Source organism: Gouania willdenowi, chromosome 21, assembly GCF_900634775.1.
Source record: "Gouania willdenowi chromosome 21, fGouWil2.1, whole genome shotgun sequence".
NCBI lineage: Eukaryota > Metazoa > Chordata > Actinopteri > Blenniiformes > Gobiesocidae > Gouania > Gouania willdenowi.
Genome location: NC_041064.1, coordinates 1,069,266 through 1,183,211, shown reverse-complemented (window position 1 = coordinate 1,183,211; position 113,946 = coordinate 1,069,266). Strand labels below are relative to the sequence as shown.

Below are 113,946 nucleotides of genomic sequence, written 5' to 3'. Positions count from 1 at the left end.
TAACATGCTTCACTTCAGTCTTCCCACTGCTACATCTACCATATCATGCTTCACTATTTTATATAATGTGCCGTTCAGCCATGTGTGACTAAACCTTAGTCTTGACTTTATTCTTTCTCATTTCCCAACATTCCTCTGTATTCTGTAACATCGTCTTCTTCTCTCTTCCTCCCATTGTTTTTGCCTCCTTTCCTTTCTCCACTGTTTGATAATAGCCCTCACTTCTGTTTTGCTGAGCTTAATAAATTATGTCCATGCTTTGTGGCCTCCTTTGCTTTCTTGTCTGTGACTTTCCACTCACCCCACTGTGTGCTGGAAACCATAGAAACCCACTGACAGGCCCCCTCATCCCACATCTAAAAAGACCAGAATAACCTTTCTACCCTAAAGTTAAAAGTGATGCGCTTGAGTCTGAACAAATAATTGTTTTCTGAGGCCTAACGTCCTCTACCTACTGTAATACCATCAATATTGCTGTGATCTCTCCTGTATACACTGAAACCCTCTCACTAACCCTTTATGCTAAATTGTTAAATTCTGGAATGACAGATGCTCCTCCCACTCTACCTGATGAACTCTTAGATGCATCCGTATAAACCTGCACATACCAATAATAACTATTTATATATTGCTGTGCATTTCTCCTGTTATCTTGGTCTAATAACTTAAAATCAACATCTGCATCTGGAAGGATCCACGATGGGATTGCTGACACTGGCACTATAGGACTCACTTTTAATTGGTCAATTTTAAATTATTTTGCCTGCTCTGTTTTTATTCACTCAAAGCTTTTCACAAACTTCTAGTCTTTTTCCCAGCAAAGCTTTAATACATATTGAGTGGGATGCCAAGGAATTTGTCTCGGTAGTTGGTGGACAAAACAAACAACAAAAAAAAAAAAAAACAAAGAACTACCCAGCAACAATAATAATAATAATAATAATGATAAATATAAAGGATGAGCAATAAATAAAGGATAGATAGAGAATAAAGGATAAATAGGATAAATATAAATATATATATATATATATATATATATATATATATATATATATATATATATATATATATATGTATACAGTGCAGCAGATAATGTCATCATGGAGGTGGTGATCGGGTGGGGGGGGGGGGTCAGTGGGTGACTTGGGGTGTGTTCATGTGGATGGTGGCAGAGGGAAAGAAGCTGTTTTTGTGTCTGGAGGTTCTGGTCCTGATGGACCGAAACCTCCTTCCAGAAGGGAGAGATTTAGAGCAGGGATTCTCAACTGGTGGGTCGGGACCCAAAATTGGGTCATGGACCTGTACTGGGTGGGTCGCAGACAGCTAGTTAAAAATAAATGAATACTTTACGTCGCTCATGTTGAACTTATCTTTTGTTTTGAATGAAACTTTTCTTTTGACAGGCATGCTGTGAAATGCATGTTTCTGCAAAGGAAAATATATAAATTTATGTTTGAAAAATTATTGTATTTGCGTGTTTTCAACAGCTATTTTGAAAAACTAAATTTGTTTGGTTGAATTCTAAAAAAAAAGTGGGTTGCAATTTAATGACCGTAGACCCCTGGTTTAGAGCTTCATATTTGGCTAAATAAAGGATAAAGTTGGAATTACAAAAAACATGAATTATTGTTAAAAAATAATAATAATAATAATTCAGTTGTAGATATCTCAGCTTTTCCAAATACATAAATTCAATGAATGTCCACATTATTTGCTAGGCCACACAGTTTTCGCCATGCTTTTATCACCTGATGACAGTTATTTTTAATCACATATTTTTGCAAAAGAAATCTTTGTCTTTTCGAAAATCCTGGAATTTTATTAAAATTATATCATACATTTTTGGCAAATTTAATGAAAGTTGGTCAGAAACTCAAGGAAATTTAAAGATTGGATATTGTTTGTAACTTCACTTACTTTACATATAATTAGAGGGCAGAGTAATGTTAAAAATGCTCATTTACCCACATTCAATTTATGGATAAATAATAATAATAATAATAATAATAATAATAATAATAATAATAATAATAATAATAATAATAATAATAATAAATGATAAAAAGTTAACGTTGTCAAAAGCTCTACTTTGATTGGCGCTGAGGATTTGAACCCGCCCCCTGGCTGTGACGTAGCTCCGTTTAAATCTAAACGGCGTTTGATTACTGCCGCTAAACAGACTAGTTTAAATCATTTAACCAGTTTATCTCGTAGGCCGCGGTTTGTACCGAGAGTTGGTGTTTTTAAAGCGGAGATAAATGCGGCTGCTGTGAAGTTCCGGTAAGTTTAATTCGTTAATCACGGTCGGTGTGAGTCGACGTTGGAGAAACGAGTTGGTGTTGTGGTGAAATCCGTGACCCGTCCGATTCTGTGACCGTGGAGGGTGACAGGTTTCCATGGAAACAGTAGATAAAATAATAGGTTACATTAACATGGAAGGTATTTTAGTAACTTTAAGCGCCTGATATGTAGAATTGATTATACTAGTGCAGTTGGAAGTATGTCTATAGAAAAGTGGGAGGTTAAGAAATGGATGGTTTACATGGATCTTTAATTCAGAATAAGAGTCCATGCTTTTAGAGATAGATGAAATGTTTTCTTTTTATTTAGTAGATTTTATTTGTCATTACATTTTCAACATTTGTTGTGAAAGAAATTTTGTTTCATCCAACTTGCAAAAATCCAGAAAGAACTCAAAAGAAATAAATGAAAAGATTATGTAGAGAAAGTTAGCTGCATAAAATAAGTATTCCACATAATACTTCTAATAAAAATTAATTAAAAACACGTGTTTTTAAGTGGTGCAGATTTGGTGTATGATATTCATGATGTGATATATTTAAAAACACAAGGTGGATTTTCATAAAATATAAAACAATTGTTACATTTTTCAAGCGTTAACTGTTATATGATTAGTTAAAAGCTGTTTGTTAGTAGCTCGTAAAACATGCAGATGATTATTTTCTATGAAATTAAATGAAAATGTAACAATTGCATAAATTATGAGGTGAGGTGTGTAGTTGAGCTCCAGTGATGCAGATCCAGGTCTTGTTTCAGGTGTGAAGAAGACGATGTTCTTCCTGAGAGAGATGAACCCTCTGAAGGCGTCTAAGAAGGCGTCGACCGCTGCCAACAAGATCAGGAACAAGATCCTCAGTGAGTGTGTGCAGCACGGTCAGAGCGTTCTACAGGAGCTTCTTCTTCTCCTCACTATGTGACCTTTCCTCCGTCTGCAGACACCTCATCCTTCTTCAAGGTCTCCCTACAGACCAACAACAGGGCCCTGGCCCTGGCCCTGGAGGCCCAGAAGGACCGGAACCGTCAGCTGGAGAAGAAGGTGTGGCTGATGCAGAAAGAGGTGGAGGCGCTCTGCTTCCAGCTCGCCTCCAGGAACTACAAACACCGCAGGCTGGTACGACAACAAAAACACACAAACGTAGGACAAAAATAGACAAAAGTCAGACAAAAACTCACAAAACTACAAATAATACACAAAGGCCACAACAAAAACATACAAAAAGACTTTAAAAATGCACAAAACAACAACAGTACTGAACAAAGCGATGACCAAACTACAGACATCTTTAAAACGATTGGTAGTCTATAATTATTGATCAGTAGTTTCCTGTTCTGGAGGTCTGCCCTCCTGTGTGTAACACATGTGTCCAATGTTCCTCAGCTGATGATCCTGAAGAACCTGCAGAGGGACACCATGGAGCAGCTGAGCTCAGCCACAGACCTGCTCACTGTGAGGACCACACATCACCTTCTACATCTCTGGTTCCTTTACACATTTATTCATAAAAACACAGGACTCTGACTCATGTTCTCCTCATGTTCTCAGAGCTCAGAGGACAACAGGACCTCATCAGGTCAGCATGAGGACAGTCCAGCACCAGGAAGGTGAGAGATCTTTGAAGTGTGGTCTTTGTTCTTCTCTGACTCTGAATCTTTTCCAGGATTCCAGAGTCTCGTGGTTCCATCAGAACCTCAGTGATGAACGTCAGAGAGCAGCTCGTCTGTGATGGTAAACCTTGTTCTTTTTCTTCTCCTCCTCCTCCTCATTCTGCTACTGATTGAGCATCTCTAACGTGTTCCTCAGCTGCAGATCAACGGTGCTCTGAGGAGGTGGGACCGTCTCGTCCGTCCATCAGTCTGAGGGAGGAGGTGGAGCGGTTCTCAGCAGCCCTGTCTCAGCCCATTCTGGTCCCTCAGAGCCGTCAGGAGGTGTGTCCTCCTGCAGCCTCCACCGATGAAGCTCCGCCCCCTCAGGGCAGCAGGCCAGAGAAGACGGTGCTGCTGAACAGCAGCATGGAGATGACGGTATGCAGCGATGTGGACATTGTTACCGTGGATACCATAGCCAGACGACAGGAGAAGAAGATTCAGAATGAGACCAGGACCAGCTCAGGGACTGGACCTGCTTTGTCTCACATGGACCAGGAGGAGAAACCTGAAAGCTCCGCCCCCAAAGCTCGCTTCATGAGAACCGCTCTGTCACGTATCCCCAAACTGAGACCCCCGGAGCAGAGAGCCCTCCCCACAGCAGACCTGGACCTGGATGACTACTTCAAAGACCCTCAGAGGACCAGCATCACCTGCAGGAAGTCCAGGAGTCGGCCCAGGAATACCCTGGTCTCCATCCCGGACCCAGACTTGCTGGGCCCAGAGGACCGCCCCCAGCCCACCAGAGCTGTGACCTGTTCCAGAGGGAGTGGCAAGTCTCGCTGCAGGAGCACCTTCGTGGTGGCACTCATCAGCTCCAGTGACCAGGTCCCCCAGGAGGATTCACCTTCAGAGGAGCCACCCAACGCCAGGGTGGACGCTCAGAGCAGTGGGAAGAGGTCCTGGGAGGCCTCTGAGGAACAGTTTGTGACCCCCGACCTTCAGGAGGAAGTTCTGACCCAGGACACCGCCCCAGGACCCGCCCCAGAACCTGCCTCAGGACCCCAGACTCAGAAACAGAAGAGAGCCAGAAGAGAAGAACCAGGACGCTCTACCAAGAAGACCAAGAAGAAGAAAGGACTCGCTAAAGACTCCAATGTGGAACCTTCATTTCACCCCAACACCGACGACACCTGTGGAGCTTCTCCTGCACCTCCTGAGGGGAATCGAGCCACGCCCCCTGAGTCTGACGTCGGCCACGCCTTCAGCCCCCCTCTGAGGAGCAGAAACCTGAGGGACACCTTTGTGTTCTACCAAATTCCAACCCCTGATCAAAGCAAGGAGCACTGTGACTTTGAGATGTTGATGGATGAGCCGCCGCCGTGGGTGGGAGGAGCTTCAGTGGTGACGCCACACGGGGAAACACAGAGATGGAGGAAGGATGAGAACCTCCAAGCTGAGCAACCACAAGAAGAACCTGGACTGTTGGACAGGAGGAGTGTGGAGAAGAAGACCAAGAAGAAGAAGGGAACCATGAAAAGCTCCAAAGATAAAAAAGAACCTTCATCGTCCTCCAACACCAACAGGAAGGAAGCCTGTGGAGCTCCGCCTCCTCCTCCTGATCATCTCCACATGAAGTCTTCGCAATCTGACGTCAGTGAGGAAGTGAGGGCCCAGAAAAGGGCGGAGCCACCACAGAGGAGGACCAAGAAAAAAGGTCTCAACAAAGACTCCAACATGGAACCTTCATCTCACCCCATCACCAACCTGGAGGAACAGTTGGACACCTGTGGAGCTCCGCCTCCTCCTGAGGGGAAACAAGCCACGCCCCCTGAGTCCGACAAACCCAAACCTCTGTGCAGGAGGACCTTCAGCCCACCCCTGAGGAGCAGAACCCTGAGGGAGACCTTTGAGTTTCACCAAGGTCTGACACCCAATCAGAGCGAGGAGGGAGGAGTCAGCACGGCCACGCCCCACAGAGAGGGAGGAGGAGTAAGCATGGCTACGCCCCACAGAGAGGGAGGAGGAGTCAGCACGGCCACGCCCCACAGAGAGGGAGGAGGAGTCAGCACGGCTACGCCCCACCGAGAAGAAGGAGGAGTCAGCACGGCTACGCCCCACAGACAAACATTAAACTGGAGGACGACTCAGCACGTGGTCAACGCCTCCCTAGGTGGAGTATTCTCTCGTCCAATCACAGCCTGGTTCACTTCCTGCTTACAGCTGAGGCAGGAAGTGAGGGTGCAAGAAAAATGATTCGGCGATATATCGCAATATTTCACCACCCTATAACTGTATTGATCTAAAAAATGTCTGATGTCTACGTTTTTTAACGAAAAAACCATTTAATTGCGCTAACATTAGCATAGCACGTAAACGCCCGCTCCATGAAGTTGATTGAACTTTATTTTCATAAAACTTACTGGACACTTTAATAGATGTATGCAGTTACTTTTTTTAAAAAGAATTTAAGAACTTAACAGAATCTGTTGTAGAAGTTTAATTCATTTTTTAAAAGATGTGATTTGACAGTTTGATAAACATTCCACTTGTTTTTCATATTGGTGCTTGATTACAGTTCGTTACCTTTCACTCATTCTCACGTCTTAAAAAATGAAATATATTGTATTTCATACCATTTTGTACTTGTAAAGGTGAAATTAGTAATTACTGATTATTGCAATGGTTATTGTATTGTTTAGTATCGGGTTATATCGTATCGTCAGGGTCATGTACAGCCCTAACAGGAAGAGGAAGTTCTAAACTCATTATTTAGAAGCTTTGATAAATCACCATGGTAACGATGTTTTAAAGGTACTTCTGTATTAATCACAATGATCAATAACGTCCACACACAGAGCTCAGCTACTGTAAACTAGTCAATACTCAATGGTAGGGGCTCTGTGTGTGTTTTAGATCAGCTGGTGACAGTGTTCATTAGTCAGTCACCAGGTAACACAGACACCAGATTGAGCAGATCCAGTGTAAATATTTATTGATATATGAGACGTGTGTGTGTCTGTCTGCAGGGCGCGTGCTAACCTCGCTAACCAACACGCTAACAACCCCTGAGGGGGAGGTGGGGGGGCGTGGCCGCCGTCGTCATGCCGTGGTCAGTTACAGAGAGCCCACGCTCAACAGGTGAGTTACACCTGCTCAGTGCCCCCAGCAGGGGGCACCAGCAGTTAGCCACGCTAACTTATCCCGTTGTCCTTTCACAGTAAAATGCGTCGTGGAGATAAGTTCACTGAGACCACCTTCCTCAGCTCGCCACAGTTCAGAGACGCAAAGAAGAAGAAGCGTCAGAAGAAAGGGGCGGGACTTACGGCTGCATCTAATACAGAAGACTGTTTTAGTGTTTTTATGAATTAAAGTTGTTTTACTTTGGTAACTTTTCTGGTTTCAGGTTCTACCAACACTTTGTTTAAATGTTTAAACCTGTTGAGCGTGTGAACCTAAAGCTAACAGTGTTTCAATCTTAAATAAATCCTCCTTTGCTTCAATATGGCTTTATTTCTTTGTTTTATCTCCACTCACACACTCAGTGTTTTCATAATTCTGACTTTATTTAGTTTGAATCCTGTTAAGTGTCCACAGGCTGTGTGGGGCTCACAGTGACCCCTGGTGGTGAAGTGATATATTACAACCTGTTGGTTTCTCATCAGACAAACTGAATAATTCAGTGTTAACGGAGATGTGATCAGTGAGTCTGTCTTCTTTAACATTAGATTACTGTCATTTTTTGTATTTTCTGTCATGTTTTGAATTTTATTTTGTCATTTAATGCATTTTTGTTGTTCAGTATATTTTTATTTAACTCTATTTTTGTTTTGTGTGTTTTTATTTTTGTGTGTTTTCATAGTCCTTTATTATATTTTGTTGTGTATATGTCAGTCATTTTGTGCTTTTATTGCACAACATTAGACCGAGGGCCACATGTGGCCCCTGAGCTGATAAAGGATGTTCTTTTACATTCATCATGATGAACTTTTACTACAAACAAGCCAGATTTGTGTCTCTCACAGACCTGTAACTTCTTCTTTAAGAGGCTCCTCCTCCACTCGTTACCTGTATTAATGGAACCTGTTTGAACTGGTTATCAGTATAAAACACACCTGTCCACAACCTCAAACAGTCACACTCCAAACTCCACTATGGCCAAGACCAAAGAGCTGTCAAAGGACACCAGGAACTAAACTGTAGACCTGCACCAGGCTGGGTAGAGTGAGTCTACAATAGGTAAACAGCTTGGTGTGAAGAAATCAACTGTGGGAGCAATTATTAGAAAATGGAAGACATACAAGACACTGATAATCTCCCTCCATCTGGAAGTCCGTGTTGCCTAGCAACAGCCCCAAAACATCACTGCTCTAGAGGAGATCTGCATGGAGGAATGGACCAACACACCAGCAACAGTGTGTGAAGACTGACAGAAAACATCTGACCTCTGTCATTGTCATCAAAGGGTACATTATAAAGTATTGAGATTAACTTTTGTTATTGACCAAATACATATTTTCCACCATAATTTGCAAATAAATTCATTAAAAATCCTACAATGTGATTTTCTGGATTTTTTTTCTCATTTGTCTCTCATAGTTGAATTATACCTATGATGAAAATTACAGGCCTCTCATCTTTTTAAGTGGGAGTTCTTGTACAATTTGTGGCTGAATAAATACTTTTTTGCCCCATTGTAACTATTTTAGTAACTAAGTAATGAAATATGTTAGTAATTTTCTAAATAAGCAACTAGTGAGTAACTAATTAATTTGGTTAGTAACTAGGTAAATGTAAATAACTAAGTAGGTGAGTTAGTGTAGAATAGTTCAATTTAACGCTTGGTTTTGACTTGGTCATGTGACCAGTGATTCAAAGCTCTGATTGGATGTAACTCAATGATTAAAAAACAAATGTGTGTGTGATGCTATGATGTTTCTATGGCAACAGATCCATGTGCACGTCTCCGAGGCGTGAGGAGAGAGAGGCTGTGATCCTGTCGTCCTTTGCTGGACTCCTCATTGTCAGTCCATCATTCTTATCAATAGATTAATACACATCTATTGATTGATTGATTGGTGTGTGCAGAGCAGCCTCCCTGTGCAGGACATCCTGACTCTGTATCAGAGCAAACCTTCCAAAATATCACATTTAATTTTAAAACAGAAAAACACAGCTTATCTGGTTTTTGGTTTTTCTGTTTTGGTTTTAAATCAGTAAAACAAAATAACCACAATTTGTTATTTTGATTTAGTTTTAAAACTGAAAGACCAAATTATGAAGGGTACACGAATTCATCAACTCTGTCTCTGATTGGTCCGTCTCTGGTTCAGGTCAGAGGCTGATACGACAGCAGTGTGAACGTAGCGAGGCGTCACCTGGACCATCATCATCATCATCATCACAGACCTTCATCAGTGTGAGATAACAACACAATCCTTTACTGATCACATGACCAATTAAAGAAGAGTCATTAATTAGTCCTGGAGCATTATTTCTCATTCCACCACAGGAACAACAAAGTTACCCCTGAGGTGTATTGACTGTTTCACATGTGATAGGAATTAAATCATCTAAATTAAACTTTGGCTGAAATACTATACTAGCCTCAGCATGGGAGACAGAAGGTTGTCTCTCTCTCTGTGAAGTGTAAATGTGGACCAAGGGGGGACACTTTCCCCCTCCTGGCCAAGCAAAGGAACAGTAGGATCAAAGAACAGGTTCGTTCCTGTTCTCACCTCTTTGTTACATTAAACAATCAATCAATGTTTACTTGCTAAGTTTTCAAACTCTGGGCTCCGAACCCATGCGGAGCCCAGGGGATTTTATCACCCCCAAAGGTGACTCAGGATGTTGGAAGAATACCAGCTGTTTGTTTCCCCCTCAAAATGAGATCAAAGAATATGTATTTGTTTGAAAAGTCACAAATGAAGGATTATTGGAATGGTTCTTGCAGAAATCTAGATTGCAAATATAGTTTGTTCAATGCCACTCTTCAGATAATTCAAGAACCAACAGAATGTTCTCATTCATATCACCCATTGTCAACTACAAGTGTTATTCATTCTATGCAATATACCTCTTCACTTCAAGCTGAGTATAAGATGTCAACAGATGGCTTTATTTGTGACCCCCTGCCCGTTATCTCTGTAACTCCACTGTTGGATGTTGATTCATTTGTGAACCCTGAAAGTTTCTTGTTCCCAGGTTGGTTCTTCCTCCATTTGTTGAGGTGTGAAAGTTTGTGGCTTTCTTTCTTTGTTCTAAGGCTAAAGCCTTAGACTCCTCCCATTGGTCTCAAGTCATATAGGCCTTTTTTGGCTAAGATTCTTCAGAGTAAATCTGACCTCGGCTGCTCTCACAGGGCTTCTGCCTCAGCCCTGTTCTTTTGATTCTGCTTGTGTTAATAAACTTTGTGTTATTATGCATGCTAGTTTCTACGATCCCTTTTTTCCACACTACATCTTTTTCATCGTTCACATCTCCACCTGGGGAAACCACGACACCCCCTTAGTTACTTTCTTATTTAATTAATTACGTAGTTCTATACTTACCATATATTTACCATTTTAGTTACCTACAGTACCTAGTTGATTACTTAGTTACTTAATTAGTAAGTTGTACATTTAGTTGCTTATTTTTCTACATAATTTACTTACTTTAATTACTAAATTAGTAACTACCAGTAAGTTGTAGTTGTTTATTTATTTGCTTATTATTTATGTAATTAGTTAATAACTTAAGTTACTAAAGGCCAGTCACTGATGACAGGTCACATGATCAATTAAAGAAGAGTCATTAATTAGTCCAGGAGCATTATTTTACAGTGAACTATTGTAATAAAGTGAAATCAGAACTAAAAGTTCTTACTTTTCTGGATGTTTATCAGTGACACTGGATTTTTATGAATCCTAACGATGCGTTCATGGGTCAACACGACACCTGGAGAACACACGTTCAGTTCACACATGGTGTTTTAATAAAGTTGGTCTGTTTTCCAGAAACTGACAGTTACATCTCCGTTCCAGGAAGTGAGCATTTAACTGTTGCAGCGCAACAGAGCTAGAGCGGAGTAGACAGTTTGTGATGCATTTTTGAATAATCATATTGGATATTATTAATATCTGCATATCTAAACCCATTAACGTATGCATTATTAACTAATTAATAATTAACGTGTGCATATGACAGTGTACTGTATAAATATTGTAAATCAATGCAGTTATGTCACTTGAATCAATGGATTTGAATTGCCCGCCAATAACTTCCTGGAACTATTAGTTAATTTTGAACAACTTTCTCTAAACGGCTCTGAACCAGTGTAGGAAATCAAGTGGTGATCATGTGAACTAGTGTCAGTCATCAGATGACATGGACACCAGTTTGATCAGAACAGCAGTGAACCTGTGGAAGTGTGTGAACTTTTCCTGTGTTTCAGTCTGATGAGGCTGTAAAGGTCAAAGGTCAACCCCCTCCTGTTATGTAACAGCTTTAAACCTAGTCAGTTTACTTCTTTGTTGACCTCTGACCCTAAATGTGTCTGAGGAAAACTAGTGGATTCATCTATTTTAGATTTTTGAACTAAACTCCCTTTTCTTCTGGTTAATGATTAACTAACCACTGCTGCCCTCTGGTGGTCAGTGTGTGAGGTGCAGGTTGAGAAAGAAAAAACACGTTTGTTTTTTTAGCAAAAATACTTTATGAATCATGCAACCAGTCCATATTTATTAACTCATTAAACACCAACAATATTTACATGTAGAGTCCTTTTTCCACACCCATAAGAGACACACAAAGCTTTAGATTTCAACACAATGCCTGGCTCCTCAGCACTCAGGCAGAAGAAACGTGAACGGACACTTCTCTGCATGAGTTATGCAAATAAATACTGTAAAATGTAGCTTTTTAATGTTAAGACTAATATACTGAGTACTAAACGTCTGAAGAAAATGTTAATGTTTTTAAAAGGAAATCACAAATAAAATTGAACCAATGTTTTTTTCTGTAATAAACAAAAAAAAAAACTTCCACGTGAGATACATTTTCACCTTTCACAATAAAACAACTTTAAATCTAGAGGAAGGAGTCAAAACTTAGCCAGAGAAAATAAAATAAAACGTAGAATATCATCAATCATTAACTCTTCAAAATAAAAGCTCCTCACCAACTCAAATTCAACACATGGGGAGTAACAAGCTCCGCCCATTTCAACACCAGCTGTACCACCTGATTGGCAGTAGTTACCGGCCACATCTGGCAACCCCTTAACGAGTTCCCAGATGTTTTTTTAAACTGCGTTTGTTTGGGATTGATCGGCTGCATCTGGCAACGCGTCGCTAACGTGATCATCTGTTAGCAACATTAGCTTCACTTTTTAAGGCCAACATGACTGTTAAGGCATTCTTGTCATAAAATAACATCTTATTTTGAAATAAATATATTTAGTTTCAAAATAACATCTTTGTTGCTACAAAGCTACGACTTGTTCTAGAAAAACAGTCACTTCCTGTTCCAAAATAACCTCTTACTTTGAAACAGGAAGTTCCTGAAAAAAGATTCACATGGTATAATGAGATGTTACTCATATTAAATAAGAAATCGTATTAAAACGTGTTAGTTTGTAACACCTTGGTACAAAAAGTGCGTCTTATTTTGCTACAAAATAAGATCCTACTTGGTAACAAAGTGACATTTAGTGACAAAGTAACAGTTTGTACAAAGTGAAATTGGATTTATTGATAAAATAACATCTTATTTTACAAACAGCCACAACATTATGACCGCTAACAAACCGTTGCTATGGATATGGCTCCTTTAATGCACTTTAAATGTCCTGGCGTGAAATGAAGCCGATTTGAATAAAAAAAAAACGTCTCCATGGTGACAAACTGATGTTGTAACAGGAGAGTTCCACTGTGTGTGTGTGATTGTTGTCCAGCAGTGTCAGCGTTTACAGATCCCCTCCTCCTCCTCCCTGTGTGTGTGTGTGTGGGCTACGTCTAGTGCACCTCGGGGAACATGAGCTCTCGAGGAATGGCCGTCTCGGCGCCGTAGACCTTAGCGGCGCGGCGCTCGAATGCTGAAACCATCTGTTTCACCACCTCATCAAAGAAGACGTGAGCGAGCTGAGAGTGGAGCAGGGAGCGGAACTCAAACGAGATCTGACAGGAAACAAACATTACAGAGTGTTAGCATCGCTCGCTAATTACACACATTCACTAATAAACGTCCTATCTACAGGTTACTTTTATTACATTAGATATCTAATAAAAATAGATCCATATTATAAACCAGTAACTCCTTGTTTAGGTTTCCCTGTAGTGAAAGGATGATGCTAACAGCGCTAAGCTAACAGCCACTTACAGCGAAGTCCACGGTGCAGGTTCGAGGGTACCCAGGCAAACCGGGGCTGAACCGCCAAACCGTCTCCAGATGGTTGAAGAGTTTCCCCTCTGAGCATGCTGCCTGGAACACAACGAGACATTTTATTACATCATCATCACAATTTTATTTAACTTCTGGACGACCCAGACACACACACACACACACACACACACACACACACACACACACACACACACACACAAAAAGGCTCCAAAAACAAAATTACTCAAAAAACATACATTACAGAAAAACACACCAAACAAAAAAAATATAAAAATGAGTAAAAAAAAACAAACATTTATTATGTTCATGTCTCATAGAATTAAACCAGATAAATCACACACACTATTTTATTTTACACCCACAAATAAACCCTTTATAACACTACAGAGTACAGTATGTACACCTCTATGTACATACAACCTTATAACATATACTCATTTGACCATAATTGACAACTCTACTTAAGCTCCTCCCACTATATGAATACATACTTTAGACGGGCACTGTAATAGTTGTTATTAAATATTAGAATGAAGTGAGTTTTTCCCACTAGCAGCAGTTTGTAGAAGATTCCCATGGTCTGTTGTCATGGAGCTGGAGAGATTGAAGCTGAGAAGAGTTTGATGAAATGGTAAAAGGGGGCGTGGTCATGGACGGCTTAGCTGAACCAGGTTTAAACCATAAGTCTGGTTCTACTGAGAACACTTTGATCAAATACACCCCGTGTGTGTGTGTGTGTGTGTGTGAGTGTGTGTGTGTGTGTGTGTGTGTGTGTGTGTGTGCGTGTGTGTGCATGTGTGTGCGTGTGTGTACCTTGACCAGGTGGGGGCGTACCGTGGTCACCAGGGAGGTGTAGTTCTCCACCACAGGAGGGAACCCGATGGTTAGCTTAGCCTTAGAGAAACCTGACCTCTTAAAGATCACATCAGACTTCTTACACCAGGGAACAAACAGACGGTAGTTCTCCACCCCAGACACCACCTCATAGATCTCCTGCATGGAGTACCTGTGGACAGGAAGTCAGGTCAAAGGTCACAGCAGGAGTCCACCTGGTTAAGCTGTATATAGCTAATGGCTAAGCTAGCAGAGAGCGGTCCATACCCTATGATGCGTCGCTCTGAGTATTCCTTTCGTTTGGAGAAGGAGCTGGATAGGTTGAAGAAGTGTCGTGTGGGCGGAGCCACGACGCGACTCTGACTGACAGTGGTGAACAGAGGAGGGGAATGTGTCATCAGGATCCCACAGGAGGACAGGTACCTGAACACACACACATTTCACCCTGAGTAGGGACTGACAGGATGAGTAAAGCTTTGGGGAGGAACATGAGTGAATGAAGGTCAGGTGATTAGTGTGTCATGTGTCGCTCTGTGCCGATGGTTCTGGCTTCATTTTGATGGTTATACCTCAGGTTGGGTTCCAACCTTTGTGGTAAATCATGTAAAGTGTTTCTATTAGCACAAATAAATGCTGACTAGCTGTCACGAAACCAAAATGATTAACCACGATATATACCAGACAAAGTATCACGGTTCTGGGTAATATCTCGATACTGAAGCCTTGTTTTATTATTATTATTTTTATGAACTGCAATGTATTTGTACAAGTTAGAAATACTTATTAATTACTTATAGTGTTGTTTGGTGCATGATAAGAGTACTGTACATGAACAAAAGCATAAAATCAGTAAAAAATAACTAATAAATGAAGATTTATATGGTTGAAATTAAAAAATAATCATTCATTTTCCTTTGCACATTCATTTATGTTTAACTAATATAAATAATCAACTTAGAATAACAAATACACTATTTGACAATAATGTTTCTTCTCCAACATAATAAACCATAGAGGATAAAATACAATGAGAATAAGTCATAAAAATAGTAACTGAGTTACTTTGTTAATGAAGTAACTAGTAACGGTAACTAGTTACTTTTTTCAGTAACTAGCACAACACTGCCCACCAATAAGCCCTTTATAACACTACAGAGTATGTACACCTCTATGTACATCTAACATATATAGTGTCTATTTAGTGCCAAAAACCCAAGTGCATAAAAACTGTCATCGTGCACATAGACCACTTTCTGCTCTCTTTGCGTGCGGTGATGTTGAGTTTTGGCACTTTGGGGGCAGACATTGCATAGATGGCTCCTCCTTTCTGATTGGTCACTTTGATTAAACAATTTGGAGTTGATTACAGCATATTTAGGGTTAGTTGTCAAAATATGCGTTAGCTGAAATATTAGACCATCGTGAGACAGGTTAGTTTTACCTACTGATGATGTGTTGTTGCTATAGTAACCCTGCTCTGTCACACCTTTCCTCCATAGCTACAGTGAGGACACATATTTTGACAACTGGTGTATTTAAATATTTAAATAGACCAGTTATCTGTGGTTTTCTATGCTCGGACAGCTAATCAGTTGTATCATTTGAAATACCCTAAATTAACACCACACACATACTCATTTGGCCATAATTGACAACTCTATTTAAGCTCCTCCCATTATATGAATACATACTTTTGACGGGCTGGACTACTAGTTTGTAATGTTTCCATTGGGCTCATGTAAACAGAGATCATTTAGAAAACGTTGTCGTGTGAATGTGGAACTTTGTGGAAACAAAACCAGAGACAGAAGCAAAACGTTGTGCAAACAGGGCCTGAGGACGAGCTTCACAAACTGAAAAGTCAGGAGGAATGAATTTAGAGCAGTTTCTGGAGGAGGAAAAACCCTGAAAATCATCAGCATTAGCATTAGCATGAAAACAAAGCCTCGCCTTCTGTCTGTGTTTGTTTGTCAATAAACACTAAAAGCTCTGATAAAGACTGAGCAGCTGATTCACTCAAACATCCTAAAGATCAATGTATCTGATCAGTTACCAATCAAAGGCTTGGTTAAGGGTCAGGCTGAGCAGTGACATCACAGACAGTGTGTCATATTTGACCCGTCAGCTGTGGGGGGGCAGGGGGGGTTAAAACACTGGCTAACCTTCAGCAACCCACGAGGCTGAAACTGGAGTCGACTCCTGTGATTGGCTGAAGCCGATGGTGACGCACTGAGGAGCTTTAAATACCACGCACACACGCACACACAGTAGTGCAGTTTGTATTTACATCAATGGTAATAAAGTATAATATATATTATATATTAAACAGTGTTGTTTTATCTGTTAGACAGTTGGAGAGGGAGGAGCTAACATTCTAGGAGGCGTGGTAGGCGACGTCACCAAACTGTCTCATTTAAAGCTGACTTTTGATAAAATATGTAATAACAAGGGAGGAAACAGAACTTTATACACTTTGTTCCTCTGAATGAGGCTAAAGGATGTTTATCACTGTAGATAAACCATTAGAAAGTCATTTTTTTCATCATATTTCTCCTTTAATGTACTTCAGTTTTTTTGTAATGTCTGTTTTGTTTTATTTGAAGGGTTAATATAAATGATAAACTTTGTTGTGCTTTTTTTGAAAAGCAAAGACTACTAGAATATTTAAAAAATGTCAGAATATTCAATAAACATTTACTTTCTTTAAAAAACATGTCTACTAATATATTTTAGGCTATTTATACACTATTGAAAATATATATATATATATATATTGTTTGGCCAATCTTGGAAAAAAAGTCCATATTTTGATCGACCTCTAATCCTTTATTCTGCTTCTGGACAAACCAAACGTTCCCACTGTGAGACAGATGAAAGGTTTGTCTGATCTTCAAACATGTGTAGAAAGGGAGAGAAACTCAATTTGTCCAAATCATCTCATCTTTTTGCTTCTTAACTTTCTAAAACTGAATCTAAAGAAAAGAGGAAACATGTTCTTGTCATTTCACATCTTTTTATGTTTGTCCTCATTTCCTTTCCTTTGACATGTGACTGATCAGACATGTTGATGGTCTGTACATTAAATAATGGTGGTGTAGCCGGGGGCGCACATACCTGAGCCTGATGACGTCAGCAACTCTTTGACCTACTTTCACTGTCTCTCTGTGTGTGTGTGTGTGTGTGTTAGCTACAGGTGATCTACTTTTCACTAATGTTGGTGGACTTGGGACTAAAGTTCCCCCGTGCTGTCGACTAACTGACCCCGTGAACCAGATTCACTTATGACACACACTTTCACAGCATGACTGGCCCAAAAACACCCCATTGTTCATTACCAGCTCACAAATCAAGTCAGTAACAGAAAACCAGGCAGTAACGATGTTAAAGATGAAGTAAATTCTTTGTTTTACACAATAATCATCAGCTTTCCTTCTGTTTGTCAGGAATATGAACCAGACTGTGAGAAAAAGCCCCAAACATGTGGAGCAGACATTTTTTAATCCTTCAGTTCACAGCAACACGTTAGGGCTGGGCAATATGGACCAAAACTCATATCACAATATTTTTTCTCAAAATGGCGATATACAATATAAATCGCGATATTTTTTAACTCAAAATCTGACCAGAAAAACAATTCTGGGTCAAATTTGCTGATACAAAATGCCACACAGCCACATTTATTAACAAACAGCTGCAATATTTCAATCACGATTATTTATAATTTTAGGGAATATGTCCGTATTTTTTTAACTACTTTTTAATAAACAATATGTGAACAGTTTAGAGTGCAAACTCATGGAGGCGTGTCCACATGTTCAACACGAGCGCCACACCTAAAAAAAACCTAAAACTCCAGTTTTAAATCCATCAGACGCTGCGTTTTATTTATTTTTTTATTTATTTATTTTTTTTTAAAGGATTTTTTTTTGGCTCTAGTGGCCTTTATATGACAGTTGCTTGACAGGAAGGGGGTGAGAGAGAGCAGGGAATGACACGCAGGAGAGGGTCCCAGGCCGGGAATCGAACCTGGACCCGCTGCAGGTGAGGAACTACAGCCTCAGTACATGGGGCGGGCGCTCAACCCACTGAGCTACACACCGCCCCAGATGCTGCGTTTTAAACATAAAAATTGCAGACGTTCAGGTTAATTTAATTGTAGAAACCAAAATACGATTAAAATTTGATTCATTTTGCAAATTGACTATCTAAGGTACATCTTATGTGGATAAATAAATAAATATCATAAGACATGGTTGCCCTTCATTGCATATGTTGAAGGTTTGCCTTTAACTTGAGTGGGATGTATAATGTCAAATTCAATCATTGAGAGGTTGGGTTGTGCAGCCTATTGTATTGTATGTGTTTAATTTTATGGATATCTTTTCACAAGTTGGGGGCTCATGTGCTGCTGGTTGGCATTGTGGTGTAAATCTCTGTAAAAATAAGTTTGAACAAGCCCTGAGTCTTGATATGTTTGTTTGTAGAAAACTGAAAAATCTTTAAATAAAGTGTTCAAAAAAAAAAAAAAAATGTGATTCATTGTGCAGCCTTACTGTGTGATTATATAAATAAAAACAAGTTCAAAATATATATAGATATAACTCTTCTATATCACCAAAACAGAAAACTCAATATATCTTAAATCATGATATATTGCCCAGCCCTACTGCACGTTAATGTGAATCTATTCCTGATAGGTCTGTAACATAGGACACAAACAGATCTATTCGGTATACGTCTGTAACAAAGGACGGGAGAAAAACCTTTAAAAAGTGGAGCTGTAGGTGAATGGTTACAGGTTTGAACCCCGAATGCTTCCCGTGACCTAATGTTTACTCCCTAGGGATGGATTACACAGAATGAATGCGTACACGTATCAATGAACCATTACAATAATGTGTTGTGTAATCAAACAGATACCTTCCATCGCTGTGGAATTCTCTGACTCAGGGCTAAGTTTTGGTTTATTTACAATAATTTCCATCTAACAAAACATTTTACCTAATTAATTAAAGCTAATATCAGAAATCTTTTTTTAAATCAATAACAAATACTTTAAAAAAAAAAAAAATTGAATTCTTACACTAGGACAGGTGTGTATGAAGTAATATAATAAAATTAAAGGCATGAATCGTTTCAAAAACCATTATTCATTCACATCAGAAGTCAGGTATAAAACCTATAAAAACAGTTTAGTAAGAATAATAAGAACGGAAAAAGGGGATTACTTCTGTAATTTATTAGATCAAACTAAATACAGCACAAAATCAACACTGTACCAAATGGAGACAAAGCAAAAACAAAAATTCCAATGCATTTTACAATCAACAACTAAAACATAATTAAAAGGAAATAGTAATTAATAACGGTTTCGTTGTAAATATTGGTCTAATTATTAATAATAAATTAACAGTTTATTATGAACTATTCCCATGAACTAATCCTGTCTATCATCTCTAGATATTTATGTTTTATTGAGTAGTCATTTCTAAAAACAATATACTTTAATAAAACTGCTGTAGTGTTTTTAAAATAAATTCTGAGCTCGAAGACAAAGCAAATAACTTTTAATGAGATGAAAATACTTAATATTGAAAAATGTTTGAAAAACATTGGTTTTTTTTCTTCTTCTAAACAAAGCACATTAACTAAATAACTTATGAAATAAAGGTAAACACCTTTACTCTTTCATTCTCTTGTTACAGGTTTCCAAGTAAACTGTTGTTGAACTTTCCTAAAACTAAACCGGCGATCACAGCTTAAAAACGTCACGGTAACACATTAAAATGCAAACAACCGTGGTACTTTGGTGTGGTGATAGTGTCCGGTGTGTTTACCTGCCGCTCCGTGCCTGTCCTCCCCGGTAGTGGAGCTGTTTAAACAGCTCAGTGACGGTCCTCAAACTGCGGCCTCCTCTCGCCATTTTTCCTTCTTCTCAACTGAAGCGCAGCTGGACCCGAGGCCCCGCCCACTGGAACGTCACTGTGGCTGGCGGGCGATCCCATTGGCCCACTAACGACATGTGACCTTCTACGTTGACATTTATGTGAGCGCGAACGAGCACGCGCATAGAGTCACGAGATGTTGAACCCGGTTAGAGCCGGTTAACACACACACACACGCACACACGTACACACATTCACTCACACACGCACACACATACACAAATTAATAATATTCGCGGAGGAATGCTAAAATAAACAGCAACATTTACCAACAAACCACATTTTTTTCCAAAAGTGTCTATTCGTACGGTTGCCGTACGGACAATCCATGGTGCTATTGGTACGTTTACCGAAGTACACAGCGGGTTAGGTTATAACCTATATTGCAACAATTTTTAGGGGTTTGGGTTTGGTTTACGGTTAGGTTTAGTCTTAGTCTTAGTCACGTGACCTAAAATGGCCAAAGAGGAGCGCTGCGTACGGATAGAATGTCGGTATATTGTGTACGGATAGCCGCTGCAAGGTGGGGTACACCCTGGACAGGGCACCGGTGAAATATTAAATGTTAAATCTAAATCTCACGGGTGAAACTAAATACTTTGCTAATATGCAAATTCACCTGAAGTACAACAATTAAAGCTCGTTGACACTTTTATATTAGGTATGTTGTGCATATATACTTTAGAATAGGTAGACATTTTTTTTTAATTCAATAAATGACAGCCAAATTAACAAATATACCAAATACGACAATCGAGAATTAAACAAAAAATAAATGAATCTAAAAAAAAAAAAAAAAATCAAAGGAATTTAGAGATCACTCAAGAAACACAATTTAAATAATTTTGGATGTTTTAACTGCGCATTTAGATCAAACAAATTTTACGTTGTTTCAAATATTTTTGACATGGCTTCATTTTTAAATATCTGCAATTTATAATGGATTATTTAGCAAAAATCTAAATTGAGCCATACAAACAACTGCATTACTTTAAATACAATAAATAACGTTAAAAATAGTCGCAAAGGAAGAAATTGAAGAGCAATTCACACGTTGGAATTATTTAGAAAAATCAAGGTTAGAAAAATAGGCCAATTATAAAAAAATATTAGTGCTACTAGTCATAGTGCTGTAAAATACCAGTCATCCTTGTGGAGGCACTGGTATGGGTGTCTTTGAGAAATAATAGGGTGATATCTTACTTGTCTGTGATTGTTCTATTTCTGATATTTTTATACTGTTTTAATCCTAGTTTTATGTATTTGTTCATGTTTTATATGGACTCCTATGTCTGCTAATAAAGATGATGATACTATAATACTATTATGACTGATACAAAAACTGATATGAATATATTCTGTATGGTCATAATGATAACAAACTAAAACGCTTTTTTTTTTAACATTTTGTAATTGAATGATCTCAACCAACAATTTAGATTTTAAAAAAAACATTTTAGTTAATTAAAAAAAGCAAAAATATGATGGAATAGGTAATAATACATTTGTATCATCAATCGGCAAAGAATTACTTTACAAAACAAAAACTTTAAACTATTTATAAAATAATCCGCTGCCAGTAGAGGATATATATGATAGGCTAGCAAAGAAGGCTCTTCTCGAGACGGAAATTGAATATGTGGTCCGATTGGGGAAGGCTGAGTGTGTCAGTGTTTTCAAAGCTACTGTGTATCAGCAATGGCAAAGGGAGTGGGAGAATGAGTCTAGAGGGAGGCATTATTTTAAGTGTCAACCTTGTGTGCAGGGCACTAGACTCCTGTGGGCAACTAGCCGATCAAATCAAGTTAAGATAACCAGATTAAGACTGGGGCATTGTGGACTAGCTGCATATTTAAATCGAATAGGCAAACATCCGGATGGATTATGTCAGTGTGGTCAACTTGAGACTATTTCCCACGTTCTATTGGCCTGTGGATGTTATTCTGCTGAAAGGGGAACGTTATTTAAAGAACTTTCAACTCTTGGGCTGACAGTGTTTTCAATAAAGTCAATATTTGCATCAAGAGCAGAGTCGATTTTAATAGATAAGGCAGTCGTGAGATATCTCCAATCTTCCAACCTCTATTTGAGAATCTAAAATGGAGTGACTCTAAGTGAACAGAAGAGGGCAGCATTACGCTTCTTTTAGTGTACAGCCTGCCGGAAACCATTAGAAGAAGAAGAAGAGGATATAGTGTCTGGCGTCACATCCGGAGTTAGATTATTTCTTCCAACAACAAAATGGCGAAGATCGCCAAGACGCACGAAGGTAAACCTTTACAAAATGTTTATATTCCTGTACAGAGTATGACTTTTATGATGCTGTTTGTTTGTGCAAATGTTATAGGTTGTTTCTGTGTTTGCATCTTCCGCCTCGACTATAGTTTAGCTGCGTTTTAACTTCCTAAGAGAAAACGTTTGAGGCCTGTTGCAACGCAGTGCAGCACGTCATAATGGCGCTGATGCTAACGTTAGCATGTTAGCGCAGCTTTAAAGTGTGGCAAACTTAAAAGGTAGAACCGACACTTGTATACAGATATGATTTACATTTTACATTTTAGAGTTCCTTTTTCACCAATATTTGTCCAATTGTGTTTATTTTCCTTTGGGTGAGCTTTACGATTAGCTGCACGCCGTTAAATGCGGCTAATAGATCAGTCGATACGGAGCGTATTATTGAGGCAATAATCAATAACCAGTGATACAATAACTTCATCAGCATACGGCTCAGAATGATTTGTGTTCCGTTTGTTTCGAACCTGTCTGTTTCCGCGCTATTTGGCGATGAAGTGAAACCGTGTTTCTAACGTTTCTCTACACCGAAATAAACAAAAGAACGGCGTGTGTTTATTTTTAATTGTTCCAAATAAAGATGTCGGTGCATTTAGAATGAGAAACACTTTAAATACTCCCTGGGAGCTTTGAATTTAATTAATGTGTAAAAATAAAAATAAATTCTTCATCTATACAGAAATATACATAAGGTTTCATTTATTGTTCAGAATAATGAATAAAATGTAATGAACAAAGACTGTTGTTACATTTAATAGCGCAAGTACATTTTAGAATTACTTTAGCCTTATTTAACCAATAATCGTAGATTTCTCAGTTATTTTCCTTTGTGTGCGCTTTACAGTTAACTGCACACTGTTGAAGACGGTTAATAGATTAATCTATACTGTTTCTAATTCAGTTTTTACAATTTGTTTTTACAATATATTACATCGTTTTATTTAGGGGTGGGGGTCATGTTTTTTTTAGGCACATAGTACCATTCTATAGCATACTCAAATAACTACGCTACCCAATTTTTTTTTGGTAAATGCAGCAAATATTTAAAAAAAAAAAAAAAAACTTTCCCTCTGTAGCACACGTTCATGATTTGATTTCGCCTCGTCTCTTTAAGAAACTCCAAGCTTGTCTGGTACGTCCATGAACACGTTCCCTTCAGTACTCAAACAAACACGCATGGATGTTTACATCGGTTTTACTGTACGCTCACACTGTATTTGGATACTTTCTACATTTCTACATTGCTACAATACATTAGAAAGATTATCAAAGTGAGGAATGCTGACGTATGGACAGAGATCTCTTCCCTCTCACCGACATACACACTCGCTTACCGGTGCTGGTGCTAGCACTATAGTCCAGAATAGGGATCACATTGTGTCTGTGTACTAATTAATCCACTTTCAAATAAGCTCTTGTTTTAAAGTAGTCATCTGAAAAGTAGAACAAATGAAGCAGATCTTTTTGGGACGAGAGCCACTTCGTAAGATAAACTCCAACCATTGACGAATTTTCATTCAAAAGAGGGCTGTTTTTTTGCATCCAAAAATACATTTTCTCGCTGAGGCATTTATAAAAACTAGAGACAGGCAGCTACTGCATTGAGCAGAGTAAACCAATCGACAAGCAGTTATCTCTCAGCTGTTTGCTGTGACTGCAGCTATTTTGACGGAGCTGGAAGGGGGAGGGGTGCAAGTTTTATTTACATTTTTTATTTTTTATTTTAATGCGTACATTAATGAGTACAGACAACATAAGCCATGGGTTTCTTACAAAAGTATTTCAATTAAGTAAATGAAAAGCTAAATCTGCGGAGGCGGGTGTTGTGGGCTGAACTAAGGAATAGAATATGAGGAGGAGGGGCTCTGCTGTGGAGCGGTGGGCGGTAACTCGGCTGGTGACGAAAGGTGCGAGGCGTCTCTAGGAGGTGGGGGCGTTCCTAGGAGGACTCGGGCGCAGAAACACTTAAAATGGCTGCCGTCAGAGTTGTTAAAGATTACTCAAACATACATGAATGAACCAAGGCAACACTCCAGGTATGTTTTTAATGAGGGAATGACATAGTAACATGATATAAATCTTGAAAAAGTCGATTTCACATAATATATAATGTAAAAATGATGAACTATATATCAGGAAATGAAATAATAATGAAAGTGCAGCGCTATCGTGGTGATGCTGATTTTAAGATAATAACAATTGGGTTGAAGAAGGTTGTTTTGCTAGAGTTTAGCATGCACGTGAGTGCACAGACACGCAAACTGAGATCTGATACTTTCAGTATTCGGTCCGTCCTCGTAAATGGGTTGATAATTTATAATAACTCCCCACAACAAACAGCGTCTGTTCATGTAAATAAACAGGACGACTGAATAACAAGTATCTGCAAGTCACTTGAGATATTTATTTAATATTAAAGAAGAAAAAAATGTATCAAAACCATTTATGTAGCAATATAATCCGTGTACCCTTAGTTCTTTGGTTATTCCGTTTTAAAACCAAATCAAAACAATTAAACCATGTGGTTATTTTTCATGTGGCCTTTGGTTTGGTAAGTTAAAAGCAAGGCCGAATAGTAGCGTGACACAATAACGCAATCAAACAACATGCAGTGATTTTGAGTCGGAAAAGTGTGTGCATGTTGCAGAACCAGCAGCAGCTCCTCCTTTCTGCAAACAAACACAGCCAGACTCTCTCCTTTCCCCTCTTTGTTGTCCGTCACCGCGTAAAAGTTGCAAGCTGTTAAATTCCACAATGGAGTTAGTTGTTAGCGCTGTGAGCCACAAATCCGTAAACATCCTCATTGTTTCCTCCTCAGTTTACAAGTGATGTCGGGTCTCGCTGCATAGGCTGGTGTAGCATTAGCATGGAGTGCTAACAGCTGATGTGTGTAAACAATGGGTCTGTGGCTCCAAGCAGTAACTCCCAACCTCCACTTTAATGCACTTTAGTTTGTTTTTTTTCGAATGCATGTTTTGTTTTATTTGAAGGGTTAATATAAATGATGAACTTTGTTGTGCTTTTTTTGAAAAGCAAAGACTACTAGAATATTTTTTTTTTAAAAAATGTCAGAGTATTCAATAAACATTTACTTTCTTTAAAATACATGTCTACTAATGTATTTTAGGCTATTTATACACTATTAAAAAAAATTGCGAAAAACTTAACTGCATTAGGTATTATTCGGCATTCGGCCAAGCGTTTATATTTTATTCGGCATTCGGCCGCAAATTTTCATTTCGGTGCATCCCTAACTTTGTTAAATGTTACAGAATGGTGTTTATACTGTTTATTTATTGCCTGAAAGACCTTTGAAATAAAATGGTCAAATCATATTTTAGTTGTTTTTTGGGAGTTGATATATATGTAAATGATTGTGTGAGACGGGAATGTATCACAACGATTGCAGGCTTGTGAATCGTATCGTGACCGACTTTGTGATATCGACAAACATCATATCGCCATCTGAACATATCGACATCGTGTCGTGATGAAGCTGGTGATTTACACCCCTACTATGTAGTTAGGTTGACACGTGAGGTGGTGAATGATTGTGAATGAAGGGGAAAGGAAACCTGTGCTGCTTATTATTTAAGTTACTAAACCATGTGTAAAATCTGTGCAGACATCGAGGCTCAGATCCTGGAGATCCAGGGGATGAAGGCCACTCTCCAGGAGGAGGGAGATGAGGGCGTGGGCCTGGACTCCACTGGCTTCTACGACCAGGAAATTTACGGAGGCAGCGACAGCCGCTTCGCCGGATACGTCACGTCTATCGCCGCCAACGAGAAGGAGGAAGTGTGTGCTGTTCTCTGTTCTCTCTTTTCTTCTCTCGTGTGTCTTGCAGACGAGCTGGGAGAGATTTGACCAGACTCGTGTTTCTTTTTCTTTAGGACGATGAAGAAGACTCGTCCACCAGCCTGCTGGGACCCAAGAAGCCAGGATATCACGCTCCTGTGGCTATTCTCAATGCCATCCCCCAGTCTGATGAACAGGTAGTTACACAGTGGACAAATAATGCACATGGGAATAGGATTAGATTAGAGCAAACAAAAAACTGTTCTCCATCCACAGTCACTCAGCTGAGCATTTAAAACAAAACAGCACATTACAATCAGGCAGTGGGTCTCATCTGATGTCGTTAGGGCGTAGACGTGAACCAACTCTATCAATTTGTTTATGAAACAGAAAAGTTTTGTCAAATCGTAAACTTCAAATGTGAATTCCTAGCAGTGACATTCTTTAATTTAAAAAAAATTTGGACAGGTATCTCAGATAGTTTTGTGATGGGCACAGCTTACAGCTATGATAAAGTATGTGTGGCATGGTCACTCGAAAATCACATTTGAAGTTTGATTTGACATACATTTTTTCAATTAGATTCTATAGAAAACAAATTGACAGAGCTTGAAAAAAGCTTAAAAATGACACTAAAATCAAATCTGCAGCTATCTTACTTCCAAAGATCTGTGCATTTCTCATGGATCACAACCATTCCATAAAGTTTAACTAAATTCTGAGAGATGAAGAAAAATTTTTAGGTGATTTAACACACATGCCTGCAACATAGATTTAAGGTGTGTATATCAAAATAAAATGGGTGGGAAATGGTGAATTTATAGGTTTTACTGGTTGGAATGGTTGGTTTTACAATCATGACCAGACAAACCAGTTGAAATAACACACTTTATTGTTTTTTATATTTAAAACCTGATCAAACCTTCATTGTTTCTCCCCCTCCCCCTGTCTTTAGTACGACCCGTTTGCAGAGCATCGTCCACAGAAGATCGCAGAGCGCGAGGACGAGTACAAAGCACGGCGCCGACAGATGATCATCTCACCAGAGCGACTCGACCCGTTCGCAGATGGTAAGTTTCGGCCTCTTTTTATTCCTCATCCTCCGCGCCCCCCGTTTCCTCCCCCTTGTTTTTTTTGGTTACACACTTTGTGCCTCCCCCATGACTGCCAATGATGTCACACCTGTTGGTTTAACCCTTGGAAAACAAACACTCTGCTGTGTTTCCTAGGCCTAGTGCTCCCCCCTGTGGTCTCACATTCACACAGAAGTAACTCAAAATATTAAAATAAGTCTTTCTTTGATATGAAAGCATCACTGACCACACTGTAAACAGAGGGATTGGAGCACAGGCTCTGTGGATGCAGACGGGCTGTTTGTGAGTCGAAGGCTTAGCGTTCAAAGAGTGGAAAGTGCAGCATCTTCCAGGGTTGATACGATGCTAAGAGGAGCTTCAGATTTAAACGCACTCAGAAAAGTTCAAGTGTGTGGTTTCCAACTGTTTACATGTGATTAGCACGCAGACAGCAGCCGTGTTACAGAAACCTTTAATACACAGAACTACAGAAAAGGTTTAGTTACGACTTCACGTCGCTGACCAACTTCAGTGTCTCTGCCTCCTGGGATGCTTTTAAAATAAACAATCATGAACTAGGCTATAATTCTATATGAACTACTTTTAATAGAATGTATTCAAAGTTTTGTGGCTGACCTTTGAATGTAAACCAAGAGCTAGCAGGCTAGCTCCTGATCAAAAAATTCTTATCCCTATTGAAACAGGCACTCATTAAAAGGCTGGTATTCCTTTAAATTAAAGGTTTGACTACTTTCTGGCCCCAGTTCATAACACCTGATATGGTAATACTTGAATTTCAATGAATATTGCGGGGGGAAAAGCACGATATCTTAATATTATACTTGAAGTTTCTTTATTTTCCTGGTATTAATATTTTGCTGTAATTTCCTAATTTCTCTCAGCAATAAATATTAGTTCTCATCATCCTCTCAGATGATTAGTCACTGGAAAGGGTGCAGTCTCTTTTCTAAAATCCACCAGGTTTTTGTAGTGAAACCAACACTACTGACAGATATGAATAGTCTGAACAATATTAACATGTAAACAAATGTTAAATATTACAAAGACAGTCCTGACGGGGTAGTTTCACCTCTTTGTATTATTTTGTCTCCATAATGAAAATATTAGATGCTCCTGAATGTGTTTCTATAGTACAGCCTGTTGGTCAGACGCACCCAACGTGCGCTGCGGTCCATCATGAGTGTTTCCTGAAGCCTGCATGTAGCGAGCGCTCTGTGTACAAACATGTTGTGTGACTGCATTTCTGTCACTGCAGATCTGTGTGAGGCTGCGGTGACAGAAATGTGCCAAATAAAAGTTGATGTGCCGCACTGTGCCACAGGCCCATACTAACTGTCCTTAATTTCTCTCCTACAGCAGTACTGCTTTGCCAGTCCTGTACTGCTCTGTTAAGGTGCAGCGCCTCCTCCTGTGTAGGTTATGGGGATCACTGAGAGCTTGTCAGATTGGTCAGGGTCCATTGGCCGATTTTTTTATTTTTTATTTTTATTTTTTGCCCCACACCTTTTCTGCCCATTTCATTTGACCACATTTGGCCCCTTAAAGGAACCCAGCAGATAAACATTAACATGTGGAATAAATCAGGCCTAGAGGTGGAGCTGCAACGACTGCAACAGTCGACCTGTCACCAACACACGCTAATGGTTTGCTCTGGTTAGCTTCTTATAATCTAGTCCACTGGTTCCCGACCTTTTTCGGGTCGTGACTCCATTTTTATGTCATAAATTTCTGGCCACCCCAGATACTATTTTTCTCTAAAATTAGTCATTTAAACACATTTGTTGTACTGTTAAAAATACAGAGTAATAAGGATTAGTTGCATAATGTGCCAGCTCAGATATTTTCATACTGCACTTTCACTTGAACTAGATTAATATTTGAAACGTGAAAGTATAGAATACAGTTGTGTGTAGTTATATTTAAGCTTTTTGAGCTTTCAGCCTCTTCGTGCACTGTGTATCTATTTTTGTTGTGTTGTTAAACTGTGCAAAATAAATTAATAAATGTAGAAATTTAATAAGTAATTTATTTTATTGTTACACGACCCAAAGGTTGAAAAACCCTGATTTAGTCTGTCGTGCCCACACTAATGAATAGAAGCAGTGGCTTCAGGGAGACCAAAGATGCTCCATTTTAAAACTTCAAACTAACCCAGGGAGGAAAACAATTCAAGAACGTTTCAGTAAAACTCTCCCATAACAAACAAAAAGTTAAATCTATCATGAACTATAAATGTAGTTCAAACTAGTAAACTACCCATGTTGTCCTGTCCCTTGTCACGGACATATGAAAAATAGATCTGTTCCTAAATATACCAACATGAATTAAATCCTTAAAGAAGACACATTAACTCTTTCAGGGAATTATCTGTCAGTCTGGAGCGTCTGTTACATGTTGTGTATCTTTGTGAGGGAGAAGGAAAGTTGAAGATGAATCCTTGTGTTCCATGCATTAAAGACAGGAAACTGTTAGACGTAGCAGGTCTGTATCTCACCCTGTGATTGGTCAGTAATGGTCTGTTGCAGCTCGACCCAGTGGCTCTGCCAGCGGCCCTCCTTTTTAAATTAGATTGGCTAATTTCCCGTTCTCCTCACTCACCTGAACGCACCAGCACAGACTCCGCCCCCCCCCCCCTCGACTCCTCGGCCCTGAGTCTGATGTGTATTTCACAGAAGATGCTCTCTGTTCTTTCTTTGTTTTTTTGTTTTGTTTTTTTTGTTTACATCTGAGTGCTGTTAATCAATGCAACACAGGTGGTATGCTGTTGTGTGTGAGTTCGAACCCTTTTTCAAAGTGTTACTAATGGTAAAGAGGAATTTTCTAGGCTTCTTTTCTGCCGGTTGAAGTCTGACTGCAGATGGACCCTTGGCACTGAAAGTGTACGTATACTGAAGAGCGCAGCAAGGAGCCCTGCATCAGTGATGGCTACACTTAATCTACCCTCAGCTCCTCTCCATGTATCTGCTTGATTATAATTTAACATGATTCTAGACCACACATACTTGACTGTAACTCAGCTTAGTAATGATCAGCAGTTAAAATGCAGAGCTAATGTGTCAGGGTTAGCTGCCTATGTGTTTCTGTGCTTCATGTCTTTGTGTACACGTGCTCAGACGAGCGCCCTCGCTCATGGCCGTATCTCCTCTGCTTGTTGGTGCTCTTTCGCGCAGGAGGCAAAACGCCGGACCCCAAGATGCAGGTCAGGTCGTACGTGGACGTCATGATGGAGCAGAATCTGTCCAAAGAGGAGGTTAGAATCACTCAGTGATAGAGATTCTGATCAACCCCCACCATTTGGTCTCTTCTTGAAATGATTTATACCTTCACCATCGAGCAGAGAGCCTCCTGTTTTAACAAGTTTGACCTAAAATCTTCTAAATGTCCTCATTAGTAGGTGTATGTCTAACAACACACATTATTATGAACCATATTCATTTAATTACCTTTTAAAAATGGGACTTTACAGTTTTAGAGCCTGTGTTCTCCTTCATCTTGAAATCATGTGATTGATGATGTCACACGGCCCCACTGCTTGTAAACATCCCATTGTTTTCTACTGGAGTGAAACATTCAGACTGATTTATAAATCATTTAGGAACTTTTTACACCCTTTAGCAGATTTTTCAGTCAAAATGACAACTTGTGCTGCTTTTGGTTAATTTAAAATAAAAAAAGGAAAAGTTAAAGATTTCGATGTAAACCTTTAGTTTACAGAAAGAGGATAAAAACAGTTGTAGTCACAACAATTTTTATGCTGAGGGCGACAGTTCCAACTCTGGTTTGGCAGTCGACAAGGAAGCAGAGAAGAAGAGCTCTCCTAAGGGACCTTTACTCTCCCTTAAACAGTGCGTTGACATGCTCTGGTAGCTGAAGTTAGCGAATAATCATGGACATAATGTGTTTTGTTAGACATAGATCTTCTAATAAGTACATTTAAAAGATTTTAGGCCAAACTTATAAAATAGCAGAGAATCCCTTTAACACACTGACCTGTAACGTACTGTACAATATGAGAAGGTGCCGCAGGTTTCTTGTTCAGTAGCATATTTACCTCCACCATGGAGGTCATTTAAAAAAACTAAAAATATTTGTCTGTTAGCAAGATTGTCATAAGCACTTTGACAACATTGGAGTAGATCTGGATCAATATACTGATTCTGAATTGGTTTGAATAATCAAAAAATATCTATCATTATCAAAAATGTATTAAATTGCAGGTATTTTAGGTTAGTTCCTCAACTACCCCAGTGATTTTTCAGAAATAAAAATGTGTCCATACATTGTGACTTATTGTATTACTATTAATGGGATATCCATTCCAAGCCTTTTAAGCGTGAATGATCAGATAACTGACTATATCGGAGGTTTGTTAGTGGTTTGACTCTTAGTGAAACCACCGTGTGTTCTTCTTGCAGAGGGAGATCCGTCTGCAGTTGGTGGAGAAGGCCAAAGCGGGGGACCTGAAAGCAGTCAACGGTTCTGCTGCTGCCCAAGCTGCCGCTAAACGCAAGCGTCGCTGGGACCAGACTGCTGACCAAACGCCCTCCAACGCCACTCCCAAAAAGATGTCCAGCTGGGACCAGGCCGACGCCTCTTCAGAAGTAAGAAGAGGAGCTTTAGATCGTCATCAATCAGTGCTGACAACATTAATAACACTCGCTTTGTTTCCTCCCTCAGACTCCTGGACACACCCCCGGACACACCCCCGCACACACGCCCTCCAACAGCCGCTGGGACGAAACCCCCGGACGCCCCAAAGGCAGCGAAACGCCTGGCGCAACACCCAGCAGCCGCATGTGGGACCCCACCCCCAGCCACACGCCAGCCGGCGCTGCCACTCCTGGCAGGGACACGCCTGGCCACGCCACTCCAGGTCACGGTGGCGCCACTGGGAGCGTCCGCAAGAACCGCTGGGACGAGACCCCGAAGACGGAGCGCGAGACACCCGGACATGGCAGCGGCTGGGCCGAGACACCTCGCACCGACCGGGGGGAGGAGTCAGTGGGAGAGACGCCCACTCCTGGCGCCAGCAAGAGGAAGTCACGTTGGGACGAAACACCCGCCAGTCAGATGGGGTCCTCCACGCCCCTGCTCACCCCTGGGAAGACCCCCATTGGCACCCCTGCTATGAACATGGCCACGCCCACACCAGGTGAATGACACGTTTCCCACAATAACGCCTTCTGTTGGGTTTTTGTGGGCGTGGCTTTATCTAACCTGTGTTCCCTACAGGTCACCTGATGAGTATGACCCCCGAGCAGCTGCAGGCGTGGAGGTGGGAGCGTGAGATCGACGAGAGGAACCGCCCCCTGACAGACGACGAGCTGGACGCCATGTTTCCTGAAGGATATAAGGTATGAGTACACAGGTATTTTACTTTGAAAAGTTAATGAGGACCCTGAGGTCTGCGAACCTTTCTCGCCTGTTGGACCTCTCCGTGGTCACATCAGGGCTAGTCGTTCGCTACATCAACGCCCACACGAGAGCTGTCAGACCTGAACTTCATGCTGGTCTGTTCTTACCCTGCACCGTTGGCCACACCCACTATGTCAAGTTGGAGAGTTTTAAGGGTTTTAGAACACATTGAAAATAATATTGTACATTTAATTTTATTCAATGCTAATGTGCTTTTAATAACTTTTCTCTTTTTTTCTTTTTCTTTTTCCCCCTTATTTCTTTTTTTTAGTTTTTTCTTATTTTTTTCTTTCTTTTTTTTTTTAAAAGTAATTTTTCTTAAAGTATTTAATGTGTAAAGCAGCAAACAGGAACAACAAATATGCTTTTATTGTGAAAGTCCAGCAGTGAACAGTGGTTTAACTATAACTTGTCAACCAAAGCTAATAAAATGAGTCGTCCACTGGTTGATAAATTCAAAACACTTTGGTGAATGTTTACTTAAAAACTAACTTTTTAATCAAAAGTTTAATCTGGTTTTGACACTATGGCTGCGTCCCAATGGTGCTCTGCTCAGGTTGGTTCACGGTGTAAACATGCCTGTAAAGAGCCTCCGCCTCTCCTCAGGTTCTGCCCCCTCCAGCCGGTTACGTGCCGATCCGCACGCCGGCCCGCAAGCTGTCAGCCACGCCCACTCCCATCGGCGGCATGACGGGCTTCCACATGCAGGTGGAGGATCGGACCACCAAGCAGATGAACGACCAGCCGTCAGGGAATCTGCCCTTCCTCAAACCAGATGACATCCAGTACTTTGACAAGCTGCTGGTGAGCCTCACACACAGTTATACTAAATTAATAAACTCATTTAAACAACAAATGATGGAGAGAGATGTTAATTTATGTATTTTAATAAACCAAAATATCTCAGAAAAAAAAGATTCATCTGAAATTATCTGAAGCTTTTGTTCTCACAGGCAATTTATTTATAAATACACTAATTACTCTTTCAGTCCATTCTGTAGCCACTGTTAATGTTGTTGAATCTGTGTTTCAGGTGGAGGTGGATGAGTCCACCCTGAGCCCAGAGGAGCAGAAGGAGAGAAAGATCATGAAGCTGCTGCTGAAGATCAAAAACGGGACTCCCCCCATGAGGAAGGTCAGTATGTGACGCCATATTTAACGCTTTTATTGTGAAACGCAATGAACATCGCGCAAGAAACGAGGGTTCAAACCAAATGTCTTTCACACTAAAGATATTCATCACAACATAAATATGAGAACAATAACAAAGCAATACAGACTGATCTGAAAGTTAACATGATTTATATCAAAATGTGTAGTAATGTAACGATAAGTAAACCATTTATGTATAAATGTTAATATAACATTAATGAAAACCATTACAGCAATTACAATAACAAAAGTTTCATTTAAATGTTAAAGTACATCACAGAAGAGTAATAATACATTATTAATTAGACCTGTGGTGTTTCCTGGTTAGCTCCATGTCACTAGAATGTTTTTTTTGTCACTATATCAACAAGTGGTTGAATTAACAGTTGTTTTAACCAGAGATACAAAAACAGACATGCTAAATCTTACGACAGTACAGAGATTTGAGCCTGTTGTGTCTCGTCCTGCATTTCTGAAACCTAGAAAAATGTCCTTATTTTCAAGATTTACTTGAAGTAATCACTAAAATGATACCTGTCCATTATTTTGAGACACTTAGTTTGTCACTACTTGCTTTAAATTTGAGCAAGGAAGGAAAGTAAAACAGAAATGTTCACCCTGAAACATATTTAAGAAAATTTGAAAAGAAATTAGAAATATAACAGTCAAAATAGAAGTAAAATCTATAATTTAAACCAAAAAAATGAAGTTGATAAACACTAATAAAATAAATGATAAAACATGTTAAATACAAATTAAATAATGCTAACCATGGTTTTCAAAGACTCAAAGGGTTGTGATTAGAAGTGTGTGTGTATTATTGATGAGGGGGTGCAGCAGGTCCATCACCCAGCGCTCCGCCTGCTGTGGCGTCAGCGTGAATAATCTCCTGCTACAGGATCTCCTCTGAGGAGGAGCTGCTGGTCTCAGTGTGGACGTCACGTCACGCTGCACTGGGAGCAGCAGACACTAACATCTCTGATCAATTAGCCCTTCTATAAACTATTGGTACTTGAAAGGTCAAAGGTCACGACTCCTCCCTCTTCCCTCAGGCCGCTCTGCGTCAGATCACCGATAAGGCCAGAGAGTTCGGCGCCGGTCCGCTCTTCAACCAGATCCTGCCGCTGCTCATGTCGCCCACGCTGGAGGACCAGGAGCGCCACCTGCTGGTCAAGGTCATCGATCGCATCCTGTACAAGCTGGATGACCTGGTCCGGCCCTACGTGCACAAGGTGAGGGGGCGGTTTTACGTGTACCACAGCAGGAGAAAATAGAGACACTGAATCACACGTTAATGTTTGCTGTGCAGATCCTGGTGGTGATTGAGCCGCTGCTGATTGATGAGGATTACTACGCCAGAGTGGAAGGGAGGGAGATCATCTCTAACTTAGCCAAGGTAAGCACCGCCCAGCAGCTTCTCACCCTGTGGTCTGCGAACCTTTCTCGCCTGTTGGACCTCTCTATGGTCACATCAGGGCTAGTCGTTCGCTACATCAACGCCAACACGAGAGCTGTCAGACCTGAACTTCATGCTGGTCTGTTCTCACCCTGCACCGTTGGCCACACCCACCAACACAAACTCTGACCCTCCATAATAACACACTCACTGATGAACTTTACACTCATTTGCATTTTGAGTTGCAAAAACTAAAGACAATTTAAATGTTGGAGAATTTTGATCAGTGTCACCAACAGAACGACCTCCATCTGAGTCAGTGAACAGTGTAGTAGATAAGCTGGCTTCCCTGTTATGTGGTGACCACAAACTACTCACATCAATGACATTTTAACACATGTATTTGCACAGGTGTAAAGAGTACTGATATGTCCTACTCAAGTAGAACTTCTATTACTTGAGTGTAATTGGACCCAAGTACAAGTAGGTCGTACATAAAATACTCAAATACAAGTAAAAAGTAGCTCAGTAAAATAGTACTCATAGTATAAGTTACTAGTTACTTTCTCCCCACACATATTTTTTGTAGTAAATTTTGCAAATGTTCCTTTCCATACAGTGAACGCTTGTAAACCATTACTTTCACCTCTGTGTATTGGGATATAAGGGAATGGTAAACATTCACCAGTTAACTGGGAGCCCAGTGGGTCCATGCTGCGCTGTCATGGACCCACTGGGCTCACGGTTAACTGGTGACCTGCTGTCGGATGGCGGCGTGAACTGATAAACACGGGTCTGATGCCCTCTCCACAGGCGGCCGGTCTGGCCACCATGATCTCCACTATGAGGCCTGACATCGACAACATGGACGAGTACGTGAGGAACACGACGGCCCGAGCCTTCGCCGTGGTGGCATCGGCGCTGGGGATCCCATCGCTGCTGCCCTTCCTCAAAGCCGTGTGTAAAAGCAAGAAGTCGTGGCAGGCTCGCCACACGGGCATCAAGATCGTCCAGCAGATTGCCATTCTCATGGGCTGTGCCATCCTGCCCCACCTACGCAGCCTGGTGGAGATCATAGAGCACGGTTAGGCCCCGCCCCAACTGTTAATTTATCACTTTAATAATGTAGAAGAGTGTTGTTGATTTATACTTTGTGTATGAAGGTCTGGTGGACGAGCAGCAGAAGGTGAGAACCATCAGTGCGTTGGCCATAGCTGCTCTGGCTGAAGCTGCGACTCCGTACGGTATTGAGTCCTTTGACTCGGTGCTCAAACCTCTGTGGAAAGGAATCCGACAGCACAGAGGAAAGGTGGGAGGAACACACACACACACACACACACAGTGTAAACTAACACTTTATACTCTGTTCTAAAAACCTCCATTTACATCAATTTACACAAAGTTTCCTTCATTGTTTTCAAATCCCTCTGAACATCCAGTAGATTCTTCCTTTTGAATTAAATCCACCAGTAAATCCACTTTGATCTCCTGACATGTTTCGACTGAGAACTGCCTGTCTTTGTCGTAGATTGCTTAGATGTTAATGGTTATGGTCAGGATGTGAGGAACATGTGTCTGAATAAATGAAACTGTAACATATTATTCAAAAAGAAGACTGAGAAACTTGCTGGAAATCAAGGACACATCGAAGCGATCAGCAGATGCCTCTGACAAAGACTGATCTCCCAACATGTTTTGACTGTCAACTGCCAAAGTACATTTCCTGAGGAACAGTTGTCTAAATCATTGAAACCACAACATATTATTCAAAAAGTTTAAAAAAAATATTATGAGTGTCTCTTAAAAGTGCTATATAAAATCCAATTCATAATCATTATTATTAAAAGAATCTTGCTGGAATAAATTTGCCAGTATTTAGTCTCTTATATTCTCTCTCTCTCTCTTTCTCTCTCTCGAAGATTTTGTCAAAACAAAGCAGCATTTTTTTTTTTATTGTCACGTGTGAATAAAATTGCCTTAATGTCACAAACTGGCTGTAAAGATCAACTCCTTAGCTTTCAGAAACTTTCTCAGGTAGAGCAGAAATTAGCAGAGTTATGGTCTTTTAAATTCACGTGTTCCCTGAGATGCGTTCAGGGTACCTGGTAGTAATATATTTATCGAATATCCTCGGACAAGATGCAAAAAGAGGACCTGTCTGGGTAAAACCGGACGTATGACCACCTTAGTTTAGCTGTTGAGTTTAAATGTAATTATTTGGTTCAGTTTCATGGTTGGTTGATGTGTCGCCCCCTGCTGGATTTTCTTTACACTGTTAATGTGTGTTACCTTGTTGTGTATCTTCAGGGTTTGGCTGCGTTCCTCAAAGCTATCGGGTACCTGATCCCTCTGATGGACGCCGAGTACGCCAACTACTACACCAGGGAGGTGATGCTGATCCTCATCAGAGAGTTTCAGTCTCCTGACGAGGAGATGAAGAAGATCGTGCTGAAGGTGAGGAGAGAATACACAGACAGTGTTTTCTTGGTGTGAGCTACAGTGTTTGTGTTTCAGGTGGTGAAGCAGTGCTGTGGTACTGACGGTGTGGAGGCGAACTACATCAAGACTGAGATCCTTCCTCCGTTCTTCAAACACTTCTGGCAGCACCGCATGGCTCTGGACAGACGCAACTACAGACAGGTCAGTACGAGAGCTGTGACTCCACTTGTGGCGCAGATGTGTTCGTCTGTGTGTTCACTGATGTAACGTTTGTGTGTAGCTGGTGGACACCACGGTGGAGCTCGCCAACAAAGTGGGCGCCGCCGAGATCATCTCGCGCATTGTGGACGACCTGAAGGATGAGGCCGAGCAGTACAGGAAGATGGTGATGGAGACCATCGAGAAGATCATGGGTAACCTGGGAGCAGCCGACATCGACCACAAGCTGGAGGAGCAGCTGATCGACGGCATCCTCTACGCCTTCCAGGAGCAGACCACCGAGGTCAGAGACGCCTTAAACACACATCACGCCTCATCAATGTGACCCCACATTTTTATTCTGAAGGTCTGCTTTGCTTCCTGCAGGACTCTGTGATGCTGAATGGTTTTGGTACAGTGGTGAACGCTCTGGGGAAGCGAGTCAAACCCTACCTGCCTCAGATCTGTGGTACGGTGCTGTGGAGGCTCAACAACAAGTCGGCTAAAGTACGACAGCAGGCGGCAGATCTGATCTCACGCACCGCCGTGGTCATGAAGACGTGTCAGGAGGTACGACATTCGTGTGTGTGTGTGGCACATTGCAGCAGCTCCAACGCTCCCCCTAGCGGCGCTAACAGTACTTCCCCTTGCGGCGCTAACGCTACTTCCCCTAGCGTGCTAACACTTCCTGTGTGTTGCAGGAGAAGCTGATGGGTCATCTGGGTGTGGTCCTCTATGAGTATCTGGGAGAAGAATATCCTGAAGTGTTGGGCAGTATCCTGGGAGCTCTGAAGGCCATTGTCAATGTCATCGGTACCAAAATAAATTCTTTATTACATCAGAATACTTCATGACGATGATGATGAATTGAAATGTTCATATGTATGTCATTCATGATACTCATTAATGATTTGTTGTGTTTTGTTTGTCAGGAATGCACAAAATGACTCCGCCCATTAAAGACCTGCTCCCTCGTCTCACGCCCATCCTGAAGAACAGACACGAGAAAGTCCAGGAGAACTGTATCGACCTGGTGGGACGTATCGCTGACAGGTGTGTGTATAATTGTGTATCTGTGTCTTCTCCAGAGGAGCAGAATATGTGTGTTGTGTATCTGTTTGTGTAAAATTGTGTGTGTGTGTATTCTATAGAGGAGCAGAGTATGTGTCAGCCAGGGAGTGGATGAGGATCTGCTTTGAGCTCCTCGAGCTGTTAAAGGCTCATAAAAAGGCCATTCGTAGAGCCACCGTCAATACGTTTGGATACATCGCCAAAGCCATTGGGTGAGCAGCAGCGCCCCAGACACACACTAACACATGACTCCATGTTCTACTGAGGTCTAACTCCTCCTCCTCCTCAGCCCTCATGACGTTCTGGCCACGCTGCTGAACAACCTGAAGGTCCAGGAGCGTCAGAACCGTGTGTGCACCACGGTGGCCATTGCCATCGTGGCAGAGACGTGCTCTCCCTTCACCGTGCTGCCGGCGCTGATGAACGAGTACCGCGTACCTGAGCTCAACGTGCAGAACGGCGTGCTGAAGTCTCTCTCCTTTCTGTTTGAGTACATCGGAGAGATGGGGAAGGATTACATCTACGCTGTCACACCTCTACTGGAGGACGCCCTGATGGACAGGTGAACCTCTTTATTCTGATTTATTCCTCCTGGTGAGGAGGTTTAGTCCTGATGCAAAGCTCCATTTTGGAAAGGATGTTCCTCAGGACAATAGGAATACATTTACCCTCAGACACAAATGACATCACACTTTGACCCCACATTAGTCATTATAGCTGTAAGAGAAGCAGAGGTACAAAGTGTGCATTATGTGGGTCAAGGAATAATAGCGTTCCACTTTTCATGACATTGGAGGTGAAATATGCAGTTTTTTATTGAAAATGCGCATGCCAAAACATTGTGACCCACTTTTTTTTTTAATTCAGCCACCAAATTTAGCTTTTTAAAACTAGCTGTTGAAAACACACATTTAAAATATTTTTTAAAAAAACATGAATCGTATTTTCACAGCATGCCTGTCAGAAAAAAACGTTCTTTCAAAATAAAAGTCCAACATGAGACATTAAGTGTTTATTTTTGACCAGCTGTCTGCGACCCACCCAGTACTGGTCCATGACCCACTTCTGGGTCCCCACCTACCAGTTGAAAATCGCTGCTCTAGAGTATTTCTGGCAAATTGAAAACCTTTTTTTTTTTTTTTTTTTTTTTTTTTTAAACCGTCTGTTTCCAACACTAGGTGTGATTTCATCTGTGTCTTAGGGTAAATTTGACCTGAAAGTACGTCCATACATTTACATCATGAGTTGAAGTCAAAGGTCTATTTTTGGGGGTTACCCTCCCCTCCCTGCTATTTGGTAAAGCGTGTGTTCTGGTGTCCTAACATGGCTCCTCCCCCCTCAGAGACCTGGTCCACCGTCAGACGGCATCGGCTGTGGTTCAGCACATGTCTCTGGGCGTGTACGGGTTTGGCTGTGAGGATTCTCTGAACCACCTGCTGAACTACGTGTGGCCCAACGTGTTTGAAACGTCTCCTCACGTCATCCAGGCTGTGATGGGGGCTCTGGAAGGACTGAGGGTGGCCATCGGACCCTGCAGACTGCTGCAGTACTGCTTACAGGTCAGAACTACACCACACAGTTAGGGTTACTGCATCTCAGTTATCATTACTGTGACCGTTTCTAGTTATGGAGCCAAGCCCGTGGGGCCTGGGAACCGCGTATGCTTAGGACCAGTTGTGCTAGGAACCCTATTGTATTTAAGATTATTATTAGTTTAGTTACATTTTATTTTTCTCTTGGTGAAAGTGGTGCTGCAGGCTAAACCGTGCAAGGGAGGGCGGTGCCCTTTGGAGGGTGGGTCCAGAACCCCCGGCTTACCTTGGACGCAAAAACTCACTTATGTCCGCCAGCAGGTGACGCAATAACAAAGGTCAACAGGTTTTGACCTATAACTCCCACATCGTATGTCGCACATTCAAAAACTTCATATCCGGGGCGGTGTTTAGCTCAGTGGGTAGAGCGCCCGCCCCATGTACAGAGGCCATAGCTCCTCACCTGCAGCGGGTCCAGGTTCGATTCCCGGCCTGGGACCCTTTCCTGCGTGTCATTCCCTGCTCTCTCTGACCCCCTTTCCTGTCGAGCAACTGTCATATAAAGGCCACTAGAGCCAAAAAAATCCTTTAAAAAAAAAAAAAACTTCATATCCACAGATTCCCTGAAGAGCACTGAATCACCTGGGCGAGGCCACGCCCATTTCCGCCTAAACTTTTGTCGAAACAAAATCGTGAAAACTGGAAAACCTACGTTTTCAAACTCCTTGGCATGTAGAGTCTTCAGTTGGACCTGATCTAACGCTCAGCTAATAATTTTGTTTGGTCAAAATATGCGCCAATTATTAACGAGTAAAGTTTTTAGTTCTTTTAGTTCTTCCGACACCACATCTGAGATGATTAGTTGGCATGTGACTGTGACTGTGCCAAATTTGGATAATGGAGGTCACTAGGGGGCGCTGCAAATATGGGAAATTTATCTCTTAAATGGCACGACAGATTTATCCCAAATTTAGTGGGTATGACCTTGGGTCGCTCCTGAGGCCATATCTCGAAGGTATTCGTGATTGATCAAAGTGGGCGTGGCTTATTACAACATAAACATCAAACATTTATTTCAACTGAAGTATTATGTTGAAGGCTGTGAAATGTACTGGGTACATATAGCAGAGCACACAGACCACCCATACCACTAAGTGACGCTATAATACAGTCACTGAGCATCGGTAGTCCTCTCACCAAATAAACACCATGAAATCATTAACATTAAGGAAAAAGAAGCTTAGTTTCAGACTGTCGGTTAGATTTTGGTGTTTTGATTTCCACTGATTCTTTCCAGTTGTAAACTGATGTTTGTGTTTTTTTTTTTTTGTTTTTTTTTGTTTTTTATTTTCAGGGTTTGTTTCATCCGGCCCGGAAGGTACGAGACGTTTACTGGAAGATCTACAACTCCATCTACATTGGCTCTCAGGACGCCCTGATCGCCCACTACCCGCAGGTTTACAACGACGACAAGAACGTGTATGTGCGCTGTGAGCTGGAGTATGTGCTGTGATCACTTTTAATAGAACCATTTCTTTCACTGTTGATTGTTGTTGATTCTCTGTACGACCCAAAGCTTCTGTTCTTATTAGATCTCCTTTATTTAACCCAATAAACCTTTGTGTATAAAACCAACCGCTGGCTTTGATTGGCTCTCACACTGACACACTCTACACATTTAACCAATCACTGATCAGCAACAGGACTCACTGATTCATCAATCACTACACGTTCCTTTGGTTCTTCACTACTAGTAAAGCAAAAAGACTAGCATCATATGCTAATAAGGGGGCAGGGAAATTATTTCAGGCTTTTCAAAGTATTCCAACCAATCAGAGAGCTGGATTTAGTTCTAATCGCCTCGCCTTCATTGCATTAGATTCACTAGTACTACTAGTAAACTAAACCTTCTACTAGTCGGGTCCAGCTCTACACAGGGGCAATGACCCCTCAAAAATAATGATTCCTCACTCCATGATCTTATTTCAGGAGACGCATCTGTTACACTCTGTTCCTGCACATTGTTAATGTGTATTGGCCTTTTAAGGACCTGTTATGGATAGATGGAGATATGAGCGTGAGTGGACGGTGGTCTCCTACCGTCAACACCGCCGTGCTCCTCAGACCGCTTATATGACAGCCGGGATCAGCGCACCTAATGCATCCGTCACACGGACCAGGGGCCGCCGCGCTACAGAGAGCCAGGCTTTCAGTCACGCCGCTGCCCCATGAGGCACCTAGCACCACACACAGGTTTCTTGTTTATCTCATCACTGGAAGTGCTACTACAGAATTGAATATGTTGCCAACTTTTGTAACAGTTACATGAGTTGAATCATATTTGCTGGAGGGGTGAAAAAATAAGGTTTATTTTGCAAGCAGTAGTTAACTAACATCTTCAAATGTAATTAAAACAAATCTGATAGAATTTGATGATTAATTTAATTTAAATAATTTTCCATTAAAATTGCCTTTCTGCTGTTGACTAAACTGAGAATATAATTGAGTTTTATCAGTGTGTAAGACACTAAGAGTAAAGGTAAGACCATGAATACACAGTTTTATTTTTGAGTATGAATTGTGGGATTGCAATAGCAAATTAAGAAAACAATGAGGGTGCAGCGCAAATGTGCTCTTTCTCTCTCTGTGTGTGTGTGTGTGTGTGTGTGTGTGAGATAATGTTGATATTAGATATAAAACAACCAGTAATCAATGTTGCCAGTTGAACGGTGAATTTAAGATACTCTATAAATACTGTATGTTTAAATATTTGTAAATCTGAAAAAGTCAGTCCTCACCGGCCAAGAACCTCACCACAGGTCACTGCACTACACGGTGGTCATGGAGGCGGAGTTTGAAGCCCTCTTGGGCGTGCCCCACAGCAGACTGGAGAGACCCCTTCCAGACAGCCTCATCCAGGGCTAGACCCCACCTGGAGATGTGTTTACAGGATGAGACTCTGGACACAGCCCAACCATGTCCCACCATCACCACATTTCAGCTGACTCCAGCGCCATAGCAGAGGTGGCGTCCGAGCCCGAAGCCCCACCGTCACCCCTTCCCCCCTGTTGTCACCGGACCATACTCAATGGTTACCACGGCTACCATGACAGAGCCAACAGGGGATTGGTCACTATTTAGGGAGACTGAAACACCCACTACTGTTGAAATTCATTCGACCCAAAGACTTTGACCAAAACCCCAGAGGACCCCATGGCCCCTCCCACTGGGTGAACTCATCAACACAGAACCACAATGTAAGTCATCCAGTTAAGATACATGTTATGTTGTTGGTTGATAAAATCTGAATAATAATAATAATAATCCCCCCATGTGGGACTCCTTTCTTATTGTGGTCAGGGGGTTTGTGTTCCTCAGTGACCTTCAGAGCTATAACAGCAGGAGGTTAGTCTTCAGGTGGGACAACCATGGACAGGTGTGAGGTAGATATCTGATTGAGGTAATCATCTTCTCTAGGGTGGGATTGGACACATACAGTAGCTAACAACCCAATTCAATGAGTAAACACTGTTACTGTAAACACAGAGAAACAAAGTGCTGAGCATAAACGTATGATGCCCCCTGAACACGTCTGACTGCCCCCTCATCAGTGACGTGCCGTCAGGGTAGGCAAGGTAGGCAGTGCCTACCCAAGGGTGAATTGATATTTTGATTATTTGTTTTAATTTTAATATAATTATAAATTATTTATTTTTCCTACAATACCTATAAGTTTGAAAGTGTCTGCATTTTGTGCATTTCATAGTCCAAATGACTAAACAGCGCTTTTTCCTGGAACAGCTGCACAGTCATTTTTTTTTTTTCCACTCCGCTGTAGGGCAGAGGGAGGCCACGCCCCCTCCCAAAGGCACGTTGCTCCTCTTCCTCCATTCTCATTACGTGTTTTTACGTGTTTGTGCATGCTCAGTCAGTTCCCCAAGATGAAAACCATTTACGTCCAAAGGCAGCGTAGATATCTGCCTTTGGACGTAACCGTGCTATGCTAAATGCTATACGTAAGTTCACAGTGCATTAGTGAATAGATGCCATGTGACCGCTGCTGCTACGTTCTCTAGCTCGTGGGCGGGATAACACTACAGTCAGGATAACAGTGCTAGAGACAATAGAGAAACTTTGTTTTGAGGAAAAACGACATCTTTTAAAAGATGGAGACCAACACCTGAGCTACCAGACCTTCAGCAAAGATAAGGTCAGAACATTGTTGGTACTTTCTACAGTGAATGGAACAAAAGGAAGGATTGACTTTGTGGATGCTCCTCACTGAGGATGTTCTGAGTTGTTGTTGTTGTTATTTTCTCCATGTTTCTGTGTTTCCAACACAAACAACAGATGTGCTGTCGTGTCATGAGATATATGTTGTTGGAGAGTATGGAGGCTATATTAAATAATTGTTTATGTTTCTTTAATAGTATTTATGATGTTGATTTTGTTAGATGATAAACACTTGTTCATGTGGATCTTTTTGGGTTTTTTCTTTCTTATTATGAATTTTATATTTTGATAAGTGCATTGAGATGACTTTGTTAGAAATTGCTTTATACAAATAAAGTTAATTTGAATTGAATTAACACTTGACAGCAGAAACATATGAAATTGTCATTGGTGGTCTCCATTTGCAACGTGCCTACCCAACCCTAGTGGTCACGGCACGTCACTGCCCCTCATATGAACCTACAACCAGCCTGCTACTAGTACTACTAGTGAGATAGTACGTGTACCAACGACTATTTTAATAGTCAACTTGTCGTTGATTATTGAAACTATTAATCGACTAATTGGATGATAAATCGTACAATTATTTGCTTTTAAATGTAATATTTTTCTTATTGTGTCAAGGGTGAAATGCTCAGACTAGGGATGAGTGATATAGACTAAAACATTAATGCCGATATTTTCTGGTATTTATCACAATAAATAAATAAATAAATAAATAAAACTATTCCCAACTTAAAGTGTAAACAGGTTCTTTATAAACACAAATGAAATGTGATCCATCAACACTAGAATGTGTTTCAGTAAAACATTCAAACATTAAAAAAGGCTCAAAGAGCTCATGTACAGATATTTGATCCTCTATATTAGTGCATGTGGGTCACTCTATTCGTGATATTCTATGAAATTAATTTATGTCCTAATTTTTATTGATATTTTCTAAAAAAAAAAAAAAAGCAGATAAAAGGCAAAAATAACTCAATAGTGTTTTTACTGTTTAATATAAACAGCTGTTATTTTATATCTGATAATGAGGTTTAGAAAGTTATGATTGATAAATATGATTTACTACAAATAAACCAGATCAGACTTGATGATTTAATCATTAATTAAATCTTTATTTTGGGGGTCACGGTCTGAAGGTTGAGAACCACTGGGTTTCCACAGATCAAAGCTGTCTGGTTGAAACAAACATTACAGATAAAAAGTGTCTATTGGTACGGTTACCGAAGTAAAAGAACGTAGCGTCTTAGTGTTAGGTTATAACTTATTCCCTAATATCGCAACATTTTTAAGGGTTAGATTTAGGGTAAGGTTTAGCTGTAGTCACGTGACCTAAAACGAGAAAAACATTAGAAATAAATGAATTAAAAGTCCTAAATTTAATGTTAATGTTGAACGAGACACAGGAGAGAGTTTAGACACTAATAAATAATGTAGAACATATAAGTTAAGGGGTACATGGGGCAATAAAGTTTAGGAAACACTGTTTTATGTCAAATGTTTCTACTTTACCGTAGGTGTCCGTTATTTTCTGAAAGGTGGAAACCCTAGTGAAACTAAATGATCTACTAGCAGAAGATTTAGTGTCACTAATAGAATAAAATATGTTTCTAGTAAATATGCAAAGCTTCACGAGTACTAATACTGCTTTTATAATTAATCAATATGATATTTTATCACAAATAACTGATCAAAAATATCCAAACATTTCCAAGTGCTTAAAGCACCAAAGTCATCATTATCTATGTGATGAGAAGCATCACCACAGAACAGTTCATAATGTGAAATAATGATTATTGATACACCATAATAACCAATCATTAGATAAATAAGAATCTATTCAACACACATAATACTTTATTCTTCTTTGTTTTTACTGTTTCTTTGAAAACAAATTACAATAAATGTTCACATAAAACCTGATTATGAATTAAATATGAATTAATGTTGAATGTTTCTGTCCTTTGTCACAGACGTATTAAAAATAGATCTGTTCCTAAATGTACAACCATGAAGACACATTAACTGCAGCTGTTGAAGATAAGAATATTCTTTGATTTTATGTGTTTCATATTTCTTTAATAACACACTATTTTTTATTTAGGTTATAGATAATAATAATAATTTTATTCACAAACTGTAACTTCCGTGCGCGTTTCCGCCAGTCACCGTTTAGCTGCTGGTCATTTGTTGCCATTACACCGGTGTTCCGGTGGAGGGCAGCACCAAGGCAATCAGTGTTGATGCTGCGGAGGAAGAAGCTTCGTTTCCCCGCATCTCTTCCTGACTTCAACCCGTCGCCATCGTCTCCTCCTCCGGTCCCAGCAGTACCGGGGCTCGGAGGCGGTTGATCGAGGACTCTGGCCGCTCTAAGCGATCCTTCCCCCGGGTCGCTTTCAGCGAGAGGTCCGGGGATTCTCCCGGCCTCCATCACTCCCTCCGCCGGCCGGTGGAGCGACCGCAGCGGGCAGCCTGAGGAGCTCGGGCCGGTGCTCGGACCTCGGAGCCCCGCAGGTTCGGCCGGTGCTGACCGGACATGGCGGTTCTTAAACTGTCCGAGCAGGTATGAGCTGATAGCCGTTAGCAGAACCTCTGGACCGGGTAACGGAACCACTGCGATTAAAGTACCGAATGTTGTTTAAAATATATGTTTAATATGAAAACTCTTAATGTAAATCAATAATCTAAACTTTAACTGATTTATTCACTTTATTGTAGTCTTGGTGGAGTTTAAAAAACATTATTATTAGATAATAAAAATGGGTGAACTTTATGTCAGAGGATAAATAATAGAATAATTATTAATAAATTAGTTTTATTTTAAAGATCTAAATTACCTAAAATGTTTTTGCTGAATTTTAGAAAGAAAAGTTATTATTATTATTATTATTATTATTATTATTATTATTATTATTATTATTATAACAGAGTTTACTCCACTTTTAATAGTATCCCCCAAAAAGAGTTTCTAACTTACAATAATAATGATAATAATAATAATTCTATATTGAACCGTAGTTAGGGTTAGAGTTTATTATTTCAGGCTTTAGTGATCAATGATGATAAACAGGTTATGTTCATGTTTTAATGAGATATGATGAATTAAACCTGATCTAATCCTATGATCATAGTAGTGTCATTATCTGTTGCTCTGTGTGTTTGTTATAAATCAATTAAAGTGAATCTGTGTTAATGTGTTTATTGATTTTTCTTTATCTCAGTATTAGTGATGATCAGACTAGGGCGTGCACATGCACAGTGTGTGCACGGTGGTAAAGAAGCAGAAGTGAAACATTGTGGTCATATTTCTGAGAATCAGGCGTTTCAAACAGGAAGTGAAGCACATTAGTAAACTTCTGGTTTCCTGTCTGTTTTTCTGCTCTCATACATCAATGTTTCTCTTTTTTATTTTAATAAAGAAGTTTTAAAGTCAACAGCACATTCTGGATCAGATCAGGTTTAAGTGAACCTGACTTTCTCCATTAAACCCTAAAGAGTGACTCAGTAAATGTAAATTAATAATAAAACAGGAAGACGAGGCTGTATTTATGTCAAACTCGTGTAAATTACCGAAAAATCCAGGTGTAGATATTTCTCGTATTCACCAATTTATTGAAACTCTACAATATGTTTAGGGTTTACATTTTCTCAATATTTCCACAATTCTTGCAATTTTTCACAAACTATTCCACAAAAAGGATTATTATTGCAACAACACATCATCAGTAGGGTACAACTAACCTGTCTCATTACGCAAAAAATGTTGACAAAATTAAGATATTTTTAAGTGAATTGAGCTGATACTAAAAATAATTAACTAACGTTAATATTTCTTTCTTTTCCCCTCCTTTAATCTGTGGCCCACTTTAGATCAAAATGAGTTTGACACCCCTGCTGTATTTGTTCTGATAAACAGAGATTATTATTAATTATTAATTCAGTGTGTGATGTTTAAATTAATGATGACTGATGTGTGGCTCTGTGGGAGGAGCTTTATTTCTGATATTTATCTGATATTTTTCTGTCATCAGCCTCCGTTGATCAGATCCATCTTCCACAGAGACTCAGACGAGATCAGGAACCTTCTCTACAGATCAGAGGACGTCAACGCTGCGGTGTGTGTGTGTGTGTGTGTGTGTGTGTGTGTGTGTGTGTGTGTGTGTGTGTGTGTGTGTGTGGTGGGTAGAGGGAGTCAGCACCCTGAGCAGGGGGAGGAGCTACATGATTATTATCACATGTTATAATAACCACAGCTGTGGTTATGTAAGTATTGTTGGACAGGAAGTGGAAAGTAAACACAGCACAGTTTGTTTACAGGAAGTACTTCCTCCTCAGAAAGTCACAAAAACACACGACTCGACAAAAGTCATGGATTCATCAAATAATGAACTGATTAATTAATGAATAACATTATTAAAAACAGTCACTAATCAACTGATGTGATTAATGATAATAATAATAATAATAATAATAATAATAATAATAATAATAATAATAAAATTGATGTTAATTGTAGTCTCTTAACTTCCTTCAGGAGTGACTGTAAGTGGGCGTGTCCTTGTATGTGTAGCCCCGCCCACCACCCTTTAGCACCACCCAACCCAGTGACAGTGAACAGGAACAAGAAAGAATAAACATTAATAATAATAATAAAAACAAAGATGGAGAGAAAGTGACGATGCATTCATGTTCCTTCCTCAGGACTCAGACAAACGGACGCCGCTTCATGCCGCCGCCTTCCTGGGAAACGCTGAGATCACAGAACTGCTCATCCTGTCAGGTAGACTTAATAACTCTTTAATTCTATTTATTTTTATTTTTAGCAGATTTTGTGATCAAGAATCCCACTCCAAATTGTATTATTTATCATTACTTTTACTTATATTTATTTAGTAAGTTTGGTTTTGTTTAAATTCATTGATAATTTATTCAAATCAAACCATGTTATGAGTTTATTTCTTTCTTTCTGCTGTGAATGCGTCTAAAAACTGCTGCATATATTTATCATAGAACATATTAGAGTCATCTGCAAATAACAGATATTTTTAGAGGTTCCTATTAGGTCGACTTATTAACTCGTTAATGACTCTTTTATTCATGATTGATTCATTAGTTATTTATTCATTATTAATGAATTCATCTTATTCTGCTGAGTTTTCCTGTTTCTTTATAAACATAATAACATGGTATTCTAATTGTTGATAGTGTGATATTATTATTTAATGATGTGATGTTTACACTGTATGATCATAATAATAATATTGTTCTGTATGTGATGGAGTGTGTCAGATGATGATGATGATGTGTTCCAGGAGCTCGTGTGAACTCTAAGGATGGGATGTGGCTCACAGCTCTACATAGAGCAGTAGCTTCACACAGTCAGGTTTCTTTTCTTTCCTTTTATCTCCTTTCTTTGATTTTCCTCTCATTCTTTTTCTCACCACTTTTTCATTTTCATCATCTTTTTTCTTCCTCCTTTTGTCTCTTTTTGTCTTGTCTTGTTTTTCCTCCTCATTTCCTTCTTTCCTCTCTATCTTCTTTCCTTTTTTCTTGTCCATTCTTCTTCTTTCCTTCCTCTTTATTCAAATTATTTCCATCTTCTTCTTCTTTGTTCTCTCTCTTTGTGGCTCCACCCACAGGAGGCGGTCCATGTCCTGATTCGTCACTCTGCTGATGTAAACGCCCGTGATAAGAACTGGCAGACTCCGCTCCACGTGGCGGCCGCTAAGAACGCCGTGCGATGTGCTGAGCTCATCATTCCTCTGCTGAGCAGCGTTAACGTGTCGGACCGCGGTGGACGCACCGCCCTTCACCACGCCGCCCTCAACGGGCACACGGAGGTACAGCTGGAGGAGGAGCCTGTAGGAACCGACCAGTCAGATCTAATCTCTCTTTCTGTCTTTATGTCAGATGGTGAATCTTCTCCTCTCTAAAGGAGCGAACATCAACGCCTTCGATAAGAAGGACAGTCGAGCGCTGCACTGGGCGGCGTTCATGGGTAAGACACGCCCCCTTTTAACTATTGGATGTTTTCCCAGAGCGTGGAGATAGAACAACATTTTAAAAGTTCTTTTTAAATGAGTTGAAAAGTTGTTCCTTATAATGAAATGTTTCTATGAACTGGAATTAGTGCCTTAGTTTATAATGAAGTATTAATAATTACTGTTTCATTACCTGGATATTTATATTTATACTAATCATTATTATTATTGTTATTGTTCATTGTGTAAATGAACTTCCTGCTGTAATAACTCACATTTTCTCAATGTGGGACAATAAAAGAATACCTTGTCATTTCCTGTCTCGTCTTGTCTGGATTTTGTCCCGTCTTGTTTTTTCTCTTCTTGTTTTGTGTTGTCGTCTTTTCTCAAATTGTTCCTGCCTTGTTTTGTCTTGTCTTGAACAGTAAAATGTTTTTTAAGTTTTAAACTTTGTTTTCCTGCTATAATCTATCTATAAAAGCAAAGAAAGTCTGCGTGTGTGTGTAACTACACTAAAAAGATACAAAAATACACAAAATGATTCCAGAATCACGCTACCATGGCAACAAAAAACAATTATACAAAAAATGCAAAAACACAACATAAAGATACACATAATGAATCCAAAAAAACATACATTACAGAAAAATACACTAAACAAAAAAATATAAAAATGAGTAAAAAAACAACAAACACATTTATTATATTCATGTTTCATAGAATTAAACCAGATAAATCACACACATTATTTTATTTTACACCCACAAATAAACCCTTTATAACACTACAGAGTATGTACACCTCTATGTACATCTAACCTTCAAACACATACTCATTTGGACATAATTAACTCTACTAAAGCTCCTCCCACTATATGAATACATACTTCCGACGGACACTGTACTCGTAGATAATAATGTTAGTATTTTGTGGGCGTGTTTGATGTTGTGCCGGTCTGAATGTGGTCCACAGGCCTCAAGTTTAAAATCCTTGTCTTGTGTGGGGCGACGCCCCCTACAGGTCACCTGGACGTGGTGCGTCTGCTGGTGAGTCAGGGAGCTGAGGTCACCTGTAAGGACAAGCGTGGCTACACGCCGCTGCACGCGGCGGCGTCCAGCGGGCGTGTGGGCGTGGTCAAACACCTGCTCAACCTATCGGTGGAGGTCAGACACCCCCCCCCCCCCCTCCCCCAATTACCCTGGACCTTCCAGGTCTCACTGGTTCCTGTCCTTCAGATCGACGAGTCCAACGCCTTCGGGAACACGCCGCTCCACGTGGCGTGTTTCAACGGTCAGGACGCTGTGGTCAGTGAACTCATCGACTATGGCGCCAACGTCAGTCGCACCAACAACAAAGGCTTCACGCCGCTGCACTTCGCCGCCGCCTCCACACACGGAGCGCTGTGTTTAGAGTTCCTGGTGAACAACGGCGCCGATGTCAACGTACAGGTACACCCTGTGGTGGGCGTGGCCATCACAGTCTGCTTCAGGTCCATCAGTGGTTCAGATCTTTGGGCTGATGAGTTTCATCTGGATGGTTTTAGTTCTTCTGCTCTTTAGTTTCTGGGTCAGGACCAGTTTCTTTTGGTGGTTGTGTCTGGTTAAATGTTCCTTCTGGTTCTGGGTCTACGTTCCATCACCAACTGGTTTTGAGACCCTTTGGTTAAAGTTCTCTGGTCTGAACTTCTTTAGTCTTGGTGTATTTGGTTCAAGTCACTCTGGTTTTAGTCTTTTTAGTTCAAATCCCCTGGTTCAGGTCTCCTTGGTTTAGATTTTCTGTTCCAGGACCAAATGGTTTGGTTTCATGGTTTCGCTCTGGTTTGTGTCCTGGGTTTTGGTTACAGTTTTCTCTTTTGAGACCCTTTAGTCCAGCTTCTGGTTTTGATCCTTTGGTTCATGTGTCCGTAGTTCTGGTAAAAAATCTCTTCAGTTTCTTCATAATTAGATCCCTTTGTTTTAGGTCCCTTTAGGTCATTGTTTCTGAGTTTTGGACATCGTTGGTTGTTGTCTTTCTGGTTCTGGTGGATTTGTCATTTTAAAAATCCACTTCAGGGACACTTTTTATTTTCTAGTTTTTGAAGTTCCAGGTCTTCCTGGTGCAGGTTTCTAGGTCTGAAGAACAGAAATGATGACGTAAATGAATGTGTTTCACTGACAGAGTCGAGATGGAAAGAGTCCACTCCACATGACGGCGGTCCATGGACGCTTCACTCGCTCTCAGACTCTGATCCAGAACGGTGAGTCCTGGCACGGCTCTGTAACGTCTGTCTGTTCTTCTAAGACTTTGATGTATTTTTTCCAGGAGGGGAGATCGACTGCGTGGACAAAGACGGGAACACGCCGCTACACATCGCAGCGCGCTTCGGCCACGAGCTTCTCATCAACACCCTGATCACCAGTGGCGCCAACTGCACCCGGTCCGCTTCGGTCCAGCTCTCAGACCAGTGGGTTTCCCTTAGTGTGTGTCTAACGATGGGTTCTAATTCACAGGCGCGGCGTCCACGGTATGTTTCCTCTTCACCTGGCCGCCATGAACGCCCACTCAGACTGCTGCAGTAAGCTGTTGTCCTCAGGTAGGACCCCAGACCACCACACCTCATGTCCTCAGGTAGACTCCAGTCCAGTAGGTGGCACTAGTTCACTTCCACAGTTTAACAACAACCAGAGGAATTAGTTTTATTTCCTGAACCTAGAGCGACCATACATCTGGTTTTACCCAAACGTCCTCTTTTCACGTCTTGTCCAGCCAGATTTGCAAAACTGATGAAAATGTCTGGGTTTACCCAGGGACCCTGAACGCATCACAGGGAACACGTTAATTTAAATGACTGTAACTCTGCTAATATTTCTTCTATTGGAGAAATTTCACCAGTTTCTGAGCTAAAGCTAATGAGTTGCTCTTTACAGGAAATATCATGTTATTACAGTAATTTCACTCACACGTGATGCAGTCAATAAAGATGCTGCTTTGTTTTGATGAAATTGTCACACATGAGGAAAAGAGAAGAGAGACTAAAGTCAAAGATGGATTGAAAAAGACCAAATACTGATGGATTTATGAATAAAATCATCATAAAGTTTCTTCTGGATGATAAAACCTCCATGGAGGTTCACAGAGGGATTAGAAAACTAAGGACAGAGTTAGAACGTAGGAAGTTAAGGTAAAGTTTCCATCATCTGGTCTAGACCTCATCACCTCTGTCTCCATGACAACAGACAGAATAAAGCTGAGTCAGCATAAGACCATGGGATTTCAGTTATTTATTAAAGTATATATTTATTGATTATTTAATGTTCTGTAAGCCTTGAGTTTTTTTATTTTTTATTTTTCATTGTTTCAATGATTTACAGATTTTAGGAAGATTTACATTTGATTTTTTAAGGAATGAATATTTTAATGAATAATAAAGGTGATTGACTTCAGTATTTTTAATTCTTTGTTGTAAAGGGAGAAATGACATCTTATTTATCTATTATATTGTATTTTTTTTGTTTCAAAGTAGATCAAGGAAACCTCGAATAATTTGAGTTTGAAGACGTCGGCCCGTGTTTTTATTTTTTTAAAGTCAAACTATGGTCTCCCTACTGAATGTTGAGCCGTATTTAGTGATTGGACGTCGTCATAGTGATGAAGGTGATGATGTGCGGTGGTTTAAAGCTGATAGAGCAGCTCTGCTCGTCTAATGTTGTGATGTTAAACAGTAAAACTTGAACATCCTGTTGAGCTGCTGAGTCATCATGTGCTTTTTGTTTTGCTCCTGGAGCGGATGATGAACTCAACATCTGCTCACTGACAGTCCAGCCTCTGTTCTTCTGGCCCTCAGGCCACAATTCATCATGAAATCAGACAAAAGAACTCCTGAAACGCTTTAGAGCAACATTTATAAACTCTATCAGACAGAAAACACAGAGGATCGACCTTTGAAAGGTCACAGAATTTTGCTCTCACATTTGTCTCGACATCAAAAAGCTCTTTTTTATTCTCCGTCATCAGAACAACCAACATGTCCTCACACTAAATATAAACATTGAAAACTAACGTCCACTATCACCTGTCGTCAGCAGGGGGCGCTGATCACCTTCTGTCTGAAGTAGGGTGGTCTCCAGATGCCTTCAAGAAACTAGGAATATTTATTGAACAATTTCAGCTCCTTTTTGCTTATTTTTACCCTTTTTCTGCAACTACACCAAACTCACCATATTTTAACCTATTTGTCACTTTTTCTTGCCATATTTTTGTTCCTTTTAATGTATTTTTGCTACATTACTCACATTTCCACATTTCAATGCCTTTTCTGCACATTTTTTTCCACTTTTAGCACTTTTAAACGCTTTCCACCACTTTTCCTCCTAATATCACTTACGTTGACCTATTTTTATCATTTCACCACATTTTCCACTATTTTTGGTCAAATTGAAATAATTTTATTCCTCATTAAAACAAGGATTTACATCTTTAAAATGACTATATACTATGGCTCAAATAATACTAAACTTCCTGCATAACAGTGGATATTATTCAGATGAAAAAATACACGTGTGTGTAACTGCAGGTTTCCACATCGACACCCCAGACAGCCTGGGAAGGACCTGCCTGCACGCCGCTGCTGCTGGAGGGTTAGTGTTTACACGATGTTAAGATCAGACATAGCTACTGACGCTCAGACCTGTGGGTGTTATGGCTCAACTGGTGTCATGTGACCTCTTCCAATGACCGGTGGCACTAAAACTTTAAATAGATCCTCCACTGTTTTTACAGATGTCCTAAAATCTTCTAAATGTCCTTATTAGTAGATCTATGTCTAACAAAACATTATTATGAACCATATTCATTTAATGACCTTTTATAAATAGGACTACTTTACAATTTTAGAACTTGTGTTCCTCCATCTTGAAATCATGTGATTGATGATGTCACAGGGCCCCACTGCCTGTAAACATCCCATTGTTTTCTATTGGAGTGAAACATTCAGCCTGATTTATAGATCATTTAGTAGATTTATAGATTATTTAGTAGATTTATAGATTATTTAGTAGATTTATAGATTATTTAGTAGATTTATAGATTATTTAACAGCTTTTTCAGTCAAAATAACAACTTGTGCTGCTTTGGTTTCTCTAAAAAAAAAGGAAAAGTTAGAGATGTCGATATAAACCTATTTTGTTTACAGAAATAAGATAAAAACAGTCGTCACCACAGGGGGCGACAGTTCCAACTCTGAGGTTTGGTAGTAAAAAATGAAGCAGAGAGGAAAAGTTCTCCTTAGGGACTTTTACTAACTTATAAATATGGTTCATAATAATGTGTTTTGTTAGACATAGATCTACTAATAAGGACATTTAGAAGACATTTGTAAAAAGGAGGATCTATTTAAATGAATGTGATTTTTTTATTGTGTTAAAAAAGTGTCTCAGATTATTGCAAACATATTTATATATTTTATAATGAAGAACTGTTTAACTAATACAGAATTCTCGTGTGTGTGTGTGTGTGTGTGTGTGTGTGTGTGTGTGTTCAGTAACGTGGAGTGTGTGAAGCTGCTGCTCAGCAGTGGAGGAGATCACAACAGGAAGGACAAATGTGGCAGGTACGAGCTTCATCCTCCTCCTCATCCTCAGCTGAGTGCTCACCTGTGTGTGTGTGTGTGTGTGTGTGTGTCTGTGCTTCCCAGGACTCCTCTTCACTATGCAGCAGCCAGTCGTCACTATCACTGCTTACACACTTTGCTGACTGCAGGCTCCGCCCTCGACACCACCGACCAATGGGGTCGCTCTGCGCTGCACTACGCCGCTGCCTCCGACCTGGACCGCAGGTCAAAGTTCAGTGTGTGTCATTCAAACACAATCAATGAGTATTATCTGTTAGAAAATAGAGTAAAATCCCTTCAAAATAAAAGCACAGGATCATTTTCTCCCACTGAAAACAGGTCTGTGACCCACTTGTAGGTCCCGACCCACCACTTGAGAACCTGTGCTATAAACCTGCTGTGTTTTCAGGCGCGGTGTGGGGCTGGAGTCAGAGAGCGAGGGCGTCCAGGCGGAGAGAGAGAAGGAGGCGGGGCTGTGAGTGACATCAGTAAACACTGTGACTAAAAGCCACCAGGGGGCGTGTCCACACCACCAGGCGTCGTGTCCACACCCTGATCAGGAACTTCCTTTGTGTGTTTCAGATGTTTAGAGTTCCTCCTCCAGAGTGGAGCCACAGCTTCCCTCAGAGACCTCCAGGGTTACCGCCCCCTGCACTACGCCTCCGCCTACGGACACAGACGCTGCCTGCAGCTGGTAAGGACCCGCCAAGGGGAGGAGGAGGAGGAGGAGGAGGAGTCACAGGTCTGAGACCATGGATGTTGTTTCTCTACAGTTGTTGGACAGAGACGAGTCTCCCAGAGACCAGGAACCATCAACCAGTAGGAGTCCTCTACACCTGGCTGTGAGTCTGACCATCAAAGCCTCTGATTGGTCCACATGTCCACCTGCTGACTCATGTGTCAGGACTAGGAATGTGACGTATTGACGATAGGGTTGGGTACTGAAACACGGTACCAATATGGCACCGGTTCCAACGTAAATGGTAGTAACCAGACCGAATAAGAAAGAACATTTCAGTGCCCCGCCCCCAATATTATATTCCATATGTTACTTGTATATATATTGTATATATTATTATTATTATATTATATAATATTGTGTTCAATTTGGTCCTGAAAATAAAAGGGTATTGTTTAATTTTTTTAAGCACCAGAACTGTTATAAATACAGTAGGCACTGGTATCGGATAAAACCCAACCGATACCCAACCCTAATTGACGATACCGCGGTATTACCTCCATATCATCAGGGTTATGTCATGGTATAAAATAATGAGTCGTTGTGCTAAAAAATAAGTTTTGTGTTGCTATAGCAACACAAAACTTAGTAAGTAAACTACAAGTCCCATAATGCTTTGGGGCGTGGTCATAGGTTCCAGACGGTTGAACCAATGGTCAGAGGTTAAAGGAAACATGGTGGATGGTAGAAACAGAGGAGTTTATAGAACCTGATGCAGCTACAAGAAAAGTTTAAAGATTGAGTCAAACAAACAATTCATTCTGATTAAAAACTGTAAACATTTAGAAACTAACTCACTCAGAACGTTCCACACGTTTACTGTTGTTAAAAGATTAGTGGATACTTTAAATACTCAGATTACTATTAAGCTTAAATGTTGACTCGTTCATCTTTTTCTAAAACAAACCTAAAGTTAATCTAAACAAAGAATAAGGCAGTTTGTTTCCTTTGACTGTTTTTATTATTATAATTGAATGTATTGTTATTAGGCTGTTTCTGTACCTGTGCCTTTAAGAGTCTTTCTGATTACATTAGAATTATTCATCTTTAGATAAAGAATCTGAATCTGTTAGTTGGAAGTATTCACTTTATAATGTTATTCAAGTTAAAGTAAGACAATAAATACCATCATTCTTGTTATTGTTAGCATTGCTGCTAACTGTTAGCCTTGCAGTGAAACAACAAGCTTATTATATTGTGATTATACAGAACCATAACATTTACATACTGTTACATCCCTAATAGATGCAGAGAAGTCCAATTTGATTATTGTATAAAGGGCTTTTGGTAATTTATTGATAACAATGTACTTACTGTAGATGTAAATTTGATTGTGTAATGTTTTGTGACCCTAGTCCGTGAGACTACGGATGGAAATTAGCCTTTGGCTACAATCCGGCGTGTTTACATGCATGTTTGTTCATTAACGTGCACTAAATAAATAAATAAAAGGTAAACTATGAACGTGTCCAACACGTGTGTGTGCGTAGGCGTACCATGGCCACATGGAGGCGCTGGAGCTGCTGCTGCAGAAAGACGGAGACGTGGACGTGAGGGAGGAGTCAGGGAGGACGGCCCTGTGCCTGTCCGCCCTCAGAGGCCACGCCCACTGTGTTCACTCCCTCCTCAGCCAGGGGGCGTCGCTGAGTTGTAGGGACACCACGCACGGACGCTCAGCGCTGCATTTAGCAGGTTAACGACTCACCGGGTTCATGACTCAGCTTTATTTTTAAAATCAGGATAAATGAATGATGTGTGTGTGTGTGTGTGTGTTTTCCAGTGATGAACGGACACACAACGTGTGTGCGTCTCCTATTGGACGAGCCTGGTGGTTCAGATCTGGTGGATGCTGTAGATTTTCAGGGACAGTGAGTGACTTTAAATACACCTGTGATCGTTACCTGAGGTGCTGTTCATCTACCGTCCACCAGGGGGTCACATAATGGTTTAATCCATGTAGGACTCCTCTGATGCTGGCGGTGGCTGGAGGTCATGTGGACGTTGTGTCGTTGCTGATGGAACGAGACGCTGACATCAACATGGCCGACAACCACGGCCTGACGCCGCTGCACCTCGGGGTGAGTGTTTACTCCTCCTTCAGTCAGTTATAATCTGTCAATCATCAGGTCCTGGAACACAGACTGGGTGTTGTTCCGAGTTTTTTAAAGCACCTTTTTCTAACTAAATGATCCAATAATATCACGTGAACACAAACAACAAATTAACCTAAATGTTTAGTAAAAGAATGATGAGTCAGCGTTAAAGAAGCGTGGACAATCACCCGTTACTGAGCATCCATCAGCTGTCACATCTGCCATGTTTCAGCACCAAGGAAAGCGTTAAATCACCGCTAATTTAGCCACAAAGGAAACTAAACTTTCAGAACACAACAACCCATAAATACACAATATTTACAAACTTTACCAAATCATAACAGCAGAAATTAAAATAAAATGCGTACTTTTTATTTGTCAAAACACTGCCTTGTCTTTCATAAACCTAGAGCAGCAGATCATCTTAGCTTTGAACTGAGCCTCTGTCTTAATGTCTATATCAGAACTTTAACTTCTCTCTGTCCCTGAGTCCTCCTCATGTTCCTGGATAGTTCTCCTCCTGTGTCCTGTTGTTGGAGACAAGTTCTCCTGTATTAGCATCATCGCTACAGGTGATGCTACTAGCTACGCTAACTGCTGCTGCTTGCTACTCTAACTTCTGCTAGTAGCTATGCTAACTGCTGCTGCTAACTGCTGCTAGTAGCTATGCTAACTGCTGCTAGTAGCTATGCTAACTGCTGCTAGTAGCTATGCTAACTGTTGCTGCTAACTGTTGCTGCTAGCTATGCTAACTGCTGCTAGTAGCTATGCTAACTGCTGCTAGTAGCTATGCTAACTGCTGCTAGTAGCTATGCTAACTGCTGCTAGTAGCTATGCTAACTGCTGCTGCTAACTGCTGCTAGTAGCTATGCTAACTGCTACCTCTTGGGTGCTTGCTGTGTTGTTATTGTTTTGTTTTTGTCTGCTTTGTTTTTATTTTTATTTCACCTGATATTTACAGATTCAGGGATGGTTATGTAGTAGAGAAACTCTACATTTTCTTACTGTACTGTGTTGGCTGAAATAGATAAAAACTAAGTTATAAAAAAAAATAATCACACTTTCAATGTAGCGTGGGGGCGTGGCCTGACTTTCTCCTCTCTTCTTTACTCGCGTTCTCAGTTTTTACTTCAGTTTTGTGTTTCAATGACATTTTCAGTGATTTCAACTCAATAAAAGACACAGCTGTAATATAAGAATATATAATAATATAATATATATGAAACATTTAATCAGATCACATCTAAAAGTAAATGAGGCGCAAGAAAAAAAAAAGAGGTGCCGGATCTGACTATTCCCAGTAATGTGTGTGTGTGTGTGTGTGTGTAGCTGCTGTGTGGTCAGGAGGAGAGCATCCAGTGTCTGTTGGAGCAGGAGGCCTCCGTGTTGCTAGGCGACCATCGAGGACAGACCGCCATCCACCTGGCGGCCGCCCGAGGCCACGCCCACTTTCTGAGTGAACTGCTATGCTCCGCTCACAGCGAGCCTCAAGCCACGCCCCCTCTCATGGACCACAGCGGTTACACGCCTCTGCACTGGGCCTGTTACTATGGTAACTACAACTGCTGACATTTAGTGAGTATAGATCTACACAGTGATGGAGAAGGTAGATCTATACATGTAGAAGCATTAATTAGTGGAACATCATGTATGATACTAATAAGTAGCAGCAACATTCATTTACACACATAACAGACAGTATATGTGTCATAAACTGACAGTCCGTGTGCGTGCGTGCGTGCGTGCGTGCGTGCGTGCGTGCGTGCGTGCGTGCGTGCGTGCGTGCGTGCGTGCGTGTGTGTGTGTGTGTGTAGGTCATGATGGTTGTGTAGAGGTGTTGTTGGAACAGAGAGGTTGTCGATGTCTCAGTGGGAATCCTTTCACTCCTCTACACTGTGCTGTGTGAGTTCTTCATTCTAACAAAACGTCTGATAGTTTCTCAACTTCAAATAAGAATATATAAATATATTTTGTTATTTCTATATATTATATATATATTTTTTTTTTAAATAAACCTATATTAAGTCTTTTACATTAATTTTTGCAATGTCAATTTTTTTAAATACCTTTTTCATTATTTGTGATTAAAGAGTTAATATTTTTATGTTGTGATGTCAGTCTGTGGAAAAATATTTAAATCAATGTTTTTTGTTTCCTTATATCAAGAAAAAAACCTCACAATAGTGTATTGTTTTAATATGATTATTATTATAAATACATAATAATAATAATGATGGTTTGTCCAATCAGAGCCAACGATCATGAGGCGTGTGCTACGCTCCTGTTAGACGCCATGGGTTCAGGAATCACTGAGTGTAGAGACATGAAGGGCAGGTGAGAACCACACACAAGTTACACTACAGACACACAACGACAGACGCACAGCGACAGACACACAACGACAGACACACAACGACAGACGCACGACGACAGACGCACGACGACAGACGCACGACGACAGACGCACGACGACAGACGCACGACGACAGACGCACAACGACAGACGCACAACGACAGACGCACAACGACAGACACAGTACTAGACCAGAGGGGTGTTCCAGAAATGTTTAAACTGAGTATCTCATATTACTGAAGGTGAGATATGTTCTTCTGTGAGTCTGTTACCATGGTGTAAAGGAGAATATGTCAATTTAAATTAATACATGTTTATGGCTCCACTTTAACTTTACATTATTACAAACTGTAATACAACTGGATGTATAAACATCATAGTTTGGACATTACGGTGGATCAGCAGGTAAGGTTATGTGTTTGGGTCTTAGGGTCATGGGTACGAATCCAGGCTCAGTCATATTTTTTTTAGAACGGACTCATATTGATCTATAAATACCTGATTATTTCACCCATTAGGGTAAATAAATCACTCTCTTCTGGGTGGTTACCATGGTAGTTTGTGTAATCTTTGCTCCACTGATGATGGCTTTTTATGGCGCGTGTGCACGTCAGTAACCCAAGGTTTACATACTCAGGGTTGATTGATCCACTTCAAACCAGCTGTAATGAATCAGATACACAGAGTTTATATCGTGGGGTTTGTTGACCTAGAATTTATGGATAAACTCAGAGTTTGTTGAACCCCCTTTATGGAATACACACCCTACAGACGTGTGTGTCCTCTGTCGTGTGGTCAGGACACCGCTCCACGCTGCAGCGTTCTCAGGTCACATGGACTGTGTCCAGCTGCTTCTTTCCCATGATGCACCTGTGGATGCTGAGGATGAGGATGGCCGTACAGCTGTGATGATGGCGGCACAGAAAGGACGTCTGGGAGCTCTGGGTATAATGACAGTTTATTTATTTATTAATAAAATTAATAATAGTAAACACAACGTGTGTTAGGGTTTAGTTTTCACATTGTTGTTTCAAAATGATATGTTTTTATGTACGTGTTATTATTTGTTTTTTTTGTATGGTTGTTTTGTTATTTGGTTACTTTTTATTATTATTTTGTTTTTGTTTTTTTTTAATTGTGTGTTGTTATTTAGTTGGTTTGTTATTATTAATTCATATAAATGTGTTATTATTCTTTATTTGTTCATGTGTAGATTTACTGCTGAACAGCGCCACCCTCAGTCTGATGGACAAAGCAGGAAACAACGCCCTGCATCTGGCCTGTAGTAACGTACGTATCCACTAGGTGTGTGTGTGTGTGTGGGTGACTGTGTGTGTGTGTTAATGCTAATGCTAATGCTAATGTGTGTGTGTTCCAGGGGAAAGAAGAGTGTGTTCTGTTAATTCTGGAGAAGTTGTCGGACACATCGATCATAAACGCTCCAAACGCAGCTCTGCAAACGTACGTACTGAGTCTGAATAAAAACAAAACTCTTATATTTGTTTTCAGTGAAGTGGTAGAACATATTTTATTTTATTTATTTATTTTATTTTCTTTATTCTATCGTTTTATTTAATGATGTGTTTCTTTCTCTGTGTGAATCGTGGCTCTTTTAAAACATCCTTTTACTGCAGATGAAAAGGTGTCTGAATGAGCTGTAGAATGCTCCGCCTCCTGCTCCGCCTCCTGCTAGCTTCTCTCTAAGTTCTCCGTGTCTCCCTCAGTCCTCTCCACCTGGCGGCTCGTAGTGGTCTGAAACATGCGGTTCAGGAGCTGCTGAAGAGCGGCGCCAACGTTCAGACTGTGGATGAAAACGGTGAGAATGATCTGATGTTTGTCCATCGCTGCATGAGCTGAGCTTCACTTCCTGCTGAAAAATGATCCACTCAGAGAACGTCACGAGATCTACAGTAAGATAGAAAACACATTCATCGCAAAGATGATGGTAACCATGGCAATACTCCTCACCAATTACAGTCTCACTACATGTAATGTATAATTATCAACACGGCCTCTTTCATATCACTTATTTATCTTTCAAGATAAAACAAGGCCAAATAAAATACATATACATTTTAAAACTGGATTCTTTCAGTGCAGCTTTAAATGATCTAAAAAGCCTCAACATACGCCTGTTAAATCATTTAAATTATACAAATGTGCAGATGTTAAAATATTCAAAAAGATTTATAATATGCATATTAAAACATGTAAATGTATGTCAAGCAGAACGTTATAAATGTTTGAGTCCTGAGAAGGATTAACGTGTTTTTGAACCGTGACGTTCTCCAAAGAACAAAGGATTCACTTATTTGTAAGTCTCGTGATCTATATTTCTATATGTTCTATAGATATATAGACAGTAGAGGTTCTGTTAGCAGCGCCCCCTGTGGACAGTGGGTGTAACTGTTTTGTTTGCTCAGTTGTTTGCTGTCGGGATTGGAACCTTCCACCCTCTTTGTTACTAATGCTTTGCTGCTTGGTCTCTTGCTCCGCCCCCCGCTGGCTCCGCCCCCTCAGGTCTGAGCCCCGCCCTGGCTTGTGCTCCTAGCAGAGCTGTGGCTGAGTGTCTGGCTCTCATTCTGGCCTCCATGATGCCTTTCTGCTCCCCTTCCAGCTCAGGGCTCCCCTCCCCAGGCCCCGCCCTGAGGCAGCTGCCCCCTCAGGGTCCTAAAGCCCCCGTGGCCCATCCCCGGGGCCCCCCAGGAACCAGGAACTGCTCCAGACCCTCCAGCGAGGGAACCACCGAGAACGACTCTGAGGACTCAGAGACTTTCTGAGAATCAGTGATTTATGTTTAAAGGTTCAACATTAACACAAACACATCTGAAATGTTTATTATTGATCAATAACGTTCACTATTATTGATCAGTTCCTGAAAAACACACAGACACTTGCTTTATATAATTATCAGCCCTCAACTTAAATATGAAACCTTATTTTAACTTCACAATATCACTGTTCATCAAAACCACAGAAATTAATGTTCTTTAAAGCAGTGATTCTCAACCTGGGGGTCGCGAGACACTGGGAGGGGGTTGTCACATGCCTTCAAGAAACAAAAAGTGAACAATTTGAGCTCATTTTTGCTTATTTTATCATTTTTCTGCAACTCCACCAAACTCATCATATTTTAACATATTTTCATCATTTTTTCTTGCCATATTTTTGCTCCTTTTAAAGCATTTTTGCTACATTTCTCCCATTTCTGACTCTTCTACATCACATTTTTTCCACTTTCCAGGCATGTTTAGCACTTATAAACCCTTTCCACTTAATGTCACAGATGTTGACCCATTATTGTCACTTTTAACCTCTTTTCACCAGATTTCATCATTATTTTAACCACATTTGTCATGCCCATTATTTGCCAGTTTAAACTAATTGTTCAGTATTGACACTTTGAACCCTTTTTACCACTTTTTCTATATTCTAACATTTATTTTGGGGGTCATGTCCTGAACAGGTTGAGAACCACTGCTTTAAATAATCAAAAACACTGAAAAGAAAAAAAACAGTTGACCAGTTTTTATTAACAGTTAGATTTTACACATTTCCTATAGTAATGAAAACACAGCAGGTGTTAAATAAACATTCTTTTTTACATTTACTGTATGTTCTGAGTGAGAAACCACTATGCATTCATAGAGAGATGTAATTCACATGTTTGTCCACTATGTGGTGCTGCCTCCTGTATGTACTGTAATTTACTTCATTTTTAATTGAAAAAATAGCAACTTACAGCCTGGAAACGGTACATGAATGATCTCAAACTTGTACATTTTCTAAAACATGGAAATTGACATAAAATAATATGTAAATGACCAATAGGGACCAAGTTTCTAAAGCCACGTTAATGTGTGCGTACGTCAGGTCAATGGAAACAGGAAGAGGAAATGTTGACATGGTTAGTGTTAATGTTGAACCTTTAACTACAGAGTCAGAGTTTCATCTTCAAAAGGTTTTTATTTCTTCTCGGTGCTTTGATCCAAACCAGCTCTGGTTCTCGCCTCTATTTATAAAAGCTATTTCACTGTTAACATGTGTACGTTGGTCTCTACCAAATAATCATCTTCAGGTACTTCTTTGTTTTGAAGCATTTAAACGACTAAAGCACAAAGTTAGAGTTGAGTTTAATAACGTGTTTTAAGGGTTCACATTAGGGTACATCCTGATCTCTGATTATGTTCAGATTAAAGCTGAACCATCGTTAAAAACTATCCGTGGAACTCAAGAGAATCAAATAATGGACAAAATGATCTAAACTATGAGTTAATACATTTCATTCTTCCAAATGTTTAAAACAAACTCAAAACTTAATGTGTTCATTTTTAATGACCCGCCTCCAAACCAATCTGAGCCAATCACGAGTCAGATTTCAAATGTGTTAATTTACCAGTTCCAGTTTCACGACTAATATTCTGTTCGTTATCCCACCGACTAAAACTCAACAAATCAAAGGCGAAAGGACTAAAATGTATCAGATTTAAGTAAAATAAAATAATTCAGCTCGGATTATGTGAAGGGGCGGGACATATTGTTAAACGAGCCAATCAGAAGTATGTGACAACATACCAATAGTAAATAAGAATAAGCGTTTAGTTTTTAGTCGACTAAAACTAAACTGAAAAAGTTTATTATTCAATAAAAAAATAAATGTTTTCAATCAAAGAAAAAAAGTGTTCAAATGATTTTTTTTCCTTAGATTGAAAATATATTTTTGTTTAATTTATTTTATTTTATTGAAGAAAGACATGTACAACCTATAATATGGCCCACATACAAAAGAGATGACTTTAATAATTAAAAAAAAGTGTTTTGCATTTCAACACTTTTTTAAAATTTTTGATTGAAATCAACTTTTTTTGATTTTTTGAAAGATATTTTTTTATTTTTGTGCTTGAATAATAAAGACACAAATCTACCTCCATAGAAAAGATTTATAAAAAACAAAAAACTAAATAAACATTTGTCATCAAAGTTTGACATTTTGAACAATTAAAATTGTAAAAACGTTTACATTAACTTTAATGATCTTGTAAACATTGTACTTTAACCATCAATTAGGGAGTGATTAATATATTTAAATATGCCATTATTAAATCCAAAAGATGTTTCTGTTGTTGCGTTACTAAATCTGACCAGCGGGGGTGCTACTGAGCTGCAGAGCATGCACAGCTACTGTTGCTGAGTCAGAGAACAGGATGTACCTGAAGGGGACTTCCTGTCCCCCGCCCAAACTTCTGAGCTTCCTAAACATGTTATTTATTGTTGTTACTTGATGGTTCAAAGCGTCACTCCCCCACATCGCCCTCTACTGTTCGTCCACACAGCCTCGTGCCATCGTCTCACGTGTCCAGCACCTTCATGTTTCACACCGTTTGAAGATCATTTCACAACTTTTACACTGAAAACCTTTTGTCACTAAAAGATGTAAAAAATAACCAAAAACAAAGACAGAAATCTGAGTTGTTTTATGTTTTCCTCACGCTTCACTCTATTAAAGTCTGTTAATGCATATATTCAATCCAGCTTAAATTATAAAGCCCCTAAAACACACAAATAAAAAGTAATTTAACAAAATAAAAGCACTGCTGTGATCTGACTAAAACCTGGAGGGGGCGTGGCTCGTTTTCTGCTACAGTTTCACTGCCATGGATGACAATCGTTGGGAAAGAAGTTTAAAAAAATACAGTTTTATGTCACGATGATCAAAATAATAATAAAATAAAAGTATTTAAAGGGATCTGCCACTGTTTTACAAATGTTGCCTAAAGCCTTTGAAATGACACAAAAAACCTCGAGGATAGAAGGACTTTTGGGTGAAGGTCCTTCAACTGTCCCTGATTTACGCTCTAACTTCATCCATCAGAGCGTGTCAGCACACTGTTTAAGGGAGAGTAAAGATCTCTTTGGAGAGCTCTTCTTCTCTGCTTCATTGTCTACTCCCAAACCTCAGAGTTGGAACTGTCGCCCCCTGTGGTCACGACTGTTTTTATCTTATTTCTGTAAACAAAATAGGTTTATATCGACATCTTTAACTTTTCCTAATTATTTAGAGAAACCAAGTTGTTATTTTAACTGAAAATTCTGTTAAATGATCTAAAAATCTACTAAATAATCTAAATATCTACTAAATAATTTATAAATCAGGCTGAATGTTTCACTCCAATAGAAAACTGAGATGTTTACAGGCAGTGGGGCCGTGTGACATCATCAATCACATGATTTTAAGATGGAGGAACACAAGTTCTAACACTGTGAAGTTGTCCTATTTTAAAAGGAAATGAATATGGTTCATAATAATGTTTTGTTAGACATAAATCTACTAATATGGACATTTAGAAGGTTTTTGAACACATTTGTAAAAACAGACGGTGGATCCCTTTAGGATGTGTAGATTTATTGATGGTGACAATGAACTTTAAATGTTGAGGTCATAACACAGAAGATTCTCTGTATTTGTGTGAACTTGTGTACATTGTGTGTTGAACTAAATGAATTCTATTGTTTTTACATGAACTGTTTTCTGTCACATTGTTTTCTTTTATCCTCCAAATCAACACAAACTTAAGACAATAAAATCATAGCAGTGAATAAAAATCCAGCTGGAATCATACCAACCAATCAGGTTTCATCTTCTCCTCCTGTTTGGTTTATATTTAAATACACAACTGCTTTAAAACCACTTTGAATTTAAGAGAGAAAAGTGAAGCATTCTGTTTAAAATACATCAAGAATCTGTTTGTTCTGTGATTGTAACTATGTGCACAAACATGGACTGAGCTCTGTTTTAATAAAGGAAGAGCTGAACGTTAACATCAGGCCCAGTGTGACTCACTGGGCCTGTATATATATATATATATTATATATATAATATATATATAATGAAGCTGACAATCCTCTGATGTTCCTGATGCAGTGTGACACGCTGAGCGCTCTTTATCCCTCACTGTGTGTTTTTATATACTTTACAACAATAAAAGAAACATTTGGAACTCCTATTTGTTTGTTTTTCATCTTAAACCCGCTCAGCCACTATAATATAGCTATTAGATATATATTAGATATTATAGCTGCTGCACAGCAACGTCTGGGGCCAGGTTTATAGGGCCAATTACAAATGGAAGGGAAAAAAGAAGTTATTGTAAGTAAACCTCCAGGTTTTAGCTGAATAAAGTAAGGAAATGCGTGATTGGTCGATTCTTTCTCTGCTGTAATAAAACATGTTTATTTCATTTTTTTAATGGTGCCACAAGGAAAAACACCATTATTATTATTATTATTATACACTAAAGAACAATTGTGTGACAAATTACTATATTCAAGAGTTGAAGTGAAACACTAATCATTTTTATTTATCAGTGCAATAAATAACAGCATAAAAAGCACTGGAGTTAACGTCTAACAATAAATAAAACAATAAGTACAGACACTTTAGGATGATCCACTTTTATCAAATCAAATATAATCACAATTTTATATTTGATTTTTTTTTTTTTTTTTTAATAAAGTATTTCGTATTATGTCACATGTTGACTATTTGGTTACACCCTTGTCATCAGGGTAGGGGTTAATTATAATTGTAATTGATAATTAATTACAATTATGGCATAATTGTAATTTGAAAAATATATGTTGCTGTTGTAATTGTAATTAAATCACTAGATAATTGACTTTGTAATTGTAATTGCCATGAAAATTCTATAAAACATTATCAAATATAATTTAATGCTAAACTTTGGAACCATGTTACAGTTCTATGTACAGTTCTACACATATGTATTTAATAATTAACATTTATTAAAATATGTTTCATACCAAGCTTTTCCACATTTTACCATTAATAAAATAAATATAAATCTAGGGGTTTATTGACACAAAAAAGGCTCAGACGTCCACACCATAAATATTAAAACCTATATTTTCATTGATTATGAATTCTAACAAGGTCATCAATAGATAGGAAATAAATGACATGATAGATATTAGTTTTTAGTTTATTTTACAGTTGATTTAGGACCCGTTAGCATTAGAGATGCTAACAGGAAGCTAACACAAGAGGAAGGTTCACTTTTATTAGGTTATTTATTTCAGACTCAGTCATTGTGATCTTAGGTATTTAAAAACTACAGGACATGATGTAAATACAGACTTTAAACACATAACTTGGTCACAGTTAACACATAATAAATAAAATCACTACCTCGTGTCACCTGTCACTAGGGCAGATAATAAATGATACAATAATTAGAACAGTAGTTTACACATTTACAGAACAATTTACAACAATAACTGTTATGTTCATTGTGGACAATGTGATGTTTGTTGCTTAGTAAAATACACCATCGTTATCAGACTTCTGCAGAGCTTGATGATGAGTTGATCATTTCATTTGATCAGGTTTTGGGACCAGCTGGTGTTAAAGTGTTAAAGGTCTCACAGCCTCTTAAACTAAACCAAAGAAGGGTATATCAAAAAATAAATACTTTATAGCTCAATAAATGCATCTTATTTAGAAAATATTACATATTTTCACATCATAAACAATAATAATTTTCAACAAAAATTATTTAACCTTTGAGACAAAAATATTAATGTCTTAAAGTGCAAGTAATTTTAACGACACTAACAGTGATTAATTGTAATTGAACTTTAGTAATTGAGAATGTAATTTTAATTGACTTTCTGGGGATAAAAATAATTGTAATTGAATTATAATTGGAAAAAATGGTGGTCACAGTGATTGTAATTTATTTGTAATTTAACATGGATAATTGATAATGTAATTGACCCTACCCTGCTTGTCATACATAAGAAATATGTTCCAAGTTCCTAAATAAGTGAAGAAAAGCATTGAATGGATGCTTGTGTATTGGTTTAAAAATGTGTTTATTGTTGATGAACCAGTTAAAAAATGTCTAACGAAGGATTTCATCATAAAGAACTTTATCTACGTCTGTTATTCCTCAAACATCCACAGCTCAAATAAACATATAAAAAGCTTTTATGATGAGGAAACATTTATGTTTATTAATTGTGGATCACATTAGTACAGTCGACCTGATGCTATTCTTCTGATACAATCATTTTACATTTACATCGTCTAAACAAAAATCAGTTCATTATACTAGTAATAACTTATTTAAATATCATGAAACATTATCTCAATACAATCAAATGCAAACTCCATTTCATTTCCATTTTCAACCATAATAATACATTACTGTTAAATATTCTCAGATCTCTGCTGGTCTCATAGTTCAGATCACTTCCTTAATGACACAAATAGAAAACTTTCATACATTTATGCCTCAAAAGAACTGTTTTAATAATATTTTAAATACCTTTACGTTAATATTTCATTTGGCAGTGACTGTCTTCATACATGAGTCGCTTTAATAATGAACGTTCGTTGTCAACATTTAGATTTGGTTTTTGGTCAAATAAAATCCCTGCAGAGCCATGTCTCATACTATTGTTGTTTTTGCTAAATAGCAGGTTTTGATAGATGATTTATGGACATTTATAATGTACAATATTTTTAAATAATGAGATTAATGAATACAGTAACCTTTCAGAACTTATGATGAGCCTGGAAAAGATCAGAACCTGATAATCACTCTCTGTCTCCACCTGGTGGTGATATTTATATATACTTTATTCATCCCCAGAAGGGGAAGTTTAAGTGTCCAGTAGCATAAATTTCACACACACACTCATATCATAAATAAATAATAAAAATTACAAAAAACCAGTAATAAGAGTACATGTTTCACACGCTGGGCTCAGTTATCTGGTGGATGGAGAACCAGAGTTTAGTGATGGAGGAGTTTGGACTGCAGGGCGACTTCTTCATTCCCTCAGAACACGTGTTAAAGTCAAGGCCCGGGGGCCAACTCGGGTCCTTAAAAGCATCCAGTGTGTCCCGCAGGAGAAAACATGAATCAGCGTTTATGAATGAAATGCTTCTCACACACATGCATTAATGGAGAGATATCACAATGCTTTAACTATGAGGGAAGTGCATCTTCAATGTTGGGGTTCAGTGCCTTGCTCAAGGGGCATCTCTGCATTACCAGAACAACTTCCGTATTTCTGGTCCGCACTGAGACTTGAACCGACAACCATTCGGTTCCCAACCCAAGTCCCTAACGACTGAGGCGACCTTTTTCAGGTCGTGACCCCATTTTGATTTCACAAGATATTTTTATACTGTATTATATTTAAACTATATTTATATTTGATAAACTGAAAGTTTAGAATACAGTTGTTTGAGATTGTGTTTGGTAAAGAACAATTAAAAATAAATAAATAAATGCAATAATAATAATAATAATAATAATAATAATAATAATAATAATAATGGTAATAGGGCACACTGTGGATTAGTGGTTAACATGTCCGCCTCACAACAAAAAGGTTCTGCGTCCTAGCCCTGGGGTGGACATTTGGGTCCTTTCTGTGTAGAGTTTGCATGTTCTTCCTCTGTGCACTCAGGCTCCTCCCACAATCTAAAAACGTGATGTTAGGGTGAATAAAGTCTCTAGATTGGTCGTAGGAGTGAATGTGAGTGTGTGTTTGAATGAATAATGGGTGTACCCCCTGTCTAACGCCCAGTGTGAGATAGGCACTGCAGACCCCCCCACCCCCCACCCTGAATTAGTGTTTATATTATTAATATTACACATATTCAGACAGGAGGAGGGGCCAGGGTTTTCCTCTGATGTCACTTTCAGCTGATCTCAGCACTTTTAAAAACTGATGGAGCAGCTCAGCAGCAGTATGGAAACAAGGCAGTCCTCTTGTTTCCACACAGGTGACCCCTGGTGAATGAAAACACCGACTACCTGGGTCTCCAGCGGGAGGATTCAGACTGTACCCAGGAATGATGCTCATATCTGAGCACTTTAGTAAAAGTGATGTTAGAACCAGTATCAGTGACACGCCTCCTCTGTTTACACTCCTTTAACTTATGATTGTTATGTATTTACTGTATTATTCTTAGTTTCTCTTTTCATTTGTGTAAATGTTTTAACAACTGTAAAGTGTTTTAGAGTTTTTGAAAAGTGCTTATAAATAAAATGTATTATTATTATTATTATTATTGATGAGACGAGTGTGAAAAGGACAGTATGAGTTCTCACTGTGAAAAGGTACATTTACGAGGTTTACCATTCACTGACCAGGTCCATGATTATTTCACTTATTATTTTAATTACATTTACACACAGGAAGTTCACAAGATGAACACTAAACAGGCCGATGTAGCCGCATTAGCTTTAGCAGCTAACATGGTCGTCAGAAACCGATACCATGTTTCCACAAAAAATCTTTGAAGGAATCAACGCTGTAACGGGAAAAATGATCTAATCTCTGTCAGCCAAGGCCAGTTTATACGTCTTGACCTTTGACCTCATGTAAGAACTAAACAAGAGCAAGATTTCTGAGAGTGTAAAAAGTCTTATCGCGAGACATTTCTGGAGACCCCATTTTAATTACACAACCCCACATGGGGTCACGACCCCAAGGTTGAAAAACACCACTTTATGTTTTGTTACGCTGACACATCAGAAGCTTTACCAACACTGGAGCTAAATGTCCCTCAGACAAAACGATAGCATGTTAGCATGTTAGCATGTGGCTACCATGGGAGACTGAATCTAGATCAGATTCACCTGTGGAACCGTGTCATGGTCTGCGTTCACATCGCACTGAGATACGTGCACATGCGCACTACCAACTACCAAAATTTGTGTTTATTTTTGTTTTCAAAGTGAACGGACACGAGTTTTATTTGTTTATTGGATTATTTTAGCGTTATAATGTCAGTATGGAGGTAAACTGTGACACCGGTTTATGGTTCTTTATCTGGACTCGTTACCATGGAAGGACCAGGAGGGGCTCCAGGACCCCAACCAGTGGGACCTCCTCATAGTGGGAGGAGTCTGACCTGGTATTGGATGGTGGAGCTACACCTGTGTGTGTGTGTGTGTGTGTGTGTGTGTGCGTGTGTGTGTGTGTGTGTGTGTGTGTGTGTGTGTGTGTGTGTGTGTGTGTGTGTGTGTGTGTGAGAGAGAGAGATAAAATAAAAAACAATAGAATAGAATGAGCTCATCAGAGCTGGATGCTGATTGGCTGACGCTGGGCAGGGCAGGAAACAAGGCGTCGGGAGCGCGCGCAGGGCATGCATCCGCGCTCCCGCGGAGTTTTTTTGGGATCCGGTGTGGAGCAGAAGAGGTGTCAGGTTACAAAGAGCCACACAGGATGTGAAGTAGTCACTCCTTCACAATAAGAGTAAACCGCTGACTAACATGTTTAATCACAAACGCACACAGTGAGACTGTGGGAATAAACAGCACCAGCATGACTCAGCATAATATTAACCAATCATAACACTTTACCTGCTTCTATACACACTTGTTCTCATTTCCAGGGAGAACATGTAAACTCCTCCAGCCATTCATTATCACTGATTTATTTATTTGTAGATATTTTTGACAGTAATTTTGAGCAAAGTGTTTTAACTGTGGACAGTTTGTTTAAAACCAGCCTTAAAAAGGTTAACTACTAGTAATACTAACATGTTAGTGCTGGGTTGGTTTTTTTGTTTGAGGACAATGAGGTGGACATAATAATAATACATTTTATTTAGAAAGGGCTTTCACAGGAGCTCAAAGACACTTTACAAAAGGTGAGACATCAGAGACATAAAAAAGAGACACAAATAGAAGTATTTATAGTAGAATAGTCTACTGCGTATGACAGAGCGAGGTTTTTAATCATTTTAAATGTTTTATTGATTTTTAAACTGTTAAATGTTTTTGTTGCATTTTTTAATCATGCTAAGCATATTGAATTGCCTTGTGTATAAAATGATCTATAGAAATAAATGTACCTTTCCTAGAACAAACATAAGACATCAAAGGTATAATGAGCATGACTGTATGAAGGTAGATTTGTGTCTTTATTATTCAATAATAAAAAACAAAAAGAAACATTTTTTTTTTACTTCAATCAAAAAAATTATTTCAATCAAAGAAAAAAAGTGTCCAAATGCAAAAAAAAAAAAAAAAAAAAAAAGAAAAAGAAAAATTGAGATTGAATAATAATAATAATAATTTTGTTTAAATAATAAAAACATAAATCTACTTCCATATGGGCACGCGCACACACACACACACGCACGCACGCACGCACGCACGCACGCACACACACACACACACACACACACACACACACACACACACACACACACACACACACACACACACACACACACACACACACACACAATAACAGAAATAATTCGCAGAGATGAAACTGACGCTTTTATTGTGAAAGTCCCAGGCCGGAACCGGCCGTGCTACGTGCGTGTGGTGTGACTGCAGCGCAGCGCCGTCGGATCCAATGTGGCAGTGATCTGGACTACCAGGACAGCAGCACAGACCCGGACCAGAACCGGTAGACCCGGCCCAGCCTCAGCCTTGTTAGCGGCGGAAGGAGCCCCGCGGCCGGTACCGGGAGACCCGCACAGGGTCCCCCTCCCCCTCCCCCCGGTAAGTGAACGGTAAACGGTGTCTGCTTTCTTCTCCTGCATGAGTCAAACCGTGCGCTGAGGAGGCCCTGGAGGAGCTGATGGAGCTCCATCACAGGCTCCTCATCCCCACTCTCAGGCCGGCCTCGGAGCTCCGCAGCCCGGCTGACAGCGGCCCGGCTTACCGGGGCGAGGCGTGTCCGTCACACACGCACACACGCACGCGCACGGGCGTGTTCCCTGCTGCACCAGTGAAACCAGTGCTGCGCATCACTGAGACAGCTGTGGTTCTCTACTGGAGGCCCGCGGCCCGTTAAAGGTCACACTGAGCATCGTGTGTGTGTGTGTGTGTGTGTGTGTGTAGTATTTCAATAATCATTAGTTAAATTAAAGCTACAGTGTTCAAACGAGATCCATCATTTAATACCAAACAATTTGTTTCATTTTTAAAATGTACTTTTATTTATTACAAACTTATATATTTGGGTCAATGACGTAAGGATTTCACTGCGTGATGTTTCATAAAATGTTCATCATCAGGCAAGGTTTGCATGAATATTATGATGGAAATAAATATAGAAATACTTTGAAATCTTATTCAGGACTATAATTAATGCGAGTGCATATATACTCATTTACTACATATTTGGAAACTTTTTATACATTTAAACCTTTTTAACTAAAAGAAATGCAGTTGGAAATAATAATTAAGAGTAACGTCATTGATGAATTTACATATATATGTGTGTGTGTGTGTATATATATTTGTCAGAAAAAAGCTTCTACTTCTTTTAAAAAAATAAATAAATAAATCAAGGCTTTGCAGCAGAGAATATTATATCAATTATTTTTAATACGGTTTTATACGGTTGTAGAAAGTCACATGATGTTATTATAGGTTTAACCTGTGTTATCAGGACATGTAAAAGCAGTTATCATAGAAAATATAAAAGGAAATCTATTGTTTTAACTAAAGTTCTTTGTGTTTTTAAATCTATTGCATTTTAAATGAATAATGTGGTTTGTTGAACATGTTTTCTGGTAAAAAGCAGCTCAGACAGAGGCGTGCTGCTAACTGGGCCATCTGCCCGCTCTCCTGACTGAGCTGTGGGTGAACTGGAGTATGAAACTCCTCCACTGGCCTAATTCCACTGCAGCAAGACCAGGACATCATCTACTAAGACACAACATTACACCAAACCACCAAAAAGACACAAAATTCATCTTTAAAAATACATTAACTACAAAATAACACTACATTTAAAAAAAAAAAAAAAAAAAGATTCACAATATTTTAATTTAAACACAAAATGTCACGTAAACACGACACGGCCACTGCACAGACTGACAGTAAAAGTGCGTCTAATGTTCTGGACACTAAGAATAATTTTCTGAACAATTTGAGCTCATTTTTGTTCATTTTTAAAGTTTTTCTACAACTTCACCAAACTCACCATATTTTAACTTATTTTCATCACTTTTTCTTGCCATATTTTTGTTCCTTTTCATGTATTTTTGCTACATTTCTCCCATTTCTGACACTTCTACATCACATTTTAATGACGTTTCTGCACATTTTTCCACTTTCCAAACATCAATTCCAAACAGCATTAATAAACCATTTCTACCACTTTTACACCTAATGTCACATATGTTGACCCATTATTGCCACTTTTAACCTCTTTTCACCAGATTTCATGATTATTTTTGATAATTTAACCACATTCACCATTTGTCATGTCTATTCTTTACCAGTTTAAACTAATTGTTCCAATTTTGACACTTTAAACCCTTTTTACCACTGTTTCTGCCTGTTTTTGTCCACTCTAATTTATAACTTTTAACCAATTCCTGTGGACTACACATGTTACAGAGCAACGACATTTCATTTTAGTTTCATCTCACAAGAAATCATGAAGACAATCACACATAACATTTATAACATGGGAGCACAGAGTGGGGCGCCCCTTATTTAGATGAGAAATGGGAGAACAACTTAAGGAGAGGTGAGGGGGAAAAGGCAGGTTTTTAACTGAATTAGTGATTAAAACCAGTATGTCCATCTTTAAGATGACTATAATAATAATAATAAATGTTCCTGGATAACAGTGGATATTATTCAGATGAATAAATAAATGTGGTTATCACAGATTCATAGAACAATGGACCATCATTTTACTGACTTTATGGATGGACCCCAAAAATCTCTCCTTTATTCCCCCTTATAGATGGTCCTGTCTCCACATGACTGTTCTTCAATGTTCATGTCTGTGTTCAACCACCTTCAGCTACAGTGGGGGTCCCCGCTCTATGCGAGCTTTATTTTGGAGGGTCCCCGCTCTCTGGGACCTTTATTTTGAAAAGGTTGAGAACCACTGGTCTAAAGGCTCTACTGGGTGGATCCCAGTTTTTGTCTGATGTCATGTTGACTCTGCAGATGCTGCAGATGTTGACGTCCCTCATTAGAACAGGAAGTTCAGCACTCTGGAACCGAGCCCTGCTCCTCCAGACACGGTGAGGTCATCAAAGGGTCCAGTTATGATTGGACGATCATTCCTGTTAGATACAGTAACACTGTCTTACTGAGCTCCAACAACGTCTAACAGAAGCTCACATCCACGTCTGACACTGACCTAGCTATAAATGCTAATATTAGCTGTAAACGTTAATATTAGCTGTAAATTCTAATGTTAGCATGTTAGCTGTACATTCTCCCTTGGAAATATACAAGGATTCATCTATGTTTCCGTCTCCCTCAGCTGAAACATACACAACATGTTTGTTTGGAATATGAAACGGACGCTGCACAGACTGTCATGTTTGTACTAATATGAACAGATCTATTCTCTATATGTCTATGTCAGGTTTTATTACAGCTCTGATCCACTGGACATCAAACTATGGTGGATGTTGTTTGTCCTGCAGAAGGAAATGGTCTGCTCTCATCCATCTGGATACTGCATTAAGAGTGTGTGTGTGTGTGTGTGTGTGTGTGTGTGTGTGTGTGTGTGTGTGTGTGTGTGTGTGTGTGTGTGTGTGTGTGTGTGTGTGTGTGTGTGTGTGTGTGTGTGTGTGTGTGTGTGTGTGTGTGTGTGTGTGTGTGTGTGTGTGTTCAGTCATATCAGGGATGGATGGATGCAGTAGCTGATGGATGAGGATGGATGTCCAACACGTGTACTAGGAGTGTGACGATATCTCAATTCGACGATTATTGTGATATTTTTTCACACGATCGATTATTGATATGCTCGCGTTAAGTATCGATTTTTTTTTTTTTCCAAAAACCTTTTCTACTTTTTCACTAAAATGTGCAGCTACGTCGTCACATAAATATTGTCACTGTTTGTAGAAGGAACCAATATATTGTTTACTGTAATATTTCACTATAATGATGTCACTGGTGAGATAGACCCTTTTTATTGTTCACATAAAGCACTATTAGAGACACTTATTTGTTTACATTGGTATGTTGACACTTATTTACACTAAAATAGTGTCACTGTTCATGGGACACTTTTTATATTTATTGTCTTTCAGATATAAAATAAATATTGTATTTTTTCACTTAATCTTTTTTTTCTTGTTATGGCATAGATTATTGTAGATTGATTTTTGACCAACATATCAATAATCGTCATATCGTGAAACAATCGTTATCGTGAGCTGTGTATCGCGTATCGTATCGTGAGGTACCCAGAGGTTCCCACCTCTAACGTGTACTATGAACATCCTGTTGAGATGGAGGTGTGTGTGCGTCGCTCTAACGTAGTGAGGAGGAGGACTTTTCTACAGACTTGGAGAGGAAGAATCTTCAAAGACTTGAGGAGAACTTTGTGCACTGAAAACAGACGTGTGCACTCATACTCTGACTCATCAATCATCTGTACAATCAGTCCAGCCTGTGATGTTATTGGTCGCCCTCCAATAAAATAAACTATTGTTTACTATAATCTCTGTCTCCACTAATAAAAGAAGCTCTAATCTATCATCATACAGTCTACACTTCCTCTGACAGTCTGTGCAGCGTCTGTTTCATATTCCAAACAATAACGTGCTGTATCTTTAAGGTGAGGGAGAATCTTAAAGATGAATCTTTGTGTTCCATGTATTACAGACAATAAATGTTCTTCTGAGAGGAAGAACCGCTATACATAGACACTACACATGTTTGGTTAGCTTAGCATGTAGCAACCAGTCCACATGTGTGGTTAGCTTAGCATGTAGCGACCAGGCCACATGTTTGGTTAGCTTAGCATGTACCATCCATTCCACATGTTTGTGGCTGATGCTGACTGAGGTTCCTCTCTCTGTGTGTGTGTGTGTGTGTGTGTGTGTGTGTGTGTGTGTGTGTGTGTGTGTGTGTGTGTGTGTGTGTGTGTGTGTGTGTGTGTGTGTGTGTGTGTGTGTGTGTGTGTGTGTGTGTGTGTGTGTGTGTGTGTGTGTGTGTGTGTGACAGCAGTGTAGTGTTCTCAGTGAGCGTGGGAAAGTATAGAGGCTGAGGTTTTCTCTCTCAGTGAGGAGGGAATGTTGACTTGGAGAACCTCTCCTCTCTGTAATTTCACACAGATGTGGCAACGCTTCATGGAAACTCTGGTCTCATTTCTTCCTTATTTTCCCGTGGTGTGTTTATGCTCCTTTCGAGCCTCGTTCTCCTCGGCCTGTTCCAGCTCAGTCTCTGGTTTACAGGGTGTGCTGATTCTAAATGTCTGGTACCGCTGCTGCTGGAGGTCGCCTGAGGCAGAAGGATGGGCCAGAGTAGTGACGCAGACGTGAGGACACGTGAATGTTCTGAAGAATGTTTGTTAGAGAGTCTGATGTATCCTTTGATCTGATTGGACGCTGGGTTTGAAGCCCTCAGTGGAAACTGAAGGTGTTTGTGTGAGACGAGCAGACGCCGTGTCTGTGTCTGTGTCTGTGGTTCTGGAGGCGTTCAGAGATGTTGTTCCTGGCATCAGAACTACTGGAAAGTTCTCTGAGCTGCTTTAGGATCCGGCTGTGTATGGAGATCTGTTAATGCCACACTTTCACTTACTGTCAGAACAGCAGATCTAAACACTCCATGTCATTTCAACAAATGTCCCACGCACTTCAGTCTAGAAAATTCTGGCATTTTTACCAATTGTTCTGCGATTATTTAATATTCACACTGTAAATGTTTAGTTTGGTCATGCTAAATACTTACTGAGATATGGATAAAGTAGTGGTGGGGCGGGGGTTATGTGTCCTCCATCACATAGAAAGGTAAATATGGTATAGTAATAAGCTCCACCTACAGAAATAGATCTGCTATACATCCTGTCTGGTGGACATGTCAGCTCCTCTAAATAGTCACTAAGTCAGTGTGTGTTTGGGTCTGGAACATGTTCAGTAAACTACTTAGCATATGTCTCAGCTCCCTGTAATGTGATCAGCTTAGAGCTATGAACATAGACTGTTCACATCACTAATGATTAGTCAGATATACATTGGTTCTAGACTCACACACTCTGGATATATCAACATATATATATAATACTATTTTAGGTCCATAACTACATGTGTGAATGTAAGAATAAATATGTTTTAATTTATAATATAAATATTGCTCTATACTGGGATATGAAACTATTTTTCTTTCTGTAACTTCTACATTTTTATTTTGGACTCAAACTTTGGTTTATTTCACCACTGGTGAATATTTGTAAACCTTTACATGAGGTTGTGTGTTTGATAATCATTTATTTTATTTTATTTTTATGTATGTTCCTGTTTTTGTTGAAAAACAGTCATTTCCACATCTAACGTTCCACACTTGATTAAATGAAGTGAGTGTGCTGCTGAGACTGAGTTTACTGTGGGGGGGTTAATGGTCAAAGTGTTCCCACAAAGCTGGAAGCATCACATCGTCTAAAACATCTCTGTAAGCTGTAGCTTTCACATTGAACAGGTGAGTCTCCGCCCCCTGCTGGACTGGAGGGTAGTGGATCTGACCTGACCCTCACCTGGTCCATGGCTCTGTGAACGCAGCCAATCAGAGCTCAGCTTTCTGCTCTATGTCCTGCTCCTCCTGGTGGACGTTCAGCCCTGGAGCTCATTGACGTATTTGCTGTGCGTAGGAAAAAGCAGCTCTGCAGAGAGCACGATTCTTCCTGACAGATACACACACACACCAGCACTGATGCTGATCTACTTTTTCTACGTCTGTCACATCCTCTCAGGTTTGACCTGATGGAGCCCCACTGCGCCCCCTACAGCTACCCCCCCCATTAAGTGTGTGTGTGTGTGTGATGGTATGTGTGTGTGTGTCGTGAGGGAACAGTAACAGGATGCACACGGTCGATCAGCATCTGTTGTGTAACATCTTCTTTTTCTTGTTCTTCTTCTGCGTTTCCTGTTAAATCATAGAACACTGATAGAATCGCTGGCTCAGCGTTTATTTCACTGATAAATATGAGACTCAGCAGTTTCATTGTGCACAACAACAAAAAATACACAAAATGACTACAAGAGCACACACAGTTACAATAAAATGATATTAAAGAATACTAACAACATTAGATTTAAACACAAACAGTGAAGACACAAAAACGACATGAAAATTATTAAATTATTAAACACAAAGACAATAAACCCACACAAAGAATACAAAGAAGACACAAAACAATTCCTACAAGACAGGAACAGCTCTATTCTCTATATGTCTGTACTGAGTCTGACCCTATATTTGTGCGACTCAGGCTTGGTTTAACATACACTTGTTGGTTTCTCTGCCTCGAGCCCTCGAGCAAGTCACTGTGTCTCCAACAGCCTCCCGTTGTTGTTCATAATCAGCTCAGCGTCACAAGCGCCGCTAACGGGCATGAATCTGTGTATTAATACACACATTTCACATTCAGGCCATAAACGTTACACTCTCAGTGTAACAGATGGACAAATAAAAGCAGGAAAAACACTGTATGGATGGCTCTCTGGGAAAAACAAAAAGATCAGCAGATGAAGCCAAGTAAACAGGACAGGTAATTGGTTCGTTCTAGCAATGCTGACTCGGCAGAAAAGCTGTAGCCTCAGCCTCCAACAGTAACTGCAGCCATCTGTGGGTAAAGCTGTGGCAGTTACAGATCCTCAATCTGAACTATGAACTTTCTCCTCGTGTGAATCAGAGCTGATTTAAGATGTGAACATACTTGAGCGTAAACTGTGTGAGGGATGACATCACAGCTTCTATTGTCAAGCACTTTATAGTTATTCCATGAAATCCTACATTTCCCACAATTCTTGTTGTTTTCTCATAAAAATAGTCATAGTATCAACTGTGATTTGTGTTAGCGCTGCTGTTAGCTTAGCACTTAGCCTGCTTTTGTGTGTGTGTATACGTGTGTGTACGTACGTGGGGGTGTGTGTGTACGTGTGGGTGTGTATACGTGTGTGTACAGTGGGTCAAAGAAGTATTTATTCAGCCACCAGTTGTACAAGTTCTCCCACTTAAAAAGATGAGAGGCCTGTAATTTTAATCATAGGTAAACCTCAACTATGAGAGACAACATGGTACACATGAATTTAGAAGCGATCTACCCCCATAGCGTGTATATGTGTGTGTGTGTGTGTGTACGTGTGTGGGTATGGGGGGTGGATCGCTTTCAAATTCATGCGAACCAGTCTATTGAACACGTATACGAACACATTCCCTGCGTCTGCACGTCTGATCTACATTTCCCATAGACTTAGAATGGTTACACGGGCACAATGCACAAGTTAACGGATTTGTTCTGTGTATATATGTGTGTGTGTGTGTGTGTGTATGTGTGTGTTTTTTTTAATCTTTAAACTAAAATAAATATGTTGGGTTCTGAGTTCAGCAGCACATGAGAGCAGTGTGTGTGTGTAGCCTTTAATGTTGTGGCTTCTGTTATTTTTAGGTCACACACACGCAGCTGCACAGCCTCTGTGTGTGTGTGTGTGTGTGTGTGTGTGTGTTTCCGCGTTGGGTGGAGACATTTTCAGCTCTCAGAGACTCTTGTTTTCCATACCAAACACAACTTTAAACCAACGTTTTCTGATTATCTCATTAAATATAGTGTTAAAGTTGTTCTAAAGGAGAACCTGTAAGTGTCATAGGTGTGTTCAGTCCGTCAGCCGTCCAATCACAGCAGAGTTCAGAGCTGCAGAGATCATGATGGTGAAATAGTTCTGTCACCTGTCCATGCATTGTAGAGGTGTGTGTTGTGAGGAGGTGATGATGTCACAGAGCCATGGGAGTGAGTGGGAGTGGTTCAGGACGTTGGGCTTGTAATCGGAGGGTTGCCGGTTCAAGCCTCACCTGGGGCATCACTGTGGGATGTTAACCCCAAATTGCTCCCCAGGCGCCGCCAAAATGGCTGCCCACTGCTCCTCAGGGATGGGTTAAATGTAGAGGACAAATTCTATGTATGTAACAACATTAGATGGTCAATTAAAGGCGAAAGCCCCGATTTAGTTGGTAGTTTTTACAGACTTTGGTTCTTCTTTGGTCTGTTTTAGTCACATCTTTGTATAAGTCGTACTGTTCCAGGTCAGCATGCAGAAGGAGCTGATGGTGTGTGTGTGTGTGTTCAGGGCGGCTGATCTTTCCTGTGTGTCCGTGTTGGGGTGCCACCTTCAGGTGACCAAAGATAAGACACCTTCACTTTGCTCCTCCTCAGGTTTGGTTTGTGTTCAGGAAACAAAGTGATGGGATTCATAACGTCACACGAACAAAAACACTTTAACCACACACTCATCTATAGACATGTGCGCATAGAGCCGTTCCTTTCGTCTGAAACCACAGGGTCCAAGAACAAAGCCATGAGGAACCCCACAGGACACCATTAGCCTGTTAGCTTCCAATGCTAACAACCATTGTTTGTCATGAGCAGAATCAGAAGGTGATGATCATCAGTCAGTGATCCAGATTCTGTCGTTGATCACTTTGATCAGTTTCTGACTGAAGATGATCACATGTTGGTGTGATCTATTATATGTGTAATCTATTAACCTCTGCTGAACCGCCTCCTTTAAAGTACAACTATTATTAATATAATTGCTCTGGTTCTCCTGTTTCTGGTGTTGTGCTCTGTGCATCAGTATTATGGGTAGACCAGGAACTAGTGAAATGAGAAAGGTTCCACACAGTTTAGAGTGAGCAAAAAAAACAATTAACTGCATCATTTGTTTTTAGTGCTTAATTTATCTGCAATTAATGTGTAAAGCATAAACATTAAAAGAACTAAAATAGTAAAAACAAAAAGAATAAAAACAACAAAGTAGATAGATATCTTTAGAAAATAGAACATGCTCATTGCAGGGTGATGATAGTCCACAACACGTGATTGTTTCTCACTAAAGTTTTACTGATATTTATAATCAACATGTCAGACATTACAGTAAAAAATGTGCAGAAAAACCATTGAAATGTGATGGAGAAATGATGAATATAGGTTAAAACTGAATTATATTCTTAGTTTCTTAAAGGCATCTGGGGACCCCCTCCCAGTGTCTTGCGACCCCAAATGGGGTACTGGCCCAAAGGTTGAGAAGCCCTGCTTTAGAGGATGCTTTCTAATCTAAACGGTTCCCATAAATAGCACAGCCCAATGGTTTCCCAACAAGATGGGACTGATGTTACTTCATGTGAAAATGTTCTCACTGACGGTTTCAGGTTAAAATCACTGTATCACTGCTGTTGAGATGCTCAATGAGATTAGACACACACACACACACACACAGCTGTGAGTGAGTGAGGGCGGGGCATAGAGCAGTTAGGGAGGAAACAAGAAATCAACCCGTATCCATGGAAACCATCTCACTTTTAGTTTATCATCAAAGCAGATTCACTTTGAAGCTAAAAATTACCTTTTTTGTGTGTGTGTGTGTGTGTGTGTCAGAGGTCACATGTTCTACCCCTATAGGTGTCCACACAGTAAACACTAATTACCGACAGTGTGTAATCAGCTGTGGTCCATTTCTGTGAACGCACGCACACACACACACACACACACACACACACGGATTAAAGGGCACCATGTCACACACACCAGGGGCTGCTCCGCAGTTAGATCCAAGCCAAGTCTCTCATTAAAGTATGTGTGTGTGTGTGTGTGTGTGTGTGTGTGTGTGTGTGTGTGTGTGTGTGTGTGTGTGTGTGTAGCTAGCACACATTTCTGGTAATTCTACGTTTATTTCTGACTATCTCTACTCTTTTATTTGTCTCTTTATTCATGTTTAATGTGTTTGTTCTTTGCTCAGTATGATGGTGACCCTGTGCTGTAGATTAGTTTATCAGCCACCAGGGAGCGCTGTTCTCATTCAATAAGAGGTGTGTGTGTGTGTGTGTGTGTGTGTGTGTGTGTGTGTGTGTGTGTGTGTGTGTGTGTAATTATTCCCCCGCCACAAAGTGTGAAGGGTGATGAAGGTTTGAGCTTCATCTGAATTAAAGGGGACAGCTTTTCTCAGAAACATTTAAAGATATGATAACCATATTAAGTGTGTGGCTTCAGGTTATCAATACCGTGATGAGTTTGAAAATGACAAGCAGCAAAGTTTTTTTCCAGAGTTATTTCCCTTTTTCTGTTTTTTTTACTCTGTTTGAGGTATCTTCAAGGTGGACAGCTTTTCTTAGAAACTGTTTAAGATAGTTAGTAATTTTATATTCTGATGTGATATTTTCAAATATTATGTATACTTCTAAGTTATTAGATTTAGAACATTTAAGAAAAGGTTGTGAGTTCTAATGACAACCAATCTAGCGATGATGTTGATGACTATGTCTTCTTGTTTTAAATGTATTCGTGGAAAGCTCTTCAGATGCAACATTTCACAGACGACAAAACACAAAACAACCAATATTGACAAAAAGATAATTTTGATCACAACTCACAATCTCCCACTCCCCAGGGTTAATATACACACATAGATCTACACATTAGTGTGTACAGTATATAGATATACATGCATTATGTAACCAAATACAGCATATATACATACAGTATATACATACACAGCCATACACATATATAAGCTTAGGTTTGCACACATATATAACATATATCCAGTGACGTGCCGTCAGGGTAGGCAAGGTAGGCAGTGCCTACCCAAGGGTGAATTGATATTTTGATTATTTGTTTTTATTATAATATAATTAGAAATTAGTTATTTTTCCTACAGTACCTATAAGTTTGAAAGTGTCAGCATTTTGTGCGTTTCATAGTCCAAATGACTAAACAGCGCTATTTCCTGGAACAGCTGCACAGTTTTTTTTTTTTTTTTCACTCCGCTGTAAGGCAGAGGGAGGCCACGCCCCCTCCCAAAGTCACGTTGCTCCTCTGCCTCTGTTCCCATTATGTGTTTTTACGTGTTTGTGCATGCTCAGTCAGTTCCCCAAGATGAAAACCATTTACGTCCAAAGGCAGCTTAGAGAGCTGTCTTTGGCCGTAACCGTGCTATGCTAAATGCTATACGTAAGTTCACAGTGCATTAGTGAATAGATGCCATGTGACCGCTGCTGCTACGTTCTCTAGCTAGTGGGCGGGATAACACTACAGTCATGATGACAGCGCTAGAGATGATAAAGAAACTTTGTTTTGAGGAAAAACGACAGTTTTTAAAAGATGGAGACCAACACCTGAGCTACCAGACCTTCAGCAAAGATAAGGTCAGAACATTGTTGGTATTTTCTACAGTGAATGGAACAAAAGGAAGGATTGACTTTGTGGATGCTCCTCACTGAGGATGTTCTGAGTTGTTGTTGTTGTTATTTTCTCCATGTTTCTGTGTTTCCAACACAAACAACAGATGTGCTGTCATGTCATGAGATATATGTTGTTGGAGAGTATGGAGGCTATATTAAATAATGTTTATGTTTCTTTAATAGTATTTATGATGTTGATTTTATTATATGATAAATACTTGTGGATCTTGTTGGGTTTTTTCTTTCTTATTATGAATTTTATATTTTGATAAGCTCATTGAGATGATTTTGTTGGAAATTGCTTTATACAAATAAAGTTAATTTGAATTGAATTAACACTTGCCAGCAGAAACATATGAAATTGTCATTGGTGGTCTCCATTTGCAACGTGCCTACCCAACCCTAGTGGTCACGGAACGTCACTGCATATCTCTAACTATATAACACTCATCTATAGTTTGTTTATTCTTTTTTTTTTACTGTGTAGATGGAGCAGCAGTCTGATGAGGAGGTGGAGCTGAGGGAGGATGAGGAGGATGAAGAGGAGGACAGTGATAAAGATGATCAGGACCTGGACAAGATGTTTGGAGCCTGGTTAGGAGAACTGGACAAGCTCACACAGGTCATCATCATCATCATCGTTAGTGGTGACGCTGAGGATGCTTACGGTAGTGTGTGTGTGTGTGTGTGTGTGTAGAGTCTGGATGATGGGCGTCCAATGCGTCAGAAAGCTCCTCTCAGACAGGAAACCAACATGGCCAACTTCTCCTACAGGTTCTCCATCTACAACATTAACGGTCAGAACAACACACACTTTAACACACACATTACACAAACACACACACTTAAACACATTAAACACACGTACACACACAACACACACACACACACACAGGGTACTGATATACCCTACTCAAGTGGAAGTACTGTTACTTGATTGAAATTGTAAGTTATACATAAAAGTTATTAGTTACTTTCACCCCCATGTTTATTGTTGGTAATAAATCTTGGTATGGTTCCCTTACATACAGTAAACATCTGATGTAGAAAGTACAAATATAAAGTAACGTACAATTATTTTTTAAATAAAATGAATTTGATTCAAAATTTAAAAAAAATTCTCAGGCTCTAAGTATAGATACATTTATGAACTCTTTAACATGCTAAATGTGCCATGTGGGTAACAATATAATATAATATAATGTAATATAATATAATATAATATAATGTAATATAATATAATATAATATAATATAATATAATATAATATAATGTAATGTAATGTAATGTAATAACATAGTCGGTATAAACCATAACCTGAACCATAGAAGAACATTTGGATTATGTTCAATGTGTCATGTAACAGAAGTTAAAAAAATGATGACAAAAAATAATATTTTACTCCGTAATGGTTGGGTGTAGAAATGTAATGAATTACTTTACTTATTTTAAAACATACTTAAGTTCGAGTAAAGTTACTGATTTAAGTACCTGTAAAAGCACCTAAATTACAGTAACGTAAGTACTTGTAATCCATTACTTTCACCTCTGTACACAGTATATTTACACATTAATGTGTGTGTGTGTGTGTGTGTGCGCAGAGGCATTGAACCAGGGGGACAACGTGGACCTGGACGCTCTCATGGCCGACCTTTGCTCCATTGAACAGGAACTGGGTTCAGACCCCAAACCTGGAGGAGGAGGGGGTGGAACCCGTTCGGGTCAGAGCGATGCCAAAGTATGACTTTACTCCTCCTCTGACACACGCTGTGTGTGTATGTGTATGTGTTTAACACAGCCTAGTAAACCTCCTCTCTGTGTTCAGGTACGTCAGAAACCTCCTGCAGGACGTAGTAGCAGACATCAGCCTGTGGGGGGGGGCGCAGCAGCTAATGCAGCTAATACTACTGCTAATGCTAATGCTACAGCTAATGCTACAGCTAATACAGCTAATGCTACAGCTACTGGTGCTGCAGGTGGTAACAGTGTGAGGGCCCCCAGTGGACACCACGGTAAAGCAGCCCTGAATTCAAACTACAGCCTGGATGACATCACAGCTCAGCTAGAAAAGGTGTGTGTGTGTGTGTGTTTGTGTCTGTCTGTGTCTGTGTGTGTTTGTTTTGCTCCCAAACTGAACTCTAACCCTGTGGTGTTTCTTCTTCTGTGGTGCAGGCATCCCTCAGTATGGACGAAGCCGCTAGACAAAGCTCCTCCCACTCGTTAAGCTCCGCCTCCATGCGACGTCCTGCGTCGTCTCAGCGCCAACACCGGCGCACGGGCTCAGTGGGCACGGTGAGCGAGCACGAGGTAAGCCCCGCCCACTTCCTTTGAGCATTCAACCACTGTTGCTCCTCATGTGTCCACTGGGGGGCAGCAGAATCTACTTTATTATCGTCACTCTGTGGACTTAAACTTTAGGTTATTTATATAACCCCGGGTCTATGAGTAATATGAGTGAGATGTCTCACTATGGGATGTACCCTCCATCTGTAGCCTCTCAGAAGCATTTTTCTCAATCTGCCAAACTTGATCGGCTAGTGAAACCTGTCCGTCCTCCAGGGACGTTTAAGTCACTCCAGAACTACCGCCAGATCCCACAGTGGTACCAGTGGTCTGGACATGGGAAGGAGCCTGTGTTCTCCCTCCATAAACCGGCAGATCAGTGGGTGCTGACTCGCCGGTTTTTCCCCAAAGTCTACATCACAGGCAATCGCCACCAAAGACACTTTTCACAATGGAAAAGGCTTTGCGCTTGCCAATCAGGTCCTGCAGGAATGACAAAATCACTCCCACTGGGCACTGAAAGAGGGTGTGGCTCTTCTGGAGACACCATCCCTGAAATATCATCCACTTGCAATCATAAAGAGATCTAGTGGAGGAGGCTTGACCACTCTGTATAGTGGAAATCTCATCCTGTGAGAGTTCCACAGCTGACAGATTGAGCCACTCAGGGGCTAGGCCCACAGCACCAGTCGCTCTGGGTGCAGGTGGAAAATCAAGCCCCCTGCCTGCGACAGCAGGTCCCTGTGGAGCGGGAGCTGTCAGGGACAAGCACACAGTAACTGTTAAATCTCCGCCAGCCAGTGCATAGAAGGCCAAAGTGGAGCCACCAGGATCAGTACATGGCTGTGCTCTCTCATCCTGAACAGAGTGGGAAGTATCAGGGCCAATGGGGGGGATGCGTAAAGAAGCACACGCGGCCAATTGTGCACTAGTGCGTCTACGCCGAGGGGAGCATCCGTGCTGCGCAGGGAGAAGAACATCGCTCACTGCTCGTTTTCCCCCACAGCAAACAGGTCCACCTTGGCTAGTTCGTAATGGGCCCATAACTGTTCACCACCTGCGGGTGTAACCTCCATTCCCTGTATATTGGCGCGCCCCTGGTCTGCGCCCATGTTCAGGATCCCCGGGACGTGCATCGCCCTCAATGAGAGGAGATGACCACAACTCCACAGGATCAGTTTGCATGCCAGCAACTGCAACTGATGGGATGCAACCCGCCACATCGTGGTATTGTCTGTCCTAACCAGGAGATGATGTCCCACGAGAGATGGAAGGAAGTGAATCAGCGAAAGTAACACTGCTGAGAGCTGCAAATAATTTATGTGAGAGCACAGGAGGTCCGCATCCCAACAGCCCCTCGCTGTCTGTGGAGACGTAATGGTGCCATAGATACACTGTGCATCAGGAAACCCGAGGCCCACCAGTGGCGCAGAGCCGCGCCACAGTCTGGCATAATCAACACTCTCCGTACACTATGACGCACAGGACTCAGCCCATGTGAGGTCACCCATAGCTGGAATTCCCTCACGTTTAGGAGTTCGTGGTGACCCTGGCGCACCCCGGCGTGACGAACACCAGACAGTTATGGTCACACCGCAGGGACCATGTGTCGGCACCATCACCCCGTGCATGTAGATAAAGTCTTCCACAGCTGGAATATTTCCCTGTGGAGGTGACCAAGGCAGGTTACGGGGATGGCAGATGCCATCAACCTGGGTAACCGAGGACATAATCTGAATTGAACAGATTTTTCCAGATGCAAAAACACAAGGCATGCCCTGAAAGCTTTCACCCGGCCCACCAAGAGGCGCATTGTGAAAGACACCGAGTGTAGGGATAGCCCCAGGAGGATAAAAACCTATGCTGGGGTCGACATGCTCCATCGCGTGTTTATCACGAAACCTGCTTTCAGACAGGTGACGTAATAACTTACGCGTGTGCGCTCCTGCCACCACCTCCAACGGTGCTAAGCAGCCAGCCATTAGGGCATACAGCCAAGGGGATACCCCACTGACCCAGCGAGGAAGTCACCGCCTACTTGCACCGCACAGACACCCTTGGGCTTAAGACAAAGCGAAAGAGGAGCCTGCGTAGCCTTAGTGTATCCCCCGGAAAGCACATACTTTCTGCGGGGAGGAATCACCCGGAGTAAAACTTGAGGTTATTCACATAACCCAGTTTCTATGAGTAACATGAATGAGATTCTCACACATATTAGGAATTAGAACTTGCCCTGAACCTGTGCGGGAGAAGCAACAGAATAAGCCTTTTCACACTTTCGCTCTGGTTCAGTTCTTCCGTTGTGGCCATTTTGCATTCGTGTTGTGACCTTTTTTCATTTGTGTTTGTTTCTGTAAATGCATTCACCTGACACTTCCCAGCCACCGTAGTTATCAGTATAAAACACACCTGTCCACAACCTCAAACAGTCACACTCCAAACTCCACTATGGCCAAGACCAAAGAGCTGTCAAAGGACACCAGAAACTAAATAGTAGACCTGCACCAGGCTGGGAAGATCTGCAATAGGTAAGCAGCTTGGTGTGAAGAAATCAACTGTGGGAGCAATTATTAGAAAATGGAGGGTTCAGGCAAGATCTCACCCTGTGGGGTCAAAATGATCACAAGAAGGAAAGAATGAATGGGGACATGTATCGTGAAATTTAGAGTGAAAATTTCCTTCCATCAGCATGTGCATTGAAGATGAAACGTGGCTGGGTCTTTCAGCACGGCAATGATCACATACACATCGCCCTGGCAACGAAGGAGTGGCTTCGTAAGAAGCATTTCAAGATCCTGGAGTGGCTTAGCCAGTCTCCAGATCTCAACCCCATAGAAAATCTTTGGAGTTGGATTAGCCTGAAGCTACCACGTGGCGGCTAGCAGGTGCTAGCAGGGATGCGGGACGCGTACCGGAGCATCAAAGGACGTCGAACACAGCGTATTGGTTTGAGACAACAGCTGGCATGCTGGCGCCTGGATGCTCGGATACTGGTGGAATGGAGCTTGAAGCTGGGCTGTTCACTGGAGCGTGAGCGCCCGCAAGGAGCACCAATGTGCACAGGAGTGCCGAGGCATCGAGGGCAGGCTGGGCCTGAGATGACAGCTGGTGTGCTGGCGTCCGGAAAGCCTCGGACCTTGGCGCGGTGCGGAGCGTGGCAGTCACCAGAGTGAGAGCAGAATAGAGCCGTCAGCCGGAGCTGAGGCTCGGCAGTTCAATACCTTGGAGCGGTGATGAACAGAGGACAGCACTTGACTAAGCGGAGGCAAGGTAAGTGCTGGCTTCTTCTCGACCTGGTGTGGTCCAAAAGCAAAAAATGTGTCAGTCTTACTAGCGTTCGTCGACTGGAAGCTAAAAGGATCCGTCGCTGGACAGTTGAGCTGATAGAACCCAAAGCAAAAACTTGAGATTTGTTGAGAGAGAGGAGAGGTGTTTGAATGGAGAGTGTCTGTCCACCTCCTCTTTTTAGAGGAGGTGGACGGACATGTTTCACCAGCCAATCAGAATTGGCAGATTGAGAAATTGCAGATGGAGTGTGCATCCAATAGTGAGACATCTCATGAAAATATTATGAAAGAACTCCCCTGCTTCAGAGCAGGCTCTTATTTTAATGAGTTTTCTCTTCCTGTGTCCGTAGATGCGCTCCATTGTCCACTCCTCTCGTTCTTCCATCTCCTCTGCGTCTGGAGTGTCAGTGAACTCAGCGTCCTCCATGGACTCGTTGGACAGCGTCCTCCACTCAGAGGGAGGGGCTCCCCAAATCTCAGAGGTACCAGGAAACACCAGGAAACATCAAAGGAAACATCAAAGCAACATCCATATTCATACTGAAGAATAAACACACACACAGAGGATGAGCTCAGGGCTCTGATTGGTGGATCATATGAATATATTCATGTTAGCGTGACCCAGATTTTATTTTTAATCTTTAACATGTGGTGAAACTCTCTCTCTGAGGATAAACACACGCCAGAGATCAGCTTTAAAACACGTGAATAGAAATCAATCAGATTAGAGATCAGATCTGATCTGTGATAGAATAATTTTAAGATTTGGACCAATAGAAATTATTCTTTATCACAGAAGAAAACACTGAATGTTTATTTTATTTATTTATTTGACAGGTTTGATAATATCAAGCGATTGACGATCCAATGACAATGTCGGGGAACGGTCAGCTGACCTGTGTGTGTGTGTGTGTGTGTGTGTGTGTGTGTGTGTGTGTGTGTGTGTGTGTGTGTGTGTGTGTGTGTGTGTGTGTGTGTGTGTGTGTGTGTGTGTGTGTGTGTGTTGCAGCACTCCTACCTGGACACACACACGTCTCTGATCCTCAGGAACATTGAAGGGAAACCTCCACACCTGCTGACTCAGGTACCTATATCACCTGATACTTAGTTACTTCGTTAGTTACTTAACTACTGACCCATTTACTTCGTCCTCATCATTCAAGATTACTTTTTACATGGTTACCTAGTTAAGTATTTAGTTACATATATTGTTACCTAAGTATTTAGCGACTTACTTAGTTACTCGCTTAGTTGTTGTGTTGTTCCTGTTGTTGTTGTTTTTGTTCGTGTGGAGCTGCTGATGGTTACTGATCAACACTGATTAAATATTTTCAAAGACACAAACTATTATACTTTTACTTTTGTCGACTACATTGTAACAGTTTTATTTGACTAAAATTTTAATGTCATTTACGAGACGAAAACTGAAATAGTTAAAATAAAACTACATTGTATTTTAGTTAAAAAAACTGATGTAACTTATGTGCGCAATAAAGTGACAATGCAATTACCTTGGAATTCAAGTTAGTAATTACATAAATAGGTAAAATTATAAACAAGTTTGTAACTAAATAACAAAGTAACAATGAAAGTAAATAGCTGAAATAGTATTTAATTAAAAACTAACTGTAACTGATGAAAGTTTTTAACAATGTTGTTGCAATAGTTCAATGACAAATAGTGCTCCAGGACTCCATCATGTGATGTATTATCAGAGCTCTGATTGGAGAGTGAAGAATGAAACATATTTATGTTTTAAAACAGGAAAGGCTTTTAAATCCAGGCAGATTATTAGAGTTTAGGCAGAGGTGTGTGTATGTATCTACAGTATTCTTTATTTGTCTGTGACAAAGGACAGGAACAGATCTATTCTTTGTACGTCTGTGACTAAGTTCTAGAACAGATCTATTCCATATACATCTGTGACAGAGGACAGGAACAGATCTATCTGTGTGTTTCTCATTCAGTCCATGTTATCTACATTCATTTGTGGTGAGTACGGTGCGGTGATGAAGGACTGATCTATATTAAAAACATAGACCTATATGAGACGCTGTAGAGAGAGAGCAGGAGAAAGTGAGAGGGAGCACAGGGGGAGGGGCTTAAGAATGGCCCATCCCCCTTCCCCACTCTGAGCGTGCTCTCATTACTTCGCTGAGCTCTTCACTCAGCATCATCATCACAACTGCTCTTCCTCCTGTGGAGCGTGAGGATGAGGAGCAGCAGGAGGAAGATCTTCCAATTCTGGGAGTCTGAAACCATCCTGTAGGATGAACTCCTGCTGGAGGAAACAGGTGTGTGTGTGTGTGTGTGTGCACGACACACACACACACACCAGTGTGAGCTGCACTGACCGAGTGTGTGTGTGTGTGTGTGTGTGTGTGTGTGTGTGTGTGTGTGTGTGTGTGTGTGTGCGTGTGCGTGTGTGTGTGTGTAGGAGGAGCAGGCCGCCAAACTGAAGGCCGACAACATCAGAGTAGCTCTGGAGAAGATCAAAGAGGCTCAGGTGAAGAAGGTGAGTGTGTCTCACACATAGATACACACAAAAACACACCAACAGGCATACCTTCACACACATGCAGAAACACACAGACACAATCTGTTTGTGTGTGTGTCTGGCACGTGTCCAGCTGACGTAGTTTTGTAGGTCAGGTCAGTGACACAATGAAAACAGTGGTCAATCACAGCTGTTGCACACACACACACACACACACACACACACACACACAGCACTCAGCGTAATGACCACACAGTTAAATCCCAATCCCAGAGAATGAGAGGGATTAACAACCTGGATTTACTACACACTACACATACCTGTGTGTGTCTGTGTGTGTGTGTGTGTGTGCGGGCGCGTGCGTGCGTGCTCGTGTAACAGCTGGTGATCCGTGTACATCTGTCTGATGAGAGCTCCAAGACCATGATGGTGGACGAGAGACAGACGGTCAGACAGGTAATATAGATGGATGCTGGATGGACAGACATACGGATGGATGTCGGCAGCATCAGTGATTATGTCTACTTTAACCTCATTCTTATCTCCAGGTTCTGGACAGTTTGTTGGATAAATCTCACTGTGGGTTCAGTTCAGACTGGTCCTTGGTGGAAACTATTAATGAGCTGCAGATGGGTGAGTAACACACACACACACACACACACACACACACACACACACACACACACACACAGGTGCATCACTCCAGCTGGTCATCATTATAGTTGGTGAGGCTGTAATGCTGTTACTCATCATATGTCCTTAAAATGAGTCGCAGGATAACCTGATGACCAGATGAACCTTAACACCAGCTGGTCATCAATAGGAGGTGGTCTTTCTGAGGTTTTAGGAGCGTATGCGTCTGATCACACTGTTAACTCAGCGTACACACACACACACACACACACAGTTTCTGATGGGATGCACACATGGTGACGTAATCCCCATGACCTGCTCAGTGTCAGTTAACTGTGCTAACCATGTTAGCCTTTAGCATCAGCCTCTGAGAGTGCTCAGCATGTGTGTGAGCCTGATGTAACCCTCTGTTACACACACACGCACACACATCCAGTGGAGCATGTGATCTAACCCACTTCTTCAGGAAGTCTGACCTCTGTGTTCAAAAGGAGACACAAAGCGAAAAGTGACGCAGGAGAAGCTTTCATTCACACATTTTCCTTTGACTAGAACTACCAGTAGAAACCAGAATAAAACCATTATAAACAGTAGAACCCTTTATAACTATGAACTAATATAAACCAGTATGAACCAATATAAACCAATATTAACCAGTATAAACCGATATAAACCAGTATAAACCAATATAAACCAGTATAAACCAATATTAACCAGGAAATCAGTGTAAACCAGTGTAAACCAGTATAAACCAGTATAAACCAGTATAAACCAATATAAACAAATATAAACAAGTATAAACAAGTATAAACAAGTATAAACCAGTATAAACCAGTATAAACCAGTATAAACCAGTATAAACCAGTATAAACCAATATAAACCAGTATAAACCAGTACAAACCAGTACAAACCAATATAAACCAGTATAAACCAGCATAAACCAGTACAAACCAGTACAAACCAGTACAAACCAGTACAAACCAATATAAACCAATATAAACCAGTATAAACCAGTATAAACCAGTATAAACCAGTATAAACCAATATAAACCAGTATAAACCAGTATAAACCAATATAAACCAGTATAAACCAGTATAAACCAATATAAACCAATATAAACCAATATAAACCAGTATAAATCAATATAAATCAATATAAACCAATATAAACCAGTATAAACCAATATAAACCAGTATAAACCAGTATAAACCAATATAAACCAGTATAAACCAGTACAAACCAGTACAAACCAATATAAACCAATATAAACCAGTATTAACCAGTATTAACCAGTATTAACCAGTATTAACCAATATAAACCAGTATAAACCAGTACAAACCAGTACAAACCAGTATAAACCAGTATAAACCAGTATAAACTAGTTTAAACCAGTATCAACCAATATAAACCAGTATAAACCAGTATAAACTAGTATAAACCAGTACAAACCAGTACAAACCAGTATTAACCAGTATTAACCAGTATTAACCAATATAAACCAATATAAACCAATATAAACAAATATAAACAAATATAAACAAATATAAACCAATGTAAACCAATATAAACCAATATAAACCAATGTAAACCAATGTAAACCAATGTAAACCAGTATAAACCAGTATAAACCAGTATAAACCAATATAAACCAGTATAAACCAGTATAAACCAATATAAACCAATATAAACCAGTATAAACCAGTATAAACCAATATAAACCAATATAAACCAGTATAAACCAATATAAACCAATATAAACAAATATAAACCAGTATAAACCAGTATAAACCAATATAAATCAGTATAAACCAGTATAAACCAGTATAAACCAGTACAAACCAGTACAAACCAATATAAACCAGTATAAACCAGCATAAACCAGTACAAACCAGTACAAACCAGTATAAACCAATATAAACCAATATAAACAAATATAAACCAATATAAACCAATATAAACCAATATAAACCAGTATAAACCAGTATAAACCAATATAAACCAATATAAACCAGTATAAACCAATATAAACCAATATAAACAAATATAAACCAGTATAAACCAGTATAAACCAATATAAATCAGTATAAACCAATATAAACCAGTATAAACCAGTATAAACCAGTATAAACCAATATAAACCAGTATAAACCAATATAAACCAATATTAACCAGTATTAACCAGTATTAACCAATATAAACCAATATAAACCAATATAAACAAATATAAACAAATATAAACAAATGTAAACCAATGTAAACCAGTATAAACCAGTATAAACCAGTATAAACCAGTATAAACCAGTATAAACCAATATAAACCAGTATAAACCAATATAAACCAGTATAAACCAGTATAAACCAGTATAAACCAGTATAAACCAGTATAAACCAATATAAACCAGTATAAACCAATATAAACCAGTATAAACCAGTATAAACCAGTATAAACCAGTATAAACCAATATAAACCAATATAAACCAGTATAAACCAGTATAAACCAGTATAAACCAGTATAAACCAGTATAAACCAATATAAACCAATATAAACCAATATAAACCAGTATAAACCAGTATAAACCAATATAAACCAATATAAACCAGTATAAACCAGTATAAACCAGTATAAACCAGTATAAACCAGTATAAACCAATGTAAACCAATGTAAACCAGTATAAACCAGTATAAACAAATGTAAACAAATGTAAACAAATGTAAACCAATGTAAACCAGTATAAACCAGTATAAACCAGTATAAACCAGTATAAACCAGTATAAACCAGTATAAACCAGTATAAACCAGTATAAACCAATATAAACCAGTATAAACCAGTATAAACCAATATAAACCAATATAAACCAGTATAAACCAATATAAACCAGTATAAACCAGTATAAACCAATATAAACCAGTATAAACCAGTATAAACCAATATAAACCAGTATAAACCAATATAAACCAGTATAAACCAGTATAAACCAGTATAAACCAATATAAACCAGTATAAACCAATATAAACCAGTAATAAACAATATAAACCAGTATAACCAGTATAAAACAGTATAAACCAGTATAAACCAGTATAAACCAGTATAAACCAATATAAAACCAGTATAAACCAATATAAACCATATATAAAACCAGTATAAACCAGTATAAACCAATATAAACCAGTACAAACCAATATAAACCAATATAAACCAGTATAAACCAGTATAAACCAGTATAAACCAATATAAACCAGTATAAACCAGTATAAACCAATACAAACCAGTATAAACCAATATAAACCAATATAAACCAATATAAACCAGTATAAACCAGTATAAACCAGTATAGTAATAATTACGCTAACAATAATTAATAATGAGTGCAGAGCGGATCTTCGAGGATCATGAGAACCTTGTGGAGAACCTCCTGAACTGGACCAGAGACAGTCAGAACCGGCTGATGTTCACTGAGCGTGTGGAGAAGTACGCTGTGTTCAAAAACCCTCAGGTGAGTGGTGGGCGGAGCAATAGCGGAGAAAGGGGGCGGGGCTCTGCGTCTGTTGGTCACTAAAGTACTGTGTGACCTACAGAACTATTTACTGGGGCGGAAGGAGACATGTGAGATGGCTGAGAGGAACAAGGAGGCTCTGCTGGAGGTCAGTGTGTGTGTGTGCGTATTATATTGTCTATAGTGTGTGTGTGCGTGTGTGTGTGTGTGTGTGTGTGCGCTTATTATATTGTCTATAGTGTGTGTGTGCGTGTGTGCTTATTATGTTGTGTATAGTGTGTGTGTGCGTGTGTACATATTATACTGTGTATAGAGTGTGTGTGTGCGCATGTGTGCATATTATATTGTGTATAGTGTGTGTGTGTGCGCATGTGTGCATATTATATTGTGTATAGTGTGTGTGTGCATTTTATATTGTGTATAGTGTGTGCGTGTGTGTGCGTATGTGTGCGTATTATATTGTGTGTGTGTGTGTGTGTGCGTGTGTACACATTATATTGTGTATAGTGTGTGTGTGTGTGTGCGTGTGTGTGTGTATGTGTGTGTGTGCGTATTATATTGTGTATAGTGTGTGTGTGTGTGCGTATTATAATGTGTGTGTGTGTGTGTAGGAGTGTTTTGGGGGCGGCTCTGTGTCCGTCCCTGAGATGGAGGGGCTGCTGTGGCTGAAGGAGGATGGAAAGAAGTCATGGAAGAAACGCTACTTCCTGTTGAGAGCGTCTGGGATTTACTACGTACCTAAGGGCAAGGCTAAGGTAGGAGCAGAGTCGGCGCGAGGCAGTATTGAAGAAAACTGCGGGGGGCACAAAAACACTCTGTTCCGAGTAACATCTACCCAGTCCCCTCGCCTCCGCCGCACACCAAAGTCTGCACACTTTAGCGTCCCAACAGCTAAAATAAATAAATAAAGAGTATTCAACATTAAACATGACACTACTGCACCAAACAGCGTATCAAAGCGTATATAAATATGGAGGCATATCACTTTTTTGTGAGTGGGTGGGTCCACAACCTCCACAGCAGTAACGGCTATAATGTAAACAAACATGCTAAACATGTTGAAGACTGACAGTCAAGGATACAACTGGTTTGTTTGACATATTTATACATATATGCTACTGAATAGTACTTTATGACATGTAGTGAAATAGCATTAGGGTGTTTAGCTTTATGTGCACAGTGTGCAGCAGGGGTGAAAGAAAGAAGGTAAACAATAGTAAATTATTAACGACAACCTAATGAATCCATGTATCTTTCATTCTTTGGTTGTTTTCGTTTCAAAACCAAATTGAAAAATTTTATAAATTTGTTGGTTTTTTGGTTTTAGAAACAGAAAAACGGAAAAACCAAAAATCAAACAAGCAGCGTTTTTTAAGGGAAACTAGGATGAGAGCTTCATGTTTTCATCTCACCACACAGAGAGGACCCACAGACGGACTTTTATTCTGCTACGTTTAATAAAATGATCTTGTATCATGTTGTCCACCTCACACTGATGGCAGAGGTGTAATTTATGTGTGGATGATGTTTTGTTAAAGAGTTATTGATGCTGGAAGTCTGAATCTGTGAATATCTGCGAACTTTACTGATCAGTGTTATGGTCCAAACAGTATCCAGATAAACTGGTGACTGGGTGGAGTTTTGCTCCCAGTTCGGACATAAAAGAAGCAACGCATAAGTCACATTACTGGTGAATTGAAATGTTATTAATACATAAATAAATCTAAATCAAAAAATGGATGTTACTTAAAGGGGACATATGATGCTAAATCCACTTTTTTAGCCCTTAAATGCATTTTGTTGTATATTTACAGTGTTTAGAAGTACAGAAAAAATCTAATTAGTCTCTTCAGATGCTCCGTAGATATCTTTATATTCTGTTTTGCTCATATTTTTCAATCTGTTTTGATTTTTCTATTCTCTATTACGTTTTTTGAACAATAACGTCAGCAGAACTGCTAAATTAGTTCATCAACTCCAGGTCCAACACTTCGAGCAATCCGCCATTTTTATTTCTGGCTTTTATTTTGTAGTCCAAGCTCCAGGATGCAGAAGTTACGAGAGGATAAGTCAAAATGTTGGGTTGTTGGATGTAGTAACCCACACGCTTCATTACACCGTCTCCCAGCATCAGAACCTTTTCAAAGTGTCTGGTTGAGTTTTATTTTTTATAGAAATGTACCACATCTGTGGGTAAGGTCATTTTTGTGTGTGTGAAGCACTTCAATGATGACTGCTTCATCAACCTCCACCAGTATAAAGAAGGATTTACAGAAAGACTTTGTCTGGTTGAGGGTTCAATTCCTTCTATCTTTGGAGACGATGAACAGAGCACTTCGGTAAGCTGTAAATAACGCTAAAAAGTGTGATAAGACGTCCCTGTCATTGTTTTGTTAGCATTAGCAGTTGCACCGTCTTCATATGTTAGCGCTGTGTGCTCGTTTTAGATCCTTGATGATATGGCCTACGTGATTTAATTTAAGTCTAAAGTTTTCATTAGTCATTTCATTTTGACGTTTTTGTCTTTGAAAAGACTGTATTAAAATGCATTTTGTGACGTTAGCTTGGCGCTAGCGTTAGCTCGGTGCTTGTGTTAGCTCACTTGTTAGGGTTCTGCAGGTTCATCATCTTCATTTTCATCTCGCTCCACTGGGTCAGACTCTGGCTGGAACATGTAAGGCTGGATGGACAAGTCTAACGTTGTTGACATTTTGTAAATAACCTCTGAATAAAAAGTTTATGCTCCGCTACATAGCCGTATCTCTTCTATCAAACTACAAAAATGGCCGAGCAGGGTGGAGTTGAACCGAGTGTCACCTGAAGAGGGGGCGGGGTATGGAGTGTCTCATTTGCATTTAAAGAGACAGCACCAAAACGAGTTGCTCTCAGAAGCACATCAGAAAAGGGTAGAAAAGGGGTGGAGCTATAATAATGAGGAATTCAGACCCAAGCATTGCAGTTCTGCTTTATATAGACACAACTGTATGATTTATATGTAAAAAGGAAGGATTTAAAACCATGATATGTCCCCTTTAAAACATGCACATGTGTGGAACTAGAGGTGGTGTAATGAATCTACTGGTGCTCCTCGTTTTTTATGATCAACTTCCGTGTGTGTTGACGGCTGCTGTTAGCGGTATTTATAACGTATTTTACTACCCTAAAAAAACTGTCATGTTTTTTGCAAAAGTGTCAAATGGTAGAAGTTCTAGCATCAATTGTTCCTCACACAGTTAATAGTCAGTCACCATGAATTAATATATTTGTTTTAATTTATTTCTCAGGAAGATTATATCCATTGTGATCCTGGTGCATGCGTCAGCATGAATCTGATTGTGTATATTTTGTGGCACTTACCAACATGTACAATGATTAAACTCAAACTTTTGATGTAGATATATGATTAATATTTAAATGAATGTAACAAATGTTGAATTTATTTGGTTCTCTCGATAGTGTGTCAAAGAGCCTAATTAAGTTTAGATTAGCCTAATGCAACCAAGCAAGCTAATGGAGCGTGGATCCCATTAAAAATAGATTCAGCTTCTCTAAATCCCCCCATGGACACATGTTCATGCTTTCTTCTAGAAGTGAAACAAATTAGCTTCATATTGTTACATATCTGCTATTTACCTCTAACATCTGTAATACAGTACACTGTGTGTGTGTGTGTGTGTGTGTGTGTGTGTGTGTGTGTGTGTGTGTGTGTGTGTGTGTGTGTGTGTGTGTGTGTGTGTGTGTGTGTGTGTGTGTGTGTGTGTGTGTGTGTGTGTGTGTGTGTGTGTGTGTGTGTGTGTGTGTGTAGGCTTCCAGGGACCTGGTGTGTTTCCTACAGTTGGATCATGTGAATGTTTATCTGGGCCAGGATTACAAGAACAAATACAAAGCTCCCACTGACTACTGCATGGTGCTGAAGGTACGAACACACACACTCACGCACGCACACACACGCACGCACAATGTTTATCCATTCAATGTGTGTGTGTGTGTAGCACCCTCAGATCCAGAAGAAGTCTCAGTACATAAAGTATCTCTGCTGTGATGATGTTAGATCTCTGCAGCAGTGGATCAACAGCATCCGCATCGCCAAGGTAACGGCTTCTTTATCTATACATGTATGTAAAAAGGGAGGAGCTTATCTTTATGTATATTTTATTATTCATATATGACATGTTGGTTTGAAAATGGGGATGAATGATAAATATTGGTTAGCGACTGGCTAAGCTATAAAAAACATGTGGGATGGGTGGCTACGTGCTAAGCTATACAAACACATGGTTTTGGTTGCTATCTGCTAAGCTAACCAAACATGTGTAGTGGCAGAGCTGCCAAGCCTCACGCGTTGTGTGACAGTCACACAATTCTCACACCACACACCACACTTGACATTTCTCACGCTTATATTTGCCCATTCAATGTGAACTTTGGTCCTCATGACTTGCCGTAGCTTGAGTAACTCTGATTGACTGACAGAGATAACCAATCCCAGACCAATCCATGTCTCCTTGTGCCTAAATCTAACCAACCACAGCAGGCATCACATAATAATAAACCAATCAGAAGCACCGTAAGGCGGGTCTTGACGAGCCGTCTCTAGACACCTCACACAACATGCATTGACTCATCAACATGCTTTCAGAAAGAAAGTGTTTCTAGAGGACAGACGCCGTCTGTGATGATATGTAACAGTGTGTGTGTGTGTGTGTGTGTGTGTGTGTGTCAGTATGGGAAGCAGCTCTACATCAACTTCCAGGAAGCCACGAGGAGATCTGAGGCGGCGTACGACTGGTCCTCTCTCTCTTCTTCATCCATTAAGTCTGGATCCAGCTCGTCCAGCCTCCCAGGTCTTACCCCCAATTTCCACTGGATGCGGCTCCGCTGCGTTACGTCACTGCCGCATCACCGGAGCTGATAGGTTTCCACTTAAGTCTATGTGTTCGTTTCCACCGGGTCCGCTGCAGTGCGTGTCTGCTGCGGTGCGTGTCTGCTGCGGTGCGTGTCTGCTCTTTCCCAGCTCCGACAGTCCGGTGCCCTCCACCAGATATACGCAGGGCTTCTATTTCTGACAGACACCGGAGCACGACACATCAATCAGCACAGAGCAAATGAAGCTAAACAGGAAATTAAGCACGTACTCTGCAATAAAATATTGGGTTACTTTTCAAAGTAAAACACTTCAGATTATATTTTAAGTAACTACATCACCAAAACATCATAATGTATAACAACAAAATCATATTTACTATATTGATTCCTCTCATACTGTAACTCACTGTAAACTGCAGCAACTTTGATTTAGTTCATGTTTTAATGGTGCAGTTTTATCTCTTCTCTGTTGACTGTTGATAAAAAATGTGTCTATGACAAATCCAGAGAGTCCAACCTTCTTGTTCTCCTTCGTTAGGAACACTGACCTGTTTATCTGTTTATTGTTGTGTTTAGAACACATACATTTCACTGTGTTCTTATGTGATTATATAAATATCGTGAGAACTCCTCTGTCTCGTGACATCACAGTCGTCCAACCGGAGTGCACCGTGGCGCACTCAAAACGCAACCGGTGGGGATTAGCGGACAGCGGGGAAAAACCGGATTGGTGCCATGGCGCAGCGGAGACGTATCCAGTGGAAACCCCCAGTTAGCCTCACTCTGAGATCAGCACACACCCAGCACAGCCTCACACTCACACGTGTCACTTCCTGTTCCTCTGCAGAGTCTCAGTCAAACCACTCAGACAGCGGTGTCTCAGAGATGACCTCTTCAAGCCACGCCCGTTCTCAGAGCGTCGTCAGCTCCATCTTCTCTGATGCCTGGAGGAGAGGGACACAAGGAGAGGTAACACACACAACACACACACACACAGTCTGCTTTATGTGCCTTCTGAGCACAGTAAATGATCCATAAATCAGGCTGAATGTTTCACTCCAATAGAAAACAATGGGATGTTTACAGGCAGTGGGGCCGTGTGACATCATCAATCACATGATTTTTAAATGGACGAACACAGGCTCTAAAACTGGATGGTAGTCCCATTTTTAACTCATTCAGTGCCAGCAATATTCAAATTTTCTACCCCCCTCAGTACCAGCCGTTTTTGAGCATTTTGACTGATTTTAAAGACCCACAGAATATTTTCTACTATGACTATCTGAAATCTGAATTTCAGATAGTTGTTTCTGGCTTGCTTCGTTGTTTTGTAATCAGCCATTGAATAGAGCAAGTTTTACACAAATCTTCAGTTTCAGAGCAAAAAGTTTTTTCTAAAAAAAAACCTGTCAGTGACTTTAAAGCTATTTTTTTTTGCTTTAGTGACAACTCTAACATCTGAACATCGTTTCCTTATATAAAACAAAAAAAAACAGACCAGGCTTTTGATGGCAAAATTATTATTATTTATCTATCTAGGTCAGAGTTGAATGGATTTCTTACTGTATTTTGGCGTTCCTCCAACTTTCTCTCCCGTCAGTCTGCACACACGCAACTTCCTCTTCCTCCCAGACATACAGTGTGTTACTGCGTTCCCCGTTTTTTTCAAATTGTTTTATCTCACCATCGCCACATTAACCATGAGTTCCACACACGCTCTGGTCGAGTGTGCGCTGCTGGGAACTTCAACTCACGTACGTAGTGCCATTTTCTGTTTCGTAAACGCCTTACACCCCCCCTCCAACATGCATCGATGACCCGTTTGGCCCAGTTAGTTGATGGTTTTATCTCACCATCTCAACATTATCAATAATCCACTCATGTCCACACATGTTCTGTGTTAGTATGTGGAGCTGTGAACTGATGGATATGTCACAATATCACTCTGTAGCGCCATAATCTCACTCGTTCCTGCTTCTCTTCCCCAGCTAATGGTAGCATCAGTGGCTAATCTCTCATCTAAAGGTGTACTGCTGCCATCTTCAGGGCACAGTTGGTCACTACAACACTCCACAGCTTAGATATTAATGAAGGGCCTCCGCCAGGGTGTTTTCTAGTAATCCCCATGAAAAAACGCAAATAATGAGTTATCTCGTCAATGGCACTGAGTGAGTTAAAAGGTAATAAAATTAATGTGTGTTAAATTAAACATAGATCTACTAATAAGGACATTTAGAAAGTTTTTGGCCAAACTTATTAAAGGAGTGGAGGATCACTTTAACGCTGAATGATGATTAGAAATGTCTTTATCTGATGATAAAAATGTCTTAAAATGTGATGGAAACAGCTGGACTACATTTCCCGTGATGCTCCTCCTCTCTCCTGTCAGCGCTCAAAGACGAAGGCTCGCTCAGCGGTTCCTCTGTGTGTGGGTCGAGGAGGAGACAGCGGAGGTCAGGCAGGAAGTGATGCAACAAGCATGTGGACTGGTCGGCTGCAGCCTTTGAAACCAGAGCAGTTAGCATTAGCTCTTCTTAAGCTTCACTTCACTATAGATTCGTTCCTGTCCTTTGTAGACCAGTTTTTTGAGTCTCAGGTCCAGGTGTACGTCTGAGTCCAGCTTTAGCTCCGCCCATGGACCGTCACTGATTCTTGTTTTTGGCGTGAAGGCTGCAGCTGAGCTAACCTGCGTGTGCTGCTGTGTGCTAACCCTCAGGTTGCCGTTGGTTTGTGTTCAGAGCGGTCTTTGGCACCCGCTGACATCACTGCTTATTGGTTCCTGACATTGTTGTTGTTCTTCTTCACAGATGATGAAGATGGACCCCATCAGTAGGCCAATCCCCGTCCAGATTCTCACACTCTGCCCACAGCCCCTCCCGCTGTCTCAGACTCCGCCCACCCGGACCAGCTACACTGAAGGCCTCGGCCTGTCCGACGACTCCTCCCCGTCACCTCCCTCTCCTCCCCTGCCCCCTCCTCCCCCTCCCGTGGACAGCGTGGCCCACCAGCCGATGCCCCCACCCTCCTACGTGAAGTACAGCACGCTGGCTCGCCTGCAGAGCCAGAGTTGGATGCAGCCGGCGGCCCCCGCCGCTCCACCGCACCCCGCCCCGGCTCCCAGCTACAACACCCTTCCCGCTTACGGCAGCACAGCCCAACCGCCCTCCCCTCCTCCTCCCCCCCCTCCCTCGGAGCCGGCGCCTGGGTCAGCCATGGCGGCATTGAAGCAAGGTCCGTCGAGCCTTGCCGACCTCCCACCGCCACCCCCGCCAGAACCCTCCCCCCAGCTGTGTAACGTGGGCCTCCAGCACTTCCTGTCAACCAAGTTCCCTAACATGGTGTACGACTTCACCCCCCCTCTGCCAGAGGACGGCGCCCCTCCCCCGCCCCCACCTCCTACTGAGTTTTTTCCTGGTGCTCCTCCCCCCGCACCCCCTAAAACCTTCAGCTGTGGATTTCCCCCACAGACCGCCCCCAAACCATCCGGTCCGTCGTCCCTCCCCCTCGCCCTCTCCCCAGTGTCGCCCCCTCAGGCCCTGATTGGAGGACACATGCCCGTCAAGAAGCAGCAGAGCTTTTCAACTGGCCACTCCCCCATCCAGCCCCCGCCCACACTGCCGAAGCAACACAGCCTCTCCTCTAAGAGCCTGGCCACTTCCCCCTCTGGCTCCGCCTCCTGTGTCTCCATAGCAGCAGCCACTTCTTCATTGGTCAAACAGATCGTCAATCAGTTCCCAGGAGGCTCCACCTCGCCTCCTGCATCCAACGCTACCGTCACGCCTCAGTCACCGCCCGCCGTCAAAGTCAAACCAAAGTGGCAGCCGGGGTGCGCCGTAGCTCCACCCTCTCCAGAGTTTCCTCCGCCCCCTCCTGACAGCTCGCTGGGAGAGTTCCCGCCTCCGCCGTCTTCTTCCAAGTCAGACTCTCCCATGAAGAAGTCTCCCTCGACCTCGTCCACGGGTTCCAACAAACGTGGGCCGCCCCCGGCGCCACAGAGGGCCTCCTCCATGCGCTCAAATTCCGGCGAGGCACAGGAGGAACGGCCCAAGAAGGTGGAAGCACTCCTGAGCAAGTTTGGACAAGCTCCTCCCGCCGGGACTTCGTCCAGCTCGTCGTCGGCCACGGGCTCTCCCTCCAAAGACCCTGCCCCCCTGCCTAAGCCTGGGAAGCTGAACTTGGCGAACCTTCCTCTGGCGCTGCAGGGGCTGCAGACGGCTCAGCACCAACAACCCTCTGACTTCTCGTCTCCTCTGCCGTCATCGTTGCTGTCCCAACCCTCCCAACTCGACTCATCCCCTGACTATTTCCCTCCTCCCCCCAGTGACTCTGAGCTGTTCCCTCCCCCTCCTCACCCCTCTGAGTTCCACCCCCCCCCTAAGGTCGCCGTGGTCAACCCGCAGCCTCAGATGCAGCCGCCGCAGTCTTCGTCTTGGAAACAAGGCTCGCTGAAAAAGGGCGCTGTCGCACCCCCGACCCTAATGCGCCGCATCAGCAACACGCCGCAGTATGACAGCACCGCGCCTCTTTCACCACCTCCTCTGTCCCAGACCCCGCCGCCTTCCCTCTCAACCTATTCGTCCCCCTCACCAATCCCCCCCACCTCCCCAAAATCAGCGGCGCCACCGGGCTCATTGGCGCTGAAGCCGCACTTCCTGGAAGACCTAAATCGCACCTTAAAGAGGAAGTCAGTGACACGCCATGGCTCGCTCACCTCGTCGCAGCTCATCCCCTCCTCCAGGATGGAGCCTGTCGGCACCATGGACGACATGGCCCTCCTTCCACCGCCGCCCCCGGAGCTGCTCCATCAGCAGGGGGGCGGTGGGCGCAGAGGACACGCCCACACGTTGTCTCGTCACCACACACACTCTCAGTCCGCCAAACATGCCAACATCTCAGGCTATGCAACTCTGCGACGAGGCCCGCCTCCTGCCCCGCCAAAACGGGACCAAAGCACCAAACTGACCAGTGAGTGGTAGGCCAATGGGAGGAGCCTAAGCCTTAAACCACACTACGCCACATCTCCAGACCTCTCATAACGTGTTGCTGTCAGCGCTACAAAACAATAAGAATCAGTGACGTGAAGAAGAAGCTAAACTGTGAGGCCTGGAATGACCACAGGGGGCACCATTAGACATGACCTTATTTAACTCTTTATTACCAGTAGAGGGCGCTGCCAGCTGGAAAATAGACGTAAAAATCCACCCTTACTTTTAATTTGAAGTCATGACTTATGCACCAGTTTGTTTTGTTCTGTATTGTATCTCATTCTGGAGTTATACAGTATATGTATAAGCTGTAGCTCTCTGTACGAGTCATGGTCTCTACCAATGCCTTTCAGCAGCATCTTGTACAACAGTTTACAATCAGTTCCCATTTCTTTCACTAGAGGGCGCTGCTGGGTGAACATTTTAGTCATCCGTTGTATAAGACGTCCCCTCTGTTTTGTTCCCTGGATGGCGTAGTGTGGTTTGACCTCCAAAGACTGAAGGAATCCGTTATTGTCTCCTCATCCTCAGATGTCTTCCTCTGTAACGACTGTGTGATTATCACTAACCTCATTAGCCCCGCTCACATCAGTAATATATATATATATATATATATATATATATATATATATATATATACACACATGTATATTTCTCTGTATACAAGCTAGCAAGGCACGGCATGTGGAGCTGTCACCATGCTAGTGCTGCTTTGCTTTGAAAAACTCTGAAAGGTGCGACCGAAGGATGGCGTGGAACGAGCGACGCTGACAGCGTGCGTATGTGGACAGACGTTAACGGCGTGTGTGTGTACAGATGTGGATGTTGTGGGTCGGTAGCTAGCTGTGTGTGTTTTTATATAAGATTATTTAATACTGGAACGTGTTGGACAGGACGTGAGTGTGAACGCTGCTCTTCTTCTTTACATGTAGCGCTTCTTCAATGCTGAATGCTTCCCTAATTAAAGCAGTGGTTACAAACCTGAGGTACGTGTGTCGTGACTCCCCCAGGTGATAATGTAGATGGTAAAAAAAAAAGTGTAGTGTTCAAAAAAGGTCTTTGTTGAAACTGACTTGCAAAATAATACAAAGTTTATTAAAATAAGCAGAATCAAAAAACAGGACAACCAGAGACAGAGGCCCTGTGAGAGCATCGGGAGTTAAACAGTTTTCAGACACCACATGTTAACTAAATTAACCTGAGCTTGGACACAAAGAGAGAAAGCAACAAATGTTTATTGTGGTCTAAAAGGTGGAAAACACCTATTTGTCAAAGAACTGGAGGCGGAGTCAGACACTTTCATGACATACAGCTGTGGTCGCCGAAAGGACTAGTCTGAGACCAAGGAACTTTCCTGGTTCCCGGGTCATTATAACACTCCAACAACTGTGCTTCTGTGGTGGCTAGGTTTAATTGTGAAAACATGCGTTCAAGCAAAAAAGGCCAACACTCAAATTTAAGTGAAAAAACATATTGCATTAATGAGTCAATACACCTCACGTGTGCCCTGATCCGTCCATTTCAGGAGGAGAGGAGGAGGACCTTAGTCTGTTCTCCTTCACCACACTTTATGGAGTATTTGATGAATAAAAACCTTCACTCTGAGTCTGTAGTGTGCACGCCGCAAGAGGACAAGGTTCATAAAGAGGTAAAGCTTCACCATGGCTTTTTCGTTGTTTACATGACTTACTATAGCCTTACCTTTGTTTTGGGGTGTTAAAAAAATCTTGGAGGCAAGCTTTATTGCTTTCCTCCGTTTCGGGGCGTTTAAAATGTTTTTGCCGATTTTTATGCCTTACAATAGCCTTACCTTCCTTTCGGGGCATTTTAATTTTTTCGCCCGTTTTTATGCCTTAATATAGCCTTACCTGCGTTTCGGGACTTTTTCATTTTTTTCAGCCATTTTTATGCCTTAATATAGCCTTGCCATCGTTTCGGGGAGTTTGAAATTTTATCACCCTTTTTTATGCCTTACTATAACATTACCTTCGTTTCGGGTCGCTTGAAATTTTTTCGTCCGTTTTTATGCCTTACAATAGCCTTACCTTCGTTGTGTGTCGTTTTAATTTTTTTCGGCCGTTTTATATCTTACTATAACATTACTTTTGTTACGGGGCATTTAAAATGTTTCCGCCCGTTTTTTATGCCTTACAATAGCCTTACCTTCGTTTCGGGGTGTTTGAAATTTTTTCACCCGTTTTTATGCCTTAATATAGCCTTGCCATCGTTTCGGGGAGTTTGAAATTTTATCACCCTTTTTTATGCCTTACTATAACATTACCTTCGTTTCGGGTCGCTTGAAATTTTTTCGTCCGTTTTTATGCCTTACAATAGCCTTACCTTAGTTTCGGGCGTTTGAAAATGTTTTGCCCGATTTGGGGCGTTTGAAATATTATCGCCCGTTTTTATGCCTTACTATAACATTACCTTGGTTTCAGGGCGTTTGAAAAGTTTTCGCTCGTTTTTATGCCTTACAATAGCTTTATCTTCGTTTCGGGGTGTTTGAAATGTTTTCGCCTGTTTTTATACCTTACTATAGCCTTTCTTCGTTTCGGGGCATTTGAAATTTTTTCGCCCGTTTTTATGCTTTACTATAGCCTTACCTTTGTTTCGGGGCGTTTGAAATTTTTTTGCCCGTTCTTATTCCTTACAATAGTCTAACCTTCGTTTTGGGGTGTTTGAAAATATATCGATAATTTTTATGCCTTACTATAGCCGTACCTTCGTTTTGAGGCGTTTGAAAAATGTTCACCCTTTTCGGGGCGTTTTAAATTTTTTCGGCCGTTTTTATTCCTTACTATAGCCTTACCTTCGTTACGGGATATTTAAATATTATCGCCCGTTTTTATGCCTTACTATAACATTACCTTGGTTTCAGGGCGTTTGAAAAGTTTTCGCTCGTTTTTATGCCTTACAATAGCTTTATCTTCGTTTCGGGGTGTTTGAAATGTTTTCGCCTGTTTTTATACCTTACTATAGCCTTTCTTCGTTTCGGGGCATTTGAAATTTTTTCGCCCGTTTTTATGCTTTACTATAGCCTTACCTTTGTTTCGGGGCGTTTGAAATTTTTTTGCCCGTTCTTATTCCTTACAATAGTCTAACCTTCGTTTTGGGGTGTTTGAAAATATATCGATAATTTTTATGCCTTACTATAGCCGTACCTTCGTTTCGAGGCGTTTGAAAAATGTTCACCCTTTTCGGGGCGTTTTAAATTTTTTCGGCCGTTTTTATTCCTTACTATAGCCTTACCTTCGTTACGGGATATTTAAATATTTTTCGCTCGTTTTTATGCCTTACTATAACATTACCTTGGTTTCAGGGCGTTTGAAAATTTTTCGCTCGTTTTTATGCCTTACAATAGCCTTACCTTCGTTTCGGGGCGTTTGAAAATGTTTCGCCCATTTTTATACCTTACTATAACATTACCTTGGTTTCAGGGCGTTTGAAAATTTTTCGCTCGTTTTTTTGCCTTACAATAGCTTTACCTTCGTTTAGGGGCGTTTGAATTTTTTTCGTCCGTTTTTATGCCTTACTATAGCCTTACCTTTGTTTCGGGGCATTTGAAAATTTTTTGTCCGTTTTTATGCCCTACTATAGCCTTACCATCATTTCGGGGCGTTTGAAATTTTTTCACCCGTTTTTATGCCCTACTATAACATTACCTTCGTTTCGGGGCGTTTGAAATTTTTTAGCTCGTTTTTATGCCTTACAATAGCCTTACTTGTTTTTATGCCTTACAATAGGCTTAACTTCGTTTTGGGGCGTTTTAAATTTTTTAGTCCGTTTTTATGCCTTACTATAACATTACCTTCGTTTCAGGGCGTTTGAAAATGTTTCACCCATATTTATGCCTTACAATAGGCTTGCCTTCGATTTGGGGCGTTTGAAAATTTTTAGCTCGTTTTTATGCCTTACATTAGGCTTGCCTTCGTTTTGGGGCATTTGAAAATTTTCACCCGTTTCGGGGCGTTTGAATTTTTTTCACCCGTTTTTATGCCTTACTATAGCCTTACCTTCGTTTCGGGGCATTTGAAAATGTTTCGCCCATTTTTATACCTTACTATAACATTACCTTGGTTTCAGGGCGTTTGAAAATTTTTCGCTCGTTTTTTTGCCTTACAATAGCCTTACCTTCGTTTCGGGCGTTTGAATTTTTTTCGTCCGTTTTTATGCCTTACTATAGCCTTACCTTTGTTTCGGGGCATTTGAAAATTTTTCGCCCGATTTGGGGTGTTTGAAATTTTTTCACCCGTTTTTATGCCTTACAATAGGCTTACCTTCGTTTTGGGGCGTTTGTAAATTTTTTCGCCCGTTTTTATGCCTTACAATAGCCTTACCTTCGATTTGGGGCGTTTGAAAATTTTTCACCCGTTTCGGGGCATTTTAAATTTTTTCGCTCGTTTGTATGCCTTACTATAACATTACCTTGGTTTCGGGGAGTTTGAAAATTTTTAGCTCGTTTTTATGCCTTACAATAGCTTTACCTTCGTTTCGGGGCGTTTTAATTTTTTTCGCCCGTTTTTATGCCTTACAATAGGCTTGCCTTCGATTTGGGGCGTTTGAACAATTTTCACCCGTTTCGGGGCGTTTGAAATTTTTTCGCCCGTTTTTTTGCCTTACTATAACATAACCTTCGTTTCAGGGCGTTTGAAAATTTTTAGCTCGTTTTTATGCCTTACTATAGCCGTACCTTCGTTTCGAGGCGTTTGAAAAATATTCACCCGTTTCGGGGCGTTTTAAATTTTTTCGCCTGTTTTTATTCCTTTCTATAGCCATACCTTCGTTTCGAGGCGTTTGAAATTTTTTCGCCCATTTTTATGCCTTACTGTAACCTTTGTTTCGGGGCGTTTGAAAATTTTTTGCTCGTTTTTATGCCTTACTATAGCTTTACCTTCGTTTCGGGGCGTTTGAAATTTTTTCGCCCGTTTTTATGCCCTACTATAACATTACCTTCGTTTCGGGGCGTTTGAAATTTTTTTGTCCGTTTTTATGCCCTACTATAGCCTTACCATCATTTCGGGGCGTTTGAAATTTTTTCACCCGTTTTTATGCCCTACTATAACATTACCTTCGTTTCGGGGCGTTTGAAATTTTTTTGTCCGTTTTTATGCCCTACTATAGCCTTACCATCGTTTCGGGGCGTTTAAAAATTTTTCGTCCGTTTCTATGCCTCACAATAGCCTTACCTTTGTTTCGGGGCATTTGAAAATTTTTAGCTCGTTTTTATGCCTTACAATAGCCTTACTTGTT

General features: G+C 40.6%; 5 protein-coding genes across 15 annotated transcripts; 4 read left to right on the top strand and 1 right to left on the bottom strand.

The window, feature by feature from the left end:
- The first annotated feature begins 2,136 nt into the window (after window positions 1–2,136).
- On the top strand, window positions 2,137–7,272 carry sgo2 (shugoshin 2). Its single transcript, XM_028436549.1, has 9 exons — window positions 2,137–2,280; window positions 3,058–3,156; window positions 3,237–3,412; window positions 3,680–3,748; window positions 3,845–3,903; window positions 3,960–4,027; window positions 4,103–6,058; window positions 6,915–7,026; window positions 7,107–7,272. Exons 2-9 carry the CDS (start codon window positions 3,072–3,074, stop codon window positions 7,255–7,257), a joined length of 2,676 nt encoding a protein of 891 aa, XP_028292350.1. The 5' UTR covers window positions 2,137–2,280; window positions 3,058–3,071; the 3' UTR covers window positions 7,258–7,272.
- A 5,320-nt stretch (window positions 7,273–12,592) lies between these two features.
- coq10b (coenzyme Q10B) lies at window positions 12,593–20,097 on the bottom strand. 2 transcript variants are annotated; one of them, XM_028436937.1, is made up of 5 exons: window positions 19,944–20,097; window positions 14,374–14,529; window positions 14,086–14,278; window positions 13,249–13,350; window positions 12,593–13,046 (listed from the first exon to the last, which is right to left on the bottom strand). In XM_028436937.1, exons 1-5 carry the CDS (start codon window positions 20,027–20,029, stop codon window positions 12,885–12,887), a joined length of 699 nt encoding a protein of 232 aa, XP_028292738.1. In that variant the 5' UTR covers window positions 20,030–20,097; the 3' UTR covers window positions 12,593–12,884. The 2 variants fall into 2 exon arrangements, with proteins under 2 accessions (XP_028292738.1, XP_028292739.1); XM_028436938.1 differs by having other exon boundaries at window positions 14,107–14,278.
- Window positions 20,098–22,184: 2,087 nt separating this feature from the next.
- sf3b1 (splicing factor 3b, subunit 1) lies at window positions 22,185–42,073 on the top strand. 5 transcript variants are annotated; one of them, XM_028435315.1, is made up of 24 exons: window positions 22,185–22,320; window positions 25,969–26,141; window positions 26,237–26,338; window positions 27,097–27,211; window positions 30,406–30,485; window positions 31,651–31,836; window positions 31,913–32,387; window positions 32,468–32,589; window positions 33,257–33,454; window positions 33,684–33,785; window positions 34,855–35,034; window positions 35,112–35,198; window positions 36,012–36,282; window positions 36,362–36,507; window positions 37,506–37,652; window positions 37,713–37,838; window positions 37,918–38,139; window positions 38,223–38,405; window positions 38,537–38,648; window positions 38,768–38,888; window positions 38,987–39,118; window positions 39,196–39,468; window positions 40,249–40,465; window positions 41,793–42,073. In XM_028435315.1, exons 1-24 carry the CDS (start codon window positions 22,293–22,295, stop codon window positions 41,949–41,951), a joined length of 3,957 nt encoding a protein of 1,318 aa, XP_028291116.1. In that variant the 5' UTR covers window positions 22,185–22,292; the 3' UTR covers window positions 41,952–42,073. The 5 variants fall into 5 exon arrangements, 4 of the variants coding, with proteins under 4 accessions (XP_028291116.1, XP_028291120.1, XP_028291119.1 ...); XM_028435316.1 differs by lacking the exons at window positions 22,185–22,320; window positions 25,969–26,141; window positions 26,237–26,338 and adding an exon at window positions 30,060–30,114 and having other exon boundaries at window positions 27,137–27,211; window positions 41,793–41,951; XR_003672579.1 differs by lacking the exons at window positions 31,913–32,387; window positions 32,468–32,589; window positions 33,257–33,454; ... (13 more) ...; window positions 40,249–40,465; window positions 41,793–42,073 and adding an exon at window positions 30,060–30,114 and having other exon boundaries at window positions 31,651–31,711.
- A 4,817-nt stretch (window positions 42,074–46,890) lies between these two features.
- ankrd44 (ankyrin repeat domain 44) lies at window positions 46,891–64,494 on the top strand. 6 transcript variants are annotated; one of them, XM_028436253.1, is made up of 28 exons: window positions 46,891–47,237; window positions 48,706–48,789; window positions 49,376–49,454; window positions 49,987–50,057; window positions 50,314–50,514; window positions 50,585–50,672; window positions 51,676–51,818; window positions 51,891–52,103; window positions 52,813–52,891; window positions 52,957–53,071; window positions 53,145–53,227; window positions 55,208–55,271; window positions 56,174–56,242; window positions 56,327–56,467; window positions 56,652–56,717; window positions 56,825–56,936; window positions 57,016–57,084; window positions 58,472–58,673; window positions 58,762–58,849; window positions 58,942–59,059; window positions 60,404–60,626; window positions 60,889–60,976; window positions 61,325–61,408; window positions 62,227–62,372; window positions 62,641–62,717; window positions 62,806–62,888; window positions 63,152–63,243; window positions 63,948–64,494. In XM_028436253.1, exons 1-28 carry the CDS (start codon window positions 47,211–47,213, stop codon window positions 64,205–64,207), a joined length of 3,165 nt encoding a protein of 1,054 aa, XP_028292054.1. In that variant the 5' UTR covers window positions 46,891–47,210; the 3' UTR covers window positions 64,208–64,494. The 6 variants fall into 6 exon arrangements, 5 of the variants coding, with proteins under 5 accessions (XP_028292054.1, XP_028292053.1, XP_028292055.1 ...); XM_028436252.1 differs by having other exon boundaries at window positions 56,327–56,581; XM_028436254.1 differs by having other exon boundaries at window positions 56,327–56,581; window positions 64,045–64,208.
- Window positions 64,495–74,792: 10,298 nt separating this feature from the next.
- Window positions 74,793–109,598, top strand: raph1a (Ras association (RalGDS/AF-6) and pleckstrin homology domains 1a). The gene is made up of 19 exons (XM_028436278.1): window positions 74,793–74,986; window positions 87,132–87,266; window positions 87,342–87,441; window positions 88,246–88,382; window positions 88,470–88,715; window positions 88,817–88,951; window positions 92,565–92,696; window positions 93,224–93,298; window positions 94,652–94,729; window positions 95,093–95,167; window positions 95,260–95,344; window positions 98,724–98,845; window positions 98,928–98,993; window positions 99,457–99,600; window positions 102,651–102,761; window positions 102,838–102,936; window positions 103,569–103,689; window positions 104,559–104,680; window positions 106,519–109,598. The coding sequence occupies exons 2-19, from the start codon at window positions 87,132–87,134 to the stop codon at window positions 108,685–108,687; spliced, it is 4,152 nt and encodes a 1,383-aa protein (XP_028292079.1). The 5' UTR covers window positions 74,793–74,986; the 3' UTR covers window positions 108,688–109,598.
- The last annotated feature ends 4,348 nt before the right edge of the window (window positions 109,599–113,946 follow it).

Bases quoted from the DNA above. Each gene is read 5' to 3' on its own strand.
- raph1a (XM_028436278.1), top strand. From the start codon at position 87,132: ATGGAGCAGCAGTCTGATGAGGAGGTGGAGCTGAGGGAGGATGAGGAG. The intron at 87,442-88,245 runs GTCAGAACAACA...GTGTGTGCGCAG, and splicing joins CTCCATCTACAACATTAACG to AGGCATTGAACCAGGGGGAC. The intron at 95,168-95,259 runs GTAATATAGATG...TCTTATCTCCAG, and splicing joins AGAGACAGACGGTCAGACAG to GTTCTGGACAGTTTGTTGGA.
- coq10b (XM_028436937.1), bottom strand. From the start codon at position 20,029: ATGGCGAGAGGAGGCCGCAGTTTGAGGACCGTCACTGAGCTGTTTAAA. The intron at 14,279-14,373 runs GTATGGACCGCT...TCCTGTCCACAG, and splicing joins TCAGAGCGACGCATCATAGG to GTACTCCATGCAGGAGATCT. The intron at 13,351-14,085 runs GTACACACACGC...GTTGTGTTCCAG, and splicing joins TACGCCCCCACCTGGTCAAG to GCAGCATGCTCAGAGGGGAA.
- sgo2 (XM_028436549.1), top strand. From the start codon at position 3,072: ATGTTCTTCCTGAGAGAGATGAACCCTCTGAAGGCGTCTAAGAAGGCG. The intron at 3,749-3,844 runs GTGAGGACCACA...TCATGTTCTCAG, and splicing joins CAGCCACAGACCTGCTCACT to AGCTCAGAGGACAACAGGAC. The intron at 7,027-7,106 runs GTGAGTTACACC...GTCCTTTCACAG, and splicing joins AGAGAGCCCACGCTCAACAG to TAAAATGCGTCGTGGAGATA.
- sf3b1 (XM_028435315.1), top strand. From the start codon at position 22,293: ATGGCGAAGATCGCCAAGACGCACGAAG. The intron at 37,839-37,917 runs GTCAGTACGAGA...GTTTGTGTGTAG, and splicing joins ACAGACGCAACTACAGACAG to CTGGTGGACACCACGGTGGA. The intron at 40,466-41,792 runs GTCAGAACTACA...TTTTATTTTCAG, and splicing joins TGCTGCAGTACTGCTTACAG to GGTTTGTTTCATCCGGCCCG.
- ankrd44 (XM_028436252.1), top strand. From the start codon at position 47,211: ATGGCGGTTCTTAAACTGTCCGAGCAG. The intron at 61,409-62,226 runs GTGAGAACCACA...TCGTGTGGTCAG, and splicing joins TGTAGAGACATGAAGGGCAG to GACACCGCTCCACGCTGCAG. The intron at 63,244-63,947 runs GTGAGAATGATC...CCGCCCCCTCAG, and splicing joins TCAGACTGTGGATGAAAACG to GTCTGAGCCCCGCCCTGGCT.